Source organism: Narcine bancroftii, chromosome 5 (genome assembly GCF_036971445.1).
Source record: "Narcine bancroftii isolate sNarBan1 chromosome 5, sNarBan1.hap1, whole genome shotgun sequence".
Lineage (NCBI taxonomy): Eukaryota > Metazoa > Chordata > Chondrichthyes > Torpediniformes > Narcinidae > Narcine > Narcine bancroftii.
This window is the reverse complement of record NC_091473.1, coordinates 221456839-221601017: the sequence shown is the minus strand read 5'-3', so window position 1 is coordinate 221601017 and position 144179 is coordinate 221456839. Positions and strand designations below refer to the sequence as shown.

The 144179-nt window shown below is 40.1% G+C and overlaps 2 protein-coding genes and 1 long non-coding RNA gene across 9 annotated transcripts; 2 read left to right on the top strand and 1 right to left on the bottom strand.

Annotated features, from left to right (window-relative positions):
• The first annotated feature begins 15693 nt into the window (after positions 1-15693).
• Positions 15694-20481, top strand: LOC138762927 (probable G-protein coupled receptor 139). Its single transcript, XM_069936437.1, has 2 exons — positions 15694-15926; positions 19592-20481. The coding sequence occupies exons 1-2, from the start codon at positions 15860-15862 to the stop codon at positions 20479-20481; spliced, it is 957 nt and encodes a 318-aa protein (XP_069792538.1). The 5' UTR covers positions 15694-15859.
• A 32505-nt stretch (positions 20482-52986) lies between these two features.
• On the bottom strand, positions 52987-109566 carry LOC138764916 (NACHT, LRR and PYD domains-containing protein 3-like). 7 transcript variants are annotated; one of them, XM_069941356.1, is made up of 14 exons: positions 109375-109565; positions 90343-90483; positions 85822-85883; positions 78775-78941; positions 65050-65212; positions 64885-64950; positions 59005-60730; positions 57177-57263; positions 56381-56551; positions 56110-56268; positions 55712-55882; positions 55390-55563; positions 55126-55293; positions 52987-55020 (listed from the first exon to the last, which is right to left on the bottom strand). In XM_069941356.1, exons 3-14 carry the CDS (start codon positions 85853-85855, stop codon positions 54933-54935), a joined length of 3174 nt encoding a protein of 1057 aa, XP_069797457.1. In that variant the 5' UTR covers positions 85856-85883; positions 90343-90483; positions 109375-109565; the 3' UTR covers positions 52987-54932. The 7 variants fall into 7 exon arrangements, with proteins under 7 accessions (XP_069797457.1, XP_069797456.1, XP_069797460.1 ...); XM_069941355.1 differs by lacking the exon at positions 90343-90483; XM_069941359.1 differs by lacking the exon at positions 90343-90483 and having other exon boundaries at positions 56110-56211.
• Positions 109376-127239, top strand: LOC138764917 (uncharacterized). The gene is made up of 2 exons (XR_011358363.1): positions 109376-109740; positions 126893-127239. It is a non-coding gene; the product is annotated as an uncharacterized lncRNA (long non-coding RNA).
• Positions 127240-144179: the final 16940 nt, after the last annotated feature.

The following is a 144179-nucleotide window of genomic DNA, read 5'->3' as shown; positions in this document are numbered from 1 at the left end:
CTAATTTGAATGAATTCCCTCATGTAACTGATGTCATCACCATTGGGATTTACTTTGGTCTGGTAATCAACTAATTAAAATGCACTTTCATTGTTCAAACACTGCACATTTAAAGGATGATACAACCTCACAATTTTTGTGGAAACCTCTCAACATGTAACTTTTTTTGTATATTTTATTTATAATTCAGAATAAGGGATGCAAACAAAAAATAAAGTACAAATATACATGTTTTATCCCATATAATCGCCCCCTCCCCACCCCCCACTAGCTACCCCAATAAAAAGAAAGAAAGAGTTCAACACTTATAACAATCAACCAGTCACCATGTTTGGTGCAACCCCACCCAAGGGAGAAGAAATAGAAAACGACTACATATTTAAACTCAAATATTTCATATATAGTCTCTACACTTTAACAGAAAGTGAATAATTATTATGTTAAGTATTTGTTATCTTTTCCAGTGGAATACAAGACCTCATTTCCATATGCCACCTTTGAATGCTTAAATCAGTCTCATTTTTCCAGGTTATAGCCAAATATTTTATCGCCACAGCTAATGCTAATGTTAAAAATGGAATTTGAAACTTATCTAATTTTAATTCCAAACTCAATTTCTTAATCTAACCCAATAAAAATACCACAGGATTAAGTGAAAGTTTAAATTTAAATAAACCTTCTAAAATTCCATAATTCTACTCCAAAAAGGTTTCACTGTCTCACACAACCAAACTGAATGTAAAAAAGAACCAACTTGTTTACCACATCGAAAACACAAATCAGAAGAAAAAAACTCACATTTCTTTAACTTCTAGGAGTTAAATAAAGCTGATGTATAAAATTATAATAAACTAGTCTATATCTTACATTCACTAATTTAGTCATACTATATTCACATATAGTCATCCATTCATCCTGAGAAATTGAAACAGATAAATCTTTTTTCCCACTTAATCCTTGCTTTATAAACATCCGGCTTATGCATCTGATACTGCAATAAGGCATATTTCTCTGATATAAATCCCTTTTTGTCTCCTTCAATAAGTAAACTTTCAAATCTAGATCTCCTAGATAACCTTAATATATAACCAAATTTATCTAACAGCAAAGCTCGAACCTGATAATAAGTAAATAACATATTCAAAGAACTTCCATATTTTTCCTTCATTCTTTGAAATGAAATATAATACCCAGCTTCATAACAATCCTGCACCAATTTAATACCTCTCTGTTCCCAAAGTTTCAAGGGTTGATTATTCATTGAAAAGGAAAAAAATGTTTATTCTGATACAAAGAAGTTTTGGCCAAAACTTTGCCTTCAGTCCCTATAATTTCATTTTTCTTATACCATAACTCCATGAAATGCTTCGAGACTGGTAAATGATAACTCTGCAGAAGCTGAGAATTCCATTTATAAATAAAATAATTCCTTCTTTGTTCATTAATCTGAGCCATTTCAATTTCAGCCAAAGATTTGTCCACTTCAGATATTCTATTAATAAATTTTAATTGTGCCTATTAAATTTAATGTTGAAAATGAGGATGTTGCAATCCTCCTAAAACATATTTCCAAGTCAGTTTTTGTAACGACACCCTCACCATTTTACCCTTCCACAGAAAAGTCCTCACTAAGGCATTCAAATCTTTAAGAAAATTTTAAGGAATTCTGCACAGAATCGATTGAAAAAGATATTGTATTTGGGGAAGGATATTCAGTTTTACACAATTCACTCACCCCATCAAAGTTATTGGCAAATAATGCCAAATAATTCAAATCATATAAATGATTATAATTATCATCTACAATTATTCAAGTATTTAATTTTATCAGGATCACCTAAATTTTGCAATCTGCTTATAAGATGAATAATCTGCAGCTGCTAAAGGCATTATTTCACTTTTATCCCAATTAACCTTATAACCTGACAATGTACCATATTGTTCCAATCTCGCATGAAGACACCCCAACCATTGCATAGGGTTCATTAGATATATCAAAACATCATCTGCAAATAAATTTATTTTATACTCTCTCAATGTATAACTTGAAGGAACTGGAATTTTTTCATCTCAGATTTTAAACGAGTCAGGCTGTGTGCATCACAAAAGAACACTCTACATCATTAGAACATTTTGGAAACATTTTACAGTGGCAGTAAAATATATTACATACCACTTCCATTATTGGAATTTCCAGTAAGCATATTTCAGAATATTTGCAAATCTCCATGTTAGCTTGTTCTGAGACATTTTGCGTTGAATTGTTTTGCAGTCAGGTGACTGATATTCCAATTGTTGATTACTGATCATATATTGAATTTCCCATTTTCTTAATTTAACAAATTTACTGTTGTCAGTGCAGGGAATTCTCAAAAACAGGAATGATCTTTTGAGCATGGTGGCCAGGTTTAACATGACATTTTAGAATTGGTCAAGATGTTTTCACAGCTAACAATTTGAGAGAAGCAATTTTTCATCCATTGCCCTTTATGAATAAACAGGTGGATCATTATGTTTTCTGCCCTCAATTGTGAGCATTTGTTCTTCAATTAAACATATTATTATCCACCTTCTTCCCATTGAATTTCAACAGCAGAAGGAACTATTGCATATTTGTCAATGCATACAGAAAGGGACATTGCTTAGTTGAACAAATAACCAATGGTTCCTGTTATAAATTGGCTGAACTTTATCATTATAGCCATTTACTGCAGAGGGTCTCTAACTTTCCATTGCTTACCTACAAAACAGGTCACTTATTCATTTTGTAATTTCATGAACCATTTATTTCATCATTCAAGAAACTGAGGTGTTTCAAAGTCTCAAGAGGTTGTGAATATTCAGTGCTTCCATTTCCCTTCTTTACATTGTTGAGATAAATGATCCCTGCTGAACACATCATCGTGCTTTATCAATGAGATGATCTATGTTATAGCCAAATTCTTTGATTTCAAACACAGTCATGTTTCTAGTTTTTTAAAATTTATAACTTTTTATTTTTCATACTGTGAATTCTAACAATCAAAATAATATACAAATGTTTCTCATTAAATATACACAGTGGCATTTTCTCTCTTTTTTCCTCCCTACCTTAACTCCCCTCTTCCCACCCCCTCCAAAACCAATAAATATTCAACATATAAAATACAATAAAACCATGAAACAATGTCATCACACAATGAAAAATAAACAAGAAAAGCGTGTCATCTACTTTTACACACTGGATCAAGTCATTTTATCTTCTTATCATTTTAGGGAGTGAAGGTCCAAGGGAAGCCCTCTCTGTTATATTCCATGTATGGTTCCCAAATAATGTGACTTTAATTTTTAAATTATATGTTATTTTTTTCCAATGGAATACATTTATTAATTTTGATGTACCATTGCTGTATTCTCAGGCTCTCTTTCATTTTCCAAGTTGGCATTATATATCTTTTTGCGACTGCTAAGGCTATCATAATAATCCATTCTTGCACTTTATCCAATTTGAAGCTTAATTCCTTACTTCTTATATTACTTAGAAGAAAGATCTCTGGATTTTTTGGTATGTTATCTTTTGCGATTTTATTTATTATCTGATTTAGATCTTCCCAAAACATTTTCACTTTCTCACATGCCCAAATTGAATGTACTGCTGTTCCCATTTCCTTCTTACAGCGAAAACATCTATCTGATAATGCTGGATCCCATTCTTTTAACTTTTGAGGTGTGATATATAACCTGTGTAATCAATTATACAGTATTATGCGTAACCTTGTGTTTATTGTATTCTTCATAGTTCCAGAACATTACTTTTCCCATGTTTCATTTTTTACCTTTATGTTTAAATCCTTTTTCCACTTTTGTTTGGGTTTATAGATTATTTCATCATTTTCCTTATCTTGCAGCTTAATGTACATGTTCATTATAAATCTTTTAATTATCATTGTGTCTGTAATCACATATTCAAAGCTGCTTCCTTTTGGTAATCTCAGTCTGTTTCCCAATTAATCCTTTAAACAAGCTTTCAGTTGATGATATGCAAACATTGTACCATGAATTATTCCATATTTGTACTTCAACTGTTCAAATGTTAATAAATTATTTCCCAAAAAACAATTTTCTATTCTTTTGATTCCTTTTCTCTCCCATTCTCTAAAGGAAAGGTTATCTATTGTAAAAGGGATTAGTGGATTTTCCATCAATAGTAATTTTGGTATTTGGTAATTCATTTTTTTCCTATTTAAGTGGATCTTCTTCCATATATTGAGTAAATGATGCAGTACTGGTGAGCTTTTATATTGTACCAGCTTTTCATCCCACTTATTAAGTATATGTTCCGGTCCTTCTCCCCTATTTTATCTAGTTCTATCTTAATCCAGTCTGGCTTTTCCCTTGTCCGGTAAAAATCTGATAAATACCTTAATTGTGCGGCTCTATAATAATTTTTGGTAACTGCAAACCACCTTGGTTATACCTCTCTGTTAATTTATCTAACACTACCCTTGGTTTCCCTCCTTTTCACAAGAATTTCCTTATTATTCCCTTTAGTTCATTGAAGAATTTCACTGTTAAGGGAATCGGTAACGATTGAAATAAGTATTGTATCCTTGGGAAGACATTAATTTTAATGCAATTTATCCTTCCTATCAATGTTAGCAGTAATTCTTTTCAATATTCTAAGTCTTCCTGCAATTTCTTTAAGAGTGGCTGATTATTTAATTTGTACAGATGGCTTAAGTTATCATCTAACCTAATACCTAGGTATCAGATTGCTTGTGTTTGCCATTCAAATGGTGATTCTTTTTAAAATTCTGTATAATCCGCATTACTCATTGGCATCACTTCACTTTTATTTGTGTTGATCTTGTACCCCGATATTTCTCCATACTCCTTCAATTTTTTACATAATTCTTTTATTGATATTTTTGGTTCTGTTAAGTATACTATGATATCAGCTGTAAATAAACTGATTTTATACTCCTCCTTTATTTTTATCCCAATTATTTTATTTTCTGTTCTTATCAGTTCTGCCAATGGTTCTATTGCTAAAGTGAACAGTGAGGTGGATAATGGACATCCCTATCTAGTTGACCTACTTTTCAATTGGTTTGATACATATCCATTTATTGTTACCTTCGCCAATGGTCCATTATATAATGCTTTAATCCAATTAATATATTTGTCTGGTAGATTGAACCTCTGTAATACTTTAAATAAATAATTCCATTCTACCCTGTCAAAAGCTTTTTCTGCATCTAAAGCAACAGTCACTGTTGGCTTCTTATTTCCTTGAACTGCATGAATTAGATTAATAAGTTTACAGACATTATCTGCTGTTTGTCTTTTCTTAATAAATCCAGTTTGATCTTGAACTCTTTTTGGTACACAATTGACCAATCTGTATGCTAATAAGTTTGCTATTATCTTATAATCTGAATTAAGTAGAGATATTGTTCTATATGATGCTGGTGTTAGTGGATCCTTTCCCATCTTTGGTATTACTGTAATTATTGATGTCTTACATGAATCTGGTGAGTTTTGTGTTTCTTCTATTTGGTTCATTACTTCCAGGAGAAGAGGAATTAATAACTCTTTAAATGTTTTATAGAATTCTATGTGAATCCATCCTCTTCAGGCATTTTATTGTTCGACAGCTTTTTTAATATATCCTGTATTTCCTCTATTTCAAATGGTTTTTATCAGTTTGTTTTGTTCCCCTTCTTGCAATTTCGGCAGTTCAATTTTAGCTAAAGTTCTTCTATTTTATCATCTTTCCCCTCATTCTCAGTTTGGTATAATTGTTCATAAAATTCCTTAAAGTTCTCATTAATCTCTATTGGATCATAAGTAATTTGTTTGTCCTTTTTCCTTGATGCCATCTATATGTTCTTTGTGGGATGTCCTCCAGTTCTATTGCTAATAACAGGGGTGAATGATCACATAGTAATCTAGCTTTATATTCAGTTTTCCTAACTCTCCCTTGAATATGGGCTGACAACAAAAACATATCAATCCTTGAGTATGTTTTATGCCTACTTGAATAATATGAGTATTCCTTCTCTCTTGGGTGCTGCCTTCTCCATATATCCATAAGTTTCATTTCCTGCATTGATTTAACCATAAAAGTGGCCACTTTATTCTTTTTGATTGTCTTCTGTTCAGTTATATACAACATTGGATCCAAATTAAGGTTAAAATCCCCTCTTATCAATATATTTCCTTGTGTATCTACAATCTTCAAAAGAAGATCTTGCATAAACTTTTGATCCTCTTCATTAGGTGCATATATATTGAGCAAATTCCAAAATTCTGAATATATCTGACACTTTATCATTACATACCTCCCTGCTGGATCTATTATTTCCTCCTCTATTTTGATTGGTACATTTTTATTGATTAATATAGCTACACCTCTTGCTTTTGAATTATATGATGCTGTCACTCCCTGCCCTACCCAGTCTCTCTTTAATTTGTTATGTTACATTTCAGTTAGATGCGTTTCCTCCACAAATGCTATATCTATTTTTTCTTTTTTCAGTAAATTTAATAGCCTCTTCCATTTAATTTGATTATGTATTCCATTAATGTTTATAGTCATATAGTTCAACATGGTGATCTTATATCCTGTTTACACCTCATTTCCGCTTCCTCACCACCACCATCCCGCTTTTCCTTATTTTCATCTCTCAGTTTTCCCTTTTTAAACTCATTGTATGACAACACATTTAAAACATAAAATACTCAAACAACTCCCACATCCAATATTACCTTAACCCCAAATACCCCACCCCTACTCTCTGAGTTGCCCCTTATGCCTTGCCGGGCAACCACAACTCCCCTTTTCATTTGGATTGCGAACCTGCTCACAAGCGGCAACTGATTTTATAGTGACAGTTATTCTCTCCCCCCAACTCCCCAGAAAACACTTTTTTTACACATATAACAATGTTCTCCCATTTTCCCCCTTACTTCCTTTTTTCCCTTCTCTTTTCCTTCTTTAGTTCTTTACATAAACATTATTTTTACATCTTTATATTATCACCATTCTTTATTCTCTCCTTCTTTCCTGCAAGCGTTCTGCAAATTCTTGTGCCTCCTCCGGATCCAAGAATAGTCTGTTTTCCTCCCCAGGGATAAATAGTTTAAGTACAGCTGGATGTCTTATCATGAATTTATAACCTTTTTTCCATAAAATTGTTTTTGCTGTATTAAACTCCTTCCTCCTCTTTAAGAGTTCAAAACTTATGTCTGGGTAAAAGAATAAACTACAATGGTTTATTGTCTTCTCTCATTTTATTCCTTGCCTGTTCCAGTATATTTTCTCTTGTATATTTCAAAAATTTTACTAAAATGGATCTTGGTTTTAGATGTGTCTGTGGTTTCAGAGCTCGTGGTCTGTGTGCCCTTTCTATTTCCCATTCCCTCCTGCATTTCTGTCATTCCCAGGACCTTTGGGATACATTCTTTTATAAATTACTTCATATCTGTGCCTTCTTCATCTTCCTTTAGGCCCACTATTTTGATGTTGTTTTGCCATCTATTATTTTCCAACATATCAATTTTCTGAGCTAACAACTCTTGTGTCTCTTTAATTTTTTTTATTCACTTTCTTCCAATTTCCCTCTTAAGTCGTTTACTTCCATTTCTACAACCGGTTTTCATTCTTCCACATTTTCTACTCTTTTCCCTATTTCTGTCATGACTAGCTCTAACCTTTTCATTTTTTCTGTTCTTTTCATTTTAAAAAAAAATTGCACTAAATTCTAATGACAACCATTCTTTTAGTGCTCTCATTTGTTCTTGAAAAAAGCTTCATCTATATTCTGTCCATCTGTTTTTCCTTCTATTTCTCTGTGAAGATCTTGATCTTCTTCTTCCTCTTCTTCTGTGCCTGTACCTGTGTTTGTGTCTTCTTCTTCTCTTCTTTGTATCTGTATCTTTTCTGACTTTCCTGATGAGTTGCTTGTCTCACTTTGTTGAGCCTCTTCTTGCTTGGCCTCTTGCTGTTGGTCCTCTTCTGAGATGCTCATCTGTTGAGCCTCCTGCTGCTGTTCTTCTTTCCTTTCACTCTCTCTCCTGCTGCTTTCATCTTCTTCCAGCTGAGAGCCCTGGTGTCGGGCATCCCTCAGCTGGTTGTGCTGTGGTTGCCTGCTCCTCGACTGAGCCCCCCTCCCGTCAGTGTTTTCCTTCTCCTTTGTTTGGCTCAGAGTGGCATTTTTGCAGTCCATCAGTCAGGGAGTCGCAACTCTGCGGGGCCGTAACCAACCTCAGAGATCAGGCGCTCTTCTCCATCATGGCTCCCTGTTTCTTCGTGCAGGTAAGGCCTTCTCCTTTATTTTCTGGCGTCTTTTTTTTTCCATTGTTTTAACTTTTTCCTTCTTGGGTGCCATTTTCTTTCTTTTCTCTACAACTTTATCTTTTATTTCTTATATTTTATATTTATTGAACTTTGTATTTTCTTCACTTTTTTTCTTTTTTCTGGAGAGGGCTGGTATTACCCTACCAGTCACTACTCCATCATGTGACTCCTCGGTCATGTTTCTAGTTCAAGCTCCGTTTGTCTCCTCTTTAATTTTAAGGTCTTCAGTTGACAACAATTACATTGTGAAAGCTGATTTCAGAACTTGCATGGCAACAAAAAGCATACACCAATTAATAAAAAGAACTGAAATCGTTGGAAGTACTCAAATGTTCAGCCAGGAACTGTGGAGAGAACACATTTAGTGTTTAACATTAATGTTTTATTAGTATATTGACTCGTTAACTATTGTTTGTGATTATCACATTTGTTCATAACCTTGTTAATGGGTTCAAGCCTGAAATGTTGGTTATGTATCTTCATCTTTGCTACATTAAGTGCAATGTTTGACCTGCATTGTATTTTTTACATCAATCACAGTGTCTGCAGACCTTTGTATTTTACTCCAACCACACATGAAGCTACTTAACAAGATAAGAGTCCACGGTACAACAGGAAGCATACTAGCATGATTAGGGCATTGGCTGATTGGCAGGAAGCAGAATTGAAATAAAAGGATCATATTCAGATTGGCTGCCAGTTGCTAGCGGTGTTCCACAGGGATTGGCGTTGGGGCTGCTTCTTTTTATCTTGTATATTAATGATCTGAATTATGGAATGAAAGGCTTTGTGGCCACATTTTCAGATGATACAAAGGTAGGCAGAGGAATAGATAGTGTGGAGGAAATGCAGAGGTGGCAGAAGGACTTACAAAGATCAGGAGTATGGGAGAGAAGTGACAAATGAAATATTTATGTTAGAAAGTGTGTGGTCATGCAGGTTGGTAGTAAAGATAAATGGGCAGACTATATTTTTAATGGGAAGAAAATTGAAAATAACCAGATGCAAAGGGACCAGGGAGTTCTCTTGGAGGATAGCCTGAAGGTAAACTTGTATGTTGAGAAGGCGGCAAAGAAGGCAAATGCAATGCTGGCTTACATTTAAAGAGCAATAGAATATAAGAGCAGGGAAGTGATCTTGAGACTTTATAAGACAGTGATGAGACCTCAGTTGTGCAGTTTTGGGCTCCTCATTTACAAAAAGATGTGCTGAGGTTGGAGAGGATCCAAAGGAGGTTCACTGGGATGATTCGGAAAATGAAAGGATTATGTGGAGCACTTGACTGCTCTTGGCCTGATTCATTGGAATTTAGGAGAATGAGAGGGGATTTCATTGAAACATTTTGAATGTTGAAAGGAATGGAATGCAGAAAGGCTGTTTCCTATGGTGGGAGAGTCTAGGACAAAAGGGAAAAACAAGGATTGAAGGGCCTCCACTTAAAACAGAAATGCTTAGGACCTTCGGCCAGAGGGAATTTGCAGAGAATTTGTTGGCACAAGCGGTTCTGGAGACCACATCATTGGGTGCAAGACTGAGATTGACAGGCCATCAAAGGTTATTGGGAGATGTCAGGGCGCCGAGTGGGAAAATGGATCAGCTCGTGATTGAATGGCAGGGGAGAATGGATGGGCTGAATAGTTGATTTATGCTCCTCAGTCTTGTGGTCATAAGGCCTTCTTTTCTCACAAATTTTCATCATTCACTACATTGATTTTCCTTTAATTTTTCTATATGGGCATTGTGCGTCTTAGACAAGAAGTGTTTCCTTCTTGAAATGACCACATGCTCTGCTTGTGTTTAGAAGTCAGCATCATTGAGAAGCTTGGCTTCAACAGAATCTGTTGCAAGCATTGAAAACGCATCAGGGTGTGGTGTCTGTAAAATCATGAGGTGAAAGAACCACCTAAAATCTTGAATGCGGAGGTCCAGGCATTTCTCATAGCTGGTGATGCTGTCTCCAGGACTGGAGACAAAATGGCACTATCAGCAAGGGCTAAACTCTCCAGTGCAACCCAGAAGGCAAAGCATGGGTAAGCACAGAAGATCCAAAGACAGCTGTGTGACCCCGGTAAGATGAAATACATGTGGCAAGGGATCAATACCTTAACAGATCACAAAACAACCTTGCAAGTTAAAGACACACCTCCTTCTGAACAGATGGAATATCTTCTATGCATGGTTCAAGGAGAAGAACAGGCTGACGCCAAAAATGCTCTGTGTCCCATTATGAATGGAGTCCTTGTAAGGCCGCAACTGAACTGAAGATAACCCATGCAAGGCAGTGGGACCAGATAACTGTGCAGATCAGCCTTACGGATATCTTCAACGTGTCACTGGAGGTCCGTCGTCCCCACCGGTTTCAAGACTGCCACCAAAAACCCATTATCAAAGATGGTGACAGTAATAGGCCTCAATAACTACTGCCCCGTCGAATTGACCTCCATCATTATAAAAGTTTCGATGGCCTGGTGATGGAATGCATCAAAGTGCCCCTCCCAGAGTCGCTGGACCCATTTCAACTCCTCAGCACCTCCTCTGAAACATTTTTAAAACTGGCTTCCACTGTTTCAATGCAAGCACCGTCAAACCATTCAAGTCCTCGAAAATACGTTGTAATCGTACTATAATACTTATCCTCATAGTTCCAATACATCAGTACATTGCAATGATCTACATTTCCACAGATATTCTTGAAGAGAGAGAGAGAGAGAGAGAGAGAGAGAGAGGAGGGGGAGAGAGAGAGAGAGAGAGAGAGGAGGGGGAGGGAGAGAGAGAGAGAGAGAGAGAGAGAGAGAGAGAGAGAGAGAGAGAGAGCCAGGATGACACCTTGAAAGCAGCAGAGTGGGTTGCTCACGTTTCGAAATAAAAACTGAAAAACAAACTCTTACCGCACTGAAAGGAATTAGCGATTTTACGATCTCGCATTGAAATCGACGAAACAGCCCCACGACAAGCAAGTAATAACAATTCTGAAACTGACGCGCTTTAAATCCGTTTTAATTCATTAATATTCATACCCCCTGCTGTCTCCACACTCCCCCCGCGAATCTGAGGGACGAAAACGTGGTCGCCCGGGAGTACACCGCCACCCCAGTATTTTTTTCGAAAATGATCTCTGGTGAATAAAATTGAAGATCAAAGGATAATAAGACTGTGCGAGAAGTAGTTAAGAACTGCTAGGTACTCTTGATTCACAGAGACATGGCTTATCTCAACTCTAAAGATTCGGTCCATTATGCATGGCTCGGACGGTGTGCGGAGTTAAAGGGCGAGGCGGCGGTGTCAGCATCATGGGTTACTCTCTCTGGTCTTCCGGCCTAGCGATCCGATCCAATTTCTGCTACGCTTATCTGGAACGTCTAGCCCTGAAATTCTAAACCTTCAATCTCCCGAGGGAATTCACGCCAGCTTTCCTGATTGCAGAACCACATTTCCCCTCTCCATACGTCAAAACTGACCCTTGATCCTGAAGACTATACAGTCACCACTGAGGACGTCTATGGGCTAGTTAAAGGAGGCCCTTCCATGCTACCTCCTGCATCAACATGGGATGAACACTCCAGAGCATCGGTCCATTCCGCGTCAGTAGACACTCAGACCAACTGGTTAGTCTTCCCGTTACAATATTCAGCAAAAAACTGAAAAACGATGATCAAGCAGAGAAGACTACGCATAGCTACACTGGGGAAGCAGAAGTCGGATTGGAGGCTGTCTGGAATCAGTAGTCTGGGCCACGTTGAACGACTCGGTGGCGAATCTGCTTGAATATGCCACAGCTGTTACCAAATTCATTGAAAAATGCGTTGCTCCAATGAAGTTATCCGTGGGCCTAGAGATCCACAACTTCCCGAAGTCAAGATCCGTGCGTTCGCGTCATGCAATTTGGAGACATTCAGGAAGACCGGGTATAATTCTGGGGGAATTACCGAAGCAAAATTACAATTCCGTACGGTGCTGGAGGCACGGATGGAGGTGAAGCAGTTGTGCCAGGTTTGCATTGTATAACAACCCGAGACGGTGAAACCAAGTACCGTTAAAACCCGCGAAAGATCCCTTCCCGTCAAGCTCAACGCCTGGACACTTGCGTGGAAAAGGAAAGCATGGTGCACCCTCATTAGACCATAGCGACTTTGTTCTCCGCTGACGCAAAAATATTTTCAAGAGGGAGAATCCTGGGACATCATTTGGCCTTCAATGTGTACCTAACCTTCATGACCAAACATTTCCAGTCTTGAACTGCTCCCCCCTTGTTTCAAAAGAGCATTCGTCATGCCAGTACTCAAGAAGAATAAGGTTCCCTTCATCATCGACCACTGATTATCTGATTACCGTGATGAAATGCTTTAAGAAATTTTGATATAGAGAATCGACTCCTGCCTCAGGAGGACCCGGGAAAAACACAGAGGAATTCAGCAGGTCTTAGCAGTGCCCATGGGCCGTAAAAGTGTATTACCGTCGTTTCGGGCCTGAGTTCCTCCAGCATTTCTGTGTTTCTGCAGACCTTAGTGTTTCACTCGATTCACAAGGACTCGGACCCACTTCAATTCGCCTACCGTCTCAAAAAGTCCGCAGCGGATGACATCTCTTTTGCACTCCATTTTGCTTTCGATTATCTATACCACATAAACATCTAGATCAGAATGAAGTTCATTGACTACAGTTCGGCATTCAACACCATCACACCAACTAAACGAACAGTAAATTCAGGGTTCTGCAGGGTTGAGGATCTCTGCAGCCTAAACGTAAAAGAGGACTGGCAGCATGACTCCTTCTCGCTGAACAGTGACAGGGCGGAACAAGACTGCTTAAACCACTGAACTGGTCCCGCTGCAGCCACAAATGCATATCGAAGTTTTCTTCCAATGCCACTCATAAATTCGCTGACAACCGGAATTGTTGGCCGGATAACGGGAAACAATGAGTCACAAGACAGAATGGAGTTCACGAATCTGATTATCCGGTGCCAGGGCAACAATCCTATTCTCAAATTCAGCAAGCCCAAGTAGTTTATTGTGAACATTTGGAAAGGAGGCCTGTCTTCATCAGGGAGACAGCAGTGAAGAAAGCTTGCTGATCCAACGAGCTATGCATCGACATTTCGGAAGATATCACATGGTATCACACGGAGAGAAGTCTGCATAAGGCTCACCAACGCCTCTACTTTCTAAGAAGTCCGGGGAGATTTGGCGTGTCTAATATTCTGTCAAACCTCTACAGCCATATTGAAATATATAAGATGTTGCCAGGACTTGAAGAGCTGAGTTGTACAGGAATAGTGAACAGTTTGGACGTCCGAGAATGGGGGAAGTTTGATAGAGGTATACACATTTTTGAGGGGTATAGAAAGGGTCAATTCAAACACTTATTTCCCACTGAGGTTGGGTGAGACGCGTTAAAGGTGAAACGTGAAAAGTTTGAGGGGAACTTCACGCAGACGACGGTGAGAATGGATGGAATTTGCATGGAGGACTATCACCCGTGTGCAGGTTGCTGGGAGTAGGTGTAATAAATCTTTTGGCACAGACTAGATGGGCAGTTTCTGCGCTGCAGTGGCCTATGGTTCCATGGTACTGAGGAAGTATATCGATGTTTACATCACATCTTGATTTGGAAACTAAATCTACCCACTTTTCTCACCGATTGCCTATCAATTGAAGACATCTCTGTGAAGCGCGGCTTCAAAAAGCCATCAATGTCATCATGTCATAAACGATCTCACCTCTGCGCCACCTTCACGTAAAAGGTATAGGTACCTGAATTCCGGTACCTATAGGTTCAAGAAAAGTTTTAAACCACAACTTCCAGGCTCTTGAACCTTCAAGTGCTACCTTAATCATAACCAATCTGTGATAGTCAATGTCATTTTTTGGACGTAAATGGAAAATTTTGTTTCTCTTTTTTAAAAATAATTAGTAGCCTTTTTACTCTCATCTAATTTATATTTATACTTACTTTCATCATATATTGAAGTACCTCTGTGGCTGAGCATTCCAAATTCATATCCAAATATTAAGAGATTCCTGTCAAATTTTGTATATAAAAATTCTTCTCGATTCTTTTGAACACATTCCAAATTCGTGAAGAATGAATTGTGTTAGCCGCTGTACACTCCCTTTTCACCTGGAAATACCCTATCAATTAAAGACTCTCGTGGTGACAGACAAGTTATTCAAAGTAGTTTCAATAGTTATTCTTAATCCGTTGAGTTTATTTTATCAGATCCAAACGTTACCGGCGAGAGCCTGTAATGGTGTCAAATACTGTTTTATTGATCAGCGCGCTACATTCCTGAAATATTGGGTTATGTTATGGTGGCCTTTTGATTTGTTTATTGGAGGAGCGCCTAATATAAGTGTGCTGTTCATTCATTAAAAAAAGTAATGCAAGAATCTTGTTATATTCCAAAACCTAGAATTCGTGCATTCGAACAAGGTTTTGCAGCTGGATTAGTTTCAGCGAGAGACATGGGAGATGTTTTCTATTTTCAATTGAAATTGAAAAGGTTTGTTATCTTCGATAATTAAATCGATTTGGTAGCCAGTGTTAAAATTGAGGCAGGGAACATTTTTGTGTTGCATTTTAATTTATGCATTCCCTCGGTTTTGGGAAATTTTGTGAACGAGAGAGACTGTATTAGTTTGTTCTCAAATTTAGGAATTCCCTTTTAATTATTCTACTCGAGGGGCTGCATTATTCCTGACGACATTATCAGATAACGCGATGGTACTGGGTCGCAAGTTTGGTTCAATTGATTGTTTTGCATTTGCAACAAGTATACAGATAACTGGCGATTACTGGTGATATTGAAATGGTTTTCTTTGTAGGCGTGACATCAGAGATTTCTTCCAGTCACCCAGCATGAATGAGACCAGGTTCGTGGTAAAGTTCCTAATCCTGCACTAATTCAAATTTATTCTCTTAATTTTCTCGCATTCTCACCCCCTGCAAATTCTAGAGGCAGTGAGTAAACCAGGAACCACTCAGATAAGATAATTAAATTAATTATCTACCGTAAACAGAGGAAAGAGATGCGTTTGTCCATTTTAAGATTCACCGAGACCACAGCTGTGCATTGGTTTGAATGTCCAATTTTACAATGTATGGCCAACAATACTTACATTAATTTCATTATGAACTGTTATTGACACAACCCATATTTATGCGTATCGTTTCTGAATTGCCTCAATGAGAAAGGAGTAGACCTTTTTCCACTATATTGTCGCTCAGCTCTAACTTAGAATTTTATTTCCACAAAGACAAGACAAAAATCTACACATTTCATTGACGAATATTCCAAAATGTTGTGAATTCTTTTTACAAATTTCCAGTTCAATTTAGGTATAACGGTGTGCCAGCAAGATGTCGCAATATGTTTATTCAACATTTTACAAATAAATCGAGCGATGCTCCAAATCCCAGTGGAGAACATCCTCTGCAGAAATATTAACTTCAAGGATTGCATCAAGAGCGAGCTTCACGAAGAGTCATTGCCCATAGTCCGAAACAAAGCGTTCAAATATGTTCGAAACAATCAACAGTGTCAAGAAAATATACTTTATGATCCTTGCCATCATTGGTGTTCCTGGTAAGTGACAATAAAATGCTCGATCCCAGAATAATCACATAGAATAGATGAGCAATCATTTGCAATCGTTTATTCTCTGCAGGCAGATAGAGATAGATAGAGACAGACAGAGACAGATAACAAGTTATAGGCGAATTCAAGTCACATCAACGTTTGAAAGGCTATGTGGGATATTTTACGAAAGAACTGGTAAACAGGACAGTTAGAATTGATGGTGTGACTTCGGAGAACCAAAACTATTTTATCGAAAGAAAAATTTGTTTGTTAAACCAGGGAGTAGGTATTTCGACATTGTATTCATAATTATAAATAAGAGGGCGGTAGCAGTTAACTGGATGGTGCGTTTTGTACATTTTCGGAAGGCTTTCTGAAAGGTATTTATAACCATTTTTAATCGCGGGCAACATGCTATCGTCGATTAAGATAATTATATTTTAAATAATTCTTTTCTCGTTTGATACAACCATTAATGCGGTTTCGTTGTGAGTGTTGCAGAAACCCATTTCCTCATAATCTCTCTCGTTAATATTTACGACTGACAAAAGTGCCACCTACATCATGGTTTCTGACTATGCAGAGTTGCCTCACAGTCTGTTTTTCGGGGAGAATGCTCAGAGGCTTCTAAGCAGATGGGCAGATGAATGAATGCCGGAATAAGACAAGTAGAATATAAAGTGGAAAACGAAGAAAGTTGTTTGATAGAAAAGCAAATACAATGGCGGACTAATTTGATCGGCGCAGAAGTTACTATTCATGGGTTCAAGTTATTCCCGTGATGCATTACTGATAAAAATATTGTGTGATCTGTCGGACTCTGGCTTTACCTTACTCTTAATTTAGTCTATGTGTAGTCTGAGTCCAGCGTGTTCTTTGAATGAAGTGATAGGAGAAGGTATTCGGTTCAACAGTCAGTTTATTACACAGCACAAGAATAAAACTTAACAGAGCTCTGGGTCAGTCATTAGTTCATAGGTCACCTGCACAGTGAGCTATTCCCCAAGACTGACCCCTATTGTCCAGTTGGCTCAGTTTATATAGATCAACCCAGAACAAAAGTTGTCTTCCTTTGCTAGATTTTTTTGCATAAGGGTTATCACAAGTCATCTCCTGTTTTGCAGATATCTGGGGTGTAGCACTCCCATCTTAATCCTCCAGGCCAGACTATCCTGTTGTTTTGATCAGAAATTAATTCATCCCCAGATATTTCTAATCACCATTCTGTTCCTGTCTGGCCAATTTCTGCTGTTCTCTTTAACACCTCCTCATGCCTTAATCTTCCTCCTAGACTGGTTTTCCATTCACTTAGTTTCTTGCAGGCCATTCTTTGTTCTGGTCTGCCCTGTGTCTCCTGTGCTACCCACCACCTCCTCAGTTTGAGCATTCCTCCTAAATCGTTTTATGCATTTCCTCTCCCTGTATTTGGGAGCAGACAATTTTGCTCAGCCAACTTTGCTCCATGCTGTGATTGCCACTTAATCACATTCCTCTTTTTCCCTGAACCATGCAGTAAACATAAAATTATTAATTAATCATTTCTTTCATAATGTTTTAACCCCTAGATTCCAACAGATCACAGTAAGCGACTGGAATGACAACATGCACGTTTGTCTTTATTGACGAGATTTGGGACCAAGAGTACTGAAAATATATTGGTGGCCTAAGGTGACGCCAAGTGAAATATTGCAATCGGGTTTAAGGACTGATACATATTGTATCGAAGTTTCAACACATTGATTGTTCGACTTTTGAGATATTATTAATCAAGGTTGCTCTTTGATTTATTGAGATTGAAGGAAGTATATTCATTGAAACCTTTAATTCTGCCCGGATTTGAAAAGTCAGACGTAGAAGATATTTTTTTTTCCCTTGAATTGAGGTGTCCAGGAACGTGACAGCGAAGATGAAACATTACCTTAGAGAAGGAATCGTTGGAATTATTGACCGAAGGGTTATAGTGCTGTTTGGCTGTTGAATTAATTCAAAGCAGAAACCAATGGATTTTATTGGACATCAGAGGAATGGATATGAGCCGAGTAACAGAACAATTTTCATGCAACATTGCTTTGTAATGTCAGAGAAGGCAGGAGACGACTGGCTCCTTGCTGCAAATTCTCGTTACTTATTAGCCCATTTTCGATTGTTGTCGAGTTCCTACATATTCCTACTCTTTCTTTGGCTTGGCTTCGCGGACGAAGATTTATGGAGGGGGTAAAAAGTCCACGTCAGCTGCAGGCTCGTTTGTGGCTGACAAGTCCGATGCGGGACAGGCAGACACGATTGCAGCGGTTGCAGGGGAAAATTGGTTGGTTGGGGTTGGGTGTTGGGTTTTTCCTCCTTTGCCTTTTGTCAGTGAGGTGGGCTCTACTAGGTGTTTGCGAATGGATGTAATTTCTTTGCAATAATCAGCGAATACTTGGAGCAATGGCTTCCAGTGCAGGCAATTTGATGAAGCACTGGAATAAACCCAGAGAAATGACGCTGCAAAATGAACCGGAAGCGTTGAAAATATTGACCACCAACATTGAAAAGTATTGTGATAGGCAAGATGTCAGCTGTTTGAATTTTACTTCATGTTGCAATTTCACCCTGACTTTTTGCTCTCTATTAAAAAAAAATCAAAAGCTGGATCTTTCATTTGTTTTGCATTTTTTTGGCTTTCCACTACTCTTCAATTACATTTTGATGAAACCTTTATTTCATTGCCTGATTCATGTGAATATTTCTCAAAAACGTTTAAATTTAATCCAAGCTACTGTCGAGGAGAAATAACTACGAGGACGGAGCTTCAGCGTCAACTTCAGGAGACTTTATTAGAATGAAATATCTCGGAGAACAGTCCCTGTAACAGCCAGGGCTCAGCTCTGAACTACACAGTCGCACAGCTCGAATTTATACAAACAAGTTAGTTTGTAAAGTCATCAGAATGGGTTCCAATGATATGAAGGAGTTGATCACATCCCGGGAAGTGAAGGGTGTTCAAAGAACATAGTGTGGTTAAAGTATTTATTAGAAAACAAAGTTATCTAAAGATATTCTTTAGCAGACTTAAATGTTATCGGGAGTTATTCTTTAGCAGACTTGCGCATTGTTAAGGTCAATTCAGCTGTTGACCATTTTTTTTCCACAGCTACAAATTACCCCAATATCCAGTACCATTCTTCCACCGTCTTAATCACGAGTGCTGTAGTTCTCAGTCTCTGCTTGTAAGCCGGAAGTAAAAGTACCGCCAGGTGATCAGATTTGGCGAAGTGCGGGCGTCGGATGGCTAAGCAGGAGTTCTTCATGGTGGTCTTGTAACTCATTCAGCTCGATAACCCGTTAACGATCCACACAACAGTAACAGTGTTTTTTTTAAATCTAGTGCCAGGATAGTTTTTGCTTTTCTGTACCAGGATCGATGCCACAACTTCAAAATACGATGTCTGCGAAACCACTTTTAGACCCCCAAAAAGTTAATATTTCCCTGCCTTGTTGGAGCACGAGCAGAACCTACAAATTTCCATCCAATTTCTCGGTTGAATGTTATTTTCCCCCTTTCCTTTAATCCCCTGTTTGAATTCTGTTGGAATAGCCACCATTGACAAGCCTTTGGAGAGTTACCCTAATTAGCATGCAGTGTTAGATATGGAAACTAACAAAGACTTTTCCTTTTCTATATTTTGCAGTGAATTTAGTGGCGATTGTGATCTTGTCCCGGAGTAAATGTGGGCTCTCCACTTGTACCACATGCTACCTGGTAGCGATGGCAGTGGCGGACCTGCTGACCATTATTACTGCTGTCATTTTGTGGAGGATCGTTGATTATTACTTTATAAGGAACTTCTTGGACATCACGCCTGTCTGCAGTGCTCTATACGCCCTGAGTTGTGCAGCCACAGACTGCTCTGTCTGGTTCACTGTCACTTTCACCTTCGACCGATTTGTCGCCATTTGTTGTCAGAAACTGAAAGCAAACTATTGCACTGGAAAAACAGCGATTATAATTCTAGGAACAATCACAATTCTGATATGCGTAAAAAATGTGCCATTTTACTTTACGCTAGAGCCCTGGGTGACAATCGACAATGTGCCGCGGGGTTGCAAGGATAAAAAAAATATTTTCCTTGAACCAGGATGGATGGGGTTTGAGTGGTTCGATGCGATTCTTTGTCCATTGCTCCCATTTGGTTTAATTTTATTGCTCAACGCACTGACAGTGAGATACATTTTAGCAGTGAGTCGAGTCCGTAAGGGGCTGAGAAACCAGAATCGCCGTGACCCAGAAACGGAAAGTAGACGAAGATCAGTGATCTTGCTCTTTACCTTGTCCGGCAGCTTCATACTGTTATGGATGGTATATGTGACAGATTTCTTGTACTATATCATAGCAGGAATAGATCCAATTAATTATACTCCATCCAAATATGTATCGGAAGAAGTCGGATTTATACTGCTCAACTTAAGTTGTTGCACAAACACATTCATTTATGCGATAACCCAGTCAAAGTTCAGAGAACAGTTCAAGACTGCGGTGAAATACCCTGTAAATTCAATCATTCGACTAATGAATAAATAAACCAGTTGAATGAATCTCCAGTCTTTGATCGACTTCGTTTGTTACTGTTTCAAATTTCTCCTTTATATTGCTGTCACTGGGTTGAGGGGAAAGACTTCACTTTGATTATATTGAAGTAGAAGTCTCTAGTCTAAAGCATGGAATCGCTGCCACAACCCTGAACAGAGGTTCCACATTAAAGAAGTTGGATCTAATGTTGTGCGAATATTCTTTAGCACCTCAGAATAACGACGAATCTCCAATAATCAATTCAGACACACAAAAACTTCAAGCAAAAAAGAATCTCACTCAGAGAAATCACTTTTTATTCATAAAGAATTCTCGAACCAAAAAGTGACTTGAAAATAACACAGAGACGCACATCTAAACACAAAATTAGACACCACCGCAGGATTCTGAAACTGAGGAAGTAACAGTTTCGAATTTATCATCTGACTCTACATTTACAACCTGACGAAACAGCGCTTCTCCTGATTATGGTGCACACGTATTCACACACAATACACAGTGCACAATAATATCTCTCTCTCTCTCTCTCTCTTTCTCTTTCTCTCTCTCTCTCAGAGCTCAGACACACAGGCACACACATTTCCCAGCCTGGCAGTCCAGATGATGTTGATTCTTGTCGGTAGTGTATGCTGAATGGAAAGGGTCCTCAATAATTCTTTAATTCCTATTGATAACATTTACGCACCCAGTAAATGTCGTCAATAGAGGAGAGGGTGACCTCAGTGATACTCTCGGCTGTTTTGATGGTCCTCTGTACTGACTTGCGGTCCAATGCTTTACGGCTACCAAACCAGGCAACGAGGCAACACCGAGTTGTGCTTCTGTAAACTGTCCACATGGAGGCCAGTAGTTTTGCTCTCTTCTATTCTTTTTGGGCGTGGAGGCTCTGCTGTGCCTTCCTAACTAATGAGGAGATGTTATAGGTCTGGGATAGGCCGTCTTTTCTATTCCCACAAGGAACTTTATGCTTTCTATTCTCTCCACGACGGAACCGTTGTAGAATAATTGAGAATATTCGACCTTCAACTTTCTGAAGTCTACAATTATCTCTTTTGTTTTGCTCACGTTGTTGTTCAGGTTGTTCTCATACCCTTTCACGAGCGGCTTAACCTTCTCTCTCAAAGCCGATCATTCATTTTTTCCATGAGGCCAACTACTGTTACATCATCCGGAAACTTGACGATTCTGTGACAACTGAATCTGGCAGTTCCAGCGGGAGTCAACAGCGTGAACAGTAGCGGCCTGACCACACAGCTCTGAGGTGCGCCTGTGCTCAGCGTGATGCAGCTTCAGGTTTTGAAACCAACTCGGATTGACTTTGGTAACGCGGTCCAGAATCCAATTTGCAGAGTTGGAGTTTAGAATAGTTTAACCACCAGCCTTTGCGGGCTGGAATCAATGAAAAACAGCCTGGCATGGGGGGCATTGTTCTCTAGATGAGCCAGGTTGGAGAGGAAGGTCAATTGTTATTATCCGTGGACAGGTTTGGAGGGTAGGCAAACTGGAACAGGTTCAATGTCTTGTGTTCCATTACCGGTCGCTTAAAGCATTTCATGAACGATCAGGTTTGTGACATTCAGCGGTAGTAGTTTAGTTCAGTTACCGTCGTTTTCTAGGGCTACCTTAAATCCTGCTTAAACTGTGGACTGCTGCAGTGAGATATTGAAGATGTTCTTCAGCCAAACCACGCAGAATGCTCCCAATCACAGAGGTCTCCCATTCAAGGCACTTAACCATATAACCATTTACGGACACTTCTTTCTATTTATTAAATACTAGCAGGATACTGGGCCTTGTCTGGGAAATGAAACACTTATACCTGTTTCCTACTGCCTGCTCTTTGTTTGTCCGGAGGCCCGAGCACTGAGACGGGTGCATCACTGTTCTTCTGTTTCCTGCTGCCTGCTCCTTGCATGTCTGGAAATGTCAACAACAATGAAGACTGATGTTCCTCTACTACCTCTTGTTTTCTCCTTTGTCTAACTCTATGGGCATGTTAAGACCTTCTGCCAATGTTACTCCACCTTTTTGGGCCCATATTTAACTGGGTTTGGCCACTCGTTTTTATTCTGAATGTACTTTGATGAACAGCACTGTAACTAATTGAGGTGGCTCTGACGCAAGTTCAATTTTATTTAATTTTTGAACTTCATATGAACTTAAAGGTTAAATTCAATATGGTCATGAAATTCAGCATCAAATGTTACCACAATTATAGTAAACAGTAACATCATATTAAATGTTATTTTCAACTCCACACCAAATGAAGGAAACGTTGGCACCCACGTTTAAGGACAGACAACATTCATGCATTGCCACATGTGTTACAAGTAACATTCACATCAGAAGTATAAAGCAACATCTTCGACTTAAAAGAGAGAATGCAACCACTGACCTTCACACTTAAAAGTGCCCAACACACCCAAACATCAGTATCACTGGGAGTTCCCTTTGTGAGGAGAATTCAATTAACCAGAGAAGTGTATTGCCTAGGTCAAAATATAATCCAAATTACATTTAACTATTGGCCAATGAAAACTTGTTCATACTTTTCAGATTTATTGTCAGGGTACATATATGACATCACATACAACCCTGAGATTCCTTTTTCCTGCGGGTGTGGCAGAATTATCATTAATTGGTAGTACAAAAAAAAACCTGTGCACAGCGTAAACCTGTAAACAAACAAATCACTGTAAACAGATAACAAATGTAAATTGACTGTGCAATACAGAGAGAACAAAAAGAAAATCAATAAAGTGCACAATTAAGGGTCCTTAAATGAGTCTCTGTTTGAGTTTGTCGTTGAGGAGTCTGGTGGTGGAGGGGTAGCAGCTGTTCCTGAACCTGGTGGTGTGAGTTTTGTGGCATCAATACCTCTTTCCTGATAGAAGCAGTGAGAATGTTGATCCTTGATTAATTCTAATCCATTCAGCCAAAAGAGTCCAAAAGGTTGATAATGTATTTAAGAATCTTTTTTCTCATTACTAATTAAAGACTGAGTCTCATATCGTGCTCTGAAGATTGCAGTTCCTCAACTGGTCAGTGCTTATATATGAATTCTATTTTTACAGGACATAAATCTATCTGTCTATCTCTCTATATATACAGTATTTCTCTCTCTCTACAGTGTATATCTACACACACACACACACACACACACACACACACACACACACACACACACACACACACACACACACACACACACACACACACACAAGGCTGCAATTCCATCTACTGCAATTTATTCATTAGATTCAAAATTCTACCCTGAGAGATTTGGCCGAAATAGGGTAATATTGATGACGTTCTTGGTTTAATTTTATTTTGCCACAATCTTTTGGTGCATTACCAAATCTATGCAGCTTTATTTCATGTTTACTTTGCCAATAACATTTCTTTCGCAATATAACTTTTCAAATGCCGCAGTGCTGTCATTTAAATTCTCCGGTGTTCTTTTAAAAGTGGTCATATTGTCTGTACTCAAATAACACCCAATCGGCGGGCAAGATAGCAATTATTAACATCGTAAGTACTAACCAGAACAAGAATAGGTAATAAAATGAGAGAACAGAAATCAGAATTAAACCTGCATTTGATTAACATTGACTGACAGCAAACAAATGATTACTTCTAGTCCAAAAAAGTGCCCTTCACATTAATAAATAAAAAGGAAGAAAATTGCATACAAGCTTTCAAATCCTCGGGGTGGGGGAAATAAACTCATGTATCAGATACCGTATTAGTTTTAATAATGGGACCGTGCTTTTTTGCCCCTAATGAATACGATGCCCAAAAGAATGATTCGTGTCTCATCTGCCCAATAGCACTCCAGGAAAGTTTACAATACATTGTATTTCATGACTTATACAGCGGATAGGGGGTCAAAGAAAATAATACCAATTAATTAAACAGACTAGTGCCAATCTCTATCGCGACATCTGTTATGCAAAGTGAATTAATTTCCACAAGCGATCACTTTCACTCATTCCATTCTTCTTCTTTGGCTTGACTTCGCGGACGAAGATTTATGGAGGGGGTAAAAGTCCACGTCAGCTGCAGGCTCATTTGTGGCTGACAAGTCCGATGCGGGACAGGCAGACACGGTTGCAGCAGCTGCAGGGGAAAAATGGTTGGTTGGGGTTGGGTGTTGGGTTTTTCCTCCTTTGCCTTTTGTCAGTGAGGTGGGCTCTGCGGTCTTCTTCAAAGGAGGTTGCTGCCCGCCTAACTGTGAGGCGCCAAGATGCACGGTTTGAGGCGATATCAGCCCACTGGCGGTGGTCAATGTGGCAGGCACCAAGAGATTTCTTTAGGCAGTCCTTGTACCTTTTCTTTGGTGCACCTCTGTCACGGTGGCCAGTGGAGAGCTCGCCATATAACACGATCTTGGGAAGGCGATGGTCCTCCATTCTGGAGACGTGACCCACCCAGCGCAGCTGGATCTTCAGCAGCGTGGACTCGATGCTGTCGACCTCTGCCATCTCGAGTACTTTGACGTTAGGGATGAAAGCGCTCCAATGGATGTTAAGGATGGAGCGGAGACAACGCTGGTGGAAGCGTTCTAGGAGCCGTAGGTGATGCCTGTAGAGGACCCATGATTCGGAGCCGAACAGGAGTGTGGGTATGACAACGGCTCTGTATACGCTTATCTTTGTGAGGTTTTTCAGTTGGTTGCTTTTCCAGACTCTTTTGTGTAGTCTTCCAAAGGCGCTATTTGCCTTGGCGAGTCTGTTGTCTATCTCATTGTCGATCCTTGCATCTGATGATATGGTGCAGCCGAGATAGGTAAACTGGTTGACCGTTTTGAGTTTTGTGTGCCCGATGGAGATGTGGGGTGGGGGGGGGCTGGTAGTCATGGTGGGGAGCTGGCTGATGGAGGACCTCAGTTTTCTTCAGGCTGACTTCCAGGCCAAACACTTTGGCAGTTTCCGCAAAGCAGGACGTCAAGCGCTGAAGAGCTGGCTCTGAATGGGCAACTAAAGTGGCATCGTCTGCAAAGAGTAGTTCACGGACAAGTTTCTCTTGTGTCTTGGTGTGAGCTTGAAGGCGCCTCAGATTGAAGAGACTGCCATCCGTGCGGTACCGGATGTAAACAGCGTCTTCATTGTTGGGGTCTTTCATGGCTTGGTTCAGCATCATGCTGAAGAAGATTGAAAAGAGGGTTGGTGCGAGAACACAGCCTTGCTTCACGCCATTGTTTATGGAGAAGTGTTCAGAGAGCTCATTGCTGTATCTGACCCGACCTTGTTGGTTTTCGTGCAGTTGGATAATCATGTTGAGGAACTTTGGGGGACATCCGATGCGCTCTAGTATTTGCCAAAGCCCTTTCCTGCTCACGGTGTCACTCATTCCATTAGTGAACATGAAATGCAACAGATGCAGGTACCAATTGTTCTACTCGTCCGTAGAAACGAAATCGTGACAAAACAATGTTCAACTGTTTTGAAGTTATCGGAGGGAGCGGCGGGAGGATGGTTTAAATCGAAAAAAAAGAGAATTTGTTTGATATTTGCATAAGATAATTGTGATTCATACGAAAGTTGCAGCTGAGACGGATTTTTTAAACCATATCATTCAGTTGTTCTCTGAAGTAGTTTTGCGTGATTCTATGAATAAGTGTGTTTGACCTGGAAGTCAAGGACTTCAGCATGACTCCAAGTGCCGTCGCAGTGTAAGCGGGACATAACAGATCACCTCTATCGTTATTAATATTTGCCAGCCCTGTCACTGTCACCCACAACAGGAGAAAACTGCCTGACGGAGAGAAGAGCAAAAATCACCGATTCCCTTCCGTTGTTCATACCTGAATCGTTTTGGTTCTCCTTTCTCTGTTCCCCGCAGTTGACCTCCACGTTCTGCTGGCAGTTAATATACACCAGAATTTTGCTTTGATTAATTAATTTTGACCTGATTGTTGTTTTTCTATCATTGCTCTCTCTCTCTCTGCCTCGTTGATTTTGTGAGAAGTGGCGAAATAACTTCAGGTTCAGCAGAGAGCTGCCGATTTTGGAACCTTGACTGAATGAAATGGCCCCTCCAGTTTCTCTGATTCCATATGCACCAGATTTAGAAGCTGCCGCAGTTATCCATGCGAAACCAAGATCGTCAGTTCAGCAGGACCTTAATTTTAAAACAATATTTGGGTTGGCATTGGGGCCGGGAGAGAGAGAGCACTGATAGAAAAACACCGCGGATTTCCGGGAGTGAAAGTGAATGTGCCTTGTAATTAGCCTGAAAGGATATCTAATGGCCTTCTTCAGCTCTTTTCTGTATTTTGTTTGGCTCAATGTATATAGAGCAGTATTTGTGCAACAGCTAAAGAGCTGGAGCATGAAGCCCATTTCTCTCAGGTAAAATGGTGGGAATACAAAACAAAGTTCCATATACCAAGAATTGACCGTGAAGACCGCCCAAAGCAGGATGAAATTAGTCGAGATATTCAGCAGGAAGATCAATGATTTCCTTCGGCTTTCCATGCTTGCATCTCCTGGCCTCTGTTCGTTGTTCGCACGGCGCAGTCTCTGGCGTCCTCGACTGAGCACTAAGACGTGCCTGATGGTGACAGCATTGAGCAACAGAATCAAACAAACGCTGTAAAGGGGGTGAGGAGTTGATGAAGAAATTCGATTGTTCCCCAGACTGGTGATTCGACAACACCAATTCTATCCCAACAAAACCATGGTTCATTAAAATGGTGATATTCACGTGTGAGCATAAAATACCAGAACATATTCTTTAAACAGCTGAGCACCGTCACTATCCCCAGGACGACGCCTGCCGTTTTCTCCGTGGAATATTTTCTTTTCAAGTTCTCGCAACAAATGGCCACAAATCGATCGAAGGTGAAAGTGAGGTGAACCAGACGGAACAGTCGGTAGCTGCAGAAAGCAGAACCGTGTGATAGGAGTCACGTGATGGAGTAGTGGCCCATCGGGGAACTCCAGCCCTCTCGGGTAAAGTTTAAAAAAACACAAAGGCACAAACCTAAAAATTAAAATAAAGTGAAAGTAAAGGTGGGAAGAAAATGGCAGCGAAGAAAGAAAAGTCGAAAGCAACGGGAAGAAGAGAAGAAGAAAAGACATCGGAAGAAGAAAGTGAAGGCCTTACCTGTCCGAGGAGGCCCGCCGCGGAGAGAGAAGCCCGCTCCCTAAGGTCAGTTGAAGTCCGAGCTCGGACTACAAAAATGGCTTGCGGAGCCAAGTAAAAGTGCGCAACCGCGCATGCACGAGGAGTCGCGCATGACAAAAAAACACTGACGGGAGGGGGGACCAGCTGAGGAGTCGATCTCCGCAGCTGAGAATGACAGCTACAACACAACAACAGGAAGAGAACATAGAAAACAACAAGAACAAGAAAGAAGAGAGTAAAAAGAAAACAACAGATGACCAACTCAGAGGAAGAAGAAGAAGAAGAACATAGAGAAATGGAAGAAGGGAAGGGCAAGACAATGGATACATATTTTTTTAAAGAATATATGGAATCAGTAAAAGAATGGCAATCACAAGAATTTAGTGAAATAAAAAGAAGAATTAAAAGTGCAGAAGAAAAAATGAATAGATTAGAGATGGTCATGTCAGATATAGGAAAAAGAGTGGACGAGGTGGAAGAATGAGAAACAGCCGTAGAAATGGAAGTAGAGGACTTAAAAAAGAAATTAGAAGAATCTAATAAAAAAGTTAAAGAGACACAAGAGCTGTTAGCTCAGAAGATAGATATAATGGAAAATTATAATAGAAGAAATAATATAAAGATAGTGGGCCTTAAGGAAGATGAAGAAGGCACGAATATGAGCGAATTTATAAAAGATTGGATCCCAAGGGTCCTAGGAAGACCAGAATTACAGGAAGAAATGGAAATAGAAAGGGCACATAGAACATTAGCCCCTAAACCACAGCCACAACAAAAACCAAGATCCATTTTAGTAAAATTCCTAAGATATACAACGAGAGGAAAATATATTGGAGAAAGCAATGAAGAAAATAAGAGAAGACAAAAAGCCACTGGAATACAAAGGTCAAAAAATTTTTTTCAATCCAGACATAAGTTTTGAACTCCTGAAGAAGAGAAAGGAGTGTAACACAGCAAAAGCGATCCTATGGAAAAAAGGATATAAATTTATGCTAAAGTACCCAGCTGTACTTAAAATAGTTATTCCAGGGCAGCAAAACAGACTATTCTCGGATCCGGAGGAAGCACGAAAATTTGCAGAACAACTACAAAACAGACAGAGAGATGAAGACATGTAACGAGAGTAAAAATGACCACAAACTATATGTATGTGTGTGTATATGGGTATATATATGTGTGTATGTATATATGTGTGTACATGAGTGTATCCGTATTTAAGGGAAAATATATAGAGTATAGATAAGAATTAATAAGGGAAAGAAAGGGAAGAGAGGAAGTAAGGAGGGAATTAAGAGAGTGACCTTTGTTATATATGAAAATTAAAATCTTTTCTGGGGGGGCTGGATGGGAAGGAGTTACGGTCACTGCGAAATCAATTGACGCGAGTGAATTCGTAAATCCAAATGGAGAGGGGAGATGTGGTTGCCCGACAAGGGACAAAGGGCAACTCAGGAAGGGAAGGGGATAGTGGGGTTAAAGAAATTTTATATAGGAGAATAACGGAAATGTTTGATGTTTTAGAAATGTTGTCTTATAAAGTGTTCGAAACAAGAAAGCAGAAATGGATAAGAAGGAAAGGTGATGATGAGGAAACAGAAAGGAAAGATAAACAAAGTATGAAATGGCTACGTTGAACTATATGACTTTAAATATTAACGGAATACATAACCAAATCAAAAGGAAGAAACTGCTAAATTTACTGAAAAATGAAAAAATTGATATAGCATTCGTGCAAGAAACACATTTAACTGAAATGGAGCACAAGAAATTAAAGAGAGATTGAATAGGACATGTAACAGCAGCGTCATATAATTCAAAAGCTAGAGGAGTAGCTATATTAATCAGTAAAAATGTACCAATTAAAATAGAAGAGGAAATAATAGATCCAGCAGGGAGATATGTAATTATAAAATGTCAGATATATTCGGAGTTTTGGAATTTACTCAATGTATATTCACCTAACGAAGAAGATCAAAAATATATGCAAGATATTTTTTTGAAGATAGCAGACATGCAAGGGAACATACTAATAGGAGGGGATTTCAACCTTAATTTGGATTCAAACATGGATAAAACTGGGAAAAAAATTAACAGAAAGAACAAAGTAACCAAATTTATAATTAAATTGATGCAAGAAATGCAACTTTTGGAGATATGGAGGAAACAACACCCAAAGGAAAAGGAATATTCATATTATTCGGGTAGACATAAAACATACTCAAGAATAGACCTATTCCTGTTATCAGCTCGTATGCAAGACAGAGTAAGTAAAACAGAATAGAAAGCTAGAATATTATTGGACCATTCACCCCTGATATTGACAATAGAGTTAGAGGATATCCCTCCAAGAATGTATAGATGGAGATTAAACTCCATGCTACTTAAAAGGCAGGATTTTAGAGAATTAATTGAAAGACAAATTAAAATGTACTTTGAAATGAATACGGAATCAGTGAATATCTTTACTTAACACAGATTATAAGATAATAGCTAAACTATTAGCAAACAGATTAGCCGACTATGTACCAAAAATAGTAAATCTAGACCAAACTGGATTTATTAAAAAAAGACGAACAACAGACCATATTTGTAAATTTATTAACTTAATTCATGCAGTAGAAGGAAATAAAGCTCCAACAGTAGCAGTTGCTTTAGACGCAGAGAAGGCCTTTGACAGACTAGAATGGAATTATTTATTCAAAGTATTACAAAAATTCAGTTTACCAGAGAAGTATATTAATTGGATTAAAGCATTATATAAGGGGCCATTGGCGAAAGTGACAGTAAATGGATATATATCAAAGCAATTTAACTTAAGCAGATCAACAAGGCAGGGATGCCCACTATCACCCTTATTGTTCGCGTTAGCCATAGAACCACTAGCAGAACTGATAAGAACAGAAAATAAAATAAAAGGGATAAAAATAAAAGACAAAGAATATAAAATCAGTTTATTTGCAGATGACGTTATAGTATACTTAATAGAACCAGAATTATCAATAAATATCATAAGAAATTGAAGGAATATGGAGAAGTGTCGGGATACAAGATTAATGCAAATAAAAGTGAAGCAATGCCAATGAATAATGCGGATTTCTCAAAATTTAAGAAAGAATCACCATTCAGATGGCAAATGCAAGCAATACGATACCTAGGTATACAAATAAATAAAAACCTCGGCCATCTATATAAACACAATTGTTATCCACTAATGAAAAAATTACAGGATGACTTAGTGCATTGGAAAGACTTACCACTAACACTAATAGGAAGGATAAACTGTATTAAAATGAACATTTTCCCAAGGATACAATACCTATTTCAGGCATTGCCAATACACTTGACGGAGAAATTCTTCAAGGCGTTAAAGAAAATAATAAGGAAATTTTATGGAAAGGGGGGAAACCATGGTTAGCACTAGAAAAATTAACAGAATGGTATAAACAAGGAGGCTCACAACTGCCAAACTTTAAAAATTATTATAGAGCCGCACAATTAAGATACCTATCAGATTTTTATCAAACAAGGGAAAAGCCAGATTGGATTAGATTAGAACTAGATAAAATAGGGGAGAAGATACCTGAACATATATTATATAAATGGGATGAAAAATTTGTACAACGTAGGAATTCTCCAGTATTACATCATCTGCTCAATATTTGGAAGAAGATTCATGTAGAAAGGAATAAAACAAATTACCAATTACCAAAACTAATACTGACGCAAAATCAGCTAATCCCTTTTACAATAGATAACCTTTCCTTTAGAGAATGGGAGAAAAAAGGGATCAAAAGAATAGAAAATTGCTTTTCAGGAAATAAATTATTATCCTTTGAACAAATGAAGGATAAATATAATATAACTCACAATACAGTGTTGGCATACTACCAACTGAAATCCAACTTGAAGGACAAATTGGGAAGCAGTCTGAGGTTACCAGAGGGAAGTAATTTTGAATATGTGATTACAGACACAATGATAATTTAAAAATTTATAACAAATATGTATATTAAACTGCAAGAAAAAGAGAATGAGGAAACAAATGATAAAACTAAACAAAAATGGGAACAAGATTTAAACATAAAGATAAAGAATGAAACATGGGAGAAGTTATGCTCTGGAACTATGAGAAATACAATAAATACGAGGTTATGTATGATACAATATAACTGGATACGCAGGCTATACATTACACCTCAAAAGTTAAATAAATGGGACCCAACAGTATGTGACAGATGTTTTTGCTGTAAAAAGGAAATGGGAACAACAATTCATGCAATTTGGACATGTGAGAAAGTGAAAAAATTTTGGGAAGATCTAAACCAGATATTAAATAAAATCACAAAAAGCAATACACCAAAAAACCCAGAGATCTACCTCCTAAGTAACATAAAAAACAAAGAATTTGGACTTGATTTGGATGGTGCTCAAAAAAGATTTGTTAGGATAGCCCTAGCTGTAGCAAAAAAATGTATTATGTCAGCCTGGAAATTAGAAGATAACTTGAGAATACAACAATGGTATATAGAAATGAATAAATGTATTCCATTAGAAAAAATAACATATAATTTAAGAAATAATATTACAATATTTCAATAAATATGGGAGCCATACATGAAACACAATAGAGAAAACTTACCGGGGATATCTACCATCTAAAATGACAGAAGGAGAAGGAAATGAAAAGAATTGACTCAGTGGAATTTCTTGTTTATTTTTATTGAGTGACAACATTGACGGGTTTAATGTAACTTAGATTCTGAACTTTAAATGAATGGGAGGGGCGGTAGGGAGGGTGGGATGGGAAGGGGGGTGGGGAGAAAACAACACTGTATATACTTGAAAAGGAAAATGTATGTATCTTGATCAATGTGGTTTATAGTGTGAAAAATAAAAAAGTTTTAAAAAAAGCAGAACCATGTGGATGTTACACACGGGGAAAGAGTGCGGAAGGCTGAATACAATTGGAATTTGTCTCAGTAGAAGGTCAAATATCACATCAAAAGTATCCGCTGATGCCATCGCTATCAGATAGCGAGTGACACCTTGAGAAAGTCCGCAATTTCCGTGGGACAGGACCACCATCGTCATCGTGTTCACTGTGCGGAGAAGTAAATAAAACAATTACACATCAAGGTGGCAGAAAGCCAACTATGAAGAATACCATAAACACAAGGTTACGGGAGGAGTCACGTGATGGAGTAGTGGCCGGACGGTGAACTCCAGCCCTCTCCAGAAAAGTCGGGATAAACAAAGGAAAACACAAAGGCACAGAAATACAAATTACAGAAAAGTGAGTATAAAGGTGGAAAGAAGATGGCGACAAAAAAAGAAAAATTGAAAGCAACGGTAAGAAGAGAGGAAGAGAAGACAAAGGAGGAAAAAGGTGAAGGCCTTACCTGTCCGAAGAGGCCCGCTGCGGAGAGAGAAACCCGCTCCCTCAGGTCGGTAAATAATGGACTACGAAAATGGCTCGCAGAGCCGAGTAAAAGTGCGCAACCGCGCATGCGCGATGCGAATGAAGAAAAACACACCGACGGGAGGGGGGACCAGCTGGGGAGTCAATCTCCACAGCCGGCAACGACAGCTGCAGAACACCTGCAGCAAGAAGAGACCACAGAAGACAATAGAAACAAGAAAGAAGAGGAGGAAAGGACACCAAAGAAACAGCAGATGGTCAACCCAGAGGAAGAAGAAGAGGAAGAGGAAGAGTACAGTGAAATAGAAGAAGAAAAGAAAGGCAAGATAAAGGATATACTTTCTCTTATTAAAGGATACATGGAGTCATTTAAAGAATGGCAAACACAGGAATTTAAGGATTTAAGAAAAAGAATAAACAACACAGAAGAGAAAATAAATAAAATAGAGATGACCTTAACAGAAATGGGAAAGAAAATGGACAAGATGGAAGAGCGGGCAGTAGCAGCAGAAATGGAGGTAGAAGACTTAAAAAAGAAATTGGAGGAATCTAATAAAAAAACTAAAGAGACACAAGAACTACTAGCTCAAAAAATAGATACAATGGAAAACCATACAGAAGAAATAACATAAAGATAGTGGGCCTTAAGGAAGATGAAGAAGGCAAGAATATGAGGGAGTTTATAAAAGAGTGGATCCCTAAGACCCTAGGATGTCCAGAACTACAGCAAGAAATGGAAATAGAAAGGGCACATAGAGTATTGGCCTCTAAACGACAACCACAACAAAAACCAAGATCTATTGTAGTAAAATTCCTAAGATATACTACAAGAGAAAAGGTACTGGAGAAGACAATGGAAAAAGTAAGAGAGGGCAACAAACCACTGGAGTATAAAGGGCAAAAAATCTTCATTTATCCAGATATAAGTTTTGAACTCCTAAAGAAGAGAAAAGAGTTCAATACAGCAAAGGCGATTTTATGGAAGAAAGGGTATAAATTTATACTAAAGCATCCAGCGGTATTGAAAATATTCATTCCAGGACAACAAAACAGACTATTCTCGGATCCAGAAGAAGCACGAAAATTTGCAGAACAATTACAAAAATAGACAGAGGGAGGAAGACGGGTAATGAGAGTTAAAATGATCACGATGGATATGTATGTGGGTAAAGACAAAAATAGACTGAGGGATGAAGACGGGTAATGAGAGTAAAAATGATCACGATTGATATGTATGCGGGTAAAGAGGTATAAGAGTGAATAGAGACAATGTGCATACGTGAATGTATCTGTACTTAGAGGAAAATATAGATAGTATAGACAAGAATTAATAAGGGGAGGTAATGGAATAGAGAGAATAAGGAGGGAATTAAAAGAGTGACCTTTGTGACATATGAAAAGTGAAATCTTTTCTGGGGGGTGCGGGGTGGGGGGAAATAGCGGTCACTGCAAAATCAGTTGACGCTTGCGAGTAGATTCGCAAATCCAAATGGAGAGGGGAGATGTGGTTGTCCGACAAGGGATAAAGGACAACTCAGGAGGGGAAGGGGAGATTGGGGATAAATAAGATAGAAATAGGAGAATAAGGAAAATGTTGGATGTTGTAGGAATGTTGTCTTATAAAGAGTTGAAAATAAGAAAACAGAAATGGAAAAGGAGGAAAGGTAATGATGGAAAAACGGAAAGAGAAGATAAACAAAATATAAAAGGGCTACGCTGAACTATATGACTTTAAATATTAATGGAATACATAACCAAATTAAAAGGAAGAAACTACTAAACTTAAATGAATAAATGTATTCCATTAGAAAAAAATAACATATAGGTTAAGAAATAATATTGAAATATTCGAACAAGTATAGGAGCCTTACATTAAATACAATAGCGAAAACCTACCGGGGACAAACTTTACCTAAGTTGATGGAAGGAGAAGGAAAGAAAAGAATGGACTCAGTAGAATTTCTGGTGTATTTTTGTTGAATGACAACATTGTCTGACTGGCTTAATGCAACCTAGATTGTATACCTAAAATGGATGAGAGGGGGGTGTGGGGGGGTGGCTTGGGAGGAGGGGGGGGGGGGAAGAAAAAGTCACTGTATATGTGTGAAAAAGAAATAGTGTATATCATGGCTAATGTGATTTATGGTGTGAAAAATAAAAAATTAAAAAAAAACACAAGGTTACGCATGATACAGTATAATTGGTTATAGAAAAATTAAAAGAATGGGATCCAACATTATCCGATCGATGTTTTCGCTGTAAAAATGAAATGGGAACAACAATACATACAATTTGGACATGTACAAAAGTGAATACATTTTGGGAACAACTAAATCAGATATTAAATAAAATTACAAAAAACAACAACAAAAAATCCAGCATTTTTTCTTTTAAATAACATAAGAAGTAAAGAATTAGGCCTCAAATTGAATAAAGCACATAAAAGATTTATTGTGATAGCCTTAGCAGTAGCAAAAAAAAAATGTATCATGTCAACTTGGAAAATGGAAGAGAATACAGCAATGGTACATGGAAATGAATAAATGTATTCCATTGGGGAAAAAAATTACATATAATTTAAAAAAAACAAAGGTACATTGTTTGAACAAATTTGGGAACCATAAATGAAACATAACAGAAAGAGCTTGCCTCGGACATCCACCTCCAAGAAGATAAAAACGATTAGATTTAATATGTAAAAGTAGATGACACATTTTTCTTGTTTGTTTTTTCTTTGTGTGAAGATGTTATTTTATGGTTTTATTGTATTTTATATGTTTAATATTTATTGGTTTAGGAGGGGGTGGGAAGGGGGGAGGGAGGGAAGGGGAGAAAAGGGGGAAATTGTTACTGTGTACTGTTAATGAGAAATATCTTTACATATTTTTGTTGATATGATTCATAGTGTGATAAATAAAAAATTACAAAAAAAAGGTGGCAGAAAGTCAACATGCCTGATAAGATTAGTAATTTTAATTTTCGGAAGTGTTTTAGCGCCCAGCAATTTAATGGCTTAATTGCACCTTTAATAGGAGTAGCGATTAGTTGCAGGGCACTTCATTTGTTGAAAACAACCAGTGTGTATTTAGAACGAGAGAGACATTTGGAATTAAAATAAACAACCATGCAATCATCAGTCGCTGTTGAGCGGATAATTGCCTTCACCTTTAAGTGAAACATGGAGCCGTGAGGCGCAGCAAATAAATTTTGGCTTGGCTTCGCGGACGAAGATTTATGGAGGGGGTAAATGTCCACGTCAGCTGCAGGCTCGTTTGTGGCTGACAAGTCCGATGCGGGACAGGCAGACACGGTTGCAGCGGTTGCAGGGGAAAATTGGTTGGTTGGGGTTGGGTGTTGGGTTTTTCCTCCTTTGCCTTTTGTCAGTGAGGTGGGCTCTGCGGTCTTCTTCAAAGGAGGTTGCTGCCCGCCGAACTGTGAGGCGCCAAGATGCACGTTTTGAGGCAATATCAGCCCACTGGCGATGGTCAATGTGGCAGGCACCAAGAGATTTCTTTAGGCAGTCCTTGTACCTCTTTTTTGGTACACCTCTGTCACGGTGGCCAGTGGAGAGCTCGCCATATAACACGATCTTGGGAAGGCGATGGTCTCCATTCTGGAGACGTGACCCACCCAGCGCAGCTGGATCTTCAGCAGCGTGGACTCGATGCTGTCGACCTCTGCCATCTCGAGTACTTCGACGTTAGGGATGAAAGCGCTCCAATGGATGTTGAGGATGGAGCGGAGACAACGCTGGTGGAAGCGTTCTAGGAGCCGTAGGTGATGCCGGTAGAGGACCCATGAATCGGAGCCGAACAGGAGTGTGGCTATGACAACAGCTCTGTATATGCTTATCTTTGTGAGGTTTTTCAGTTGGTTGTTTTTCCAGACTCTTTTGTGTAGTCTTCCAAAGGCGCTATTTGCCTTGGCGAGTCTGTTGTCTATCTCATTGTGGATCCTTGCATCTGATGAAATGGTACAGCCGAGATAGGTAAACTGGTTGACCGTTTTGAGTTTTGTGTGCCCGATGGAGATGTGGGGGGGCTGGTAGTCATGGTGGGGAGCTGGCTGATGGAGTTTTCTTCAGGCTGACTTCCAGGCCAAACATTTTGGCAGTTTCCGCAAAACAGGACGTCAAGCGCTGAAGAGCTGGCTCTGAATGGGCAACTAGAAAGGACATTCCTTAAATGACGTGACACCGTGCTGAGGTCAATGACCGCTGCAAAGTTCAGTATGATAGCTCCTGAAGAATACCCAGTCACTGCCTCATAGTTATGGGAATAATTCAAGTTTGCAATGCAATTGATTTTCAAATATATTTTTTTTGCCTGAATAGCGCACCGGCTAATTTTGTTCATGAAGGAAGACAAATGCCCCAGTGCAGCATTTTTTTTTACGGGGATTCGAGAAAGAAGAAGAATTTACACGACAGGAAACTGTATATGCTCTGGTCATTTGGGGAACTCTGTCCTTTAATATGGAGAAAACGGAACACGTGTTGGAAAAATAGAACGCGGGGGAGGATGTATGAAAGTATGGCGTGACTTTGAGGTGTATGTGAATTGTTCCATAAAGGGAACAAGAGAAGCGAATGCGGTTGAAAAAAACGTTGTTGAAGACATTATCGTTTTACTAACTAAGCTACAGATTGTAAGAGAGCAGGATATTGTAATGGATTTGTTTCGAGTGAAAGTTGGTATTGCGGAGCCCTGTGCCTATATATTTGAGGCAAATGACTCTTTGAAGAGAGTGTGCTCTAGGTATGGAATAGAAAGGAAATCCACAATAGGGACAGAAATACCAAGTGGAATGACAATACATTTTTCGAAATGCGTGAACAGTAAATCAAAAATCACACGATGATTCTGAAACGCCAGGAAAGATTAAAAACAGACTCCTTTCACTCAGGGGCATTTTACACCAGTTCTGAATATGACGTTGGGATTGTGATAGGAAAATTCTTCTTTTATGTATATGAAAATGTGCAGGATAAAATTGAAAAGATTAAAGGAAAGGCAATCTAAAAGAAATAAAACCAAAAGGTGTCAAGGTTGAACATATCCGTTAACGCCATCTAATACTGAATAACATTGAACGGGGCAAGAAGAGACTGTAAAACAAAAGGAACGGAAACATAATTAATGAATGCTGGCAATACATGATCATTCTCTCAGTCCCATCTGGAAAACTGCAATTTTTCTTTTCGCGCCTATGTTAAGGTCGCAGATAATGTGAAGAAAGAATAAGTGAAATTATCAAGGTGATGATAAATTTGGCGAATTTAGAGACTGTTGGATATCAGTGATCAGATATTTGCACAGATTTCTTCGACTGAACTTATTTTTCAAAGGAGACATTAAAACAAGATGTCTTCAATTTCTAACAGGTCGTAAAAAGAAGACCCTGGGCAACGTGCGAAAGAAACAGCTTGAGGAACAATAATTATTATATCGGTTACATAGCCAGTCATAAGTGCTGAGCGCTTCATGAATCTGTACTGCAGGTGCAGTGGATGATAATTTACTGAAAAATTATGCAAATATGTCAAAAGTAGATGGAAAATTAGTAACTGGATTACCAGATGGTGATGGTGCTGAATTGGTAGTCTATCTCACAAATCGTAGTACTGGATAGACTGCTAACTTTATTGCTTTCGTTTGTTATTCTAGCAAAGAAATAAAAACAAAACGGTGGAAAATGCAGGGCTGAAAACATAAATATAGCAGCAACGAGAGAGAGAGAGAAAGTGTGCTAAAGTTCCAGCCGAATGGGAATATTTAGAGGGATAAAGTGAAAGTCATATCGGACTTCGGAAACCAGATGTTCTAAAGTTACTGAGAAAGTTACGGAGAAAGGATTACTGCAGATCGAAAAATACGAACGGCGCAGTATATAATGCATATCTGGAAAGAGAATGCAAGATTTTGGTGGAGGATTTGTTGGATGTTCCTTGTACAAAATCTACAAAGAACGTGGAGATGGTTAAAAAATCCACGGAGTTTGACTACCCTTTGTCCTTCCATACGCCAAAATAAAAAGATTAAAAAAACCTCCTTATCTTGAGGATAGAAAGGCTCCGTTAGGTTCGATTGAGAATTAAATAAACTGAAACACTATTAGGAAGAGTTTGTCAAAAATAAGAACAGAAGAAACGGCAGGAGAATGAGGACAGACCGTCTCTGGATCCTTGAGTAATGGCTATCCAATCCTGGCCTCAATAATTCTTTCTCTCCCTTTCTGTCCAAGTTTCTTGATTCCCGTTGCACTTAAATGGTTATTACGCACGACCTTGAATATATTATTATTAGTTGGAGTAAGGGTAATACCTAAAGTCACGCAGGAAGTGGGTAAGCAACATTAGAAAGAAAGAGTTTATGTCATTGTGAATTGGTCATAGAGACTTAGCGGGAAAAGCAATAAATGCAAAAATGGGATAGTAGATCGGTTGAATCGTCAAAAGTGCGGAATAAATCCACAAATGGAATGGTAATGGATTAACATAGGGAGAAAAATAATCAAACGCCCAGAAGACATTCCTCTCCATTGATATTCCACTCTTTACTTCCCAGGTTTGGAACTCTTCTTTATCCAGCCCGCGGAGCCACGTCCCGAGCTGCTGCTCTGAATGACACCATGCAATAAACAATGGAAAGAAATACATTATTAATACAATAAGAATATTCTCCAGTGAGGTAACCAGTCTGCACGGGAGACTGGTTCTAATTGGAGAACAATGGGGATCATTTAACTTCTTCCAATCGCAAATGGTTTGTTGCACAATGAACGAGGTAGATTGCGGGAAGACAAAATGAAACACATTCGGCCCTGATCGGAATCACTCACTTCTTCTTGAACTTGGAACTAGCGTTGAGAACTGGAAGGCTGCAAAGGTTTCAAAACGAAAATGTTTGGACCTTATACATGGAGTCCTGCACATCTACTTTTTGAGATATCGCTGCTTCCAAGTGCATGTCCAAAACATCATTTTTTTTTGTTTCGGAGAAAGAAAAAGTGAAAAATAGAAATCAGCACACGTCAGTTGAACTCCACCCGTCTGTTCAATCTACTACGTTGTGGCCGATAATAACTACAAATAATTTCAAGTAGCGTGTGATTGCTGGTCATCAACATGAAGTGAAAACGGGACCTTGGAGGCGGGTTGCGAGATGTTATGAGACACACAACTGCCACTCTTTTTGGATGCCCCCAAACGAATATGCACATCTCTTTGGATAGAAGTGGCATAATTCCGGTGCAGGAGGTGATCCTAGTATCGGAAACATAAACCGAGAGATTGTAGCAAATGGCGTTAAAAGAATACAAGTGGAACTAGGATTTGGACATGGATACGACGTACTAACTCTACCAAAATCGCGCCGCCTTGGAGTCATCGATACTTACAGCACCGAAACGGGGCTTTTTGGCTCACCACGTCCTGGTGCAACCTTTTGCCCATGGATATTCCTCCATTTTGATGCAAAGAAAAATTTAATTGAGAACTTTGTTGGGAAGAAAGTCTTGAAAAAGTCATCTAAAATAATTAACAACTTAATTTAAAACCAAGAGATATCCCCGCTGTAACAATAGAATATTCCAGAAGTTGTGTGAATCTTTCTGTGGATTGCAGAGTTTGAAATAAGCCTAGTCTGGCTAGACACCTGAATCCTTGAGAAAGATAAGCCACGACTCTGGTAGCAGCATTGGCAGAAAATGTTCTTGCAAACATAAACATTTAAGATAAAAAAAAGGCTTGTGTGCAGAAACACAGAGACAATTCAGCCAGCAGGAATTCGCTTAAAGGGACCAAGTAAGATACAAATGTCTGCCCCCTAGCATTTGCATCCGATTCCGCCACAAAGATGGCCGCTTTCAACAACCCTGTGTGTAAAAAATAAATTTACCATTCATTATATGGTTATGCTTATGGTTATAAATCTATTTATAAAATGCCATTCACCTTAACCATGTGCACTCTTGTTTGTGGCACCATTTCACAGGAAAAGGACCAACTTTGACTCATTTTATATATTGCCCATTCAGACCCAGCTCTTCAGCGCTTGACGTCCTGTTTTGCGGAAACTGCCAAAATGTTTGGCCTGGAAGACAGCCTGAAGAAAACTGAGGTCCTCCATCAGCCAGCTCCCCACCATGACTACCAGCCCCCCAACATCACCATTGGGCACACAGAACTCAAAACGGTCAACCAGTTTACCTAACTCGGCTGGACCATTTCATCGGATGCAAGGATCGACAACGAGATAGACAACAGAGTCGCCAAGGCAAATAGCGCTTTTGGAAGACTACACAAAAGAGTCTGGAAAAACAACCAACTGAAAAACCTCACAAAGATTAGCGTATACAGAGCCATTGTCATACCCACACTCCTGTTCAGCTCCGATTCATGGGTCCTCTACCGGCATCACCTACGGCTCCTAGAACGCTTCCACCAGCGTTGTCTCCGCTCCATCCTCAACATTCATTGGAGCGCCTTCATCCCTAACATCGAAGTACTCGAGATGGCAGAGGTCGACAGCATCGAGTCCACGCTGCTGAAGATCCAGCTGCGCTGGGTGGGTCACGTCTCCAGAATGGAGGACCATCGCCTTCCCAAGATCATGTTATATGGCGAGCTCTCCACTGGCCACCGTGATAGAGGTGCACCAAAGAAGAGGTACAAGGACTGCCTAAAGAAATCTCTTGGTCAATGCCATCTTCTATTGCAGCGAGGTGCAACAAGTGACTCTAGCCTCTATCACCCTCAACCAGGACAATGTGCACCAACTTGTCAGGCAGATGTTGGACATCAAGGTAAATGGCCATGTGACAAGTTGCTTGTTCGATAGTGGGAGTGCAGAGCAGTCACAGGGTGGTGCTTCTCTCTCACAGTAGGTGAACCAGAAGATCTCCTTGGCATCCAAGTCATACACAGCGGACTATTGGGGTTTCTGTATTGTGACTTTAACAGTTCAGGGTGCTGTATACAACAACTTTAGACTGATGGTAATGTCACAGCTCTGCACTGCCATACTGTTGGGGCTTTCATTGTCATCTTAAAAGTGAGACAATGGCATTTGATGGGTCCCATCCACCCCTCTCCATTTGTAACCAGCAATTTGATAGCCAACCCCCACTGTACATCCACCAACCAAGCCACTCACTATGCAAGAGTTGCTGGCTCTCTACACTTAAAGTCTCCCTTCTGTCACTATTCGCCAACCTCATCCCCAACTGCAAACCTGTCACCACTAAAAGCAGACAGTATAGCATGGGGACAGGGTCTTCATCTGGGGAGAGGTACAGTGCTTACTTAAGGAAGGGATTATTGAAGCTAGCAATAGCCCTTGGAGAGTGCAAGTAGTGGTAGTGTGGATTGGGGAAAAGAATAGAATGGTCAAAAGAATAGAATGGTCATTTACTTCAGACAGACCACCAAAAGATACATTCAATTGGACGCATACCTCATTCTGCGAATCACTGACATAGTCAACCAAACTGTCCTGTTTTGGTTCTTTGCGACCATCGACCTAAAGTTGGCATATCACCAGCTACCCATCCATCCAGAGGACTGTCAGTATACGTCATTCAAAGCCATCTACTAGCACTTCCTGCAGGTTCCCTTTGGCATCATGAATGACGTCTCGTGCTTCTAGCAGGATATGGACCATATGGCGGATCAGTACAAGTTGCAGGTGATTTTCCCATATCTCGATAGCATCACCATCTGTGGCCATGAACTGCAGGACTATGATGCTAATCTCCAGAGATTTCTCGAGACAGCCAAACACCTTAATCTGATGTATAACAAGGCCAAGTATGTATTCCACACAACTCGCCTGGCCATCCTTGGTTATATCATGGAGAATGGCATAATTGGGCCAGACCCAGACTGCATGTGACCACTCTTGGAGCTTCCCCTTCCACACAGCCTCAATGCCCTGAAGTGGTGCCTTGGGTTTTTCACCTATCATGTTCAGTAGGCCCCTGATTATGCGACAATGCCCACCCTCTTATCAAATCTACCTTCATCCATCTGGTGGAGGAGGCTAGTGCAGCCTTCAACTGCATCAAGTCTGACATTGCCAAGGCCACAATGCAAGCTGTGGATGAATCCACCACTTTTCAGGTGGAAAGTGATATGTCAGACTTCATCCTGGCAGCCACCCTCAATTAGGCTGGCAGGCCGGTCAAATTTTTTTCATGCACCCTGGAGGGCCTTGAGATTCGACTCTCCTGAATCAAAAAAGAGGCCCAAGCCATCGTTGAGGCAGTGTGTCACTGGCACCATTATCTGGCTGGTAAGAGATTCACTTTGCTGACTGATCAATGTGCTGTCGTGTTTATGTTCAACAATCAGCAGTGGGGCAAAATCAAAAATGATAAAATACTGTGGTGGAGAATAGAATTATTCACATTTAACTCTGACACCCTGTACTCCTGTACTGGCCAGAGAAACTTAATGAACCACCAGACGCCTTGTCCCGTGGGACTTGTGGCAGTGCCCAGATCGACCGACTGCGGAACCTCCATAATGATCTCTGTTACCCCAGAGTCACCAGGTTTTTTCACTTGAAGTCTTTCGCCCAACGAGACCACTTCTTAGCCATCTTGGTTTCTTCACACTGCAACCTGGCTTCTGCCCTAGCTTCTCTTGGCTCCTGGGAACTGTAAACAAATTTTGTATCTTACTTGGTCCCTTTCAGAGAATTGCTACTGGCTGAACTGTCTCTGTGGTTTTGCACACAAGTTTTCTTATCTCGTTGTTTATGTTTACAAGAACATCTTCTGGTCTTCCTGCCAATCCTGCTACCAGAACTGTGGCTTATCTTTTTCAAGGACGCACAATTTCAAACTGCACAATTCACAGACAGGTTCAAACACTCCTGGAATATTCTATTGTGACAGGGTGGATGTCTCTTGGCTTTAAATCAAATTGTTAATTTTTTTTAGACAAATTTTACGAGCCTTTCTTTTGAACAAAGTTCACAATTAAATTTTTCTTTGAATCAAAATATAGACAACACATTCCTTAATCTAATATATCCTAATTTCAGAATATCATCTTCCAAAGTGTGAGCTGCGACATCCCAAATTTCTGTGTCTTTAATACCACAAATCAAACTCTGTGGCTGTTACTTTTTATGTAGTTTTAATTTGTTGATAGAATGGATAAATATTTTGCATAGCTTTGCAATAAGACTTTCATAACAATGACTAACAAAGTATTTACTGTATAAAGATACAAAGATATATAGACATAAAAATATGTAGAGACACAAAAGCTTAAAGAGATACAAAAATTCAAAGAGAAATTTCTTGTGCTTCATTTGCATCTTGTAGAATGAGAAGGCAAGCACTTAGCTTGGGCAGATATTATGACATATTACATCATAGTCACTATGGTAACACTACAAACAATAGTTCTCTTAAAGAGAGACACAAAATTAACTAAGAATCAAAAACACAAGGTTTTAACCTTTACACACAGTGCGACTGAGGAGCTGATTTTTTAAATTGTAATGCAAGGAACATTAGGGGCATGGCAAGTGGTCTTAGAGTTTGGACGTGCCCTTAAAATTCTGATGTTATGACTGGTTGCAGCAGTCAGAACTGGCAGCTCAATATTCTTGGCTTTTTGTTTGAGACAGGTTAATGGAACACAGAACATGGAAAATTTCTGTAAATTTTACAGGCCCATCAGCCCACAATGTTTTGCCAACTTATATTTTTTAAACTATAAAAACTATCATTGCCTCACACACATAAGCCTCTATTTTGCTTGCAACCATGTGCCTGTCTAAAATTCTTTTAAATTCCATTATTTTACTAGACTACACCACCCCACCCCCTGACAATGATGCATTCAAGGAGTGCACTACGTAATCTCTGTGTAAAAAAAGACATTCTGATGTCTCTCTGGAAAAACTTCTCTCCTCACCTTAAACAGATGTCCTCTGAGATTTGCTACTGTCACCCTAAGGAAAAAAAGTGTTTGCTGTCCACCCATCTATGTCTCTCATAATGTTGTAGACCTCTATTAAGTCACCTGTCATCCTTCTTCACTACAAAGATAAAACCTCAAGCTCTGTTAACATTGCCTCATAAGACAAGTTCTCCAATTCAGGCAACATCCTGGTAAATATCCTCTGCATCCTCTCCAAAGCTTCCACATCTTTCCTGCAATAAGGTGACCAGAACTGGACACAATATTCCAAGTGTGGTCTAACCAGAGTTTTATAGAGCTGCAATATTACCCTCCTGGCTCTTGAACTTAATCCATTGACTAATGAAGGCCATCATAAAAGGCCAAGACTTCTTAACTAACTGATCAACCCATGAGATAACCTTCAGAGATATATGGATTTGGATCCCAAGGCCCCTCTTTTCTTCCACACTGTTAAGAATCCTACCATTAAAGGTAGACCTTCCAAAATGCATCAATTCACACTTATCTAGATTGAACTCGATCTCTCCCTTCTCCACCCAACTCTGCATCCTTTTTCTATCCTTGCTGTAACCCATGACAAGTTTCTACACTATCATCAACACTCTCAGTCTTTGTGTCAACTGCAAATTTACTGACAAATCCCTCAACTTCTTCATTCAGGTCATTTATATCTCAAAGAGCACCACTAAGCTCTAAGCAGAATATGTTCCATCTACTACTATCCTCTGCTTTCTGCAGGCAAGCCAATTCTGAATCCACACAGCCAAGTTTCCATGCCTCATGACTTTCTTATTGAGCCTAACATGGGGGACCTTATCAGATGTCTCACTAAAATCCATATACATCACACTTACCATCTTACCTTAATCAATTTCTTTTTTTACTTCCTCAAAAATTCTATTAGGCTTGTGAGGTACGACCTGCCCCTCATCAAGCCATGCTGACTATTCCCAAGAAGACTGTGGTTCTCTACATGCTCGCAAATTCTGTCTCTATGAATCTTCTCCAATAGTTTGCCAACTGACCTAAGACTTGCTGGACTATAATTCCCAAGATTCTCCCTGTGACCTTTGTTACATAAAGGGACTATTTTTGCTGTTCTCCAATCCTCTACTACCTCTTCTGTGACCAGGGTGGATGCAAAGGCCATTGTCTTCGCTCCCACAATCCCTTCCAGTACTAACCTGGGGTACATTTCGACATGTCCTGGAGATTTATCCACCCCAATATTTTTACAAAGATCCAGTACTTCTTCCTTTATATCCTCAACGTGCTACAGCACAACATTTTATTAAATACTCACTTCACATTGACCAAGGACTTCCCCTATCTCTTCAAGCTCCAGGCATAGGCTGTCTCCCTTATCCTTAAGCAATCCTACCTTCACTCTTGTCATATTTCTGTTCATCACATATGCACAGATTGCCTCAAAGGTTTCCTTAACTCCGTGCCAAAGCCTTTTCGTGCTCCCTTTTTGCTCTCCTAACTTCTTTCTTGTTCCTTCCTAATCTCATGAGTCCTTCCTGTCTTTTGTTCCTAAACCTTCTGTTTGCTTTTTTCTTCATCTTAACTAGCTGTCTCAACTCTTGTCAATGATGGTTTTGTTATCCTTCCATTTTGACTCTATCTCATTGGGATGAATCTATCTAGAATACCTTGGAAGTGGTCCCTACACCCCCCACTTCTTTTCTTTCCCCCCAAAACATGTGAGCCCAATTTGTTCTCCCCAGTTCCTGCCTAATCACATTGTAATTTGCCTTTCCCAAATTAAACCCTCTATAGTTTTGTCTGCTTTTATCCTTGTCCATAGCTATGTTAAAGCTCAAGGAGTTGTGGTCACTATCGCTGAAATGTTCCCCACAGAAATGTCTGTCATCTGACCAAGATCATTACCCAGTACTGCATCCAACATGGCCCCTCTACTCGTCAATGTGACCACCTACTGTGTCAGGATTCTGCTTGGACACACCTATCAAATTCTGCCCTATCTCTCTTACAATCAGGAGGTTCTAGGCAATATTTGGGAAGTTAAAGTCTCCCATAACAACCCTGCTATTTTTGCACTATTCCAAAACCTACCTACTTAGCCACTCCTCAAAGACATAAGGATTGTTTGGTGGCTCAGAGACTATTTTAGTCGTGATCGCTCTCTTCCTTGTTTCTGAGTTCCACCCACTAGCCCTTTTCACATTGGCTAACCAGTAAATTGGCTGTTCAACAAACTGGCTCAAGAAGCTGTTTACACTAGACTAACATTAACCAGTATTCTGCAACCTTTCATACTCACCACTGGGCATCCCAGAGCAGAGAGGCACCTATCCTCCATCAGTGACGTCCTGAGTGATGCATCAAGTGATGGCAGACCTATCCCCCAGAATTCCGTGTGGCACAGAAACCCCTTCATGAGTGCTCTGTGCATACAGCCCTTTCATTATGCTAAGGTACACTGGGACTTGGGGGCTTTAAAGCAAAAAGCAGTTAATTCCTTGCCTACCCGCAGTCTCTCTCTGTTTCTCCCTTCCCTCTGTCTCCCACAGACATATCTATCTGTGATTGCTGCATGTATCCACTTTGTTGTATGTCTGTGTGTGTATTTCATCCCCGCTGCAACTTTCCCATGCTTGCTAGAAAATTGGGTATATGTTTTATTGCTGCAACCGTTTTCCCATGGTCCTTTATCAATTGTGGGTGTATGTTTTTTCAAATTGTGCACATATTTCCCACACTCTTATTTGTGCATGTTTTATTCACGCTACGATTTTGTGTTACTGGGGTAGGTTTATATTGATCAGTGCAATAACATGGGCTGAAGGGCTCATACTGTGCTGTACATAATGCTTAATTATGTTTTCATTAAGCATGAATAATTTTGTTTAAATATAAGATCATAATCCATTGACCAGGATTTAGTTAATTGAATATAAGGTTTATACCAGTGGTTCTTAGCCTTTTTCTTTTCACTCGCATACCATTTTAAGTAATCCATATGTCATTTGTGCTTTGTGATTGGTTAAGGTGGTATGTGAGCGGGAAGGGAAGGTTGAGAATCACTGGTCTAGACCCAATTGTTACTGAACTATTTTGCTTGAGAAAAATTGTCATTAGCCCATTTCCTTTGGAGTTATAAATCCGGGCACATGATAAGCCAATTAAGTACAATTAAAACATTGGTTTTCAAACATTTTCTAATTTGTCCCAGGATAACCCCCCTCCTTTCACATTGGGCTAACCAGTACACTGAATCAAAATGAATCGACGATGATACCCTATCGGCGGACAATCCCCTGGGTGATCTGACACCTGCGTGCTGATTCGCAAACGTTCACACTGGCATGTTAGGTGGTTAATTACTAGAATAAAGTGCCAGTGTGAAAGGGGCTACATACTCACTGGAGAATTCCTGCACAACATTCTTCCTTACTCCAGCTGTGATACTACCCCGATTTGTAAATGATACCACCCCCTTATTTTTCCTCCTTTCCTATCCCTTTTGAAACATCTACACCCGGAACCTGCATTAGTCAATCCCGTCCTTGCGCCAGGATAAGCCTGGACCTCATGTGAAAATTCTATGTTGGGGGAGGATTACTTATTACCTTATCAGGCAGGAGTTAGGGGCAGAAAATTGGATTTGGATGTTATTGGACAAGTCTACAACTGACGTAGGAATTATTGAAGGTCTAATTAATTTGAGCCTAGGACTGACATTTTCCAGTGATAAGGAAAGTCAGGGATGGCAGGGTAAGGAATCTTGTAAATACACAAGGTCATGATTGATGCATTTGTAAATTTTATAAAGCTAAAATCAGAATCTAGGAACATCATGATGGCAAGAAAGAGCTGAAGAGGGTATAAGGAAGGCTAAGAGAGGTCATGAAAAGTTTTGAGTGAGCTGAATTAGAGAATCCAAAGGCATTTTATACATACACAAAGAAACAAACAAGATGATTAGGAGGACAGGACCATGAAAAGACAAAGATGGAATTGGAGGAAGTGAGTGAGCTGCTATGTGAGTACTTTGCATCAGCATTGATCAAGGAGAAAGACAAGGAGAGTATCAGGGAACATAGTGTTGGGAATGTTAATATGTCATGCAATTTTGAGATCAAGAAAGAAATGGAGGTGCTTTTTTTGAATATTTTATTTATTATATTCCCAACTCAGACTCAGTTAAACATTATCAGTGTCAATGTTGACGATATCAGCATTGACTACAATTTACAATGATCTATTTTCTATAGTTTCTGCAGAGTTCAAGCTCCTTTTATCTCCCTTCCTTCCCAACCCCCATATTCAACACTAAACATTTAACAGATCATAATTACACAGGAGACTAAAGGGTGAAACATATATTGGTATTTTGTGGGCTTGTCACTGCATAGCAGTCAGAGCCCAGCTGCTTTCATTTTTTTTTGGACTTTTACCTGATTGGAATAAGATGGGCCCCCCCCCCCCCATGCACCCCCCCAACAGTTGAGGAGTAGGCAGGGAAGGGTGAGACATGACGGTCTACCTCTAGTCATGTTATCATGACATTTAAATATGGTTGCCAAATTTTTTTGAAAGTATTGTATTTTTTCCTTAAGTTGTAAGAGATCTTCTCTAGAGGAACACAGGTTTGTGTTTCTGTGTTCCAGCGCACAATGCTCAGGCAAGAGTCAGATTTCCAGGTAACTGCTACGCACTTCCTGGCCACTGCCAAAGGAAACATTATGAATTGAATTTAGAATCTGGACAGCTTCATTGTAAGTCTTATGTCCATTACATTTCCCAACAGGTACAACTCAGGATCTTGCGGGAATTCTTTGCCTATGATTCTTCCTAGGACTTAACCTAGCTCCACCTAAAAGGGCCTCACCTTGGTACATGTCCAGGTTGCATGCACAAAGGTTCCTGTCTCAATGCCACATCTAAACCATTGATCTGATAATTCTGGTTTAGATCTGTTCAATTTTTCCGGTATCAGATAGCTGGCACAGAAAATTGTATTGCACCAGCCTATACCATGTGTTGATGAACTCATTCTGGTCTGACATTGGAATAGCAATTAATGAGCAGTGTTGGAACGACCTAAGTTCGACTCCCACCTATCTTGATTTGTGAAGGCCTGGTTTGGGTCCTTCCGCTTGGAGCAGGAAATACATCGTTGAGATGAACTTCCGTGTGTTCCCCCTTCAAATCATGGTCTCTATGTCGCTGCATTCTGCCAGGGCCATGGTTGGACCTCATTTGTTCTGCAGCAAAGATCTTATCTGAAGGTAACAGTGCAACATCTTGTTTTATGAACCATACTTATGTCTGAGTTGTTCAAATGACACAAGTTGCCCCTGCTCATAACAGTCCTCTATGCATCTGACACAGTTATGACGCCAGGTGTCCAGGATTTTAATCTATTCACAGTCAGGGGTGTTTTTGGGGACAGCCCCACTTTGATACCCAAATATTGGTTCATGAAATGGCAGTGCTTTTATTGAAAAGCATTAGGTGGGATTGCCAGGGTCAGATGGGATATATCACAAGTTGATGAAAGAGGTAAGTAAGATGGCTGAGGTTCAGATGAAGATCCTTGAAGCCTCACTGGAAACAGGTGTGAGCTCCCGGAGAACTGGAGAAAGCCAATGTTGTCTCTTTGTGCAAGAAGGGAAAGAGGGATAATATTAGAAATTATAGCCTCACGTCAGTCATAGGGAAACTAATTTTGTCCAGTTTCCTAATCTGCCTATATCCTTCTGCAACTTTACAGTTTCTACTACACTTTCTGCTCTGCCACCTATCTTGCTGTCATCCGCAAATTTGGCAACAAAACCATTAATACCACAATCCAAATCATTAATATAAATTGTAAACAGCAGCGGTCTCAATACCGACCCCCGTGGAACACCACTAGTTACAGGCAGCCATCCAGAACGGAAACCCTTAATTTCAACCCTTCGCTTGCTGCCTATCAGCCACGTTTCTATCCAGTTTAAAAACTGCCCTGTAATTCCATGGGCCCTCATCTTATTTAGCAGCCTCATATGCAGCATCTTATTGAAAGCCTTTTGAAAATCTAAATAGATAACATCCACAGTCTCTTTTTTGTCTATCCTACTTGAGATATCTTCAAAAAATAATAGGTTGGTCAGGCAGGATCTACCCTTTAAAAAACCATGTTGACTTGGGCCTATCCTGTCATGCATCTCTAGGTATTTCATCACCTCATCCTTAAGGATCGACTCTAATATCGTCAAACCACCGACGTCAGACTGATCAGCATATAGTTTCCTTTTTTCTGTCTTCCACCTTTCTTAAACAGTGAACCACATTTGTGACCTTCCAATCCTCTGAAATTGCACACAATGCTTCAAGTGTGGCCTGTTACAGAGTCCAGAGGACCCCAAAAACCAGCAGTAATAGAAATGCACCACAACACAGGGTTACTTAAACAAAAGTAGTTTTTAATTATAATTGAACAAGAAAACAGAATTAAACTTTAACTTATTACTTAACCTACTTACTAAACGTAATTACTTAATTCCCCCCCCCCCCTCTAATATTAAGCGCAGATGTGTGCAATGTATATATAAGATTAGAAAAGTTATTTGGATCACGGTCCAATCTCACTGGTCGCAGGCAATTCTTGTACTGTGCATAGAAGTTAGCATTAACAAAATTCACCAGGGTTTGGTGCTTAACAGGCAAATGGTTACCACTCAGGAGGGTTCTTGCTGGTTTTCAGAGAGATTCCTTTTCCAGGACATCCACAACTGATTCCTTCTCAATCAGTCTTGCTGACGAAACTTGCCCCCTTCAGGGTTCTCCAGATGATCCTCTTTCTTTTAGACCGCCAGTCTTCTACGTTGACCAGGCAGCCTTCCAAAGTTTGTCATCTTGTCCTTCAAGAACTGATTTTTGTGTCTCTCCTTTCTATTTTCCACCCTCCCTCTCTGAGAGCAAAACTCTTCTCTGCCTGCAAAGATCACATGCTCTCCCAGGCAAGCTGTTGTCGATACTTTGTTGCCTCTTGCAAAAAGCATTCTGCAAAAATCCTGCAAATATTCTGTGTTTTAAAATGTGTGTGTGCAAACTGCTCCAACAATTCCTCCCAAACCACCTCTAAATACTCGGTCACAGGAAAATTTTATGTAGATGCAACATAAATTAATTTCTTTCTACTGCCTCATCCAATGAAGACAAACCTATTCTACATCTTTTTCTATTTATTTGTGTGGCTACTTTGAAGAAGATTGTGATGTGTACTAGCAGATTCCACTTTACATCAATCCTTTCAATGTTCTGCCATTAATCATACAGATTACTGCTATATTTGAACTCACAAAGAGTAACACATCACATTGTCCAGATTGAAGTTCAGCTGCTATTTCTCTGCCCAGATCTATAACTGATTTAATTTCTTGTGTATTCTTTGGTTGCCCTCCACAGTTCCTCCAAACTTAGACTCAACTTCAAGCTGACGAACTAACTACTTTTTCATCCAAGTCATAAATGGTAGAAATTATTGTGATCCAGATAATCTACTATCCAGCAAGATAGTATTCACTGTGGAACTGGAGAGAAAATAGGCAAATTCGAGTGGTCCAGCTCCTTCCTGAGTTAGGAGTTGATTTGCCTTAATTTCATTAAGGTAGGCAAGAAAGCCCCCAGCTGATAGACACAAGGGAAAGTCACCTTACGCGTCTTGAGTACTGGTATGATTGGGGTCCTTTAGAAGCAGATAGGGAGTTCAGATTGAGACAGTGAGAAATTGAAAATTTTTGAAAACACACCAGCCAATTGGTCCATGCAGGTTTTAAGGACGTGCTGAGATACACTGTCTGGGATGCATGCTTTTGACATGAGCCTCAGAAACTGTGAATACAGAATAACAAGTGTCTGTGCAGCTTGTGAGAGTATTGTAGACAGCACTTTCCTCATATCCTAATTTCAAAGTATCATTTTCCAAAGCATGAGCCACGATATCCCAAATTTAGATCTCTTTAATCCAATAAATCAAACTCTGAGGCTGTTACTTTATGTAGTTTTAATTCATTGATAGAACAATTAAACATTTTGCATAGCTTCGCAACAAGACTTTCATAATGGCGAATAACGATAAAAGCATGAAATAGAGATACAAAAGAAAAAGAAACTTTTCTTGTGTTCACACTTCCTTCACATCTTGTAGAATGAGAACCAGCACTTAGCCTGGGTAGATATTATGACCTATTACAACATAGTCACTATAGTAACACCACAATCAATAGTTCTCTTAAAGAGACAGGCACAAAATTAACTAAAAATCAAAAACACAAGATTTTAACCTTTACAAGTATATCCTCATTGCCCCTCTTGACATGAGCACACAAGGCACTGAATTGGTCCCAAAGAGATGATCCTATCTCATTTGGTTTATAGGATGTGATGGCATGCAAGGACTGTTACAGCTGCCAAGAATCCATTAAGCTGTCTTTTTGCATTGGTAATTACCTTCCAGAGGTTGATCCTTCACTTCTGTATGTCTCGGAATTGCTTGAACTGAATGGCGCAGATCTGATCTTCAGCAGGTTGTAAGCCTTGTTGCAAAAACACACCAAAATGCTGGAGGAACTCAACTGGTCTTTCAGCATCCATAGGAGACCAAGATGTACTGCCAAAGTTTCAGGCCTGAGTCCTCTTCAAGTAATAAGCAGAATGAGCGAAAAACAAACATCTCAAAATACAGACAGTAGGGATTTACAAATTGGATTGTAACACGAGTTTAACCTGCCAATTTGCCAGGCCAATTAATGGGTAGAATTTTAAAAAACTGCATTTCTAGGCAAACCAACCTGGAGGTGGATGGCCAACCACTGTACATACACTGAGTAGCTGCTGCTGGTCAACTTGTAAGCAATCATGGCTGCATTGGTAGAAAATGACATCAGTGCTTGTGTGCAATGGTTGTCTTCCTTACCCATAAACCCTCACACTGCTGGAACATGAGAGCAGTTCCAGCAGTGTGGAGGATTATAGGTAAGAAGGACAGCCATTGCTCCTGCCCCAACCCGTTCCCCGCCGGCCCACTCTGCTCCCAACAGCCCATGCCATTCCCTGCTAGCCCAACGGTGTTTGCCCTCCACCCCCCCCCCCCCCGTCTCCGACAGTGTTCCTCCCCTGGCCCCGACAGCGTTCTGACTCCGTCCTTGACCCGGTGCCAACAGCCCTACCTCAGCCACTTACCTGCGGGGCCTCGGTGACATGGTGAGTGCATGACATATCACTCACCATGTCACTTTTAGAGGCACCCTTAAATTTCCTGGTCGCTGTTTGACTGGGCAATTTAGAGTCCAGTGCATAAGGGGCTGTAGGGGCATGCTACGTGGGTAGGATACATGGGGCCCGAGCAGCCCCAGTTTGTAAACATCTAGTGCTAGCTGACAGAGGAATCCAGACCAACAAAAGGTGTTAATTGGATATGATAAGGGGAGAGGTAAGGATTGATTATGTCTGTGTGAAAGGAGACAGGGAGAAAGGAGTGAGACAGAGCTGGGGGAAGGTGACAGGGGAAGAAGTGGGGTGGGGGAGGGTAGTTTAACGAATGCCAGCGAAGTCAATATTAATGCCATTTGGTTGGAGGGTGCCCAGTCAGAAGATGAGGTATTGTTCCTCCAATTTGCGGGTAGTCTCAGTGTGGCAGTGCATGAGACAGTGGACAGACATGTCAGCAAAGGAATGTGATGGGGAACTGAAATGAGGGGCCAATGGCTATTGCAGTGGACAGAACCAAGGTGCTTAACAAAGAGATCTCCCAATCTGGGCCCAGTCTCTCCAATGTAGAGGAGACCACAACGGGAGCATCGGATGCAGGGGGTTATCTACTAAAATGGTTTCTTGCACCATTCTCAAGAAATCGGAAAAGTATAAGACACCACAAGGAGCAATAGAAATCCCATTTGGAAACAAAATCACTTTGGTGCTTGGAAATGGAAACTTTCACACAATCACTGTCATTCTGGATCTGTAGTTCCGCAGCGACAGCAGGCGGTCACGCCCCTCTGAACTGAACTTATTATCATCCAGGCTGAAAGAAAGAATATACAGAAAAGGACAGCCTTGATATTTCAATAATTACAAAAACATTATCCTCAAAAAATGTAAATCTACTGATATTCGCAGAAACACTCACTCAATAATTTTCAAGCTGCTGCAGTTCCTTGTGAGGGTTCGGAATTTTTCAACAGATTGGTCTGTAAAGAAGTTAGATGAAAGGTTCAGCTTCCTCAATGAGCAGACTCCAGAGAGACCAGAGACAAGATCTTCAGCACATGAATCATGAAGGTAATTTTTCCATAACCTGTGGATCAGAGAAAGAAATAACAGGAAATGAGGTATTTACCAGTGTTCATTTACACTACCACGAATAACAATTTATTACGACTCTTGCACTTACTGTAGTGTTTGTATTTTAGAGTTTGAGTTGTTCTTCAAAGCCTCACACAGCAATTTCATGCCGTGATCTTCTAGTTTATTACCACCCAGGTCCAAAACCTTCAGTGTGCAGCTTATACTGAGCACAGATGCAACATCACTGGCACAAGAAGCTGTGAGCTTAGCTGAGCAAAGACTGGGGATCACAAATGACAATAAAGAAAACCATATTTCAGTGTAAATCCCCAGGGTCCATTAAAAGATGGTGATAATAAACATGAAATTATTGAATAACATTTAGCATTAGCAAACTTGTAATTATGATTTAACAAACTGGTACTTACTGCAATTGCTCTAGCCTTTGGTTAGGTTTCTTCAGAGCTTCAGAGAGTGCTTTCAGCCCTGAATCCCCCAGGTTATTACAACTTAAGTTCAGAGATCTCAGTGACTGGTACTCACTGATAGTGGTAGCAAGGTCCTTCATGCAGCAAGCAGAGAGATTGTTATTTTCCAGACTGTCAGTCAAGGATTGTGGAGGAAGGACAACCCATGAAAACGATTAAAGGAGAAATGGGAAATGAGAGCAAGATTCACTATCAGTGGAATTTATATATTGGCACCACTAACATTGTTACTCCGACAAATTATCAACATTTGATACTAATATATGTCAATAACCTAAATGTTCAGTACTGGACAGCCAATCATTATGAAGATGCAAAATGATACATTTGGTACTCACCCCAATTCCTGTATGTTCTTCAGATCCTTGAAGAATTGTCGCACCCCAGCATCACCCAACTCATTATTCCCCAGATACAGAGATATCAGTGACTGGTTTGTACTGAGGGCAGAGGAAAGATCATTGATGCAAGCAGCTGTGAAACTGTTAGCATTCAGTCTGAAAATGAGGGAGAGGAATGAACAGAAACAAAAATAATTACCTAATACACAAAGTGCATTTTCCAATAACTGGTTAATAGCAAAACAATTTTGCAGAATCAGGTACACACCTCAGGTATTGTATTTTACTGTCTGGGTTCTTCAAGAAAACAGACAGATTTTTCATCCCTGCATCTTCTAATTTGTTATTACTCAGGTCCAGTTCCAGCAGTGATTGATTTTTACTGAGAGCAGAGGAGAGATCTCCAGTACAATCAGCTGTAAGGTTGTTAACATTCAGCCTGAAGGATCAGTAACCAAGAGAGAACACAAAGAAAGAATCAATATAAATCCCGAGGGTATGCTAATAATCTTATTAATTACTCTAATATTTGTCTGCATACATGGTGGAGAGGGTCAGAACCTTTAAATGAACGCGAGTCCGCATTTCAGAAGACCTTTCCTGGATGTTGTCAGATACTCTCACACTTTTATAGGTGCACTGTGGAAAGTCCATGACTTCACAGCCTAGTTTGGCAATTCAAGTGACCCTATTACCCTTCCTTTAGGCAAAATGAACAGGAGGCCGAAGACTTGGTCCTCAAGGATCAAGTACAATTTCTTTCCAACAGCTCTGAGGATCTCCTTGTTACACTAATCATGGACTGCTCCAACACTACAAATGGTCTGTTTACTCGATTGCAAGTCGCTTTTTTGTACTGAGATTACTGTGGATATTTCTGTCATCTGTATTTATTGTCTCTTCTAATTAAGTTTACTTTGATCATTTTTTGTGTACCTGCACAGCTGTAGCAAGTAGGAATTTTGGTGCATATGCATTGACAAACATATGTACTGCATATTATGCAATTAATATTAATTGTTTACCCAATTATTACAAGCACATTAAATCTCAGTATTACTTACATCAGTTGCTGTATTTTACAGTTAGGCTCCTTTAGGACAGCAGACAGCAGTTTCACTCCTGAATCTCCAAATTTATTGTCCCTCAGTCTGCAAGCACATTGAGAAACATTTTGAATCAAACAATTGATCTACTACAGTTTCTGTAATTTTATATTTAACCTCAGGGTATTACTGTCAGATCTTTCAGTCAAAACACAAAGAAATGCTGGAGGAACTCAGCTAGTCTCGCAGTGTCCTTAGGACGTAAAGATATATTACCAGCATTTCAGGCCTGTGTCCTTCTTCAAGGAATAAGCGAAGAACTGGAAGGCATCAGAATAAAGACTGAAGACTGGAATCCAGGCTGACAAAAGGTGTTAATTGGATAGGATAAGAGGAGAGGTGAGAATTGATTTTGGCTCTGTGAAAGGAGACAGAAGAGAAAGAGAGAGAGAGAACTGGCGAAAGGCGACAGGAAAGAAATGGGGGGGGCTTTAAAATGGAAACTGAAGTTGATGTTCATGCCATCTGGGTGGGAGTGCCCAGATGGGAGACGAGGTGTTGTTCCTCCATTTTGAGGGTGGTTTCAGTCTGGCAATGCCTGAGAACATGGACAGACATGTCTGCAAGGGAACGGAATGGGGAATTGAAATAAGTGGCCACGCTAGTGCAGCAGTCACACCTGATGTGCTCAACAAAGCAATCTCCCAGTCTATGCTCAGTCCTGCCGACATGGAGGAGACCATAACAGGAGCACTCGATATAGTAGATGACCTCTGCAGATTCACAAGTGAAATGTTATTTCACCTGGAAGGGCTGTTTGGGGCCCCAAATTGTGGTGTAAGGGGAACATGTGGGCACAAGTGGAGCATCTGTGGTTACAGGGGTAAGTGTCAAGGGGTCGAATTGTGGGGAGGGGCAAGTGGACAAGAGAGTCATGAAGGGAGCAAGGGGAGGAAAGGGGAATATTTCTCGAGTAGTGGGATCATGTAGTAGGTGGAGAAGGATATGTTGGTCACAAAGACTGGTGGGGGTGGGGTGTAAGTGACGACAAGGGGAATCCTGTCCTTGTGGCATATGTGGGCAGAGGGGCCAGTGGAGATGTGAAGGTAATGGTGGATATGTGGATGAGGGCTGTTGATGGTAGTAGAGGGAAAGTTCATGTTCTCAGGCATCACTGATGATGTGGCATGGAAGGCCTCATCCTGGGAACAGATGCAACTGAGACATAGAAATTTAGAGAAGGGAATGGAGAATAGAGAGAAGGGATCTTTCAGTCAATCCATCTGAATTCTTAGGTGGCTAGGACACAACAATAAATATTCTCACTGAACGCTTTCATTGACTTTCCAAATGTCTTTCAAACTAATCTTATTCCCGATGACTGGATTTATTCCCCTGGTGCTCAGGAGTCTCACCATGTACAGGAAATTTCTCACTTATTTGCTTCTTCAAATCTGGATTTTATGGAGGAGATGGGAAATGTTTCCATGAATTGGATGTTAGCATAATTCACCCTGCAATTTACACATTAACTTGCAGAAAATTTCAGGGGAAATTATGCAAGATGCCACAAGGTGAAAAGGTGCTTAATGCTGCTCTTACACATCGATTACAATTAAATCAATCTTACTGAAATGATAACTGTTTATCGTCCCCTCACAAGGAGCAATTCTCAGCACTCTCATCCTTTGGGAACCACAAAATGACCTCTGGATGCGGGTTATATTTTGTGAAATCAGCTTCTCTCCTTTTTAACGGAATTGCTTGATGCTGTTTATACTATGAATCAACTGCACATTGATACACTGTCAACCCAATTTTCAGTTTGAGACAAATAAATAAATACCTCAACACTTCACATTTATGCAGTCCACGTCCCAGCCACTGGAGTCCATCATATTGAATGGAGCAATTTTGCAGGTCAAGTTCTTTTATTGTGTCACATAACTCAATGACATTAGTCAAGACAGCACAGTCAATGGGATTCATTTGCAGTCCACTGAATGTAACTTTTTTCACTAATCCAACAGTGGATTTAACAAGTGGGCGATTCTGAGACTCGAACAAATAGTGGAACAAGTTCAGGAGGTTCCTTTTACTGGCTTTGGAGTTCGTGTTTACAAGCTGTTTATGAACTTCTTCACCTATCCAGTCAATAACTTGTATGATCTTTTCTGAAGGAAATTCTCCCAAGAACTCTTCAAGGAGCTGATTTGATTGTGAGGAGAAGCCAGCGAGAAATCTGAGAAGTAATTCGTATCGCTGATCTTCCTCCCTGTGGGCTTTCTCGAAGAGCTTCTTCATATCCTCAGGACTTGCGGTTAGGAATTGTGCGAGTGCTGCCACAAACTCTTGGATTGTGAGGTGTGGGAATGTGTATACCACACTCTGGGTAGTATCATCTCTCTCTAAAAGCTCCATCACAAACCCAGACAAGAACTGGGAAGGTTGCAGATTGTATTTGATCAAATCTCCTTCTTTAAACACAATGTTCTTCTCAGAGATTCCTTCAAAGGCCATCTCACCTATCTTCAGCATTACATCCCTCTCCTTCTTAAAACTGTGGTTTTTCAGGATGTTGCAGATATAACAGGAATATAATTCAGTGATGGTTTTTGGAATGCGATGCAATTTTTTGCCTTTCATGAAGAAAGGGCCCAGAGTTTGACCAAGGATCCAGCAATAAGAAGGGTTGAAGCTCATAGTGTACAGAATCTGGTTCTCTTCCACATGCTTGAAAAGAGCTGCTGCCGCTGTCTGATCTTCAAAAATCTTGTTAAAATATTCCTTCCGCTCTTCATGATCAAATCCCAGGATTTCAGCCCAGACATCTATCTCAGCCCTTTCCAATAAATTTAATGCAGTTGGGCGACTGGTCACCAACACTGAACATCCTGGGAGTAGCTTTCGTTGTATTAAACCATACACAATGTCAGACACCGCACACCAACACTCTGGATCTGTGCACATGTACTTTGGCTCTGTGTTTCTTCGATTGTCTGCAAAATCAATTCTTGTGTTGTATTCATCTAAACCATCAAATATAAACAATATTTCTTCTGGAAATTTCCAGATTTCCCTCAGGAGATGTTGAAGGTAGGGATATTGATCCAGAATCAGTTCTTGCAGGTTGACTCTGCAATTAATATCATTCAAATCACGGAATTTGAAAGAGAACACAAATTGGAATTTATGGTATATTTTTCCAGTGGCCCAGTCATGAACAATCTTTTGTACCATTGTTGTTTTTCCAATCCCTGGAACTCCAATCACAGCAGTTGAACTCCCAAATTTGGATTTACTCCGGGAAAAACTGCTGCAGAACAATTTATCAGTTTGGATTAATTCTAGCTCTTTCTGTAGATGCTTCTCTCTCCAAACTTCATGCTCTTGGCCTCTTGCCAATAGTTCATGTTCTACAAGTTTCAAATCTCGAATGGTTGAAACGACTGTAAGCTGAGCATATCGATCAACCAGCTGGAATATCTTCACTGCCTCATTTGCCTGAATTGTCTTCATTCTCAGTTTTTCAGTTTTTTTCCTGAGCTCTTCCTTGTGTTTCTTTTGAATATCTTCAATAGAATAAAGCAGTTCATAATATTAGTTTAAATTGAGAAAGTCACTAATCATTAACATGGTTGCAAGAAATAAATTAACAGCTTAATTGCAGTGTAAAAAGTAAACATCAGTTTATAGCAATTTTTTTGACAGTGCTCAAGAATTGAAACAACTTTTCAAATCCTCACTTGATTACATGATGTCTAATGATAATGGTATATTTGTTCATGATATTTTAAACAGCCTGATCATTATTTAATCCTTTTTTTGGTAGTAATGTTCAGGTGAATATTTCAGACAACAGCTGGAAGAATGAGTTCTATCAATGTCACGGGAAAGTTAGACAGTGAATGTACTTGTATCTTATTGCTTTAGACATTTGGGCAGGTTATCTCGTGCATTAAGAGAGATCTCTAAAAAAGGCCAGGTTGCCCACTGGTGGTCCATTGACTGTTACGGTTAGAAGAATAGAACACTACAGCATGGAAAAAGGCCCTTCAGCCCATCTAGTCCATGCTAAACAACTATTCTACCTTGTTCTGTTAACCTGCACCCCGACCATAACCCTCCAGATCCTTCCTATCCATGCACATATTCACATTTTTCATAAATTTCAAAAATCAAGACCACTTTCACCACTTCAGCCGGCAACTCATTCCACATTCTCACCACTTACTGCGCAGTTTACCCTAGTTCCAATTTAAACATCTCATCTTTCACCCTTCTCCCATGTCTTCTAGTTCTTGTCTCATCTAACCTTAGTGAAAAAAGCCTGCCTGCATTTCCTCCATCTAGATCCCTCATAATCTTGTGTACCTAAATGTTTCTTTTATTACTTAGTGCACTGGAAGGCAAAGATAATCAACCAACATGATTTCTCATCAGGTTTCCTATAGCAAGGAACATCTACTTGCACCTCTGTAATATCATCCATTTTTTGCTCTTCCTTTGATGCTCAAATCACATTCCGTTCCTTCAACTCAGCTTTTGGTCAGTTGCTCTCCCAGCATTTTGCATGAGCTTGAGTTTGCCTGTGTTTGCAAAGCCCATATCCAAACTTACCCTGGAGAAAGGAGTTTGATTGGGGATTTAAGGGAAAATGGTTTTATTACAACTTCAACTTGCAACCACGGATATTGGAATCAGAAACATTTTAGAGACATTTATTCAGGTACTTAAAATATACAAGGCATGGAAAAACACAAACCAAGTGCAGGGAAATAGAACTATTATGTATGTGGTTAAAAAGATTGACATGGATGTGATGGCCAAAGGACCTGCTTCTGTGCTGTGACACTGTAATTGGAGTATACTGTCCACTAACCCTGATGAGTACAATTCCAAAATAAAGCTCAAGATGCTTGACCATCCAGGATATCCTGTCACCATCCTAAACAGTAACTGATGGACAGTCATGGCAGGGTATACCATTCAGAAAACGCAAGAACTCAGGTGGACCATGAGCTGACAAACAGAAGCTCCGATTCCTGCAATTGCATTCATTAAGGAGAAGGAAACAGGCACTTAGGAGTACCAGTACTATCAATTGAAAATCACGAGCCTCATTGCTTGGAAATACATCATTTGTTCCTTTAGCACCCAATAAACCTACTGACCTTCATCCTGCTCTAATTCAGGCATTCTGTGCCTTCTGAATTATCAATTTTTCCTTCTGTTGGCTCAAAACTCTGCCAATTCCCCCCTCCCCTCCACCATCCCCCCCCACTCTCTCCACGACCCCAATTCATTATTCTTTTCCCATTTTTTACAACAGGAATTTTACTGGTCTCACCTCTAAAGTGTATCCACATCAGAAAGCAACGATAAAGAACATTTAAATATTTTTGTCTTATTTCAGGACTCCGGTTTCATGTGGAATATCTTGCAATTCTTGGTTGTAGTTAAAGATTGACCAATATTCTTCAGGTACACAGTGGGACCAGATGGCATTTTAAGGTATTAAGGAGAGAATAGAGTTAATAATAGCCTTGGTTTGCATACAATGTTAATCGAAGTAAGAATTGCAAGAAATAACCACACAACCATAAATAATTCATAATATCCAGTTATATTTTTGCTTCAAACTGTTAAGTCGGTTTCTCTTTCTAGCTGTTGCCTGACTGATGATTATTTCCTGCATTTTCTTCTATTGTCACAATATCTGAATCTTGGAAGAATGGAAACTAGAATTTTTTTTTAAGTGTGATCAAGCAGAGATTTGGTGAAGGCAAAGGGGCCAAATAACTGGGTTCCAAGATTGAGAAATAATATTTTTTCTTGTTTTGAAGGCTTGTATTAAGAGCTACTGCTTATCCAGAAAATTCAGGACAACATTTCAAAGAGTAGACAGGCAATAATGTAGGACAATTTTGAATTGGCAATGGTTGGAGTACTTAAGAACAATCACACCCAGTAGTCAAACAGTGCAAGGCAACAATATGTACTGGGTTCACAGTTCTATTTTTTTTACTTTAAAATCTATTTTCAGGATGCAGTAAAGAGCAGCATTTAATTGGCAATCCCCGACTGTCTTTCAAAAGGCAGTCGTAAACCATCATCCCCTTGAAAGGCTGCAGTTCCTTTGCTAAAAGTCCTCCGCACACCCCCCCCCCCCCCCCCCATATGATAACGTAGGGATTTTTAGACCCAGAGATGATGAAAAATTAACATGTTCATGGCAGGATGATGTTCAATTTGAAGCTGAATCTTTAGTCAGTAGTGTCTTCTGTGCTTCCTAGTGTCAGAGGTTGAAGATACAATGGGTGCAGTCAAAACAACCCATGCAATAAAGCACTCTTGCAACCCAGATACAATGAAAATGAAACAAATACAAGTTCAAAGAGGTCAATAATCCTGAAAGGTGGCAGGTTTCTTCAGCATTGCTGGATTGGGACTTATCCAAACCATTGAAAGCATTCTATCTTTCTCTTGATTAGTGACTTGTAGATTTTTAAAACCATTTTTAAATTTCAAGATGTGAGACTCACTTTTTTTTGCACGCATTGGCTTCAATATCTCATTTTTGATACATATATGGTCAGTTAAGTTTCAAAATCGCAGATTTTGACAATAGTGGGAGACTTGTCAACACTTGTGCCACTGAATGCTGAGGGTGGGTGGTTAGATTCTCTATTGTTGTAAAATTTCATTCCAAGCACCGTCGTGGCACAAATGCTGCTTCGAATATGAAAATGAACATTGTCATAAAAAATACCCCCTAATAAATGTATAAGAGAAGGGAGGTCATTGTAAGGGAAGGGATGGAGAAATGGCTATTAACCTTTACTACTATTGACACTGCGTGACCTGCCAAGTCTCTCCACCACATTTGTGGATTGCACTAGTCCCCAGCAACTGCAGATTTTCTGGTTTGATTCTATTCAGATGTAGACGAGGTTTCACACCGTTTCAGCACACAGACAGCTATTTTTGGGGGGGTGGTTACAGTATTCCAGGGTTCTGCCTGATCTATAAAAGGTTTCAGAGTTTGGTAGGACATTGCAAGGTATTTTCATAAATTTTGCTGTTCATGGCCTTGCTCGGAGTCTATGGAATTTCACAGCACCTACAGGGTGCTGTGATGGGAAATCCAGCTGAACTAGGCATGAAAATAATATGGATACAAGAGAAGGCTAAAAACTACACCTCACCTCCTGACAGGAATTATTGTGCAAGTGGTGGAACAGTTAAGTCTATAGTGTATTAGAAGATGAGCTTGCTTGGCTGAAATAATTTCAACAATGGACAATGGAATAACTCACTTGACCAGCACCTAATCTATCACCCTAAAAATTCCTTCTATTACTAGCAGTGTGCGAAATCTGCAAGTTACTTTGCAATTACTCAACTACAATCCAAAAAAACTCTCCAAAATCTGTTCAGGGAGGGCTCCATGCACACAACAGTAGTGCCAATTGTAGGTTCTCTATCCTCAAAGTCTCACACCTCTCTGATATGGAATTTTGCCATTCCATCATCCAAGTTCAAATCTTGGAATTCAGACTCAACAGCATTGTGGAAGCTCATGGAAGCAAATTTACCAGGAATGCACCAATACAAGAAAGGGCCCACTAACCACACGAGCATTTCAGAATGGATCATGAAATATGACCATATTTGCAGTTCCCTTATTGTTGAAAAAAAAATTAAAATCTAATTTGTCACTTACCTTTCAGTTGAGTGGGAACTTCAGGAAAATCACGGATTAATTTCATGAAATCCGCTGGATCAGTGCCTGTTCAAATAATTTAAATTTTGTATTGTAATAAATCCATGTAACTCTATGATAAAATATGGACATTTTGAATGCAGCAGCATGCAATTTTCTTCTTACCCAATTCATGTATCTCTTTTAGCACTCTCTTCAACTTTGGTAATCTATTTATCATTTTCACAAAGGATTCCCACATAACTTTTCGGGCAGCAGAGCCTTTTCCCATCACAAGAGTGAAAAGAACTTTGGAACTATAGGCCTTGCTCTGTTGCTCCACCACTTTCTGTGGACAATAATAATTGTTGATCAGAGAGAAAGACAAGCACAGGAAACTGACATTTTCCAGTGAGAGAATCTCGAACAATGTATCCATTGGATAAAGAAGTGATTGGAAGAATAATATTCTGTAAATGAATATTCTGTAGAAACCGGACAGCCAAATCAGCGCTGTCTGTTCAGACATTCAATAAGATTTTAAACTGATACTCATACTGACACTTGCACTAATCCCTCTGACTTTAAAAATAGATCCAACGGAGAGGAGTCACGTGATGGGAAAACCAGCCCTCTCCAGAAAAAAAGGAAGTTAGGAAAAGACAAAGCACAACAAAGAAATAGAAAATAAAGTTACAGAGAAGAGAAAGAAGATGGCACCCAAGAAGGAGAAAGTAAAAACAACTGGGAAAAAAAGAAAAGTCACCAGAGAAGAAAGAAGAAGGCCTTACCTGCATGAAGGAACAGGGAGTTGTGGTGGCGAGGAGCGCCCGATCCCCAAGGCTGGTGCCTGCCCTGTGGAGTCACGACCTCCCGACCAGTGGACTTCAAGCAAGAGTGCGCAATCAAAGGAAAAAGAGGACACTGATGGGAGGGGGGCTCAGCAGAGGAGAGGGCAGGCACAGTGCGATCAGCTGAGGGACGCCCGACACCAGGGCGCTCAGCTGGAGGACAAGGAAGGCAGCAGAGGAGGAAGTGAGGAAACAGACGAGGGAGAATGACGGAGGGGTGACCGACAAGAGGATCAACGGCAGAAGGCCCGACAGACAAGCAGTCCAGGAGGGGAGGACTAACAGCAAGAGGCCCAGCAAAGAGATAGAAGCAGCTCATCAGGAAAAACAGAAGAGACACAGACACAAAGAGAAGAAGACACAAACACAGGTACAGACACAGAAGAAGAGGAAGAAGAAGACCAAGATCTTCACAGAGAAATGGAAGGTAAAACTGATGGACAGAATATAGATAAAGCTTTTTTTGAATAACAAATGAGATCATTAAAAGAATGGTTATCATTCGAATTTAGTGCAATTAAAAGGAAAATGAAAAAAGCAGAAGATAAAATGCAAAGTTTAGAGCTGGTCATGACAGAAATAGGGAAAAATATGGAAGAGCAGGAAACGGCTGTAGAAATGGAAGTAAATGACAAGAGAAAAATTGGCAGAAAGTGACAAAAAAATTAAAGAGACACAAGAGTTGTTATCTCAGAAAATTGATATGTTGGAAAATTATAGTAGACGAAACAACATAAAAATAGTGGGCCTGAAGGACGGTGAAGAAGGCACAGACATGAAGGAATTTATAAAAGGATGGATCCCGAAGATCCTGGGAATGACAGAAAGCAGGAAGAAATGGAAATAGAAAGGGCACACAGAGCACTAGCTCCGAAGCCACAGGCACATCAAAAACCAAGAACCATCTTAGTAAAATTTTTTAGATATACGACAAGAGAAAATATACTGGAATGGGCAAGCAATAAAGTTAGAGAAGATAATAAGCCATTGGAATACAAGGGTCAAAAAATATTTTTTTACCCAGACACAAGTTTTGAACTTTTAAAGAGGAGGAAGAAGTTTAATACAGCAAAAACGATTTTATGGAAAAAAGGTTATGAATTCATGTTAAGATATCCAGCCCTGCTTAAAATATTTATACCTGGGGAGCAAAACAGACTGTTCTCAGATCCAGAGGAAGCACAAGAATTCGCAGAACATTTGCAGGACAGAAGAGATGAAGAACGGTGATAAAGTGTATATATGTAAAGCTGTAAAGAACTAAAGAAGGTAAAGAGAAGGGAAGGAAGGAAGCAAGGGGGAAAAAAGAGAGCTTTGTTGTATGTGTAAAAAAAAGTGTTTTCTGGGGGGGCTGGGGGGGGGGGGGGAGGAGAGGGAATAACCTTTACTGCAAAATCACTTGATGCTTGCGAGCAAGATCGCAATCCAAATGGAAAGGGAAGTTGTGGTTGTCCGGCAAGGGATAAGGGGCAACTCAGAGAGGGGGGGAGCATTTGGGGTTAAGGTATAATTGGGTGTGGGAACTGTTGGAGTATTTTATGTTTTAAATGTGTTGTCATACATTGAGTTTAATAAGGGAAAACTAAGAGATCAAAATGGGAAAAAAGGGGATGAAGGAGGCGAGGAAGTGGAAAAGAAGTGTAAGCAAGATATAAGATGGCCACGTTGAATTCTATGATTATAAACATTAATGGAATACATAACCAAATTAAAAGGAAGAGGCTACTAAATTTATTGAAGAAGGAAAAAATAGATATAGCATTTGTGCAGGAAATGCATCGAACTGAAGTGGAATATAACAAATTAAAGTGAGACTGGGTAGGACATGTAGTGGTAGTATCATATAATTCAAAAGCTAAAGGTGCAGACATATTAGTTAACAAAAATATACCAATCAAAATAGAGGTGGAAATAATAGATCCAGCAGGGAGGTTCGCAATGATAAAGAGTCAGATATACTCAGAGTTTTGGAATTTGCTCAATATATATGCGCCTAATGAGGAGGATCAAAAGTTTATGCAGGATTTTTTTTGAAGATTGCAGACACACAAGGAAATATATTGATAGGAGGGGATTTTAACCTTAATTTGGATCCAATGTTGGGTAAAACTGGACAAAAGACAAGCAAAAAGAATAAAGTAGCCAAATTTATGGTTAAGTCAATGTAGGAAATGAAATTTATGGATATATGGAGGAGGCAGCACCCAAGAGAGAAGGAATATTCATATTATTCGAGTAGGCACAAAACATACTCAGGGATTGATATGTTTTTGTTGAGGGCCCATATTCAAGGGAGAGTTTGGAAAACTGAAGTATAAAGCTAGTCTACTATAAGATCATTCATTAGCAATAGAACTGAAGGACATCCCACCAAGAACATATAGATGGAGGTTAAACTCCATGCTACTTAAAAGGCAGGAATTTAGAGAGTTTATTGAATGACAAATTAAAACATATTTTGAAATAAACACAGAATCAGTGAAAGACAAATTTATATTATGGGACGCAATGAAAGCCTTCATTAGAGGGCAGATAATAAGTTATGTAACCAAGATGAAAAAGGATTACAATTGGAAAATAGAGCAGTTGGAAAGGGAGATAGTAAGTATAGAAAGGAAATTAGTAAAAAGGGATGATATGATGAAAAAGAGAGAATTGGCGGACAAAAGAATAAAATCTGAAACATTACAAACGTAAAAGGTGAAGAAGAACACAATGAAAACAAAGGAAAAGTATTATGAACTGGGAGAAAAAAACACATAAAATATTAGCCTGGCAACTTATAATAGAACAAGCTAAAAGAACTGTATTGGCATCAAGGAAAAAGGACAAACAAATTTCATAAAACCCAACAGAGATTAATGAAAACTTTAAGGAATTTTATGAACAACTATGCCAAACTGAGAATGAGGGGAAAGATGATAAAATAGAATGATTTTAGCAAAAATTGAACTGCCAAAATTGAAAGAATAGGAACAAAACAAACTGATAAAACGATTTGAAATTAAGGAAGTACAGGATATATTAAAAAACCTCCAGGAGAGGATGGATTCCCAATAGAATTTTATAAAACATTTAAAGAGTTATTAATTCCTCCTCTCCTGGAAGTAATGAACCAGGTATAAGAAACACAAAACTTGCCAGATACATGTAAGATAGCAATAATTAAAGTAATACCAAAGACGGGGAAGGATCCATTAACACCAGCTTCATATAGACCAATATCTCTACTTAACTCAGATTATAAGATGATATTGAAATTATTAGCAAACAGATTGGCTGATTGTGTACCAAAAATAGTAAAACAAGATCAAAGTGGATTTATTAAGAAAAGATGAACAGCGGATAATGTCTGTAAACTTATTAATCCAATTCATGCAGTTCAAGGAAATAAGAAGCCAACAGTGGCTATTGCTTTAGATGCAGAAAAAGCCTTTGACAGAGTAGAGTGGAATTATTTATTTAAAGTATTACAGAAGTTCAATCTACCAGAAAAATATATAAATTGGATTAAAGCATTGTATAATGGACCATTGGCAAAGATAACAGTAAATGGATATGTATCAAATCAATTTAAATTAAGTAGGTCAACTAGACAGGGATGTTCATTATCCCCCTCATTGTTCGCCTTAGCAATAGAACATTTGACAGCACTGATAATAATAGAAAATAAACTAAAAGGGATAAAAGTAAAGGAGAAGGAGTATAAAATCATCTTATTTGCAGATGACGTCATAGTATACCTAACAGAACCAGAGATATCAATAAAAGAATTACATAAGAAATTGAAGGAGTATGGTGAAATATCGGGGTACAAGATCAATGAAAAGTGAAGTGATGCCAATGAGTAACGCAGACTATACAGAATTTAAAAAAGAATCACCATTTAAATGGCAAGCACAAGCAATCCGATATAATAACTTAAGCCACTTGAACAAATTAAATTATTATTGCAGTAAGACTTAGAACATTGGAAAGAATACCGCTAATGTTGATAGGGAGGGTAAACTGCATTAAAATGAACATGTTCCCAAGGATATAATACTTATTTCAAATGTTACCAATTCCATTAACAGAATTTTTAAAAAACGAACTAAAGAGAATAATAAGGAAATTCTTGTGGAAAGGGAGGAAACCGAGGGTAGCGTTAGATAAATTAACAGAGAGGTACAACCAAGGTGGTTTGCAGTTAGCAAACTTTAGAAATTATTATAGAGCAGCACAATTAATGTATTTATCATTTTTTAATTAGACAAGGAAAAAACCAGACTGGACTAAGATAGAACTAGATAAAATAGGGGAGAAGGTACTGGAACATATACTTTATAAGTGGGATGAGAAGCTGGTGCAATATAATAGCTCACCAGTATTGCATCATTTACTTAATACATGGAAGATCCATTTAGAAAGGAAAAAAAAATGAATACCAAATACCAAAATTATTATTGATGCAAAATCCACTAAAACCTTTTACAATAGATAACCTTTCCTTTAGAGAATAGGAGAGAAAAGGAATCAAAAGAATAAAAAATTGTTCTTTGGGAAATAATTTATTAACATTTGAACAGTTGAAGTACAAATATGGAATAACTCATGGTACAATGTTTGCATATCATCAACTTAAAGCTTATATAAAGGATACATTGGGAAACAGATTGAGATTACCTGAAGGAAGCAGTTTTGAATATGTGATTACAGACACAATGATAATTAAAAGATTTATAATCGAGTCCACGCTGCTGAAGATCCAGCTGCGCTGGATGGGTCACGTCTCCAGAATGGAGGACCATCGCCTTCCCAAGATCGTATTATATGGCGAGCTCTCCACTGGCCACCGTGACAGAGGTGCACCAAAGAAAAGGTACAAGGACTGCCTAAAGAAATCTCTTGGTGCCTGCCACATTGACCACCGCCAGTGGGCTGATAACGCCTCAAACCGTGCATCTTGGCGCCTCACAGTTTGGCGGGCAGCAACCTCCTTTGAAGAAGACCGCAGAGCCCACCTCACTGACAAAAGGCAAAGGAGGAAAAACCCAACACCCAACCCCAACCAACCAATTTTCCCTTGCAACCGCTGCAATCGTGTCTGCCTGTCCCGCATCGGACTTGTCAGCCACAAACGAGCCTGCAGCTGACGTGGACTTTTTACCCCCTCCATAAATCTTCGTCCGCGAAGCCAAGCCAAAGATAACGAACATGTACATTAAGCTGCAAGTAATGGAAAATGAAGAAATAAACTATAAACCTTAACAGAAGTGGGAAAAGGATTTAAACATAAAGATAAAAAATGAAGTATGGGAAATGTTATGTTCTGGAACTATGAAGAATACAATAAACACAAGGTTATGCATGATACAGTATAATTGGTTACACAATATCACTCCTCAAAAATGAAAAGAATGGGATTCAACATTATCAGATAGATGTTTTCACTGTAAGAAGGAAATGGGAACAACAGTACATGCAATTTGGGCATTTACGAAAGTGAATACGTTTTGGGAAGAATTAAATCAGATATTAAATAAAATCACAAAAAATAACACACCAAAAAATCCAGAGATCTTTCTTTTAAGTAACATAAGAAGTAAAGAATTAGGCCTCAAATTGGATAAATCGCAATAAAGATTCATTATGATAGCCTTAGCAATAGCAAAAAAAAATATAATGTCAACTTGGAAAATGGAAGAGAGCCGGAGAATACAGCAATGGTACATAAAATTAATAAATGTATTCCATTGGAAAAAATAACCTATAATTTAAAAAATAAAGTCACATTGTTTGAACAAATTTGGGAACCATACATGGAACATAACAGAGAGAGCTTGCCTCGGACCTCCATCCCCTAAAATGATAAGAAGACAAAACGACTAGATTCAGTATGTAACAAATTGATCATGCATTTTTCTTGTTTACTTTCCTTTGTGTGAAGATATTGTTTAATGGTTTTATTGTATATGTTGAATATTTATGGGTTTTGGAGGAGGTGGGAAGTGGGGAGGGAAGGAAAGGGGAAAAAAGGGAGAAAATGACACTGTGTATATTTAATGAGAAATGTTTGTACATATTTTGGTTGATACGGTTCACAGTGTGAAAACAAAAATACATCCAACATGTCTCAGTGAAAATGCTACTAGGATGGAGCAAACTTGAAGGAGAGAATTTTAAAAAAACTGATCATCCTAAATATAAAGGTAACAGCAAGAATCAGTATAACAAATACAGTGAGGAGGAGTGGGGAAGAGAAATACTAACAAAGGAACAAATAGCATTTGTTATAATGGGATTGTAATTTGATAGCTACCACTGAGAAAAAGGAAATACTTTTGACAATAATTTCACTTGCACATTAAATAATACATGTGTGTATAAATTGGACAGCATGGTTGTATCGTGATTAGCGCAAGACTTTTACAGCGCTAGTGATCGAGACCCGTTTTTGAATCCTGTGCTGTCAGGAGTTTATACTTTCTCCCTGTATCTGAGTAGTTTACCCTGGAGGCCCAGGTTTCCTCCAACTGTTTGAAATGTACTGGGGGTGGGGGGATGGGAGTGGCAGGGGAGTAGGTTAATTGTGTGGAAATTGGGAGACATGTACTAGTGGGACGAAATTGCCTGTTAATTTGTTGTGTTTAAATTTTAAAAAAACACAGCATGACTCCAGGCAAAGTAATTTTGGTGGCAGGTTACTGAAGGGAAAATGAACCATAGTAAACCTGTAGAAGTAGAAAAAAAATACAGAAATGCTGGAGGAACTCAGCTGGTCATGCAATGTCCAGAGGAGGTAAAGATATATAACATTTTGCACTTCAGCCCTTCATCAAGATAAAAAGGGCACAGGCCCGAAATGTCAGTTATATATCTTTACCTCCTGTGGGTGCTGCGAAAACCACTGAGATCCTATAGCATTTCTTTATTTTTACTACAATCACAGCGTCTGTAGGTTTTCATGTTTTACTCCATGTTTAATAATGACAGTAGTGGGTCTGTGGCCATTTGATCGACCTCTCAGTGAAGAATATCAAAAAGACAACATCTTAAAATTAAGATTTTTTTCTCTAAAAAAAATGGACAAAATAAGTATTAAGAAACCAAGGCAGCCAAGAACAAAAATGGAAGAAGCTTCTACTCAGCCAGGAACATGGAGCAAAAGCCAAAAAAGGAGTGGCGCAAGAGCGACCTTGGGCCCGACGGACCCTGGTAGAGCTGGGGAGTCAAGACAATAATCAAATATTATCCTGGAGAAAATGGAAAACTTGAGCAATCGATTTGCTGGCGTCGAAAATGTAATGAGAGACACGACTGAAAGGATGACTGAAATTAAAGAAATCGATGAAGACTTAATGGAAAGAATGAACCAAGCAAAAGAAGACTTGGTAAAAACACAGGATAAACTAAAAGCTTTGGAGAAAGATGCAAAGCAATGGGTGTCGGACAGACAAGGTCTGCTGGACAAGATTGACCATATGGAGAATTTTAGCAGACAAAATAATGTTTAAATTATTGGACTGAAAGAAGGAATCAAGGGAAGAGATCTGGTGAACTTCTTCAAAACATGGATCCCACAAGTGCTGAGAGAAGACAAATTCAGAGAAAAATTGCATATTGAAAGGGCTCACCCGACCTTCGGTCCCAGAAGAGCTGGTGATCAGTGACCACAACCGGTCCTGGTAAGACTTTTGATTTACTGGGAATGGGAAACAATTCTGGGAGCAGCATATGAATACTCTAAGTAAAATAATGGCATGCTGGAGATTGACCATGAAAAAGTGCTATTCTTCCAAGATTTTAGTCCTAGTTTGATTAAGCAAAAGAAGTAATTTGATGATGTAAAAAGGCAATTGCATTTCAAAAACTAGAAATATTCGATGATATACACTGTGACTCTGAGGGGCAAAGCAGCAGAAGGTAATCTATAATTTTTCAAGACTAAGAAAGAGGTGGAAGACTTCCTGCGAGGTTTATGAAAAGACTAAGGTTGCCAAAGAAGACCGTGAAGAATGTTTACAATGGGACTAAGTAAAAGTTATATTAAAAAAAAACATTTTGTATTTATTGTTGAAAAGAAAATTTTATTGAAATGTTTACAGAGAGTTCAGAAAATTGGGAAAAGTAGTAGCAAAGTGAAGACTTGGTCCAAGGGGGAGAATGGTGCCCAGAGAGGAGTATATATAAAAGATGGAGTTCTTCATCCTTGAGAGATTCCTTGGGCTTTTTTCATGGCTTTCGGGGTTTCCTGTTTACGTCACAGTCAGGGCAGGGACACTATGTTTTTTTTAAAGGGGAAAGATCACTATTATTTAAACAATCAAAAAGACTTTTATTGTTCAACAATATTTGTTTAAAAAATCAATATGGATAGAATGTTAAAATGTATTAGTCTTAATGTTAATAGGATAAATGGAATAGTGAAAAGGAGGTGGATTTCGGCATACATATAAAATTAAAGACAGATATAGTCTTTCTATAAGAAACACCTCTTATTAAATTGGAACATGCTAAATTAAAAAAAGGATGGGTGGGACAAGTAACATCGTCTACATTTGGCTCAAAAGCAAAAAAAGTAGCATTCCTAATTAAAAATAAATACCAATAATAATAGAAGATACACTGACTGACCAAGCCAGAAGATTTGTATGACATATTGTAAAATTTATGCAGAATCATGGACATTTACGGACATCTAATGCACCAAATTATGATGATGAAGCCTTTATGAAGAATATCTTTTTAAAAACAGCAGATGGAAGACAAAATATACTGGTTGGAGGAGACTTCAATTTCTGTCTAGATCCAATATTGGATAAATCGGCCAGAACAGTGACAAGGGCAAAAGATGCAAAAATGACACGATCGTTTATGAAGGATTTAAATTTGATTCATATATAGAGGCAGCTTAATCCCTTAGAAAGAGACTATTTGTTCTACTCAAGGATACATGATTCACATACAAGGATTGATTTGTTTTTAATGTCTGCGCAGTTAAAAAGTAGAGTGTGTTTAGATGGCGTCTCAATACCACACTGTTGAAGAGTAAGGACTTTTGTAAGTTTATTAAGAGACAGATAGAACCATTTTGTAACTCTAATCTCCTTTCTACTGATAATTGCTTTTTAATATTGGATAGGCTTAAAGCCTAAGAGGACAAATTATTTGTTATACAAAAAAAATCTTAAGAAAGAAGCTGGATGGTCTAGAGAAAGACATACAAAATTGGAAAAAGATTCTCAGAGAACAGGGTTACAAGAAAAATATAGATTATTAGAGAATAAAAATTGAAATATGACACATTATAAAACATAGAATGGAAAAAAACTATATTTAAAAACCAAAAATATTATGAATTAGGAGAATGGGTGCAAAAGTTTTATCTTGGCAGTTAAAGAGGAGTTATCTAAAATATATAATCAAAAAGAAATAAATAGGATTACATTGAAGATAGATGGAATCAAATATTTAGGAATAATGACAGATAATAATTTATGGAACTTATATAAATTTAATTATACTCTTAGAAAAAGAGAAAAATTTACAGAAATGAAAAGACCTGTTGATTAGTGGGAAGAATAAATGGTATTCTGCCAAGATTACAGCATCTTTTCAATTGTTGCCTAGTGCCCGACCAAAAAAATTAGTTAAATTATTGAATAATTACATAAGACAATTCCTATGGAATAACAAAGTGCCGAGAATTTCATTGGAAAAGTTAACAATGTGGAAGGACATCTGGACTTTAAGAAATACTATTTATCAGCACAAGAAAGATTTTCTTTCATTCCTTTTTACAAAAGACAGTCCCCTTTCTTGGATCCAAATGGGATTGAATTCAATAAGAAACAGCGAAGGATTTTATTTATTAACATAAAAGACAGATAACCCTAAAATAATACATAGGATTAGAATATGGCACAAAATAAATGAGTATACTGGGGAAAAAAAAGCAGGTGTCTCATTAAGAACACCCTTGAGTAAAACTATTACTACCTATGAATCTGGGTAACAAAATATTGAATTCATTGTATGATAAAAGGATTAAGATATATTGATGATTGTTATGTGGTGGGATCTCTCATGTCTTTTGAACAATTACGAAATAAATATGGAGCAGCTAATGGGACTTTCTTTTGTTTTCTCCAGCTAAGGTCGTTCCTAAGAGAAAGGCCCCACTTGAAATTAGTGAAGTGGAATGAATTGTAATTAGTGAAGTGGAATGAATTGAAATTAGTGCAGTTGAATGAATGATTTGGCAGGGGAATACACTTAAATGTATAACCAAGATGTACTACACTCTCCAAAATGAAAGTGGGAAACTAGGTTTACAGAGATCGAGAGAGATGGGAGTTGGATCTAGGTGTTGCAATAATGGAAAGATGGTGATTTGATTGATGTTTGGATAGCATGACATCAATTATAAGTTTATGATGGGCATAAACAAAGTATTAAAGGAGGGCATATACAAGTGCTTCAACCGCAGGTGGTCTGATTAGGATCAGACATAAGCTGTATTTGTGATGCAGTGCCAAAATGCTAGTCTGATAAATTTATGAACAGCTAATTGGAGATCTCTAACAATAATAAGTTGGAATATATAAGGGTGATAGAGAGACTAGTGACTTGGAGCTAGGAAGTAAAAAACTTCCAGAAGATGGTGCAGATCACTCTCCAGTCTGCATTGAAAGACACTGAGCACCCAGGAGTAAATATCTCCAGTGAACTATGCTGGTCCACAAATATTGATGCACCAGCACCTCTAATTCTTGAAAAGCCTGAGAAAATTTGGCAAGTCACCTGCCTTCCTCAAATTTCTACATTTGCACCATTGAATTTATTCTATCAGGGTGCATCACCACATTGAACAAGAAATGCTTTGCCAAAGATCACAGGAATCCGTAGAAGGTTGTGAACTCAATTCAGTCCAACATACAACTCCTGCCCCTTCAATGACTTCATCTATTCTTTCTGCTGCTTCAGAGAAGCAATGAACATACCAAGTCTCATTGCATCCATCATATACTCTCCACCTTCTATTGGAAGGGAGATTCACAAGTGTGATATCACACACCAAAAAGTTGAAGGAGAGTTTCTTTCCTGCTGTTATTAGACTCTTGAACGACCTCCAAAACAATGAAATTAATTAACCTTTGCTCTGTAACAACTGATACCTGTCACTCTACTGCCCCACATTGTGATTTCTTGCTGTACTAGTCTGGGATGTGTAATTACTCTGCTCACACTGCACTTCCCTTGGTATAAAGGGACAATAAACTTAAACTTAGAGCAATTCAGAAATAGTGCATGTAGCTTGGGAGAAGTAGTTGTGGGGTGAGGGAATGAGACTCCTCAGACGTTAAAAAGTGACATTAACTGCTTTATTTAATCACTTTTAAACTAATCAATGATTTTTTTTCATCCTTCTTCAGTATAAAAATTAAAATAAATGCAGTTAGGATTTAATGACAAATTTCAAACAAACACCATTGTGGTGTCATATTAGTTGCAGAGAAGCAGCTTGTAAAAGTTTGGTGATGCATTGATTTAACTGCACATGCGTAATTGAAGTTGTAATCCATTTTTCCAAATAAAAGTGCCAAGATAGGCAGTTGCTTCTATCTCAAGAAGCTCCCATGTGATGAAGCTTTTTAATTCTGTGTGGCTTTTGGATAAATGTCCCTCTTTAGGCCACCTGCAGTGGCTCAGTAAGTAGAGCTGCCTCATAGAGCCAGGGACCAGCTGTCTGACATTTGCAGGTTCTCCATGAGTCTGTATGTGGTTTGTCTGGGTATCCCGAGAATATGCAGATTGGATGACTGATTTGCTGCTCTAAATTGCCCCTCACAAAGGTGAGCAGTAGACTTTGGGAGGGCGAGAAAAGAATATTGCTGAGCATGGGAGGAAAATATGGGATTTATGTCAGATTAATGTAACTAGTTGGTCGATGGATGACTTTTCTGTGCTATATCTCTATGAAACGCCATTTGAAATGTCTTTGCTGGCGGAGGTACTATAAAGGCAATGATGTAACGGCAGCATTGCTGCTGGTGCGGCTCTGCAGAGAATCGCCGCAGGGTTGAACTGCCCAGTCTGACTGCCGTCAACTCTATACAGGTTTTAAACAGCCTGTTAAAGGAACCAATGGTGATATTATTTAAAATCCTGCCATCGCGGGGTCTAGACGCAAGATGGCGCACACCTATGATCGGCAGCTGTCACGACAGGTTCCATACTCCAGGTAAGCAGAGGACTGCATAGGGCACCAGAAAGTGGAAGAACACCCCACTTGAGAAGCAGAGGAGATGACCCATGGCACGGTGACCATGGCGCCGGACCAGTGAGGGGGCTCTCTCTGCAGCTGAGGACACACAGGTGGCGGGGCTGTTGCTGACTCAAGGTGAGGAACCCATGGAGGCTGCGGACTGGTGGAAGCTGTGGTCAAAGGATTCACAGAAGGCTGCGAATTGCTCATGGCTGGTTGAAGGGGTACCAGGTATTGGAACTGGGATGTGAGAGGGTGCTGAGAGCGCTGAAAATTTCCTAGTCATGTTGGAGGTTTGGATCTGGAGCTCGGGTTGCTGGTGGTTCAGACTGAAGTTTATGGGGCTATGGAGGATGCATGGGGACAATTCACAGACACTCAGTTTCGGGGGGGTGGGAAAAGCCTCTTTTGCTTCTCTTTCTCTGACGAAGAGGTGCCCGCCAATTTTGGCTGGTCGTGAATCAGTCTGCCTGACAGCACACTAAAGTCAATTACATAACAATAAAGGAATCTTGAATGAATAGGAAGGAGTCTTATATTTTTGCTCAAAATGCTTCTCATTTTCTTTGCAGATCATTGTCACCTCCAAATTCCTTAAATTTAGCCAAGAAAGGAGGTGCAATTTTGTCGTTGCAGGAAGTCAAATCATACCTATTTGCTGTACAGAAACATCTGAGAATAGTTTTCAAATTTATCACTTTATCTTTGCTCTGTTTCCCTTCAACAAACCTTTGTGTTCTCATAGTTAATGCACTTTCAGTTTTGTGAATATGGGAGAAATGAAATTCATTAGATTTTTGTGCCACTCACCAAGTGGTCTTTTTCACTGAAATGCTGCTTCTCTTTCAACACAGAGCTGATTGATTTCACCTCTTCCTCAATTGCCTTTTCTAATCGGTCCCGGTAGAATTGCGTTAATTTGAACAGATGATGTTCTTTGCAATTTTCCAAAAGTTTAGTGAACTTAAAGGTCAGATCTAAGGGAAAAAAGTGAAACATTAACAATCATTATTCCAGGGTTTGCATTTACCAAACTGCTGAAGCCTCTTATAAATTACATCAAATGTCTTCTGAAAAATCATTTGGCATTTCATCATTGCATGTCTCAACAAATTAAATTGCATGTCAAATTCATGCCTTCTGCAACTAATCCTTTCTTGTTTAGCTTTTCATGCCATCCCTTATGTTTATTTATTTGACTTGAAATTACAGTTCACAAACCATGCCACAACAAACCAAAAACTAATTTTCATTGATGCTGTGGGTCCAGTGAGAGGAAGTTTGGTTACAGGTTTAGATTGGAAGAAAATTGGAAAATGCGCCTTGAAGGAAAAGAGATTGAGTGGAGTTTTGATTGGGGTGAAATAATAGGCAGACAGACATACAATAGTATGCAAAATGCAGTTGGAGAAGTGGAATTGAGGTGGAACTGTGGTTATGAAGGTGAATGAAGAAGAAATGTTCAATTATTTCAAAAGGAGATTTGATGTGGATAGGAGAAAAAATTGCAGGGGAAACGAATGAGGCAGCATGGATTCAATTAGATGAATAGCACGTTTAACATTAAAAAATGACACGAGTTGATCCTCCTTCGGTACACAGGTTTTATTTGACCCATATAGATATTGCAAATACAGGTACGCAATCCTTTCTCCGGAACCCTTGGGGGAACAGTGTGTTCCGAATTTCGGATTTTTCCGGATTTCGGAAAGCCAGATTTTAGCCCACCAAATTGTACTGCCGTATCCACCCCCACCCCTTCTAGTCGCACTGCCGTTTCCCCCCCCACGACTCACGCTGCCAGTCCCCCCCCCCCCCCCACACCTCCTGCCCAACTTACGCTGCCGTCTCTCTCCCCACTTGCCGGATTTTGGAGCTTTCCGGATTTTAGAAACCTGGATAAAGGATTGTGTACCTGTATTAAAACCAGATTTGAAAATAGAAACAGACAGCGCTAATTTCCTATGACATCCCTCAAGGTTCTTGAGTTCATTAATGAAGCCAAGTAATATGGCCAGATGCTCTTCTGTCTCCCTTCACCACCAATTTAATGTTTTGATTTAGAAGCAGAAAAAAAAACTGTTCATCACCTCATAATGGGCTTGCGCTGTCTTTCATCCTGTCTCCTACATAGATCCGAGCCTGCAAAATGCTCCTACCCTTTCTATTCCAGATATGTTAGATCCTTTCACACACTCTTGAACAAAATGATTACCCCTCTGCTCCTGCTCTGTTATTCCCCCTGCCTCTTCTCCTGCACCTATTTATTCAGGCAGCTGGCTGCTTTTGCTCATACCTGATGAATAATCTAGGCCCAAAACATTGTATACCCTTTAATTTCTATGGTGCTGCATAACTGTTGGGTTTCTCTAGAATGTCTGTAAACTGCACCTGATCCCATGCTATGTAAACTTTCTTGTTCAACATCATAGTCAATATACATGCCTTGATCTCGATCTTTCTTTATCTCCAAAGATATATACAATCATAGTACACTATGAATCATTGAGTGCAATACTAGATCTCCCATTAGGGAATGAGACAGGTGACAGAAGTATGTGTAGGGAAATATTTTGGGTCCAGTGATCATTTTGGAGAAGGTTAGGTCTAGGCCTCAGGTTGAGATTCTAAATTAGAGAAAGGGAAGCTTTTTTGAAATGAGATAGGATCCATAATGTGCAGATTGGGATGAGTTGTTTTCGAGAAAGGATGTGCTTGGTTGGAGGAAGACCTTCAAAGATGACATTTTGAGAGCAGAGTTTGCATGTTCCTGTTAAGATTAAAGGCACAGTAAACTTGGTTTTCGAGGGATATTGGGGATATAGTTCGGAAGAAGAAAGAGGTGTATAGCAGGTATAGGCAACACAGAGCAAATGAGGTACTCGAGGAGTATAAAAAATACAAGAAAAAAAAAACTAAAGAAAGAAATCTGGAAGGCCAAAAGAAAACACGAAGTTCCTTTGTCAGATAATGTAAAGAAAAGCCTAAGGATTTCTACAGGTATTAAGAGCAAAAGGATAGTAAGGGACAAAATTAATCCCCTCGAAAATCAGAGTGGTCGGCTAAGTATGGAAACAGTAGAGATGGAAGAGGTATTTACTGTGGTACGGAGTTGTGGGAAATAAGGAAATCAAGCAGTGAGGCCATGAAACCAATAGAGATTAGAGAGGAAGAGGTGCTTGTAGTCTTAAAGCTATTAAGGGTAAATAAATTCCCAGGGCCTGACAATATATTTCCTTGGACCTTGAGGGAGGCTAGTGTAGAAATTGCGGATCTGGCAGAAAAAGTTAGTGTCCTTAGCCATGGATGAGGTGCTGGAGGATTGAAGGGTAGCTCATGTTCCATTGTTTAAAAAAAAGGCTCCAGAAGTAACCCTGGAAACTAAAGACCTGTGAGCCTGATGTCAGAACAGGTACGAATTCTCTCATCTGAAATTCTGTAAACCGAAAACCTCTGAAAACCGAACATTTTCACAACTGCCTCCAACGTCCAGCTCCGTCGCAACCACTGCCAACGTCCAGTGCCCCCAATGCCCAGCGCCGCCACAACCGCCCCTGACGTCCAGCAGTGCAAATACTTAAAAGTACCACTGATTATTCAGATTATTCTATTATCTGAAAAACTCCAAATTCCAAAAAGTGTCTGGTCCCAAGAATTTTGGATAAAAGATTAAGCACCTGTAGTATGCAAGTTATTGGAAGATGTTCTTAGGGATTGTGTAGACAAGTATTTGGACAGCCAAGGACTGTTTAAGGATAGTCATCATGGCTTCGTGTGTGGTAGGTAGTGTTTATCCAATCTGATGGAGTGTTGAGGTTTACGGGAAAGTTGATGAAAGAAAGGTTGTGGATGTTGACTTTAGTTAGGCCTTTAACAAGGTCCCACATGGGAGATTAGTCAGAAAGGTTCAGATGCTGGTATTCATGGGATGGTAGTGAATTGGATTTGACATTGGCTACACAGGAGAATAATGGATGATTGCTTCTCACACTGAAGGCTATGACAAGTGGAGTGCCTCAGGGATTGGTGCTGGGACCATTGTTGTTTATCATCCAGATCATTGATATAGTTGACAATGTGCTAAGTTTGCAGATGATGCAAAGGCTTTCAAAACTTGCAGAGGGCTCTGGACCAGCTGGAAGAATGGGGTGAAAAATGACAGATGGAATTTAATGCAGACAGATATGACGTGTTTGGAAGGACAAAGCAAGAAAGGACATACACAGTGAATGGTAGTGTACTGAGGTGTACAGTGGAACAAAGGGATCCTGGAATACAGATCATAATTCCCTGAAAGTAGCATCACAAGTAGATAGGGTGGTAAAGAGATCTTTTGGCATATTGGCCTTCATAAATCAAAGTCTTGAGCATATGAGTTGGGATCTTATGATAAAATTGTACAAGACATTGATGAGGCCAAATTTGGAGTATTGTGTGCAGTTTTGGTCACCGAACTACAGGAAATATATCAATAAGATTGAAAGAGGGCATGGATCAGGAACTGAGGTACAGGGAAAGGTAAACAGGTTAGGACTTTATTCCCTGGAGCATAGAAGAATGAAGAGAGATTTTACAGAGGTATTTAAAATGATCAGGGTTCCAGACGTAGTAAATATAGGTCGGCTTTTTCCACTGAGGGTACAACCCAGAGGACATGGGTTAAGGGTGAAAAGGAAATGGTTAGGAGCAGTGGTTTTCAAACTTCCCCCTAAGATCACATTCCATCTTCAGAAATTCCTGTGATCAGTAAGGGATTACTTAAGGTGGTATGCGAGTGGAAAGTTTCAAAACCCACTATTTTAATCATACTTAATTGACCAGTTATGTGCATGGTTTCATAACTCCAAAGGAAATGGGCCCATGACAATTTTTCTCAAGCGGTGATTCTCAACCTTTATTCCCCCTCTCACATACCACTTTAAGCAATTCCTTACTAATCACAGAGCACTTATGGCATAGGGATTACTTAAGGTGGAATGTGAGTTTAGGGGGAGAGTTTGAAAAGCACTGTTTTAGAGGGAACATTAAGGGGAAATTCTTCACACAGTGTGGTGGGAGTGTCGAATGAGCTGCCAGCTGAAGTAGTGAATGCAGGCTCAATTTAGAAGAATTTAGACAGATGCATGGATTGAAGGGGAATGGTCATGGTATGGGTCAGTGGGATGAGGAAGAATATTTTTCTCTTGGTAGAGAGTCTAAAACTAGAGAGGACTGTTTTAAGGGTAGGAGAAAAATTGAAAAGGCACCAAAAGGGGGAACTTTTGTCCAGGTGCCGATGTTTCATCTCATTGGCTATGTAACTTGCTCTCCCTCGGCTTGTACTCTCTGGACTCACACTCCAAGGGTTGCGACTCCAAGGGTTCGCTCTCCATGGGGTACAACTGCATTGGCAAAGACCCCATGGGCTCACACTCCGTGGGCCCATACTCCGTGTTATAATTGCATTAGCTCGTACTCCGCGGGCTCAAACTCCGTAGGCTCGAACTCGACGGGATACAACAGCATTAGCTCACACTCCAAGGGCTCTCGCTCCACGGGCTATGACCGGAGAGGCTCACACACACTGGACTCACATTTCCTGGGCTATGACTGCATTAGCTCGTACTCCAAGGGTGGGAAGGGTTACACTCTAGGGGTGGGGAGGGACGCACTCTAGGGGTGGGGAGGGACGCACTCTAGGGGTGGGGAGGGACGCACTCCAGGGGTGGGGAGGGACGCACTCCAGGGGCTCTGGATGCATTTAATCACACTCCCTCGGCTACGACTTCAATAGCTCGCATTCTTTGGGCTTGCTCTCCACTGGCTACAATTACAAGGGCATGAACTCCCTGGGTTCACATTCTGTGAGTATGACGTTATGAGTACAACTTCATGAATACGGATTCAGATTTACTGTCAGAGTACATTCATGACATCACATTTAATCCTGAGATTCTTTTTCCTGTGGGTGAGGCAGAGTAACCATTTGTTGGCAATGCAAAAAAGAACTAACTCAATGTACTCAGTGAACAAACAAAGAAATGTGAACCAACAGCAATACAGAGAGAAAAATAACAACAAAGTGCTAATGTCAGAATCCTTAAACGAGTTCCTGGTTGAGTTTGTTGTTGAGGAGTTTGATGGTGGAGGGGTAACAGCTGTACCTGAACTTGGTGGTGCGAGCCTTGTGTCACCTATACTTCTTACCTGATGGCAGCAGCCAGAATAGAGCATGAACTGGGTGGTGTAGATCCTTGAAGATCGCGGCCATTCTCAAACGGCAGCATTCCCTGAAGATGAGGAGGGTTTTGCCTGTGATGTACTGGCTGTGTCCACTACCTTTTGGAGGGCTTTTCTCTCGGGGGTATTTGGTGTCGCCATACCAGACCATGATGCAGCCAGCTGGTCAGCACACTTTCCACTATATATCTGTTGAAATTTGCTAGGTTTTTCAATATCATACCAAACCTCTGCAAACTTCTAAGGAAGTAGAGGGGCTAATGTGCGTTCTTAACAAAGCCATTTGTGTGTCAGGTCCAGGAAAGATCGTCTGAAATAAGTGACTCTCATGAACTTCAATTTGCTCTCCTTCTCTGATTACCCAATCACTGGATTGAATACCTCTGGGTTTCCCTTCCTGAAGTCAACAATCAGCTCCTTGGTTTTGGTAACTTGTCGTTGGTGCACCATTCAACCAAATTTTCAATCTCTCTTCTATATGGTGACTCATCACCCCTTTTATACAACGCACTACCGTTGTGTTGTCAGCAAACTTGCAGATGGTGTTGCTGTTGTACTGAGCCACACAGTTGGAGGTATAGAGTGAATTGAGTAGGGGGTTAAGAACACAACCCTGAGGTGCTCCGGCACTGATAGAGATTGTAGAGGAGAAGTTCTTACCAATTCTCACTGATTGTAGCCTGGAAGTGAAGAAATCCAGGATCCAATTGCACAGGGGGTGTTAAGTCCCAGTATTGCATTTTGCTGATCACTTTTGAGGGGATGATGGTGTTAAATTCAAATTAGTCGATAAAGAGAATCCTGATGTATGCTCCTTTGCTGTCCAGGTGTTCCAGGTCTTTATATAAAGCCAATGAAATGGCATCCATCATAGACCTGTTGCTACGATAGGTGAATTGGATCGGATCCATGTTGTCACTCAGACAAGAGCTGATATGCTTCAACACCAGGTTTTCAAAACACTTTATCACTGTTGATGTGAGACCCATTGGTCGATAGTCATTTAGGCAGGTTATCACACTCTCCTTTTGCACATTGAAACAGGCGAGTATCATGCCTTGCCAGAGTGAGATGTTGAAGATATCTGTGAATACATTGGCAAGTTGGTCAGCACAGATTTTTAATACTTGGCTGAGTACTCCATCCAGACCAGATGCTTTCCTTGGATTCTCTCCATGACTCTACAGTGCTCACCAAAATCCATATCCAGATACTCATCCTCAACCATCCATTGGAACACTCTGATTGTACTGAGGGGTAAGCAGCATTAGTTGCTGACAAGGAGAGAAGTGAGTATGGTGGTATAGGCGGCTGAGAAAAAGGCCAAAAGACAAGGAGAGAGGGAGTCAGGACAGTACTGGACCATGACTGGACTGATGGCCATGCCACATTTACATCAGGAAGCTGCTGTTATTTTTCATTTAAATTTCAAATTTGACTTAACTGAAACATTTAAGTTATTTTGTACCATTGACATGATTAATTTTATTGTCGTGTTCTCTGAACATTTTTTGTTCATCGGAAATGGCATCACAGCATGGTACTTTTCTGTGAGCCGCTGTACGGCATGCAAAGCTAAGGTTTCACTATAACCCTGTCCATGAGATAATAAATAATTTAATTAAAATGTGAACTTGCCTGCATTCACTGCAGTTCTTGGATCTTGGGCCATGATGCTCCTATTAGCAGATGATGATTACCTATCGTAAATGCAATAATCAAATGAGAATTAGATAGATGTTAAGATGAAAAAGACATGCTTGCTCTCTTAAAGTTGGGATTCTCCATGACCCTTAATGCCAAAGGCACATTATACCCCCTCCATATTTCCCTCTTGTGAGTTCCGCTATCTTCTTCTGCAAAATAGACTTGTTTGATTTCAACCTTCCCTAACAGATACGCATCTCCTTTTACTTTAACAGAGCCTAAATATTTCTGGTCATCCAGCGTACCTCATTCTTACTCTCCATTCTCATAGGAATATGCTTTCTCTGAACTTTCCCAGTCTCTTAAATCTCCCACCATGTGCAAAGTTCCCCTTTTGGTTGAAAGTAGCCTATCCCAATCAATCTTTGCAAGCTCCTGTCTCCTCAGGACATCAAAATTAGCCTTAATAAAAGTGAGAACTTTCACATGTGGAACAGTTCTGTCTTTTCCCATGAATATTTTAAAACTAAGAGTGATGATCACTGGACCGAGAGTACTCCTCTACAGACACCTCAGTAACTTGTCCTGCCATGTTTCTCAAGAGGAGGTCCAATGCCATTTTGTCTCTATTGACATATTGTTTGAAAAAAAAAATCCTTTAGACTATGAGAATCACAATCAATGAGGGAAGTTGAAATCAGCAACTGTTCTGTCCCTGTTATCCTACAGCTGGCTGAGATTTCCTGACACATTTGCTCCTCTCATCCGCTAACCCAGACAATTTGGGATATGGGAAGAAACAGCAGCACCTAGAGAAAACCCATGCAGTCACAAGGAGAAAGCAATAAAGAGGAGGACGATATATTATGAAAATAAACTAGCCAAAATAGACAACCAGATGCTAAAAGTTTTTATAATTATATAAAGTGGAAAAAATGTGGCTAAAATGAATGTAAGTCCCTTGGAAGACAAGAAGGGGCAATAAATAATGGGAAATGCCAAAATGGTTACTTCAGGACAGTCTTAAAGTGGAGGACACGTCTAATTTGTCAAAGAGTGATGTTATGAATGTCATGGGAGATGAGGACTTCAATGCAGTTGATATCACTAAAGACTTTATTGCCGAACAAACTAAGGCCTGATGGTAGATAAGTCCCTTGGTGCTGATGGAATGCATCCAAGGGTAATAAAAGAAATGACAGAAGTTATAGCAGAAATAATAGTGCTAATTTACAAAAATTCTCTGGACAGGACATGGCAGATGGGAAAGCACCAAATGTTATTCTAATATTACAAAAATGTACAAGAAAGGCAACTATAGTTCCGTTTGCTTAATGTCGGTGTTCAGGAAAATGCTTGAAGTTGTCATTAAAGAAGAAATAGCACATCACCTGAATAGAAATGTTTTCATCAGGCAGATGTAGCATGGATTCAAGAGGGTTGTGTAATATGGAGGATCATGCATGCTATGTGAGACTAGTCAGAAGTCATCCCACCTGCCAATCAAGGTCAGGGCCTGCCCACAGATTAGTACACTCCTGTCCAATGGCCCCTGCAATCACCTAACCCACACCTGGACCAGACTCTCCAGTTGATTGCACTATAATGCCCAACACATGTGGTCCATCTGCCTCGGGACGAACCCCAGTTCTACTCCATGTTGCGAACCATGGGGGGATGCTGGAGAGTCATTGGTAAGGTGTGTGCGGGCAAAGGTTTGGGATCTGTTATATTGGATACATAGAAATTACTGATCCTAGACTAGTTTAGTTCAGAGCCATGCCTGGACTATGTCAAAGGATGACGGGTATTGTATTTTATTCCTTGATTGCAAATCTATTTCTCCATGAGTGGTTGCAAGTATCAGATAGTTGTTCTATCCACTGCGATTGTATTTGAGTGGGCGTGTGTGTTTTATCCATGTTGCAATTTACCTATGTGTCTCAATAAAGATCAATAAAGGGACTTGTCAAAGTTGTTTTTCTCATAATATTTGATGCCTTAAGCAGGGTTCTTGGAGTCATGACTGAACACGGATACAGAGGAGATATTTTGGAATTGGGGAAGGAAAGCCAGTGAAGGCAGTGAGAGGATCCCCAGGTGGACCAACTATGGTGCAGGGCTTGGGAGCTTGGCTAACATGCTGGTGGATCATGGCAAATCAGTAGACCGATCCAAACACCTGGAGCCATATGGTGAGAAAATGGGACACCATGTAGTATCCCTCCTCAAGAAGTCAGGGTTCCCAAAGACTACGGGGAGACAGATGGGTGACCTTTGGCTAGCTTCTCTCCTGAGACACCAATGTGAGACCATAGAAAGATCAAGAGAGCGCCCCCCCAAAAAAGAGACAGAGACACTCTAGTAATGCTGTTCTGCACTGCAGGAGTCAACGTGGGCTTCCCAAGCCTGAGCCACAGATCTTGAGATGAAAGTGATTAAAATGCAACAGATGCACACAGTTTGCCAGTCCAACTGACAGCTTGATCCAGTTAAGATCTGGGCCAGTGAGGGGACGGGTTTGACACGTGGTCAGGGATGGGGACATATAGATGGACTGTGGTGAGAGAGAGGAGACTGGCACATATACACCTGCAGGCAAAGCTGGTGACCACACAGTCCCAAACCTACCACAATGGCACTCCGCCAATGCTACAGAATGGGGAAGCATCAGAGATTCCGGGGACCTCATGGGGACATATCTGTGGCTGCTGTGAGACCAAGGAGACATGACAATTCAGCTAAAGAGATAACTGGGCTAGAGGATTAATATCACTAGTGGCCGGGCAAACACCTGGCTGTGTGGCTGCTCTGACTCTGGGATGAGGATGCTCCCAATGTGGTCTCTCTTACCAGGAAGCGAGCACCCTGGATAGCTTATCTCAGTGGTTCTCAATCCTTGTCTTTCCACTCATGTACCACCATAAGCAATCCCTTCCTATTCACATATCACCTATGACATAGGAAATACTTTAAGTGGTACGTGAGTGGAAAGAAAAAGGTTGAGATCCACTGGCCTATCCAATCACCAATAATAACCTGCAGGCACTGTCTGAAGGGGTCAGTGGTGGCACCTCCATATGGGATAGGGTGGGCCATATGGCGAGCCCAATACGCCACTCTCCTAGAATGGAATCTAAACAATGGCCACAGTAGAACACTATTAGTGAAGGGATAATGGTCATCAAAGAATGGACATTAATTACCGGGATCATTGGGGGAGTCCGTGATCGCCATTTCCCCGAGAACACAAGGGTGACATGATGCCTCAGCAGAGTACTCTTACCACAGTTACCACAGCATACCCTGATCTAAAAGCAGTGGTCCTGGCCCTCATGGGACCGGCAACTGGAAAGACTGTCTGGAAAGTCATCAGACTTCTAGAAAGGCTTGAATACATGGAGTGGGAGGCACCCGGTAAATTCCGCAAGACCGAGGCAAGGGTTGGTAAAGTGACACCCCCAGTTTACTCGCAAAGAATTTTACAAGGTATTGGTGTGTGCCAGTGTGGAACGCGCTCGCATTAATGGGATTCACATCTCTGCTATGTATGCTCTCTGGAAGGAGCATTGAAGGGAGGAGTTTAGAAGTCCCCACCCATGGCTCAGCGCAATCCCCCCTTAGCTCCTACTCCACCCACAGTGGCCCCGACTCCCTTCGGGGAAAGCTAACAACCCTGCTGTGCAAGGAAATTGCCCATATCTAGCAAGAGGAAACATCGCCTGCAGGGTGGCCAACCTCCACCCCCACCCCCCCCACAGAATAGAGGCCCTGAAGATTTACTCAGCGATTCTGTCCTGTCCAGGCAACCCAAGGCCATGTTTCCCGGCCGTACATTGGGCCAACAGGAACACACTATTGTTGGATGGCCTGAGTAGATGTTGGGGCTGAACACAGTATTATCCCCAATAATCCTGCAGTTTGGAGAGGACAGTAGGTCTCTGTAGAGGGTAGGAGGGTCCACTGTTCCCACCAAAGACCTCACCCTCTGCCTATCCATAGGCATTGAACCACACCGACCTGTCAGGCCGTTGAGTGTATCTTGGAATGAATGTGCTCAAGGGGCAGTCCTTGTGTACCAACAGGAGGAGATTCACTTTTGGGGTTGCCTGCATGACCATAGTAGTTGGAGCAGCCAAATGGGAGTGCATAATCATCTCCCACCCCCTCTCCAAGGTAGTCAGCACCAGACAATACTGGGTGTCTGGGGGCACCAAAAAATCACAAACAATTGATGGATTATTGCAGGAGAGAGTCATCCGACTTGCTGCCTCCCTATTCAACAGCCCGATCTGGCCCGTACGCAAGAAGAATTGCACGTGGCACATGACCATTGATTACAGGCAGGTAAACAAGGTTGCCACTCCCCTCACTGTCAGTCGCTGATGTGGTCATCCTGGTGGAGGACAATGGGAGACGGGAGATCAAGCATTGCTATGCCTTTATCAATTTGACCAGTGCTTTTTTTCCAACTTCCTTCATTTCCAATTCCTAGGGTCAATTTGTGTTTACCTTAGAATGCCCTTGACATACTAATTTCTTCCTTGTATGCACGAGCAAAGGCCGTTAACATTGAAAAAATGCAGCGCCCCAGTTAAATAATCCTCTTCCGAGGCATCTAGTGAGATTCCAACCAGAGAGAAATTCCTGCGGCTGCAAAAAATAAGATCGTCAATGCTTCAGTGGCCACAAATAAGGTCGAAACCCAGCAGTATGTGGGCTTTTTTTTGTTTCTGACTCCAGCACATTCCCCATCTAACTATGCTGCTTTTCCACCCTACGGTGTTTCGAGAGAGAAAACAACATTCCAATGGGGACCCAAGCAAAAAACAGCCTTTGAAATGGTAAAACAAGCTGGTAAACAAGCACTGCCGCTGGCCCCATGCCAGACTGGGGTGTCCTTTGAATTGCAGGTCTCTACCACGAAAGCAATTGCCGAGTGGAACCTCTGGCAGATGATGCAAGATCACAGAGTCCCACACAGATTCTGGACAAAGTTCCTCCCTGAAGCTTCCTCTCACTATGCCCTGTTTGAGCGGCAGTTGCTTGCGTGCTACTTAGCTGCAGAGACCATCACACTGCGGCTGCTCCTCCCCTCACAATGGTCTATACCTATTCGTGTGTCCTGGTGGTGCTGCCACATCAGTGGGCCAACCAGGATAGCACCATTAAAGGATTACAGCATCAGTACTGTGGAAGGTACAATCTGACCAGGACTCAAACTTCACTCGGGCCAAAATACAGAACTGGGTGGCAGAGACTGGCATCTTGTGGCTACTGCATATTCCCTATCACCCACAGGCATCCAGTCTGAATGAGACAATTAATGGCCTGCTAAAAGGGAAATATGCACACAGCCCTCACCAATGCACTATAGGGGTGGCTCAGTGTGTTGCAGAAAGCAGTTGACCATATGAATTTGATTGCAATTGGCCGGGGAAGTTGGGGGGGGGGGGGTTTCCCACTCTCATGACAACTGGCGCCCTCTGACTTTGGGAAGTCAGAGGTTGAGGTTCAGCACTCCAAGAAATGAGAAAATGTGTAGGTGCAGTAGCCACAATGTCCACCTAAAATAGGGGAGATGATACCGCATGGGCCTGGGGACATGCGAAGGGTCGCGATACTGAATGAATGTACCATCTCATGTGTTCATACAAGTCAACTAATCGAATGTGAGCGAGTCTTGCATTTTCCCCACCATCCCACCCCTAACAGGAGAATGCCGTCACGGAAGACAATCCTGATCATTGCGGTGTTGATCAGCACTGTGGAAGTCTACAACAAGTTCCTCACCTATATATTCCTACAAACTGAAGCTTTAATACCTTGTAACTCACTATTTTTCTTTCATTTATATTTCTGTCTAAGAGTCTCTTAAATGCCCCTAACGTTTCAGCCTCCACCACCACCCCTGTCTAGCAAGGATTTCCGGGCACCCACAACATGGTGTAAAAATTAAAAATAAATGCACCCATGATGCCGTCCCTAAACTTTTCTCCTTTCATTTTGTGGAGTTGTCCCCTATTCCTGCCCTGGGAAAAAAACCGCAGGTTGTCCATTTCATCTATGTATCTCAGATTCTTTTTTTTAAATTTTTTAAAATTTTTTACTTTTTACACTATAAACCACATTGATCAAGATACATACATTTTCCTTTTCAAATATATACAGTGTCGTTTTCTCCCCCCATTCTCATCCCACCCTCCCTACCTACCCTCCCATTCATTTAAAGTTCAGAATCTAAGATACATTAAACCCGTCAAACAATGTTGTCACTCAATAAAAATAAACAAGAAATTCCACTGAGTCAATTCTTTTCATTCCCTTCTCCTTCTGTCATTTTAGGTGGTAGATGTCCCCGGTAGGTTTTCTCTATTGTGTTTCATGTATGGCTCCCATATTTGTTCAAATATTGTAATATTATTTCTTAAATTATATGTTATTTTTTCTAATGGAATACATTTATTCATTTCTATATACCATTGTTCTATTCTCAAGTTATCTTCTAATTTCCAGGCTGACATAATACATTTTTTTGCTACAGCTAGGGCTATCCTAACAAATCTTTTTTTGTGCACCATCCAAATCAAGTCCAAATTCTTTGTTTTTTATGTTACTTAGGAGGAAGATCTCTGGGTTTTTTGGTATACTGCTTTTTGTGATTTTATTTAATATCTGGTTTAGATCTTCCCAAAATTTTTTCACTTTCTCACATGTCCATATTGCATGAATTGTTGTTCCCATTTCCTTTTTACAGCGAAAACATCTGTCAGATACTGTTGGGTCCCATTTATTTAACTTTTGAGGTGTAATATCTTCTTTTCTTCTTTGGCTTGGCTTCGCGGACGAAGATTTATGGAGGGGGTAAAAAGTCCACGTCAGCTGCAGGCTCGTTTGTGGCTGACAAGTCCGATGCGGGACAGGCAGACACGATTGCAGCGGTTGCAGGGGAAAATTGGTTGGTTGGGGTTGGGTGTTGGGTTTTTCCTCCTTTGCCTTTTGTCAGTGAGGTAGGCTCTGCGGTCTTCTTCAAAGGAGGTTGCTGCCCGCCAAACTGTGAGGCGCCAAGATGCACGGTTTGAGGCGATATCAGCCCACTGGCGGTGGTCAATGTGGCAGGCACCAAGAGATTTCTTTAGGCAGTCCTTGTACCTTTTCTTTGGTGCACCTCTGTCACGGTGGCCAGTGGAGAGCTCGCCATATAACACGATCTTGGGAAGGCGATGGTCCTCCATTCTGGAGACGTGACCCATCCTGCGCAGCTGGATCTTCAGCAGCGTGGACTCGATGCTGTCGACCTCTGCCATCTCGAGTACTTCGACGTTAGGGATGTAAGCGCTCCAATGGATGTTGAGGATGGAGCGGAGACAACGCTGGTGGAAGCGTTCTAGGAGCCGTAGGTGGTGCCGGTAGAGGACGAATGATTCGGAGCCGAACAGGAGTGTGGGTATGACAACGGCTCTGTATACGCTTATCTTTGTGAAGTTTTTCAGTTGGTTGTTTTTCCAGACTCTTTTGTGTAGTCTTCCAAAGGCGCTATTTGCCTTGGCGAGTCTGTTGTCTATCTCATTGTCGATCCTTGCATCTGATGAAATGGTGCAGCCGAGATAGGTAAACTGGTTGACCGTTTTGAGTTTTGTATGCCCGATGGAGATGTGGGGGGGCTGGTGATCATGGTGGGGAGCTGGCTGATGGAGGACCTCAGTTTTCTTCAGGCTGACTTCCAGGCCAAACATTTTGGCAGTTTCCGCAAAGCAGGACGTCAAGCGCTGAAGAGCTGGCTCTGAATGGGCAACTAAAGCGGCATCGTCTGCAAAGAGTAGTTCACGGACAAGTTTCTCTTGTGTCTTGGTGTGAGCTTGCAGGCGCCTCAGATTGAAGAGACTGCCATCCGTGCGGTACCGGATGTAAACAGCGTCTTCATTGTTGGGGTCTTTCATGGCTTGGTTCAGCATCATGCTGAAGAAGATTGAAAAGAGGGTTGGTGCCAGAACACAGCCTTGCTTCACGCCATTGTTAATGGAGAAGGGTTCAGAGAGCTCATTGCTGTATCTGACCCGACCTTGTTGGTTTTCGTGCAGTTGGATAATCATGTTGAGGAACTTTGGGGGACATCCGATGCGCTCTAGTATTTGCCAAAGCCCTTTCCTGCTCACGGTGTCGAAGGCTTTGGTGAGGTCAACAAAGGTGATGTAGAGTCCTTTGTTTTGTTCTCTGCATTTTTCTTGGAGCTGTCTGAGGGCAAAGACCATGTCAGTAGTTCCTCTGTTTGCGCGAAAGCCGCACTGTGATTCTGGGAGAATATTCTCGGCGACACTAGGTATTATTCTATTTAGTAGAATCCTAGCGAAGATTTTGCCTGCAATGGAGAGCAACGTGATTCCCCTGTAGTTTGAGCAGTCTGATTTCTCGCCTTTGTTTTTGTACAGGGTGATGATGGTGGCATCACGAAGATCCTGAGGCAGTTTACCTTGGTCCCAACAAAGCTTGAAAAACTCATGCAGTTTGGCATGCAGAGTTTTGCCGCCAGCCTTCCAGACTTCTGGGGGGATTCCATCCATACCTGCTGCTTTGCCACTTTTCAGTTGTTCGATTGCCTTATATGTCTCATCCAGGGTGGGAACCTCATCCAGCTCTAGCCTTAGGGGCTGTTGAGGGAGCTGGAGCAGGGCGGAATCTTGGACTGAGCGGTTGGCACTGAAAAGAGATTGGAAGTGTTCTGACCATCGGTTGAGGATGGAGATCTTGTCGCTGAGGAGGACTTTGCCGTCTGAGCTGCGCAGCGGGCTTTGGACTTGGGGTGAGGGGCCGTACACAGCCTTTAGAGCCTCGTAGAAACCCCTGAAGTCGCCAATGTCCGCGCTGAGCTGGGTTCGTTTGGCGAGGCTAGTCCACCACTCATTTTGGATCTCCCGGAGTTTGCGCTGAAGATGGCTGCATGCGCGACGGAAGGCTTGTTTCTTCTCTGGACAGGACGGCTTTGTAAGGTGAGCCTGGTGGGCAGCTCGCTTCTTTGCCAGCAGCTCCTGGATTTCCTGGCTGTTTTCGTCAAACCAGTCCTTGTTTTTCCTGGAGGAGAAGCCCAGTACCTCTTCAGTGGATTGCAGTATGGTAGTCTTCAACTGATCCCAGAGGGTTTCAGGGGACGGGTCCGTGAGGTGGGTTGCATCGTCGAGCTTTGCTTTGAGGTTTGCCTGGAAGTTTCCTCTCGCTTCGTCTGACTGCAGGTTTCCAACATTGAACCTCTTTCTGGGGGCTTTATTGTTCCTGGGCTTTGGTTTGAAGTGAAGGTTGAGCTTGCAGCGAACCAGCCGGTGGTCAGTGTGGCATTCCGCGCTAGGCATGACCCTGGTGTGCAGCACATCTCGTTTGTCACTTTCTCGCACCAGGATGTAGTCCAGGAGGTGCCAGTGTTTGGATCGGGGATGCATCCAGGTGGTCTTAAGGCTGTCCCTCTGCTGAAAAAGGGTGTTTGTAATGACAAGCCGCTGTTCTGCGCAGAGCTCCAACAGGAGGCGCCCATTGTCGTTGCACTTGCCGACGCCATGCTTGCCCAGGATTCCTGGCCAGGTTTCTGAGTCTTTGCCGACACGAGCATTGAAGTCGCCCAGGATGACAACCTTGTCGGCTGTAGGGGTGCGTTGGATGAGGTTGCGCAGGTCAGTGTAGAACTTGTCCTTTTCTGCTGGTTCCGCCTGGAGGGTTGGAGCATAGACACTGATGAGGGTGATGTGACGCTTGTTCTGAAGGGGGAGTCGCATGGACATGATTCGGTCCGAGAGGCCTGTCGGAAGGTTTTCGAGTTTGGAGGCAATGAAGCTCTTGACCATGAAGCCTACACCAGATAGGCGTCGTTCATCCGAAGGCTTGCCAGACCAGTAGAGTGTGTAGCCCGCGCCGCGTTCTTGGAGGCTGCCTACATCTGCCAGGCGGACTTCACTGAGAGCGGCTATGTCGATGTCAAGTCTGAGGAGTTCATGTGCAATGAGGGCAGACCGACATTCAGGTCGGTGGCTGTCAGCCTTGTCTAGCATGGTTCTGATGTTCCAGCATGCGAGCTTGAGTTTGTGAGCATCTTTTGAGGGGGAAGGCGTGGAGGGAGAGGACGTGGAGGGGAAGGATGTGGAGGGGGAGGACGTGGAGGGGGAGGACGTGGAGGGGAGGACGTGGAGGGGGAGGACGTGGAGGGGGAGGACGTGGAGGGGGAGGACGTGGACCTGTCCTCGGGCCTGCGCAAAGGAGCTTTTAGGTGGAGTGCAGTGCGTGCAGTACTGGCCCCACCCTTTACACCCATGGTTCGTGTGCCGTGGCCAAGCAAGCTGGGACGTGGCAGCGAGGTCCTTGGGTCGTAGGTTTTATATCGGAGTGGCCTTCTCCTATGCAGGTTTCTTACCCGGGCTGGAGGGGCCTGCCTCCCCTCCTAGGTCGGTCCATACTGCCCGGACCGGGGCCGAGGCCGCCGCAGCTCACCCTGTGCCTGGACAGGGTGAGGTGTAATATATAGCCTGTGTATCCAGCTATATTGTATCATACGTAACCTCGTATTTATTGTATTTCTCATAGTTCCTGAACATAACTTCTCCCAGGTTTCCTTCTTTATCTTTATGTTTAGATCTTGTTCCCATTTTTGTTTAGTTTTATCATTTGTTTCCTCATTCTCCTTTTCTTGTAGTTTAATATACATGTTTGTTATTAATTTTTTGATCATCATTGTGTCTGTAATCACATATATAAAATTACTTCCCTCCGGTAACCTCAGACTGCTTCCCAATTTGTCCTTCAAGTAGGATTTCAGTTGGTAGTATGCCAACACTGTATCGTGAGTTATATTATATTTATCCTTCATTTGTACAAAGGATAATAATTTATTTCCCGAAAAGCAATTTTCTATTCTTTTGATCCCTTTTTTCCTCCCATTCTCTAAAGGAAAGGTTATCTATTGTAAAAGGGATTAGCTGATTTTGAGTTAGTATTAGTTTTGGTAGTTGGTAATTTGCTTTATTCCTTTCTACATGAATCTTCTTCCAAATATTGAGCAGATGATGTAATACTGGAGAATTCCTACGTTGTACCAATTTTTCATCCCATTTATATAATATATGTTCAGGTATCTTCTCCCCTATTTTATCTAGTTCTAATCTGGTCCAATCTGGTTTTTCCCTTGTTTGGTAAAAATCTGATAAGTATCATAATTGTGCGGCTCTATAATAATTTTTAAAGTTTGGCAGTTGTAAGCCTCCATGTTTATACCACTCTGTTAATTTATCTAGTGCTATCCTCGGTTTCCCCCCTTTCCATAAAAAATTTCTTATTATTTTCTTTAACTCTTTGAAGAATTTCTCCGTCAAGTGTATTGGCAATGCCTGAAATAGGTATTGTATCCTTGGGAAAATGTTCATTTTATTACAGTTTATCCTTCCTATTAGTGTTAGTGGTAAGTCTTTCCAATGCTCTAAGTCGTCCTGTAATTTTTTCATTAGTGGATAACAATTGAGTTTATATAGATGGCCAAGGTTTTTATTTATTTGTATACCTAGGTATCGTATTGCTTGCATTTGCCATCTGAATGGTGATTCTTTCTTAAATTTTGAGAAATCCGCATTATTCATTGGCATTGCTTCACTTTTATTTGCATTAATCTTGTATCCCGACACTTCTCCATATTCCGTCAATTTCTTATGATATTTATTGATAATTCTGGTTCTATTAAGTATACTATAACGTCATCTGCAAATAAACTGATTTTATATTCTTTGTCTTTTATTTTTATCCCTTTTATTTTATTTTCTGTTCTTATCAATTCTGCTAGTGGTTCTATGGCTAACGCGAACAATAAGGGTGATAGTGGGCATCCCTGCCTTGTTGATCTGCTAAAGTTAAATTGTTTTGATATATATCCATTTACTGTCACTTTCGCCAATGGCCCCTTATATAATGCTTTAATCCAATTAATATACTTCTCTGGTAAACTGAATTTTTGTAGTACTTTGAATAAATAATTCCACTCTACTCTGTCAAAGGCTTTCTTTGCGTCTAAAGCAACCGTTACTGTTCGAGCTTTATTTCCTTCTACTGCATGAATTAAGTTAATAAATTTACAAATATTGTCTGTTGTTCGTCTTTTTTTAATAAATCCAGTTTGGTCTAGATTTACTATTTTTGGTACATAGTCGGCTAATCTGTTTGCTAATAGTTTAGCTATTATCTTATAATCTGTGTTAAGTAAAGTTATTGGTCTATATGACGCTGGTGCGAGTAGATCTTTCCCTGTCTTTGGTATTACTGTAATTATTGCTGTTTTACATGAATCTGGTAAGCTTTGTGTTTTATCAATCTGGTTGATGACTTCCAGGAGGGCAGGAATTAATAAATCTTTAAATGTTTTATAGAATTCTATTGGGAATCTATCCTCTCCTGGTGTTTTATTATTCGGTAGTTTTTTTTATTATCTCTTGTATTTCTACTATTTCAAATGGTTCTGTTAATTTATTTTGTTCCTCTATTTGTAATTTCGGTAGTTCAACTTTAGTTAAAAATTCATCTATTTTGTCTTCTTTCCCTTCGTTTTCAGTTTGGTATAATTGTTCATAGAATTCTCTGAAGTTTTCATTAATCTCCGTTGGATTATATGTGATTTGTTTGTCTTTTTTCCTTGATGCCAATACCATTCTCTTAGTTTGTTCTGTCTTAAGCTGCCATGCTAGAATTTTGTGCGTTTTTTCTCCTAGTTCATAATATTTCTGTTTTGTCTTCATTATGTTCTTCTCCACCTTATATGTTTGTAGTGTTTCATATTTTATTTTTTTATCTGCCAATTCTCTTCTTTTAGTTGTGTCTTCCTTCATTGCTAATTCTTTTTCTATATTTGCTTTTTCCCTTTCCAACTGCTCTGTTTCCTGATTGTAGTCCTTCTTCATCTTGGTTACATAACTTATTATTTGCCCTCTGATGAATGCTTTCATTGCGTCCCATAGTATAAACTTATCTTTCACTGATTCCGTATTCATTTCAAAGTACATTTTAATTTGTGTTTCAATTAATTCTCTAAAATCCTGCCTTTTAAGTAGCATGGAGTTTAATCTCCATCTATACATTCTTGGAGGGATGTCCTCTAACTCTATTGTCAATATCAGGGGTGAGTGGTCCAATAATATTCTAGCTTTATATTCTGTTTTTCTTACTCTGTCTTGCATACGAGCTGATAACAGGAATAGGTCTATTCTTGAGTATGTTTTATGTCTACCCGAATAATAAGAATATTCCTTTTCCTTTGGGTGTTGTTTCCTCCATATCTCCAAAAGTTGCATTTCTTGCATCGATTTAATTATAAATTTGGTTACTTTGTTCTTTCTGTTAATTTTTTCCCCAGTTTTATCCATGTTTGAATCCAAATTAAGGTTGAAATCCCCTCCTATTAGTATGTTCCCTTGCGTGTCTGCTATCTTCAAAAAAAGATCTTGCATAAATTTTGATCTTCTTCGTTAGGTGAATATACATTGAGTAAATTCCAAAACTCCGAATATATCTGACATTTTATCATTACATATGTCCCTGCTGGATCTATTATTTCCTCTTTTATTTTAATTGGTACATTTTTACTGATTAATATAGCTACTCTTCTAGCTTTTGAATTATATGACGCTGCTGTTACATGTCCTATTCAATCTCTCTTTAATTTCTTGTGCTCCATTTCAGTTAAATGTGTTTCTTGCACGAATGCTATATCAATTTTTTCATTTTTCAGTAAATTTAGCAGTTTCTTCCTTTTGATTTGGTTATGTATTCCGTTAATATTTAAAGTCATATAGTTCAACATAACCATTTCATACTTTGTTTACCTTTTCTTTCCGTTTCCTCATCATCACCTTTCCTTCTTATCCATTTCAGCTTTCTAGTTTTGAACACTTTATAAGACAACATTTCTAAAACATCAAACATTTCCCTTATTCTCCTATCTAAAATTTCTTTAACCCCACTATCCCCTTCCCTTCCTGAGTTGCCCTTTATCCCTTGTCGGGCAACCACATCTCCCCTCTCCATTTGGATTTGCAAATTCACTCGCAAGCGTCAACTGATTTCGCAGTGACCATAACTCCTCCCCACCCAGCCTCCCCCAGAAAAGATTTTAATTTTCATATACAACAAAGGTCACTCTCTTAATTCCCTCCTTACTTCCTCTCTTCCCTTTCTTTCCCTTATTAATTCTTATCTATACTCTATATATTTTCTTTTAAATACAGATACACTCATGTACACACATATATACACACACACACACACACACATATATATATATATATATATATATACCCATATACACACATACATATAGTTCGTGGTCATTTTTGCTCTCGTTACATGTCTTCATCTCTCTGTCTGTTTTGTAGTTGTTCTGCAAATTTTCGTGCTTCCTCCGGATCCGAGAATAGTCTGTTTTGCTGCCCTGGAATAACTATTTTAAGTACCGCTGGGTAGTTTAGCATAAATTTATATCCTTTTTTCCATAGGATCGCTTTTGCTGTATTAAACTCCTTTCTCTACTTCAGGAGTTCAAAACTTATGTCTGGATAGAAAAAAATTTTTTGACTTTTGTATTCCAGTGGCTTTTTGTCTTCTCTTATTTTCTTCATTGCTTTCTCCAATATATTTTCTCTTGTTGTATATCTTAAGAATTTTACTAAAATGGATCTTGGTTTTTGTTGTGGCTGTGGTTTAGGGGCTAACGTTCTATGTGCCCTTTCTATTTCCATTTCTTCCTGTAATTCTGGTCTTCCTAGGACCCTGGGGATCCAATCTTTTATAAATTCTCTCACATTCTTGCCTTCTTCATCTACCTTCAGGCCCACTATCTTTATATTATTTCTTCTATTATCTTCTTTGGCTTGGCTTCGCGGACGAAGATTTATGGAGGGGGTAAAAAGTCCACGTCAGCTGCAGGCTTGTTTGTGGCTGACCAGTCCGATGCGGGACAGGCAGACACGATTGCAGCGGTTGCAAGGGAAAATTGGTTGGTTGGGGTTGGGTGTTGGGTTTTTCCTCCTTTGCCTTTTGTCAGTGAGGTGGGCTCTGCGGTCTTCTTCAAAGGAGGCTGCTGCCCGCCAAACTGTGAGGCGCCAAGATGCACGGTTTGAGGCGTTATCAGCCCACTGGCGGTGGTCAATGTGGCAGGCACCAAGAGATTTCTTTAGGCAGTCCTTGTACCTTTTCTTTGGTGCACCTCTGTCACGGTGGCCAGTGGAGAGCTCGCCATATAACACGATCTTGGGAAGGCGATGGTCCTCCATTCTGGAGACGTGACCCATCCAGCGCAGCTGGATCTTCAGCAGCGTGGACTCGATGCTGTCGACCTCTGCCATCTCGAGTACATCGACGTTAGGGGTGTGAGCGCTCCAATGGATGTTGAGGATGGAGCGGAGACAACGCTGGTGGAAGCGTTCTAGGAGCCGTAGGTGGTGCCGGTAGAGGACCCATGATTCGGAGCCGAACAGGAGTGTGGGTATGACAACGGCTCTGTATACGCTTATCTTTGTGAGGTTTTTCAGTTGGTTGTTTTTCCAGACTCTTTTGTGTAGTCTTCCAAAGGCGCTATTTGCCTTGGCGAGTCTGTTGTCTATCTCATTGTCGATCCTTGCATCTGATGAAATGGTGCAGCCGAGATAGGTAAACTGGTTGACCGTTTTGAGTTTTGTGTGCCCGATGGAGATGTGGGGGGGCTGGTAGTCATGGTGGGGAGCTGGCTGATGGAGGACCTCAGTTTTCTTCAGGCTGACTTCCAGGCCAAACATTTTGGCAGTTTCCGCAAAGCAGGACGTCAAGCGCTGAAGAGCTGGCTCTGAATGGGCAACTAAAGCGGCATCATCTGCAAAGAGTAGTTCACGGACAAGTTTCTCTTGTGTCTTGGTGTGAGCTTGCAGGCGCCTCAGATTGAAGAGACTGCCATCCGTGCGGTACCGGATGTAAACAGCGTCTTCATTGTTGGGGTTTTTCATGGCTTGGTTCAGCATCATGCTGAAGAAGATTGAAAAGAGGGTTGGTGCCAGAACAAAGCCTTGCTTCACGCCATTGTTAATGGAGAAGGGTTCAGAGAGCTCATTGCTGTATCTGACCCGACCTTGTTGGTTTTCGTGCAGTTGGATAATCATGTTGAGGAACTTTGGGGGACATCCGATGCGCTCTAGTATTTGCCAAAGCCCTTTCCTGCTCACGGTGTCGAAGGCTTTGGTGAGGTCAACAAAGGTGATGTAGAGTCCTTTGTTTTGTTCTCTACACTTTTCTTGGAGCTGTCTGAGGGCAAAGACCATGTCAGTGGTTCCTCTGTTTGCGCGAAAGCCGCACTGTGATTCTGGGAGAGTATTCTCGGCGACACTAGGTATTATTCTATTTAGTAGAATCCTAGCGAAGATTTTGCCTGCAATGGAGAGCAACGTGATTCCCCTGTAGTTTGAGCAGTCTGATTTCTTGCCTTTGTTTTTGTACAGGGTGATGATGGTGGCATCACGAAGATCCTGAGGCAGTTTACCTTGGTCCCAACAAAGCTTGAAAAACTCATGCAGTTTGGCATGCAGAGTTTTGCCGCCAGCCTTCCAGACTTCTGGGGGGATTCCATCCATACCTGCTGCTTTGCCACTTTTCAGTTGATCGATTGCCTTATATGTCTCATCCAGGGTGGGAACCTCATCCAGCTCTAGCCTTAGGGGCTGTTGAGGGAGCTGGAGCAGGGCGGAATCTTGGACTGAGCGGTTGGTACTGAAAAGAGATTGGAAGTGTTCTGACCATCGGTTGAGGATGGAGATCTTGTCGCTGAGGAGGACTTTGCCGTCTGAGCTGCGCAGCGGGCTTTGGACTTGGGGTGAGGGGCCGTACACAGCCTTTAGAGCCTCGTAGAAACCCCTGAAGTCGCCAATGTCCGCGCTGAGCTGTGTTCGTTTGGCGAGGCTCGTCCACCACTCATTTTGGATCTCCCGGAGTTTGCGCTGAAGATGGCTGCATGCGCGACGGAAGGCTTGTTTCTTCTCTGGACAGGACGGCTTTGTAAGGTGAGCCTGGTGGGCAGCTCGCTTCTTTGCCAGCAGCTCCTGGATTTCCTGGCTGTTTTCGTCAAACCAGTCCTTGTTTTTCCTGGAGGAGAAGCCCAGTACCTCTTCAGTGGATTGCAGTATGGTAGTCTTCAACTGATCCCAGAGGGTTTCAGGGGACGGGTCCGGGAGGCGGGTTGCAACGTCGAGCTTTGCTTTGAGGTTTGCCTGGAAGTTTCCTCTCGCTTCGTCTGACTGCAGTTTTCCAACATTGAACCTCTTTCTGGGGGCTTTATTGTTCCTGGGCTTTGGCTTGAAGTGAAGGTTGAGCTTGCAGCGAACCAGCCGGTGGTCAGTGTGGCATTCCGCACTAGGCATGACCCTGGTGTGGAGCACATCTTGTTTGTCACTTTCTCGCACCAGGATGTAGTCCAGGAGGTGCCAGTGTTTGGATCGGGGATGCATCCAGGTGGTCTTAAGGCTGTCCCTCTGCTGAAAAAGGGTGTTTGTAATGACAAGCCGCTGTTCTGCGCAGAGCTCCAACAGGAGGCGCCCATTGTCGTTGCACTTGCCGACGCCATGCTTGCCCAGGATTCCTGGCCAGGTTTCTGAGTCTTTGCCGACACGAGCGTTGAAGTCGCCCAGGATGACAACCTTGTCGGCTGTAGGGGTACGTTGGATGAGGTTGCGCAGGTCGGTGTAGAACTTGTTCTTTTCTGCTGGTTCCGCCTGGAGGGTTGGAGCATAGACACTGATGAGGGTGATGTGACGCTTGTTTTGAAGTGGGAGTCGCATGGACATGATTCGGTCCGAGAGGCCTGTCGGAAGGTTTTCGAGTTTGGAGGCAATGAAGCTCTTGACCATGAAGCCTACACCAGATAGGCGTCGTTCATCCGAAGGCTTGCCAGACCAGTAGAGTGTGTAGCCCGCGCCGCGTTCTTGGAGGCTGCCTACATCTGCCAGGCGGACTTCACTGAGAGCGGCTATGTCGATGTCAAGTCTGAGGAGTTCATGTGCAATGAGGGCAGACCGACGTTCAGGTCGGTGGCTGTCAGTCTTGTCTAGCATGGTTCTGATGTTCCAGCATGCTAGCTTGAGTTTGTGAGCATCTTTTGAGGGGGAGGACGTGGAGGGGGAGGACGTGGAGGGGGAGGACGTGGAGGGGGAGGACGTGGAGGGGGAGGACGTTGAGGGGGAGGACGTGGACCTGTCCTCGGGCCTGCGCAAAGGAGCTTTTAGGTGGAGTGCAGTGCGCGCAGTACTGGCCCCACCCTTTACACCCTATTATAATTTCTATTATAATTTTACATTTTATCTATCTTCTGAGCTAACAGCTCTTGTGTCTCTTTAACTTTTTTATTAGATTCTTCTAATTTATTTTTTAAGTCCTCTACTTCCATTTCTACAGCTGTTTCTCGTTCTTCCACCTTGTCCACTCTTTTTCCTATATCTGACATGACCATCTCTAATCTATTCATTTTTTCTTCTGTACTTTTAATTCTTCTTTTTATTTCACTAAATTCTTATGATTGCCATTCTTTTTCTGATTCCATATATTCTTTAAAAAATATATATCCATTGTCTTGCCCTTCCCTTCTTCTTCCATTTCTCTATGTTCTTCCTCTTCTTCTTCCTCTGTGTTGGTCATCTGTTGTTTCCTTGATTTCTTTTTACTCTCTTCTTTCTTGTTCTCGTTGTTTTCTATGTTCTCTTCTTGTTGTTGTGTTGTAGCTGTCATTCTCAGCTGTGGAGATCGACTCCTCAGCTGGTCCCCCCTCCCGTCAGTGTTTTTTTTGTCATGCGCATCGCGCATGCGCGACTCCTCACGCATGCATGGTTGCGCACTTTTGCTTGGCTCCGCGAGCCATTTTTGTAGTCCCGAGCTCGGGACTTCGACTGTCCTGAGGGAGCGGGCTTCTCTCTCCGCGGCGGGACTCCTCGGACACGTAAGGCCTTCACCTTCTTCTTCCGATGTCTTTTCTTCTTCTCTTCTTCCCGTTGCTTTCGACTTTTCTTTCTTTGCTGCCATTTTCTTCTCACCTTTACTTTCACTTTATTGTAATTTTTGTGTTTGTGCCTTTGTGTTTTCTGTGTTTTTTTTTTAAACTTTTCCGGAGAGGGCTGAAGTTCCCCGACCGGCCACTACTCCATCACGTGACTCCTCCATCTCAGATTCTTGTAGAACTCTATCAAGTCTCCTTTCATCCTTCTTTGATCCAAAGAAAAAAGTCCCAGATCTGCTAACCTTGCCTTATATGACATTTTCCAATCCAGGCAACATCCTGGTAAATCTTCTCAGCACCCTCTCCATAAATAAAACATCCTTCCTGTAATGAGTGGTTGCCCAATCTCGAAGAACTACAGCAGATCACCAGTCACTTTGTCAATCTATAGCTCTTAGCAGCACTGGCAATCAGCTTGAAAAAAACGGGAGTTTTGTACCAACTGGCTCCTGGATCAGCTAAGAAGAACCAACTGTCCTCATTGATGATAATTGTCTCAATGCCACCAACAAGCTTTACTACCCGGGCAGCACAATAACATCCTCAACATCTCTAGATGAGCGAAGATCTAGGCCTGCTTTGCCTTTGGTCAGCTGAAAGATCAGGTTTGGTCACAGAACATCAGGTTGGCTACAAAGTGCAAGGTGTACAGGGCTGTTGTCATATCGGCCTTGCTGATATGGAGTTGAGACGTGGTGCTTATATCAGAGTCACTTATGTCAGCTTGACCAACTGCAGCAGCATCACTTACATTCTCTGATGAAGATGACCTGGTAAGAAAAGGGGTTGAGGTCCTTTCTCAAGCCAGAATGCCAGCAGTTTGGACCTTGGTGATGTCAACCCAACTGGGCTGGGCAGGTCGTGTTATCAGAATGCTTGACGGATGTCTGCTCAAGGGCATCTTGTATAGCCAAATGTCTTGTGGTACCCAGAAATGAGGAGGCCAGAGACTACAAGGATGTTTTGCACAGGAGCCTCAACAAAGCTGACATTTCCCCATCAACATAGGAGGATCAGGCTCAAGATGGAGGGGCGTCATCAGAAAAGATGTGGACGCTACTGAGAAAAAGCTTAGAGGCAACAGAGGAAAAGTGCGGAAAGTGCCACAGCAAAGCTTCTGCCGCTGTTGTTCTTCCAAGCCTCACCTGCCATGTATATGCCAAGCAATGTCTGTCAAGGATCAGCCTGTACAGCCACTCCAGGATGCACATTTCAAACCCCACAAACTGACTGAAAGGAACCATCATCATCCTACAGGATGGATAGCCAGAAGAAGACAATGAGATGATCAGAACTGAACACAATGTTCAAATATGGACTCTCCAGAGATTTGTAGAGTTGTAACATGATCTCTTGACTCTGGAACTCAATCACCCTATTAATGATGCCCAGCATCCCACAGGCCCTCTTAAGCATCCTATCAACCTGCACAGAAACCTTGAGAGATGTATGAATTTGAACCTCAAGGTCCCTCTGTTCCTCCACACTGTTAAGTATCCGACCATTAACCCTGTACTCAGCTTTCTGGCTTGATCTTCCAAAATGCATTATTCTCACACATTCTGCCACTTTTCCCACCAACTCTGCATCCTGTCTATATCCTTTTGTAACCTATGACAATGTTTAGCACTATCCAAAACTCCTCCAACCTTTGTATCACCTGTAAACTTTCTGACCCATCCTTCTGCTTCTTCATTTAGTTCATTTATAAAAATCCCAAAGAGCAAGGGTCCCAGAACCGGTCCCTGTGGAACTCCACTGATCAGTGACCTCCAGGCAGAATACATTCCATCCACTACTCCCACCCATCAACAACTTACGGGTTGTAGGTTAATTGGCTTGTGCACACAGCACAGGCTTGTAGGATAGAAGGGCATGTTACCATGCTGAATGTCGAAAAAAAATGGTAAGGTCTTGGGGAGTGAAATCTGGTGATAGGATCCTGGACAAATGAAGGTAGGAGAAGTGTAGCACAGATACTGTATAAGAAGATAAAGGGGATCATGCTGAGTCATAGACTGATCACACATTCAAAATGCTGAGGAAGAAAACTGACAGGAGAGAGGAAAGGTTGAATTAAAAAAAATGTTAACAGCATTAGCATTACCCTAATTCCAGTGGATTTTTTTGTTTTAGCTTCTGTGGATATTTTTCAAGTTATTTCACAATGTCTTTGATTTTTTATTCAGTCGTCATAGCAGGGAATGGATTGTTTAAAACAATAAAATTGGTTCAAGAAATCATTTCCATTTTAGGAATGTAGAGTCTATCATTGTACTTAACAATTCCTGTTCTGGAAACCAGCAATATTTCCAACTTGCAGTTAAAATAAAGCTGCAGAATTTTGAGCAGCCATGATACTTACTATAAAATTATTACAGTACACTGATACATGTTATTAATTTAAAGTTATGTAACCTCAGAATTTATTAATATTGAAACAAAATGATTCCTTCAAGCATGAAATAAAATTCCCTAATTAAGTACCTCTGCAGAATAAACAGTCTTATTCAAGAAATTTGCTCTAGAGGCAAAAGACTGCAGTTACAAGAAATAGGAAATAAAGCAGAATGCCAAAAATCTAGCAGATTAAACTATAGGTGGAAAGAAAATTAACATTTTGCATTATCAGAAATGGAAAAACTTAGAAATGAAGCATCAAAAGTTGTAGAAAGAGGGAAGACATAGGTGGGAGAATGTGGATAGAATAAAAAGATTAAGTGGTTAAAAGGAGAGACTGAGCAACACTTCACTTCTTGGTGAAAGGCTAGTGAACACCAAAAGGTGAATCTGGAGATGGTATATTCAGGAGATAAATGAAATCTGAACCTCAGAAGGCATAAGGGAAAAAAAAGATAAAATGGGTTATTTGCAAGATACATGCTCGGAATGGCAATTTGATATTTTAATTCCGTTCATTCATTCTGAAGATCAAATTAAAAGTTGCTGCCCTTCCAATTTACATTGTGTTTTTGTGAGATATGTGCGTAAAGACAGATAGATCAGTACGAACGTGGGATAAAGAACTGAAGTAAGTTTCCATTCTTCCATTAGGCACCCAATTAGTCTTTAGTTTTCTCCAAAAAACACACCATAAGAGGACTAAAATTTAATAGTTGCAAAAACTCAACAGCTCCATTGAGAATTTTTCCAATCTCACATCTGCAAGTCCCAGCTGATGGGCAGAGGAAAGAATAGAGGCCAATCTTTGTAAAAAAAATTGTCATGAAACAAAATACATCAGCTGCTTTCCCCAGAACTTTAACACATAACCAGATTCTATTGAAGATTTTCAGATGATCAATAAATTGATCATTTCTTTATAAGGTTTAATTAGTGGCACATTCAATTTAACATGTAGTTCAGTTTCCTCCCCTGTCCAAATTGTATTAGCTGTTGCTAATTAACATCATTCCACATTAGACTGTTTACAATATAAATTGGGAAAAATATTGATATGAGCTAAAACAAATGATGCCACTAAAAGACACTTTTATGTCTTACCATTGGAACCGATACCAAGTTTGCATGCAGAGGAACAAATTTGAAAGGTCAGAGTCAAGTTTTCTACCATATGACCAGGAAAATTTTAAGTATGTACAAATTTTATTTCAAACACTGCAGTAAAATTATTGTAAAAACTTATTAGCCTCATTAGGGTAAGAGTAATTCACATTCTGTCAAGCTCCAGCTTAAGTAGATCACCTGGCAGGTCTTTGCCTGAATCACTGCTGGATCCCTTGTTGTAGTCATATATTAATAATTTGAATGAGTGTGAAAATGGCACATTATGCAATTTTGCAGACAATACCAAAATGGGTGGAGTGGTCAACAGCAAGGTAGGTTGTTTAAGGTCACAACACAAAGTGGGCAATGGAATTATATTCAGACAAGGGCAAAGTGATGAGAACGTTAAACCAGGGTAGGTCATACACACCATAAGACAGGGCAGGAGGTAGTATTTGTAGAAGAAAGAGAGGTAGGGTCCCAAGTACATAGTTCCCTGAATGCTGGAACACAGGTAGACAAAGCAATGAAGGCAAATAACTTGGTCATCAGAAAGGGCTCTCCAGTGAGGCATCATGTGACAGCTGGTCTAGACATTGGTGAGATGGAACAATATGCAATTCCAGTTCCCATATTATGGAAGGATTTGATGATGTGAGACCAGGTAAAGAAAATATTCACAAAAGTGTTGCCAGGACTGGAGGGCTTGTTAGAACAGGATGCTTTCCCTGCAGCAAAGGAGGCAGAGGTGTGATCTTAACAGGCATTTACAAATCGAGGGAAGCAGCACAAATAAGATGGACGATCACAATGTTTTCCACAGAGTAGAAGGCCAAAAACAAGCGAACACAGATTCAAAGCGAGCCGTTAAATGTTTAAAGGGATTATACTTGGTGATGGGATGCGGAAGAAGCTGCCAGAGGATGAGGTAGAGAAGGGAACGTTCAAAAACATTTCGACAGGCCCACGGGTAGGAAAGGTTTCGAGGGGATCTGGGCCAAATGAGTTTAAGGAGGTACCTTGGTCTGTAGAGAGAAATTAGGCCGAGGGGCTTTTTTCGGTTCTGGACGACTCCATGACGTGCGCCCATCGCGCCTCAGTCACCACACACACGCCTGAGCGACACTAAACAACTGTCCGACCATCGCGCGCCCTCCCTCAGGGCTCGGGTTCGGCCGGGCGGGCGCGCGCGCGCGCGACCCGTCAATAACTCGATGGCACTTCCGCTTCCCACTGCGAACGCAGTTCAAAGACGCGCATGCGTAACGGAGGCAGCTTCCCATCACGGTTTGAAGAAGGCGCGTCTCTTCGCGATGCCGGACGGTCTACGGACCGAAGAGGAGAACGAGGCAGCTATCGGGGAGATGCGGCTCGGTTTGAATGAGGTGAGTAAAACACGGAAGGCTGGAGATGTCAGAATCCCGAGAAATGCTGGAGGAACGAAGCTGAATCCCATGACTTATTACCAACGTTTCGGGCCCGAGAGAGTCCTCAAGACCCAGGCATGGAGATCCATCACTTTATTATTTGCTGTCTCGGGCCAATTTCATTCTGTTAAGGGCGCTTAGTTCTGCAGTGCAGTGGTGTGTTGTACTGATGGCGGGCTCCGCCCTCATCTCCCCTGGTTTCCTGCCTGAACCCTCTGAAGACCCTACCCTCGGTTCTAAGATTATAAAAGCTCTCCAGTCGTGAGAGCTTTTACTCACGTTCTAACTTTATTAGCATTCCCCAGAAGATGGAAGCGCTGCTCAAGCCAGGTCTGCTGCTGATTGACCCTTTGTCCCCCGACGTGGCTACTGAGTAGATTGCTTCCAGGGCTACCTGCCGTGACCAGAGGGCTGAACTCAGGAGGTCTGCACACATTTTGAGGGGAGGAAGGAAAGGGTATGCAGTCATCAGGGACTGCACTGCATATGATGCTGCCATCGAGGCTTTGAAGGCTTTGTACCGGAAAATGCAAAAAGAGGTCCTAGTGAGACACTGATTCATTCTACGTTGCCAAAGGCCAGGGCAGACCATCGATGATGACCCGCTGGATCTGTGGAGGTACGAAATGGCTACGGGCCCTGTTCGTAACAGATCTGGGACACTAGTTGCGGGGGTCCGCTCGAGGGACATGAGGCAGTAACTGATTGAGTCAGGTAAGAAGGACCTGGCTAGCCACGTTGAAGTGGCCCAGTCAGTGCAACAGGCCAAACACGAGAATGATAACCTCAAAGCGAGTGAGCTCGCTCACCCAGGTGACCCCTTCCAAGGACCGGCTGCTACTGCTACCCCAGCCCTAACAGCTGTTCCTTCCTGTGCTAGGGAGCGCTCACAAGCTAGGAAGTTATTTTCCGGCACCAAGGGCTAGCATCCCTGATCTCATTGCCTGGCTCAAGACTCAGTTTGCTCCATCTGTGGCAAGAAAGTGCATTGGGTGAGGGTTTGCCATGCGAGGGGAAGCTCGAGGAAGTCCATGACCTGCACCACTCTTAGATTCGATTCCAGCCCCAAGCCATCTGCCCCGAATTTGCCTGAACCCAGTTGCTGCACTATATGCCGAAGGAGGGTGGATGTGAGAAAATGTTGCAAAAAAGGCTCAGTGGCCATCTTGCTGCGATTCAAATTCAAATTCAGCGCCAACATTGTCAGAGGAAGGAGGGCAGCCATCTTGCTGCACCACAAGGTTGACGCTGTCATGATAATGAATATGTATGAGATGTACCGGAAGTCAGGTGGTATGAGAGAGAGATAAGAGCACAAGCAAGAGAACAAAGGAAACGGGAGAAGAAAGCCACAGAGAAGTTTACCTGATAAAACTTGTGTTTAATGTTTCATTAACTTCACATTTCGGGCCACAAATGTGACATTGGCGACGAGGATGAAAGAAGCTTGAAGAAAATTAAAGACTAAACAAGATTACAGAGGATTACAGACGACTTCAAGGTGATAAGAAATTTCTCTGTGACTCAGTACTTTTGGGGCTGGAATATTTCATCATGGCCAGACAATTGCTCAGTACGTGACAAGACTACGCCAGCTAGGTGTTGGATGCAATTACATGCCAGCTGATTTGGACAACCAATTACTGGATCAAGTCGTACAGCACTGCAGATCAGATAAACTCAGAAGACGTCTACTGGAAAGAGGGAGTGAGTTGGAACTCACCGATGCTTTAACCATTGCTGCTGCATTAGAGGCTGTTGAAGGGCAATTTCATACCATGACCCTGAAAGACAACTCAAGCCAGCAAATTAAGAGGCTCTCACATCGCCATAATCAGCCAAGATATATGCCGACACAGGACGTGGAGTGTTATCGATGTGGAAACCGAGGTCACTTTGGAAAAGACCCATATTGCCCGGCCAAAGGCAAAGTTTGCAGAAAGTGTGGAGGTAAGGACCACTTTGCAAAGAAGTGCAAAAGCAAGTCCAATGCAGACCAGAAGAGGAAGAGTACAACTTCCAAAGGCAAAGCCTGGGGGAAAGGAAAGTATCCTGGAAAGAAAGATACCATTTGCCAGATAGACGGTGACGATGATGATACCCAGGAGGAACAGAGTTGTTACCAACTTACGTTGAATGAAGTACGTCATGAGAAGGTCGCAGTGATCATTGGTGGAGTGTCAGTTCAGGTCACTGTAGACTCAGGCAGTGACAGTAATGTGATTGATCGACATTTATGGGAGAAGTTGAAAAGGAAAAAGATCATCTGTACCTCAAAGAAGTGTTCCAAGAAACTATATCCATTCACAGCAACTAAGCCATTGCAGACCATTGGATGTTTTACTGCAACTGTTGAAGCTGGAGATAAGTACACCGAAGCAGAGTTTATGGTCATAGAAGAGAGGGGAGAACCATTGCTGAGTAGAAGCAAGACCTGGCAATACTTCATATTGGAGCTTGTGTCAATTCAATTCAGTCATACGAGGATATGAAGCAAGAATTCCCCGCAGTCTTCCAAGGAGTAGGAAAGCTGAAAGGTCGACAATTGAAGCTAGTAGTAGATGAAACGGTCAAACCCAAGGCACAACCAATGCGCCGAACTCCATTTGGACTTCGTGGGAAAGTCGAAGCCAAAATTAAAGAATTGATCGAACAAGACATTATTGAACCGGTGGAACATTCAACACAATGGGTCAGTCCCGTAGTGATTGTGCCCAAACCAAAGGGTGAGATAAGACTATGTGTTGACATGAGAATAGCCAATGAAGCTATAATTAGAGAACGACACCCTATACCAACAGTGGAGGAAATAACTACCAGTAAGATATTCTCAAAAATTGATCTGAAATGGGGCTATCATCAATTAGAGCTGGATCCGGGTTCCCGAGATGTAACTACATTTGTGACTCACTGTGGATTGTATCGTTACAAAAGACTATCATTTGGAATTAATGCAGCTTCGGAGATCTACCAGTATGAAATCCATCGAGTGATTCAAGGCATTCCTGGAGTTGCCAACATTTCTGATGACATTATAGTCCATGCACCAACGAAGGAAGAGCATGATAAACGGTTGAGGCGTGTACTATCTAGACTACAGGAGGCAGGCCTTACCGTGAATGGAAACAAGTGCCAGTTTAGTGTGTCAGAAATGGACTTCATGGGACACAGACTTACACGGGAAGGACTAAACCCTGCAGAGGCCAAGGTGAAAGCTATTGCAGAGGCACGTGCACCTCAGAACGCAACAGAGGTGAGGAGTTTCCTGGGATTGGTCAATTTTTGTGCAAAGTTCATTCCTAATTTCGCTACAGTGGCAGAACCACTAAGGAAACTAACCAGGAAAGGAGTACTATTTCATTTTGGATCTGAGCAGAAGAAAGCATTCACAGCGCTGAAGCAAAGCCTGACAGATGCAAAAACTCTTGGATATTACGATCCGGCGGCATCAACCAAAGTCATAGCGGATGCCAGCCCAGTTGGTTTAGGAGCAGTGTTGGTCCAGATGCATGATGGAGGACCAAGAATCATTGCCTATGCCAGCAGATTGTTATCAGATGTGGAAAGAAGATACTCTCAGACAGAGAAAGAAGCACTCGGACTTGTATGGGCCTGTGAGAGGTTCCATACATATTTATACGGCATTGAATTTGAACTCATCACAGATCATAAGCCATTAGAGGTGATCTAAGCACCTAGATCAAAATCATGTGCCAGAATAAAGAGATGGGTACTCAGACTACAACCCTACAAATATAAAGTAATCCACATTGCAGGGAAAGCAAACATTGCTGATCCGCTGTCCAGATTGGTGAAGGATGGTGGTCCACAATCCAAGTCAGAATTGGGAACAGAAACAGAGCTTTGTACGCTTCGTAGCTATTCAGTCGACTCCGAAAGCTGTGACTACGAAGGAAGTCGAAAGAGAATCCGAACGTGATCCAGAACTCATGGAAGTAAGAGAATGTGTACAGCGTGGACTATGGGACAAGTGTACTCACAAGGCTTACATTCACATTAGAGACGAACTTTGTTGCATCGGACAGTATGTATTAAGAGGTTGCAGATTGGTGATTCCGCAAAGATTGAGACCGAAGATCGTATCCTTAGCGCATGTACCAAGCAAAAACCTCAGGACCAAGGTATGGTGGCCAAGTTGTGATAAAGACGCAGAGAAATTTGTTAAAACTTGTCACGGATGTCAAATCACAAGTAGGAGTAATCCGCCAGAACCGATCCGGAGTACGCAACTCCCGACAGGACCATAGATCGACGTAGCTGTTGATTTTCTTGGACCTTTACCGACGGGAGAATCAATTATGGTAGTGATAGATTACTACAGCAGATACTATGAGTATGTAGTGTTGAAGTCCACAACCACTGAAAAAACAATACAAGCGTTAGCAGAGATATTCGCAAGATATGGATTACCTGTTACATTATACTCTGACAATGGTCCACAATTCATTTCAGAGACATTTGCGGAATACATGAGGACCACAGGTATCCACCATCATAAAGTAACTCCGAAATGGCCGCAAGCCAACGGAGAAGTAGAGAGACAAAATCAATCCATTGAAAAATGATTGAGGATTGCACTCGCAGAAGGACAAAATTGGCGAGAAGCATTTCTATCTTATGTGGCTGTCTATCGAGCAATGCCTCATGCAACCACTGGAAAAAGTCCTGCAGAAGCATTTTTTGGGAGAAAAATCCGCACAAAAATGCCAGAAATAAAGGAAATCCAAGACGACCAGGAGATGAGGGACCATGATGCTGAAAAGAAAGGTGCAGCAAATCTGTACACAGATTCGAAACGTGGAGCCAAGTACTCAGACATCATGCCAGGAGATAATGTTCTAGTGAGGCATGAAACTGGTGGTAAGCTAGACACACCTTATTACCATCAACCCTATACTGTCGTATCCAGAAGTGGCAGTATGGTGACAATCAAGTCTCCGACTGGAGTCATGTATAAGAGAAATGTCTCAGGTGTAAAAAGGTACCAGTCCAGAGATACATCAAGCGAAGAGGTTGAAAGGCCAATACGAGATGCTGAAACTGAGAGACCTGATGATGTTCCAGAGGCAGTTACCAGCACTCCTGATGAAGTGACTAGAGCGCCAGAAACACCCAAAGCTGTGGCGAGCAGTATTTCCGACGCTGAGAGTGAACAACCGAGAAGCGACGACAATATCGCAGGCGGGCCGAAACGAAACCGGAAAGTGCCCAAACGATACGAAGACTTTGTGCCATAATTTTAATAAGAACTTTGAGACAGTATTTAATCTTATATCATAAAGTGCATGTATGAATGTTGTAGGAAGTAAATTTTATGTAGTTGAGTTATAATATTACCATTAGTTACGATGTTTGTATGTTTCCGAGGGATATTGGTAAGTGAAGGTAAAGTTTATTTCTGATTAAAGGAGGGATGTCATGATAATGAATATGTATGAGATGTACCGGAAGTCACGTGGTATGAGAGAGAGATAAGAGCACAAGCAAGAGAACAAAGGAAACTGGAGAAGAATGGCACAGAGAAGTTTACCTGATAAAACTTGTGTTTAATGTTTCATTAACTTCACATTTCGGTCCACAAATGTGACAGACGCCATCTCACCCACGGGCAACCCAGGACAGTGGGGGCCACTCAAGTGAGGAGAACAGCGTCTCCAGAGTCCTTGCCTCAGTGGTTCTAGATCAGGACGGCCTCACCACCTTAGCAACTCCATAGTGACTGTTAATGTAAATAAACACTCCACTAAATACCTATACTGAAAAGGTTCATAGACTCTCAGACTGTAGAAGAATACAACCTAAAGATGTATCCTTCCAATTAATGTATATTTCTTGCATCTCATTTGCACTCTACTCATATTCAAGAACATTGCATAGTACATTTGCCTTTTGTGGGGGGAGGGATTTTGTAAAATACGCCTGTATGAACTTAATGAATTGTGTGCTCTGGTGTTGTTGGGTCTAGACTTCCTGTGTCACCTTAAAAGTGTGTCCTTGAAGTATTCTGGTCCCCTCCCCCATAACAGTTTGGAATGGAGGGCCCTTAAAATCAGAACCCACATGCAATTGAATATTGATGCCCCCACCTCTCTTCCCAAATCTGTCCCCAGATGGCAAACCTATTGCTACCAAGAGCAAAAGGTACAGCACAGCAGACTGAGACTTCATAAAGTCTGAGATACAATGTCTACTCAATAAAGGTATCAACGAATCTAGCACTAGCCCTTGGAGAGAGCAAGTGGTAGTAGTAAAAGGGGAAAACAAGTCCAGGCTAGTAACTGACTATAGCCAAACTATTTATTGGTACATATTCCTGGACACTTACCCCTCCCTTGGATTGCAGACGTGGTGAATGATATTGCGCAGTATTGGGTCTATTTGACCATCGACCTGAAAGCTGCTTGTCACCAGTTGCCAATCCATTCCGAAGACCATCCAAAAATGGCATTTGAGGCTAATGATCGTCTCTATCAATTCCAGAGGATCCATTTCTGTATTTCTAATGGTTTCCATCTTTTCCAGAGGAAGATGGACAGAATGGTAGATGAGTATGGGTTGAAGGCTACCTTCCCCTACCTCGATAACTTCACCATTGTGGCCATACACTGGAGGACCATGACACCAACTTTCAGAGTTTTCTCCATGCAGCAAAAGCCCTGAACCTCACTCACAATTCTAGCATCTGTGTGTTCTGGACTAAATGTCTGGCTATCCTTGGATACATGATGGAGAATGGCATAACTGCCCCCGACTCCGATAAGATGTGCCCCCTTAGAACTCCCCGTTCCCAGGACCATGAAGGCTTTGAGGACACCACTCATTTTGGGGCAGCTATGTCTACTGCTAGTAGAACAGAAGTCTCCATTTGGGATATCATCCGTCAGGCAGGATGGTCAAATGAAAGAACTTTTAGCAGGTTTTACAATAAACCTTTGAGGATGGAGGGGCAAAATTTAATTGCAGCAATTTTGCAGGCTGCCGATTGAATTGTGACTCTTTCTGGAGGTCCATTGATTTACCCTGTGGTCTTTCAAACCATGTGAAAAAGAGACCACTAAGCTTTGAAATCTCATTAGCGAGCCAATAAACATTATGAAAAATAGAGCATTAAACAAGAACTTATCAGTTCGAAGTTTGATGATTATTATTTGAGTAATGGGAGTGATGAGATAATATGCCTTCCTGTAATTACTTTGAACATTGTTCAGGTAGTTTCTAGTGAATCATGTATGCCTCACAATAAAACGCTCTTTTGAAAGAATTATACCAGTGGATGTCTTTTTCAAGATTCAGAGATTGGCTGCACATGTTCAGATGGGATCTCGTATTATCTCACCACTCCCATTACTCAAATAATAATCATCAAACTGAACCGGTAAGTTCTCATGTTCCATTATTTATCAAATTATTGTTATCACACTAAATCTTAGTATGTCACATCATCTGCTGTATTTTAGAGGTAGGGTTCTTTTGGGCAATAGTAGTTTGACTCCTGAATCTCTAAATATATTGTCCCTCAGGCTGAAAGCACAATGTAAAACATTTTGAATCAAACCCTTAATCTACAACAGTCTCCCCAACTGATATTAGGGAGACTGGGTCTGTGCATGGGGGGGGGGGGGATACCAGGATGCCAGGATGGATGGATGTTTATCGAGAAAAAAAAAACAATTAAAAGACTAAACAGAATCGTAAAAGATTGTTTACCGTCACCATTTATTTCTCACTTATTATGTGCTATATCTCGGATTTTTCTGATGTACTTTTTGCTTTGTGATGTGTCCTTACAGTTCCACAATTCTGCTTGAAGGGCTTAAGCCTGAAATGTTGGGTGTGTATCTTTGCTGTATAAAGTACACTGTTGGACCTGCTGAGTTTCTCCAGCAGTGTGTTTATGCTTCAATTTCAGTGGATGCAGACCTTCGTGTTTTACTTTTGCTTAATTAGTGTTCTTTTTAAAAATATGTTATTTATAGTTTTAAAAACTGAACTCAACAGTTTACACACGTTACTCACAGCTTTACAAATTTGTATCAATTACAACTTATCCTAATCCCATCTATGCAAAGCCTAACACTCCTTTCCCTTTCTCCCTCCCCCCCACCACCACATTCCTTTGACCTCAAACACTTAACAATTGGACAACTGAAGAGCAAAAAAAACCACTTAGTACATTAAAACGTTCAAATGGGATTAAATAATATCCCGGAGTTATGAGTGTAGCTTGGCCCAGCGGCCAGAGATTCGTCTGATTTTTACTTTGTTTTCCTGTATTTCCTTGGCTGGACTGAGGCGGATCCTCATTGCCCCCCCCCCCCCACCCCAGTGATTGGGGAGGAATTTGAGTGAGCCAGGCCCCTTGGCAAAGTTGTCTCTTTTCACAGCCGTGCTCCAATATTCCTCAAATGTGGCTGCCAAATTTTTTGCAAGGTGCAGTACCTTCCCCTCAAGTTATAGGTGACTTTCTCCAGGGGAACACAGGCTTGCATCTCCCTGCTCCATTGCTCAGGCAAGCATTGGATTTCCAGATAACTGCTATGCATTTCCTGGCCATCTCCAAGGCAATCATTACGAATTGAATTTCGAATTTGGACAGCTTCATTTTAACTCTTACCCAGCAGGAACAACTCGGGGTCCTGTGGGAAATTTTTTAAATATAATTTTTTATTTTTCACACTGTGAACCATATCAACCAAAATATATACAAATGTTTCTCATTAAATATACACAGTGACATTTTCTCCCTTTATTCCCCCCTTCCCACCCCACTCCAAAACCAATAAATATTCAACATATACAATACAATAAAACCATAAAACAATGTCTTCACACAATGAAAAATAAACAAGAAAAATGTGTCATCTACTTTGACACATGAATCAAGTTGTTTTGTCTTATCATTTTAGGGGGTGGAGGTCTGAGGCAAGCCCTCTTTGTTATGTTCCATGTATGGTTCCCAATTTTGTTCAAATAATATGACTTTATTTATTAAATTATGTTTTTTTTTTCCAGTGGAATACATTTATTTATTTCCATGTACCATTGGTGTATTCTCAGGCTCGCTGCCATTTTCCAAGTTGACATTAAACATTTTTTTGCTACTGTGAAGGCTATCATAATAAATCTTTTTTGCACTTTATCCAATTTGAGGCCTAATTCCTGACTACTTGTGTTACTTAAAAGAAAGATCTCTGGATTTTTTGGTATGTTTTTTTTTGTGATTTTATTTAATATGTGATTTAGATCTTTTCACTTTTGTACATGCCCAAATTGCATGTACTGTTGTTCCCATTAGCTTTTTACAGTGAAAACATCTATCTGATATTGTTGGATCCCATTCTTTTATCTTTGAGGTGTGATAATATAACCTGTGTAACCAATTATACTGTACCTTGTGTAACCTTGTATTTGTTGTATTCTTCATAGTTCCAGAACATAACTTCTCATGCTTCATTTTTTATCTTTGTTTAAATCTTTTTCCCACTTTTGTTTAGTTTATAGTTTATTTCATCATTTTCCTTATCTTGCAGCTTAATGTACATGTTCGTTATAAATCTTTTAATTATTATTGTGTCTGTAATCACATATTCAAAGCTGCTTCCTTCTGGTAATCTCAATCTGTTTCCCAATTTATCTTTTAAATAAGTTTTCAGTTGATGATATGCAAACATTGTACCATGAGTTATTCCATATTTGTACTTCAACTGTTCAAATGTTAATAAATTATTTCCCAACAAACAATTTTCTATTCTTTTGATTCCTTTTCTCTCCCATTCTCAAAAGGAAAGGTTATATATTGTAAAAGGGATTAGTAGGTTTTGTGTAAATAACAATTTTGGTATTTGGTAATTTGTTTTTTTTTCCTTTCTAAGTGGATCTTCTTCCATATATTAAGTAAATGATGCAAATCTGGTGAGCTATTTTATTGCACCAGCTTCTCATCCCACTTATAAAGTATATGTTCCGTTACCTTCTCCCCTATTTTATCTAGTTCTATAGTCCAGACTGGTTTTTCCCTTGTCTGGTAAAAATCTGATAAATACCTTAATTGTGCGGCTCTATAATAATTTTTAAAGTTTGATAACTGCAAACCACCTTGGTTATACCTCTCTGTTAATTTATCTAACACTACCCTCGGTTTCCCTCCTTTCCACAAGAATTTCCATATTCTCTTTAGTTCATTGAAGAATTTCACTGTTAAGGGAATTGGTAACGATTGAAATGAGTATTGTATCTCTTTTAATGTAATTTGCCCTCCCTATCAATGTTAGTAGTAATTCTTTCCAATGTTCTAAGTCTTACTGCAATTTCTTTTAAGCTAAATAATTTAGTTTTTACAAGTGGCTTAAGTTATTATCTAACCTGATACCTAGATATTGGATTGCTTGTGCTTGCCATTTAAATGGTGATTCTTTTTTAAATTCTGTATAATCCGCATTACTCATTGGCATCACTTCAGTTTTATTTGCGTTGATCTTGTACCCCGCTATTTTTCCATACTCCATTTTCTTATGTAATTCTTTTATTGATATTTCTGGTTCTGTTAGGAATACTATGATGTCATCTGCAAATAAACTGATTTTATACTCCTTCTCCTTTATTTTTATCCATTCTATTTTATTTTCTGTTCTTATCAGTTTTCCAATGGTTTTATTGCTAAGGCGAACAATGAGGGGGATAATGAACATCCCTGACTAGTTGACCTACTTGATTTCAATTGGCTTGTTTTTTTTTTTGTTTTGTTTTTTTTTCCAAACAGCTGCTTTATTTGGTCCAAATTCAGGACATGAGATTCAATTCCTGTAATTGGGTGAAACGGTTAGTGAAATGTTATTATATAACTAACGACCCAGGATCGAATCAAGTCCTGCCTGTTAAGAGTCAGTATGAACCCCCTGTAATTAATAGGTTAATTGGGCAGCACGAGGTTCATGGGCTGGAGAACCTTTAACCGTGATGTATTGATAATGTTTAAAAATATATAATCGGAGTCACTAATATTGATGGAGAGAATCTATTCCACCTCCACTTCCCACTGCCTTTTAAAAGCAAGCAACATATTAAAAGACTCACCCCTCCCCAGACACACTCCCTTTCCCCTCCTCCCCATGTGGATGATTCACCAGTGTGAGATCACCCTCCAACAGATTCCTTCCCCCTGTTATCAGACTCCTGATGATCCTCATACCTGCTGCTTTTACCTTGTACCAACTGATCTGTCCCTGTAACTACACTTCTGCACTGTGGCTTATTTGCTGGACTATGTACAGGATGTCTAGCTAGATTGCTCCAAAACAAACTTCCTCACTGCATCTTTGTACATGTGACAATAAACTTGAACCTGAAAACAAACTGCAAATTGACCACAAGACCAGGACCTGTTTGAATTTGTTGCCTCAATAACCACAAGACTCCTTTCACCCTTGCCCTGCGTGGGAGCCCCCACTCATCCGTGCGGCCGGGGGGAAACAGGGGCTGCAGCCGGACACACGCGTTGTCAGGGACCTTTCTCCCCGATTTTTTTTTTTTTTTCCCCCCCCCCCCTCCACCCTCTCCGTGGGACAGGAGGCGCGGTCTCTGCCCTCTCACCCCTCCTCACCCGTTTACTGTGGGGGGACGAGGCACCGGCCCCTCCCGAAGGCCGCACTCACCACCGCCACCCCCCCACCCCGGGCAACACGGGATTCAACAAAGGCCGAGTCCGCACCCCGGGCACCGAACACTTCGGACCCTCCGGCTGCTCCGCCGGGCCGTGGCAAGTCTCACCTCCAAGCCGTGGCCAGGCCGCAGTCTCATCGATTTCAATTGGCTTGATACATATCCATTTACTGTTACCTTCGCCAATGGTCCATTATGCAATGCTTTAATTCAATTAATATATTTTTCTGATAGATTGAACCTCTGTAAAACTTTAAATAGATAGTTCTACTCTACTCTGTCAAAGGCCTTTTCTGCTTCTAAAGCAACAGCCACTGTTGGCTTCTTGTTTCCTTGAACTGCATGAATTAGATTAATAAGTTTACAGACATTATCCGCTGTTCGTCTTTTAATAAAACCAGTTTGATCTTGTTTTACTATTTTTGGTACACAATCGGCCAATCTGTTTGCTAATAATTTCACTATTAACTTATAATCTGAGTTAAGTAGAGATATTGGTCTATATGATGCTGGTGTTAATGGATCCTTCCCCGTCTTTGGTATTACTGTAATTATTGCTGTCTTACATTAATCTGGCAAGTTTTGTGTTTCTTCTACCTGGTTCATTACTTCCAGGAGAGGAGGAATTAATAACTCTTTAAATGTTTTATAGAATTCTATGGGGAATCCATCCTCTCCTGGTGTTTTATTGTTCGGCAGCTTTTTTTAATATATCCTGTACTTCCTCTATTTCAAATGGTTTTATCAGTTCCTCTTCTTGCAATTTCGGCAGTTCAATTTTTGCTAAAACTCTTCTATTTTATCATCTTTTCCCTCGTTCTCAGTTTGGTATAATTGTTCATAAAATTTCTTAAAGTTTTCATTAATCTCTATTGGGTGAAATGTAATTTGTTTGTCCTTTTTCCTTGATGCCAATACAGTTCTTTTAGCTTATTCTATTATAAGTTGCCAGGCTAATGTTTTGTGTTTTTTCTACCAATTCGTAATACTTATGCATTATTTTCATTATGTTCTTCTCCACCTTGTTTCTTAGTAATGTTTCATGTTTTATTTTTTGTCCGCCAATTCTCTCTTTTTCGTTATATCATCCCTTTTTACTAGTTCCATTCCTGTACTTACTATCTCCCTTTCCAACTGTTCTATTTCCCAATTGTAGTCCTTTTTCATCTTAGTTACATAACTTATTTTTTGTCCTCTAATGAAGATTTTCATTGTGTCGCATAATATAAATTTGTCTTTCACTGATTCAGTGTTTATTTCAAAATGTTTTAATTTTACATTCAATAAAGTCTCTATATTCTTGCATTTTAAGTAGCATGGAGTTTAACCTCCATCTATATGTTCTTTGTGGGATGTCCTCCATTTCTATTGCTGATATTAGGGGTGAATGATCTAATAGTAGTCTAGCTTTTAACTCAGTTTTCCTACCTCTCCCTTGAATATGGGCTAACAACAAAAACATATCAATCTTTGAGTATGTTTTATGCCTACTCGAATAATATAAATATTCCTTCTCACTTGGGTGGGTGCTGCCTCCTCCATATATCCATAAGTTTCTTTTCCTGCATTGATTTAACCATAAATTTGGCTACTTTATTCTTTTTGCTTGTCTTTTGTCCAGTTTTATCCAACTTTGGATCCAAATTAAGGTTAAAATCCCCTTCTATCAATGTATTTCCTTGTGTATCTACAATCTTCAAAAAAATATCCTGCATAAACTTTTGATCCTCCTCATTAGGTGCATATATATTGAACAAATTCCAAAATTCTGAGTATATCTGACACTTTATCATTACATACCTCCCTGCTGGATCTATTATTTCCTCCTCTATTTTGATTGGTACATTTTTATTAATTAATATAGCTACATCTCTGCCGCTATGTGTCCTACCCAGTCTCTCTTTAATTTGTTATGTTCCACTTCAGTTAGATGCATTTCCTGCACAAATGCTATATCTATTTTTTCTTTTTTTAGTAAATTTAATAGCCTCTTCCTTTTAATTTGTTTATGCATTCCATTAATGTTTATAGTCATATAGTTCAACGAGCTGTCTTGTATCTTGTTTACATCTAATTTCTCCTTCCTCACCACCTCCATCCCCCTTTTCCCCATTTTCATCTGTTTTCTCTCTTTAAACTCAATGCATGACAACACATTTAAAACATAAATACTCCAATAATTCCTACACCCAATATTACCTTAACCCCAAATGGCCCCCTTCTCTGAGTTGCCCCTTAACCCTTGCCGGGCAACCACAACTCCTCTTTCCATTTGGATTATGATCTTGCTCGCAAGTGTCAACTGATTTCGCAGTGACAGTTATTCTCTTCCCCCCCAACCCCACCCCAGAGAACACTTTTTTTTACACATATAAAAAGCTCTCCCTTTTTTTGTATCCCCTTACTTCCTTCCTTCCCTTCTCTTTTCCCTCTTTAATTCTTTACATATACATTTTATCGCCGTTCTTCATTCTTATTACATCTCTTCATCTCTCCTTCTGTCCTGCAAACGCTCTGCAAATTCTTGTGCCTCCTCCGGATCTGAGAACAGCCTGTTTTGCACCCCGGGTATAAGTATTTTAAGCACCGCTAGATATCTTAACAAACACTGTTGGGACTAACTCTGCCCTGGGGCATTGGCAAGTGAACTGGCGTGGACTTGACGGGCCGACAAGGCCTGTTTCCACACCGTAAACAGTTATATGGTTATATGAATTTATAATCTTTTTTCCATAAAATCATTTTTGCTGTATTAAACTCCTTCCACTTCTTTAAGAGTTCAAAACTTATGTTTTGGTAAAAATAATATTTTTTGACCCTTGTATTCCAATGGCTTATTATCTTCTCTAATTTTATTCCTTGCCCGCTCCAGTATATTTTCTCTTGTTGTATATCTAAAAAAATTTACTAAGATGGATCTAGATTTTTGATGTGTCTGCAGTTTCGGAGCTAGTGCTCTGTGTGCCCTTTCTATTTGCATTTCTTCCTGCATTTCTGTTGTTCCCAGGACCTGTGAGATCCATTCTTTTATAAATTCCTTCGTATCTGTGCCTTCTTCATCTTCCTTCAGGACCACTATTTTTATGTTGTTTCGTCTACTATAATTTTCCTACATATCAATTTTCTGAGATAACAACTCTTGTCTCTTTAATTGGTCACTTTCTTCCAATTTTCCTCTTGTTGTTTACTTCCATTTCTACAGCCATTTCTCGTTCTTCCACATTTTCTACTCTTCCCTATTTCTGTCATGACTAGTTCTAATCTTTGCATTTTATCTTCTGTTCCTTTCATTTTTCTTTTAATTGAACTAAATTCTAATGACAACCATTCTTTTAATGATCTCGTTTGTTCTTCAAAAAAGCTTTATCTATATTCTGTCCATCTGTTTTACCTTCTATTTCTCTGTGAAGATCTTGGTCTTCTTCTTCTGTGTCTGTACCTGTGTTTGTCTTTTTCTTCTCTTTGTATTGTATCTCTTCTGATTTTCCTGATGAGTTGCTTGTATCACTTTGTTGGGCCTCTTCTTGCTGGGCCTCCTGCTGCTGCTCCTCTTGCCGTTCACCCTGTTGACTTTTTTTCTCACCTGGTACCTCACTCCCTCTCCTGCCGCCTCCCTCATCTTCCAGCTGAGAGCCCTGGTGTCGGGCGTCTGTCAGCTGGTCGCCGTGTTGTTGCCTACTCGTCGGCTGAGCCTCCCCTCCCGTTGGTGTTCTTTTACCTTTGATTGCGCAGTTTTGTTTGGCTCAGAGAGCCATTTTTGCAGTCCACTGGTCTGGGGATTGCGACTCCGCAGGGCCAGCACCAATCTTGGAGAACGGACGTTCTTCGCCACCATGACTGCCTGTTCCTTTGTGCAGGTACGGTCTTCTTTCTTTTCCAGTGACTTTTTTTCTCGTTTTTACTTTTTCCTTCTTAGGTGCCATCTTCTTTCTCTTCTCTGCAATTTTATCTTCTACTTCTTGTATTTTATAATTGTTGAACTTTCTCTTTTCTGACTTTTTTTCTTTTTTATGGAGAGGGCTTGTTTTACCCTACTGACTTCTACTCCATCACGTGACTCCACAGGGTCCTGTGGGAATTCTTTACCTATAATTTTCCCTGAGACTTTGCCTAGTTCTGTCCAGAAGGACCTCACCTTCGTACATGTCCAGGTTGCTTGCACAAAAGTTCCTATCTATCTCAATGCCACACCTAAAGCAATGATCTGACTAATTAGTGTTACCTGAATGAAACTGAGCTGGGCTGTTTTTTTTTAAACTGTGCCAAGATGTGCAACTTCAGATGTTTCATTTCTCCAGCTGATATCTTATTTTGGGATGTTTGATGGATATTTGACATTTAATGTGGCTGAAATTAAGCATCTGCTGTGATATTTGAATTCTGAGTTGCTGAATTATTTTGAGTTACATCGTCATTTGGATGTGCTGCAGCTATGTAAGGTGCTCTATGATTCGATGGCTCTGGCATATGTTCCACTACATCATCAATAGTTAATGAATAATTTTAAAAATTGTTTTTTTTTATTGATATCTGTTATTTTGAGGTGGTTCGGCAGATGTGCCATGACATATTAATTTCAATAAATATATACTGCTTTTCTCTCTGGTTTCATTGTCTTTCTGGGTGAGGGAAGTGAGGATAATTGTTTTAGCCTGATGTTCTGAATTATTGTTGGGTGACTACAAGCTGCTCTCACACTGAGATTTTTTTTCTTGGTCCCATTTGTTGCATTCGTTTTAAATATTTACTATGCTAATGCTCTAAATTGGTCGACTAAAATTTGAATCAATTTCTGATATTTAAACGTTCTTTGTAGTATTGGTTCGTAGAGCTTTACATATCAGCGATCTGGTTTTTTTTCTGTATTTTTAATTTCCAATGCAATATTGAAGTTTTTCCTTTTGCCCGTTCTACTTGGGGTTGACGTACTTTATGTTTTGAGACACTTGACAAGTGAGCTGTGGTGCTTTTGAGAGTTACTTCAGGAACGATGACGATTATTATTGATCTTAAATGGTGTGAAAATAAGCTCCGAAAAGAACGAACAAGATGCATTGACGGGCTGTCCTCGTTATACTGTTTTTCGCGACCAAAACCCTTTTTAAAATTAAGAGTTGAAAATTGAGACCGTGTTCTTAATTTTGAAGGGTTTTAACATTGAGTTAATTTGAGACATTTCATTTGTGGAAGGTGTTCAATAAGCATTATCATTTTTATGAGAGCAGCTTCATTAATTTGACCGGTTCAGTTCAACATTACACTAGATCTTTGTTTTGATAATTATAGTAATAGAATCCAATATAATAAAGCAGACAATTTGCCGCCCCACCTCCACACTGATACACAATTACGTATTTATGGTAATCCCATTCAGCAGTACTATGCCCATACCCTTTTGTCGTGGGATAATTCTCTGCAGTTCTTTCAACAGGTCCCAGAACACTGACGCTGCACGTTCGAATCTTTCGCTTAGAGGTGATGGAACTTTCTCCTTCATGGTTTCTGTATCATCCTCTCGCAGCTACTATTACACCATTGAACAAATGAAATGATTGGATATTTCACCGCATCCCAGAGTTGATCTCTGAACTTAGATTGAGTCACCACTTAGACGAATGTGTTTATGCAACAGTTTAAATTCAGGAGTAAAGTTCCAGCTTGACGGAATATATTCTCGGATTCGTTAAAATCACTACGATCTTTTCCTGTAATTGTATAATAGATGAAATAAAGGACATATACCATCCACAATGGTATGAAGCTCCCGGATAAGGCAAAGAGCAAAATGATAAACTTTTTTCTGCTTTCCATCTCCGGGTCATTGCGATTATCTGTATTTCCTTTTCTCTTTAGCTCTTCGCGCACTCGGCTGGCCACTATAATGTGTCTGACTGTCAGTGCGTTGAATAATAATATTAAGGCAAATGGGAGTAAAGGCATTAAAACGGTATCAAACCAATCAAATCCCACCCACCCCAGCTCAGAATAATAACCTGGCTTATTGTAACTGCCCCACGGAAACGTTATTGATGATTGTCCAAGATTTCAGTGTAAAATACCAGGGAATGTTTTTTACGAAGAGGAGACATCCTGTGGTCCCAAGTACGACAATCGCCGTTCTCTCTGTGCAATACTTCACTTTAAGTTTCTGACAACAAATGACTACAAATTGATCAAAGGTGAAGGCTACGGTGAACCAAACAGAAGAATTGGTACTTGCGCGACTCAGGACAAGGATAACATTGCACACTGGGGTGATATCCAAGAAACTCCCAGGGAAGTAATAATAACTGATCATCCAGAGAAAGACCTCAGTGATTATGGATAATAGATCCGATGCTGCCATAGCCACCAGATAGTGTATGGTGCACGATGAGAGACCGCATTTACCTCAGGACAGGATCACAATCGCTACTAGATTCACTTGAAAATAAAAAAAATAATTGAACTGGTAAAATACATTGTTATTAACAGCAAATGTTTTCTAAATAAAGACATAAAGAATCACAGCGCCACAGTTTTGCAGTACAGAAACAATATCTTCAGCACAATTTGTTCATGCCGACCAAGTTGTCTCCCTAAAGTAGTCCCATTTGCTTGCGTTCAGTGCAAATCTGTCAAAATGCTACTCATAGATAAAACTGTCTACTGCTTTTTAAAATTTTACAATTATAACTGCCTGCACCATTTCCTGTGATATTTATTTCGATATATCCAGTACACAGTACGACAAAGTGCCCTTCAGAATCCTTTACGGATTTATCCCTTCACTTTCAATGCATCTCCTCTCGTTTTAGATTAACTTGTAAGAAAGTTTATTACTATTTAATTTAACTCTGCCCTTTATGATTATACAAGTCTCTGAAGTTACCCTCTCAACCTCCTATTATTCAGGGATATGTTCTAATCTGTCCAGTCTCTATCAAAAATAGTAGCCTGCAAGTCTCAGTAATGTTTCTGTGTATCTTTTCTGGACGCCTTTCATCGTCATGATATCCTTTTCGATAACTCGGTGAATAAAACCGTGTTCCCATCCATAAATTCAATGATTACACCTCTGTGGTGAGGAGGATCTCTAGTGACGAAATGGAGCTGAAAAATAAGATAGAGTGACAACCTGATCAAAGGAATGGTTATAAAAACAAATTAATTTTTTTTCAAAGAAAATTCTAATTCTGTTCAAAGTAAGTTTGTATTATGGGATGCTATGAAAGCCTATTTGAGGACAAATAATAAAGAAGAATCTATTAAATCAGAGTTTTGAATTAGTGAAACAGATTGAGTTAGAAAAGGAATTTCAGAAAGATGCTACAGAAGATCAGAAAATAAAATTATCTAGGTTGAAATTGGAATATAATACTTTGCTATCTTATCAATTTGAATGTGTGATTAATAGGATTAAGCAAAAGTATTATGAATGGGGAGAGAAAGCACATAAGGTACTGCGTGGTAATTAAAGAAAGAACAGATTTCGAGGACTATTAATGCTGTTAGACAGAATTCCCTTATTACGTAAACCTTGTGAGATTAATGATGAATTTTACTCTTTTTATAAAAAGTTATATACATCTGAAGGAAAACAAGAAACTGGATCGATTCATTTTTTTTAAAATCACAGTTGAATTTACCGATATTAGAGAATGCAGATATCCAGGAGTTAGAAGAACCATTTACTGATTTGGAAATAAAAATTGCTATGCTGGAAATGCCGAACGGTAAATTGCCTGGTGATGATGGATTTTTGGTTGAATTTTATAAGATTTTTATGATGATTTATCTACAGTGTTTGGGGATGTATTATGTCAAGTTGGAGAACATTCTGAATTACCTGAGTCTTGTTCTAGTCATTTAATTATAGTAATTCCAAAAAAAAATAGAGATCGTTTGAAGGTATCTTCATATAGACCAATTTCGTTGTTAAATGTAGATTATAAAATAATAGCTAAAATATTAGCGAATAGATTGGCTAAATTTTTACCTAAGTTGATTCATATCGATCAAACAGGTTTTATAAAGAATAGATATGCTTCAAATAACATTTTGTGCATGATTAGTTTGATTAATAGATTTCAACAATCTTCAGATCATCCGATGGTGATATCACTAGATGCAGAAAAGGCATTTGATAGAATTGAATGGAACTTTTCGTTTAAAGTTTTGGAGAAATTCAAGTTTGGTCCTTTTTTTATTGGTTGGATTAGGGCTCTATATAGTAAACCGGTAGCTAGAGTATTGATGAATGGTTTGATTTCTGAACCCTTTAAGCTATCTCGATCAACTCGTCAGGGTTGTCCTTTATCACCAGCTTTGTTTGCGTTAGTGATTGAATTTTTAGCACAATTGATAAGACAAAATACACAGATACAAGGTATGAAAATTTTAGACGAGGAGTATAAAATTAATTTATTTGCTGATGAGGTATTGGTGTATTTAATAAACCCAGCTCAGTCACTTTTGCACTTGAAGGAGTGTTTAATACAATATGGATGTCTTTCTGGATATAAAGTTAATTGGGGAAAAAAGTGAAATATTACCGGTAAGTGAAGGAGATTATTCAGTTTATAAGAATATTATTAATTTGAAATGGACTGATCGAATTAAATATTTGGGTGTAATTTTGAATGTTAATTATCAATCTTTATATAAATTAAATTATGTTCCGTTAATGAAAAAAATTAAAATTGATTTGATCAAATGGAAAGATTTACCTATTAATTTAATGGGTAGGATAAATACAATTAAGATGAATATCTTTCCACGTATACAATATTTATTTCAATCTATTCCGTATTTACCTGATAATATTTTTTTTTGAGATTTGAATAAAATGGTTAGGGAGTTTTTATGGAGAGGTAAATTTTTGAGAGTGGCTTTGAATAAATTAACTTGGAAATATGAGTTACGGGGATTATGTTTACCACATTTTCAAAATTATTATGAAGCAGCCCAACTTAAATTTATTAGTTCATTGATGGATTTGGTATGGCCTCCTAGTTGGGCCAAAATTGAGATGGCAAATATTTCTGAATTTGAAATACATCAATTTTTGTTTAGATGGAATATAAATTTGTTTCAACAATATAATGTGCCTATGTTAAAACATTTAATGAAGTTATGGATAAAGAAAAATGACAGGCTCTAGGGGTAAATGATCGGCTTTGACTCTTGTATAATAATCAACTTATTCCTTTTTCAATACATAATCGAAGTTTATTGCAGTGGAGATTTAAAGGTGTGAAAAAATTTGGGAGATTGTTTTAAAGAGGGTAAATTTTTATCTTTTAATCAGATGAGAGAAGGTTTTGGTATTCATAAGAATTCTTTGTTTTTATATTATCAAATTTGATCTTTGGTAAGATGTAAGTTTGGTAGAGATATGATTTTACCTGAAATGCCTAAATTTGAGACTTTTTTTATGAAGGTACCAGAGAAGGGTTATATTTCATCTATGTATCAAATATTACAGAATGGTATGGATAAAAAGGGTTGGGATAGATCTAAAAGTAAATGGGAAGCAGATACTGGTTATATTTTGTCAGAAGATGATTGGTTAGATATCTGTTATGATAGTGTAACTAGATTGATAAATGCCCATTATGCAATGATTAACTATAATTTTTTACATCAATTATATTTAACACCTGAAAAATTAAAAAGGTATGGTTTTCATGAATCAGACTTGTGTTTTAGATGTGGCGATACAGTTGAAACTTTTTTTCATGGTGTTTGGTCATGTATACACATACAATCTTTTTGGAAGAAAATTCAATAGTTTTTAGAATATCTGTATAAGATTAAAATAGTTTAAGATCTAACAGTATTTTTATTGGGTAGTTTGCAACCTTTGAAAGGCTTGGGATTAGATAAGGTTCAGTTTGCTTTTGTATATTTATCTTTATCCGTAGCGAAAAAATGTATTGCTAATACGTGGAAAGATACAAATATGATTGATATTAATAGATGGCATGATGAGATGAAATATTGTTTAATAATGGAAAAACGTACATATGTTTCACGTGATAATTATTTTTTTATTAAAAGTGGTTGTTATATTCAGAATATTTACATTTCAATTTACATTGATTAGATCTTGATATGTATATTTAATTTTTCTTTAATATTTTTTCTTTTTTCTTTATGGCTCTCCTTAGGAGAGTTGGCTGAAGGTGGGGGGGGGGTGTTCTTTTCTTTTTTCATATATATATATATATATATATATATATATATAAAATAACGTTCATGTTTATGGTTAATTGTATATGTGATATTATTTTTTTTAACAAATAAATAAAGTTTTTTTTAAAAAGTAGAGGTTTGGCTAATATATCTCCCCTTCACCACTGAGGACCGTTTCAAGAAAATGTACCATTTGATTGGTGTGCCTGGTAAGTGATTATGATATTTCGAGACAATGCACATTTATTTTGACCAATACTTTGATTTTTTTTTCTGTGACGAAAATGAAACCTGATCTCCTAAATGTCACTTAAAGTCGCAAAGTATGCAATCATTTAACCTTGAATGTCCTGAATTGCTTCTTCAATCACTTACGCCACCATGTTTGAGAATAAACTTTGATTTCAGCTGGTAGATTCGATGAGTTATCTGTCAATTAACTCCCCTTCTGAGGTAGTAGCCAAACGCCTGGCTGAGCCTTTGTCAGTGTGTATAACTTAAGTGTTGTAACGATCAATTGCACCTGACCATCGTGATGCATTTTTAAAGAAAATGGACATACTTGAATATAATTGAGGAGCAAAAAATGAAACGGCTGACAACCGTGCCGATATCATTGTGTGAGATAAAATGAAAATGCTGCATTTGTCTGAAATTGTAACAATAACCGTGAATGAAATCATTGATGAGAGAATATGAAACTACCCAGCTTGAAAAAGTATTAACTTTTTTTAAATGCATCTCATCTGTCTTCATGAGAAACACTAATTTAGCGTGCATTTGTCCCAGGAATAAAAGGCGGAAAGGGCATGGAAAATAACAAAGCAAGTTATGTTAGCTCCTGTAAATTAATAAAACCTGGGTAAAACGTTTTGGACAGTGCAGGAAAGTGTGCTATTTATGGCTGGAACGACAGTTTCCATGTTATTTTGGGGGTGGGGGTGGGGGATTAGGATTGTTCCACTACCACTACCATTCCCGTCAACACTCTTCTGTCTCGCCTCATTTTAATCACGATTTTCAGCCCAATCGCAATTTCTTCGTTTTGGGACCCTCTCGCGCCTAATTCCATTTGCCTTTCTCCACTCAGATATTTTGTCCATTTATCAAGTTTAAACCTCTTAATACACCATTCCATCCCCATCCACTCGGTTCCGTTTGAAAAATGTTTCCTACCTTCCCTTTGCACGCTCATCTCCGATACATAGTTTTGACCTGAAATGTCAGCCACTTCTTTGCCCCACAGTACCTTCTTAATGTTCTTCTAGCAGTTTGCTTTAACACAGATTCCAGCATCTGGAGCCTTCTGTATTCGATTGTATGAACATGGTTGCGTTTGCCGTTGTGTCATGAAAAATGTCAAATTACGCATCGGACGATATAACATTTTGTGCTTTAGTCCTCTTCAACATCTTTTGTCAAAATTAGGTAAGGACAAGAACATCCATCCCAATTGCCAAAGGTCTCTGTACCCACTGAGGATATCAAAAATTATATGGCCAATTGACGAATAGGCAATGAGTTCAGTGTCTCACATCATATTTAGAATGTTGACATCTAAGAATAAGTACATAATGAAGTAAAATGTAGCAATGGTGATGAAGCAGGTCAGCAAGGCACTGCTAATATGGACTTAATTTCAAACCCAAAATTTAAAAAAAAAGGCTTATTTAGAGACATTTCCAAAATGTAAATATTCTTTTGCCCAAATATAAAAATCATTGGCAAGTTAGTTTTCAGCAACCAATTTTCTGACCAGGATGTCACAGAAGATTTTCAATAATGTTGGTTATTTTTAAAATTCTTTCTAAACAAGAATTCCCAGGTTAGATAATGAAAGATTATCAACGTGGAAATTGTTAGAACCGACACACTTATGATTGGTTACAGTTGACCACCTTATGTGGTAACTTGTCATTATGTTTTGAGCACTGTATTTTTCCACACAAAAGTGCCACTGTTGTGTCCAGCATTTTTCAGAACATTTGCTCATTGTCTGTGTACGACTTTAAACACACATAACAATAACTGCATTGTGGTTTAGCTTCACCTGGTTCTCAACGCAAATAAAACACTGTAAAAATTGGACAAGGGTCCAGTGTCACAAAAAGACAAGACATGAAGTGAAACTTCTGTTACTATTGTCCCAGGATAGTTAAAACTAAAACACTGTTAACTTGAGATACACACACACACCAAAATTAACTCTGTTGAATAGTACTGTATTAGACTTGCTAGCTCATGAAAAACGTAATAAACGCGTAGAAATGAATATTGCCAGTTATATTTAAGACATTTCATTTGGCTTTGACAGTGATTTGTTGTCTTAATTTCAGCTTCTGAAACACTTTTTGTTCACTTAAAATAAAACTGTACATTAAGTATCTTTAGTGATGATGGAGATCCCTTTCTAGGCCACATTGCAGCTCTATAAGAAGAATTTCAGGAAATCCAAGTGAGGGAATATGTTCCCTGTGGCTATTGGTGACGAACAGATATAACTATATAACCATATAACCGTTTACAGCACGGATAAGGAGTGAACGATTAGATCACACGGAACAAGATGAACGGCAAAGGATTTATTAAGGACTAAAATATATATCTCCATTCGTCCTTGGTAAAACCAAGACGTCGGAGATAGGCTTCTGGGAATTATTTGTATTTATTTCAAGGTGGATTTATAATGAGCACGTCGTCGTTGGACAGGACTCTATATTGACGAGACTGAATGCAATCGATTGATTGCCTTTCGTGCAACACAAACAATCAGGGCTTCCGATTTTCAATGTGGCTATCGCGACTTCAAATTTCTCAAACAAAATTTGACTTTAAATTTTTTTGAATTGAAAGAAATCGGGGAAGACTTGCTCTGATGTTGTTCAAACCAAATGAAAAAAAGAATGAGTAACAAATATTGTCAAACTTCTGTTGAACATATTACAGGGACGTGCAAAATTTAGAGGCTATTTGTGTCCTGCAAGTTAAATTAGCCCAAGGTGCCCAGATTGTAAAAAAAACCAAATATCATATTGAAATGGGATTGGTAATTATCTGAAGAGGTAAAATAAATTAATTAGGTCAAGCACAGCCAGCTGAAGGATAAGAATCCTTACCCGCAAATATTGTTCCATCGATTTAATGTAATGACTTGACAAGCAAACGAATTGAGTGGGTAAGATAAATGCGCACTGTGCAATGTTCAAAGGTTTAGAGAAAGCGCCTCATCAGGTACCATTAAAGTGGCTGGACTGAGAACAGAACATTTGGCTTGAAAACAAAGATAGAAAGTTTTCTAAACTTGATACGGAAAACTGATGTAAACCCTGTAGAAGATGAGTAGTGGTGTTCGCTGGGGATTTGTTTCGGGGGTGTTCTATTGTTTTCTGTTATTCATAATGTGCAAATGACACAGGGCTTCGTTGCCTTATGCACTGTGTTTTGGATAACAACAGAATGCTGCGGGTGAGAGCAGGCAGGAACACGAGAAATAAGTTTTAATTGAGTAATACAAGGAATTGTTTATTTCAAAAGCAGTGATCTGTAGAGTGATCGATCGCTGAATGTAATGTAGGAAGAGACTGGGTGGTGTCCTTTCTTTGTGCCTCAACACAATTAATTCATCGACCTTCTAAATATTCGGTGATTGCACGGTTTAATAATTCCCTGGATCAACTTGCTCTCTATATTCTACTCCCAATCACATTTCTTCTAAAACATTTTTAGAGTCTGAATGTCGCAGATGAAATCACCACTTCTAATTGTCGCAGAAAAATTACAGAGTGCGGACTGTTTGTACCCTCTGATGAAGATAACCTGCTAGTTCTGCTGGGCAACACTTTTTGAAATTCAACTTAGTAATGGAGATAGATTTGATTAAATTTGAACAAAGGGTAATGCGCAACTTAGAGGGAAGAGTTTAGCTATTCGTGTTGCGTTTGTCTGCTGCTCTTAGACATCCTGCAGGAAGTGAATTGAGTTCAAGAGTTGGACTTCTCTTAAAATTTTCAAGTCGTTGATGAGATCACTATTCCCTGCAGATGTGGTCTTTTAACCATGGAATGGATATAATTAACACACACAAAAAAAAGAAAGATAAATTTCACAAGGATGTTGGGTGAAAGAAAAGAGAAGTTGGAAAGCCTCAGTGTTTCGGGTAGGGAGATTACATCGCGAGTGCGAAAGGGGAATATCAAGCCCAGAAAAGGGGCAAGGGGAAGGGCTGGGAAGGCCCATGAAGTGACAGAATACTGGACAGATGTTGGGAGATGGAGAACGGCTGCAGGCAGGGATAGTTTGCGAAGATAGAGATTTGAGGAAATAGTCGGAACAGGAGGTGGAGCAGTAAATTAGAGATAGGAACTTTTGAACTGGTTGTGAATGGGGTGACTTAAAACTAGAAACCTCAATGTCCATGCCATTGGATTTCATGCTATTTACTAGGAATATAATATAATTTAAAAAATATATATATATATATTCCTCGAATTTACGTGTACATTGGCAATACACGAGCCAAGGACTGAGATATCTCCATGGCAATGTTGAGAGAAATCAGATGGCTGGCAGCCTGAACCCAAGCTTGAAGCGACAACATAGCTCAACTGTTCGGCCTTCCATCTCTGCTCACGTTCTCGATTCCAGCATCTGGTGTATTTGTGATTTTCTTTTTTCGTGGATGTTGCCGGACTGGCGGCCCGACTTATTAGGAGAGCTCTGGGTTGTTTCCCCTGCACTGCAAGATGCTGCGTGGACATTGGAGATGGATATAAAATCATGAGTAGCACAGATAAGGCCTAAATTGGAGATTATGTCCACAGTTCGCTGCACTCTTGCATTTAAGCTTTAGATTTCGCCTCAGAGCTTGTGTCGGAGATAAATTAATCTATTCTCATTCAGTTTTATTGTAGCTCCGACCGTCAAATATTTTATTTTCTACTAAAGTATTAAGTATAGATTAATTCAGCATCAGGGAGCATCCGCGTGTTTTTAAGTGTTTGAACAATCAGTTGGGGTGGATTACATCTTCTTAATTTGCTCACATTCATCACACTTCCATGAACACTCCTTTCCACCTCGTTTTAGATTTCCAACTGCTGATATTTATCCGCGTAAGAGGATGCAAGTGAAAGTTTGAAGTTTAAATTTATCGTCACGTATATCAATATTCAGTGACAGATGTCATTAAGCGAGCACATCAGTTGACATTTTATATATAGGACAACAAATAAGACACCGTATAACAGTAGGAAAGTGCAGAGTTGCAAAGAGAAATTAGTTGATAGGGAGCAATGGAAACATTTTACAATTTTAGGGATCGTTCGGAATTCTAATAATGGTGGGAAAAAGGCATTTTGAATCTGGTAGCGCGTGATCTTATTGTCATGAACCTTCTTCCAGGCGGGAGAGGAGTGAAGAAATTGTGGCGGGGCGGGATGGGTCTTTCAATATTTTGGCTGCTTTTCCCAAGGCGGCAGGGACTACAGATGAAGCGTATGGTGAAAGTGGATTTGTGTGATGGGCTGAGCCATGCTCACAACCGCCTGCATTTTCTTGCTGCCTTGGAGGGAGCAGTAATGCAACCTGACAGAATGCTTTCAATGGTGCATTTGTAGAAGTAGTTAATTGGATGCTGGTTTTTGGTTTCTGCTCTATTGGCCAACTCATCAACGTGGGTCAAGTCATTTGAGATGTGTACCCCGTGGCACACATAGCCGTCTGCTATTTCAACCTCAGCACATTTGATGCGGACCGGGAGGTAAGCTCTGCCATTCCTCCGGAATTCTATAACCATCCCTTTTTTAAAAAACTTTATTTATTCGTTCAAAAAACAAATAACATGACATATACAATAATTAACCATAAACATGAACGTTACTTTATATATATATATATATATATATATATATGTGTGTGTGTGTGTGTGTGTGTATAGACCCCCCCCCCCCCCACCTTCAGCCAACTCTCCTAAGGAGAGCCATAAAGAAAGAAAAAAGAAAAAAAAATTAAAGAAAAATTAAATATACATATTAAGATCTAATCAATGTAAATTGAAATGCAAATATTCTGAATATAACGACCACTTATTAATAAAAAACTATAATTATCACGCAAAACATGTGTAAGTTTTTCCATTATTAAACAATATCTCATCTCATTATGCCATCTATTAATATCAATCATATTTGTATCTTTCCATGTACTAGCAATACATTTTTTTGCTACAGATAAAACTAAATATAGAAAAGCAAGCTGAAACTTATCTAATCCCAAGCTTTTCAGAGGTTGCAAACTACCCAATAAAAATACTGTCGGATCTAAAAGTATTTTAAGCTTATACAGGTATTCTAAAAGCGATTGAATTTTCTTTCAAAAAGATTGTATATGTATACATGACCAAACAGCATGAAAAAATGTTCCAACCGTATCACCACATCAAAAACACAAGTCTGATTCATGAAAATCATACCTTTTTAATTTTTCAGGTGTTAAATATAATTGATGTAAAAAATTATAGTTAATCATTGCATAACGGGGATTTATCAATCTTGTTACACTAATATAATGTTCCGTTGTTGAGCCACAGAGTTGCACCTGATAACTCAATAGGTAGAGATATATTATATTGAAATTATTGAAATAACACCACAAAAAGAAACACAAAGTACTATAACGGTCATATAAATGTATACATATTCATATAATACACACCCACCCACCCACCCACCCACCCACCCACTCACTCACTCACTCATTCCTGACACAAGCCATTGTTTTAATTTCACTAATCCCTCGGTCCTACATTGAATTTCTCTTGGATCTTGCCCTTGTCTTCGTTAAAAGGCCAATAATTTTGAAGCATGTCTTAGATAAGGTGAGAAATGTTTAAAAACAGAGAAAGCTATATGTAAAGATATCAGTAAGAATTAGAAAAATAAAAGAAGCTGGTTAAGGGTGGGTGGTGGGAAATGTTAACAAGGGTACAGACAAAATTTTTATTGCAGGATTCTAATTAGATAGGTACTGAGAGAAAAAATGAAATAAGTTTAACAATAATTTCACTTGCCTATCGAATGATATACAGTAAGTGTGCAGAAAACCAGCATGGCTGCAGGCAAAATAAATTAAGTGTAATCAGACCTTCTGCAGTGAGGTTTACAAAGGAAAAATGAAACATAGCAAAAAAAGTAGATGAAAAATACAGAAATACTGGAGGAACTCAGCGGGTGACTCAGTGTCCTTCTTACCTTAATGAAGGGCTCAGTCCCGAAAAGTCGGTTTGATATCTACTGTTTCCCTCCAGCATTTATTTGTTTTTATTCTATGATCACAGCATCTGGAACCTTTCATGTTTTACTCCAAGTAGAAGTAGAAGAGCACCCATATTTTATAATAAACGTGGGGGACTTATATTCATCTGAAAGGAATAACAATGCACAATCATAATCAAAAGTTTTCGGTCCAGAATTAAGTGGATTTTAGGACTGGAGGTAGTGAAATTAATAGAAAATGGTTCAAGCAATCGAATGAATTTAACCAACTGAATGTTAAAATGAATGAAATAAGAATTAAATACAACATAGATGAGTGTGCACACTGTTGGCATGTTATGAGAGCCTGAGCAGGAGAGGAAGTTTTTGGATGATATGAAGGTAATGCTGGACATAAACGTCATATGAAAAGAGGGCATGTCCAATTGTTTCAATCACAGATTGTCTTGTCACGATCAAAAATGTACTGTATTTGCAATGCAACACCAAAGTACTAATCTAAAATATTTACAATTGCAAATTGCAAACGTCTAACACTAACGGGTCAGGAAACATAACGGAGATAGATATACAGGTGACTTGGTACGAGCAAAACAACCTCTAGTATGATGTCAATAAAATTAAATAGCTGATGAAAAGCCGTTCATAAGAAGGGGTTGAAGACACTTCAGTCTGCATTACAAGATTATCCACTGAATAATAGACATCGGTAAACCCATTGGAGTAAATAATTCCCATGAACTTTACTGATCCATCAGCTCTATTTCTTGAATAGCATGAGGAAATTTGGCATGTCACCCGCCCCACTTACCAATTTCTACAGTTGCACTATTGAAATTATAATGTCAGGGCACATAACTGCATGGAAATGGAAATACTCTGCCCACAATTGAATGAAGCCGCAGAAGGTTTTTTTAAAAACTTTATTTATTTGTTCAACATACAGATAATATGTAACATACATATCAATAAACTAAACATGAATGATATATTTTATATATATAAAAGAATAAAGAAAGAAAAAATAAAAAGAGAAAAAAAGAAGACCCTGCTTCCAGCCAACTCTCCTAAGGAGAGCCATAAAGAGAAAAAAAAATAAAAATTAAGCATACATATTAAGATCTAATCAATGTAAATATTTTGAATATAACCACTTATTAATAAAAAAGCTATAGTTATGTGAAACATATGTGTTTTTTTCATTATTAAACAATATTTCATCTCATTATGCTATCTATTAATATCAATCATATTCGTATCTTTCCACGTACTAGCAATACATATTTTCACTACAGATAATCCTAAATATACAAAAGCAAGTTGAAATTTATCTAATCCCAGACCACTACCCAATAAAAATACTGTCGGATCTAAAGGTATTTTAATCTTATACAGGTATTCCAGAAACAATTGTACTTTCTTCCAACAAGATTGTATATATCTTCTTTGGCTTGGCTTCGCGGACGAAGATTTATGGAGGGGGTAAAAAGTCCACGTCAGCTGCAGGCTCGTTTGTGGCTGACAAGTCCGATGCGGGACAGGCAGACACGGTTGCAGCGGTTGCAGGGGAAAATTGGTTGGTTGGGGTTGGGTGTTGGGTTTTTCCTCCTTTGCCTTTTGTCAGTGAGGTGGGCTCTGCGGTCTTCTTCAAAGGAGGTTGCTGCCCGCCAAACTGTGAGGTGCCAAGATGCACGGTTTGAGGCGTTATCAGCCCACTGGCGGTGGTCAATGTGGCAGGCACCAAGAGATTTCTTTAGGCAGTCCTTGTACCTTTTCTTTGGTGCACCTCTGTCACGGTGGCCAGTGGAGAGCTCGCCATATAACACGATCTTGGGAAGGCGATGGTCCTCCATTCTGGAGACGTGACCCATCCAGCGCAGCTGGATCTTCAGCAGCGTGGACTCGATGCTGTCGACCTCTGCCATCTCGAGTACTTCGACGTTAGGGATGAAAGCGCTCCAATGGATGTTGAGGATGGAGCGGAGACAACGCTGGTGGAAGCGTTCTAGGAGCCGTAGGTGGTGCCGGTAGAGGACCCATGATTCGGAGCCGAACAGGAGTGTGGGTATGACAACGGCTCTGTATACGCTTATCTTTGTGAGGTTTTTCAGTTGGTTGTTTTTCCAGGCTCTTTTGTGTAGTCTTCCAAAGGCGCTATTTGCCTTGGCGAGTCTGTTGTCTATCTCATTGTCGATCCTTGCATCTGATGAAATGGTGCAGCCGAGAGAGGTAAACTGGTTGACCGTTTTGAGCTTCTCCGGCACTTCTTAACTTGCTCAATGTTCCAGCATCTGCAGCTTGTGCGTTAATTTCACTTCACAGAAAGCCTTAGTTGTGCGAATGGGCAGAGCTACAACGCTTTAAATTACTTAAACGTGAATACGATCATGCAGCAGTGGAATGAGCGTCAGAAAAGTATCATGTAAGCATGCTTGATAGCAGAATAAATCAATCCCTCGACTCGATTCCTCTTTTCAACGAAGTCTCAGCTAATTATAGTCACCAGGTTTTGATTCTTTTCCAGTGAACTTCTAACCTATAAAAAATAAACAATCTCTGTTAAGAATGTCGAAACGCCTGTCAAAATGTAAACCTTTTTTTTCTCCAGATTTTCACTTTGTTTTGCTCACATATCCTGTGCAAATTATAGTTTTCTGAAATGATAAATGAAACCATCTAAAAGCATTCATCTCTAAGGCGCCAGTTCTCTTCTTCAAATTCCAGTTTGTTCCTGTGTAGCTAATGGAGAGGAAAAAATAGCTTTGAAAACCATTTGGATATCTGTGGTCTGTTCTACATGATAGAAATAGGTATTGACATTTAGTCGTGTAAAGCTTGAAAAAGACCATCGGAATTCTCAATCAGGGGAAGTAACAAGGGTGTGTAATGTTATAATTTCATGGATAATGTTACTGAGAGGAGATTTTCTTTTAATACATGTAAATATTAGAATTTTAAATCGTTAAATGCTTTTAGAAAATTCAGGTTTTATTCTCCTTTTGTTCTGGTCAGTATTGCAGTATCTCGAGTAGCATATTATTATTTTACAAATATCGCTGGACGTACTCAGCAAGCCAGATAGGATCCAGCAGAGTTGTAGTGCCATACAACACTGAACCAGTCCTTGCAGCCTCCCTGTTTGTTTCGGGCAGGAAGAGCATTTACTACCCAAACGCATTTCCAGTATTCGACCTGTGGCATATTGTGCCATCAAGTGCTCATTTCAATGTTCGACGGAACACCAATCGATGAGGTAGCGCATTCAATTTTTAAACCACCCCTTCATATTGAGGCATACCTATTAATTTTCGCGACTGATGTCGCTCCATTCGCTGAGTTCCTCCAGCAAACAAATTTTCTTTTGTTTCTGATTAGAGCATACGGAGTACTTGGTATCAATCTAATTCTCCCATCTCCGAAGGATTCTTCACGCAAGGCGTAGAGTTCCTCACGAGCTTCTAAATCTATCCCCCATGTAATTTTCTGCAATAATGTTAGGGCCCCCTCCGACTTCTATACCGCAAGCAAAACAGTCGTATCTTCCCATTTACTTCTCATATACATGGGTAACATCTCAGTGAATCTTTTCCATGCGGTATACAGTCTCGCTGCATGGTGACCAGAACTGTACACTATAGATCAATTATAGCCTGACTGTTATCTTACTCAATTGTACAACAACTTCCTTGCTCTAATATACTTTACTTGGCTAGTGAGCGCAAATATCTAATCTACTTTCCGAACACCAAATCGACTTGTGCTCATTTCCTTAGGAATAAAAATGCTTTGGTTTCTCTCTGTTTGTCAGAGTTCAACTATGTATATTCAGCGTCATTGTCAAAACGCATCATCTCTCAATTCCGATTGAATTCACTCTGTTATTGCTTTGTACATCCTGCTAACCCGGCAATGGCATTGTGTAAGAGAAAACTACTCGAGGAACAAAAACCCTAGACCATTGTCTTTGCATTATAATCACTGTGAATTTTAGATCTAGCTTGCTAGGTTGTCTCATATCTTATGGATTCTGATATATTGGAACATTCTCCCAAGTGAGTCATTCTCAGCAGCCAATTGAAGTCAATTCTGATTTTTCAGATAGGATCTCCCCTCAATAAAGTCTCTTTAATTGCCTCTAAAAGTGCAGAATTTGCTCCGTCCTTCCGATATTTTCAAATCAAGTTTATTGTCATCTGATTGTACAAGTACAACCCGACGAAAGAGCGTTCACTGGTCCTTGGTGCAAAACATGCAGAAACACAACCAGACATAACATACTTGCATAGAAACAATACATATGCATGACAAGTAATTCAACTGTACAAATACACAAATAGATATTATTTTATGCATGTGAGAGTCTCGGATGGTTAGTGTGAGCAGTTCCTTTTGTGGTTCAGCCTTCTCACTGGCTGTGGGAGGAAGCTATTCCTCACCCTTGTGCTGCTGCTCTAATACTCCTGTAAATCCTTCAAATGGGAGCAACTGAAAGATGCTGCTTGCAGGGGAATAGAGATCCCCAATGATTTTGCGTGTCCACTTCAGACAATAATCACATCGATTGCGGTGGGAGTGGGGTTGGGGGGTTGGGTAGGGGGTAGGATGCAGACCCCATTGTTATTTTCTGCCGCTCTCATGGTCCTGTGGACTGTCTTCTGATCCATTTCTCTGCAGCAACCGTACCTCACCGTGCTGCAGACTGCCAGGACGCTCTCTATAGAGCTCCTATGGAAGGTTGACACAATGCCTGTAGTTTATTTACTTTTCCTGATAACTTAAATCTATTGGAAAACCGGACCGAAAAGCCCCTTAAATTATTTCTTATAAGAAGAACAATCACAGACCTTTCATTAATTTATTTTTCTCATGTTCAACACCGTTTCGTTTAACATCTTCACATTATGAATATCCTCTCGCTCTTTCTGAAATCATGGAGTTTTAAATCTGTTGCCATAGTTTAGTAGTGGCTTATCGCTTAGTTCATAACCTATCCATGTATGCCAAACGTCCAAAAGGTTTGTTAACTCCCTTCTTACTTTGCATTGCCCGCTTCATACAACGACCTGCGATTTAATTTACCAGTATGTCATGGTGTTTTCCTCGTATCCTCCTGTCCATTTTGTCATAATAGAAAAATTCATACTTCTACCCATTAAATTCCTCATGTGTCTTGCCTGCCATTGGTCTTGCCAACTATATTACTTCTGTCGATAATTGCTGAGTTGTCACGTTGAAAGTGTGGCAATGTTTCAAATACAAGAAAGTCCGGAA

Excerpts from the sequence above, each read along its gene's own strand:
- LOC138762927 (XM_069936437.1), top strand. The coding sequence starts at position 15,860 with ATGTTCGAAACAATCAACAGTGTCAAGAAAATATACTTTATGATCCTT. Across the intron at positions 15,927-19,591 it reads TGCCATCATTGGTGTTCCTG|TGAATTTAGTGGCGATTGTG; the intron begins GTAAGTGACAAT and ends TATATTTTGCAG.
- LOC138764916 (XM_069941356.1), bottom strand. The coding sequence starts at position 85,855 with ATGGCCCAAGATCCAAGAACTGCAGTGAATGCAG. Across the intron at positions 56,552-57,176 it reads TGTAAAATACAGCAACTGAT|GCTGAATGTTAACAACCTTA; the intron begins GTAAGTAATACT and ends CTGATCCTTCAG. Across the intron at positions 55,564-55,711 it reads CAAAGGCTAGAGCAATTGCA|TCTTTGCTCAGCTAAGCTCA; the intron begins GTAAGTACCAGT and ends TGTGATCCCCAG.